The 142,789-nt window shown below is 48.0% G+C and overlaps 2 protein-coding genes across 6 annotated transcripts; both read left to right on the forward strand.

The window, feature by feature from the left end:
* The first annotated feature begins 12,252 nt into the window (after nucleotides 1-12,252).
* ZBTB40 (zinc finger and BTB domain containing 40) lies at nucleotides 12,253-79,452 on the forward strand. 3 transcript variants are annotated; one of them, XM_088790453.1, is made up of 19 exons: nucleotides 12,253-12,437; nucleotides 16,293-16,370; nucleotides 47,038-47,809; nucleotides 48,244-48,377; nucleotides 55,812-56,004; nucleotides 56,632-56,774; nucleotides 60,478-60,670; nucleotides 62,449-62,585; nucleotides 63,062-63,263; nucleotides 63,622-63,755; nucleotides 65,349-65,517; nucleotides 65,835-66,302; nucleotides 67,112-67,318; nucleotides 69,248-69,412; nucleotides 72,019-72,233; nucleotides 73,384-73,546; nucleotides 74,214-74,300; nucleotides 75,270-75,496; nucleotides 77,313-79,452. In XM_088790453.1, exons 3-19 carry the CDS (start codon nucleotides 47,113-47,115, stop codon nucleotides 77,505-77,507), a joined length of 3,729 nt encoding a protein of 1,242 aa, XP_088646579.1. In that variant the 5' UTR covers nucleotides 12,253-12,437; nucleotides 16,293-16,370; nucleotides 47,038-47,112; the 3' UTR covers nucleotides 77,508-79,452. The 3 variants fall into 3 exon arrangements, with proteins under 3 accessions (XP_088646579.1, XP_088646580.1, XP_088646581.1); XM_088790454.1 differs by lacking the exon at nucleotides 16,293-16,370 and having other exon boundaries at nucleotides 12,299-12,437; XM_088790455.1 differs by lacking the exons at nucleotides 12,253-12,437; nucleotides 16,293-16,370 and adding an exon at nucleotides 31,998-32,111.
* Nucleotides 79,453-102,219: 22,767 nt separating this feature from the next.
* Nucleotides 102,220-140,952, forward strand: EPHA8 (EPH receptor A8). Of its 3 annotated transcripts, XM_088790457.1 has the most exons (18): nucleotides 105,749-105,984; nucleotides 111,243-111,307; nucleotides 117,204-117,867; nucleotides 124,952-125,107; nucleotides 127,387-127,722; nucleotides 132,411-132,535; nucleotides 132,616-132,778; nucleotides 133,238-133,331; nucleotides 134,585-134,652; nucleotides 135,485-135,649; nucleotides 135,841-136,026; nucleotides 136,326-136,387; nucleotides 136,929-137,138; nucleotides 137,954-138,103; nucleotides 138,194-138,384; nucleotides 138,669-138,842; nucleotides 139,002-139,136; nucleotides 139,629-139,761. In XM_088790457.1, exons 1-17 carry the CDS (start codon nucleotides 105,891-105,893, stop codon nucleotides 139,114-139,116), a joined length of 3,018 nt encoding a protein of 1,005 aa, XP_088646583.1. In that variant the 5' UTR covers nucleotides 105,749-105,890; the 3' UTR covers nucleotides 139,117-139,136; nucleotides 139,629-139,761. The 3 variants fall into 3 exon arrangements, with proteins under 3 accessions (XP_088646584.1, XP_088646583.1, XP_088646582.1); XM_088790458.1 differs by lacking the exons at nucleotides 105,749-105,984; nucleotides 139,629-139,761 and adding an exon at nucleotides 102,220-102,287 and having other exon boundaries at nucleotides 139,002-139,256; XM_088790456.1 differs by having other exon boundaries at nucleotides 139,002-140,952.
* The last annotated feature ends 1,837 nt before the right edge of the window (nucleotides 140,953-142,789 follow it).

Consider the following 142,789-nt stretch of genomic DNA (forward strand, 5'->3'; position numbering starts at 1 on the left):
CCATTTTGAGGAGACAGACAGATACAGAGAATCACAAGTTACCTGGTCAGAAACCCAGGAGCAGCACGTCTACAGGAACCAGCCTGGGGATAAGGGAACTGGAATTGTAATTGATGGGTTGTTGCAGGCTCAGTGTGGACAAATCTTGAGAGTTAAAAACTCCAAAGGGACTGAGTCAGTGGTGGTGGTAGTGGGTGGGGAGCACACTTTCGTGAGTTTGACCTCTTAGAGTTCTACCAGGTTCCTGCAGTGAATATCAGAGCACTTCTGGCAGAGGGAAGGGAAAAGAAACCATTTTGAAATACACCAGAGCATTTCGTTCTTCTTAAGAATAAGGTCGCCCTCATAATAAACTATTGAATCAGAGTCTAACCTGGTAGAGTTACTTTTATCAGAGCCTAACTGACCTGAGGGGAGGAAAATACCCAACTCCAGCCCACTCTAGCCATCCTGTTTCATCTAAGGGGGTTGAGGGAATGGGAAGCACTTGTGACATTTATAGCGTAGAGGCACCGGCTTGCTAAAAACCTGTTAACTAGTCATAGGACAATAAAAACTTCTGCTCCCCCTACATTTTACCACCCATTACTAACAGTGTGTTTGCAGCAGTTCCTTTTACTCAGTACATCTTGTCCATCTTTCAACAAAAAAAATTACAAAGTATACTAAAAGGCAAAAATCACAGTCTGAAGAGACAAGCAAGCATCAGAACCAGTCTCAGAAACGGCAGGGATGTTGGAATCATCGAACCAGGAATCTAAAACAACTATGAATAATATGCCAGTGGATAAAGTAGACAGCATGCAACAACAGATGGGCAATGTAAACAGCAATGGAAATTATAAGAAAGAACCAGAAAGAAATGATGCAGATCAAAAACACTGTAACAGAAATGAAAAATACCTTTGATGGGCATATTAGTAGACTGGCTATGACTGAGGAAAGAATTTCTGAGCTTGAGGCTATCTCAATAGAAACCTCCAAAATTTCCCCCAAAGAGAAAAAAAAAAAAAGGCAAAAACAGAAACAAAACAGAACTACTCCTGGACATATCATATTTGAACTTCAGAAATCAAAGGTAAAGAAAAAAATTTGAAAGAAGAGGAGAAAAAAAGCACATCACTTATAGAGGAGCAAAAATAAGAATTACATCTAACTTTTCCTCAGAAACCATACAAGCAACAGAAGACTGGAGTGAAATATTTAAAATGTTTACAGAAAAAAACACAAAAAACACCAAGCTAGAATTACACCTTATAAAATTATCCTTTGAAAGTGAAGGGAAAATAAAGAGTTTCTCAGACAAGCGAAAATTTAAGGAAATGTTTACCAATAGACCTACCTTACAAGAAATATTAAAAGAAGTTTTTTAGAGAAAAGACAAATTATGTAGGTCAGAAAATTGATCTACATAAAGAAAGGAAGACCACTGGAGAAAGAATAAGAGAAGATAAAGTAAAAACTTTTCTTTTTGTTATCTTAATTGACATAACAGATAATAGTTTGTTCAAAATACTAATAGCAACAATCTATTGATTATATAAATATGCATATACTCGTATATAAGCATATATATTCTTATGTAAGTTTATGTATAAATGGAAAAAGTGAGACTAATAACACAAAGGACAATATGGAAGAATTAGGATTGTTTTGTTATTATGAGGTACTCACTCTACCTGTGAAGTGATATAGTGTCATTTGAAAGTGGACTTGGATTAGTTGTAAGTGTATATTGCAAAACCTAAGCAACGGGTAAAAGGAAAGGAAAAATAAGAAGTATAACTGATAGGCTAAGAAAGGAGAAAAAATGGAATCATATGATATGCTCAATTAAAACCACAAAAGAATGAAAAAGTGTGGAAAACAAGATTAGGAACAATAAACAACAAATAGAAAACAGTAATAAATATGAAAGATATTCACCCAAATTTATCAATAATCACTTTGATTATCAATGGTCTAAATGCACCTATTAAAAGAGACTGTCACAACATATGCAAACCAGTTGCATTTCTATAAGCTAACAACAAACTATCTGAAAAGGAAATTATGAAACCAATCCTATTTACAATAGCATCAAAAAAAATAAACTACTGAGGGATAAACTCAATCAAAGAGGTAAAAGACACACCAAAAACTATACAAGAAATTAATGCATACACAAGTAAATGGAAAGACATTTTTATGTTATTGGATTGGAAGAATTAATATTGTTAAAATATCCATACTACACAAAGTGATTTATAGATTCCATGCAATCTCTATCAAAATCCCAATGGAATTTTTTTTTTTTACAGAAATGGAAAAACAATTCTAAAATTCATACAGAATCACAAAACTCCCCAAAGAGCCAAAATAATTTTGAGCAAAAACAACTGTAGGCATCAAACTTCCTGATTTCAAAATATATTACAAAGCAACAGTAACCAAACAATATGGTACTGGCATAAAACAGACATATAGACCAGTGAAACAGAATAGAAAGCCCAGAAATAAACCTACACATACACGGTCAACTGTTCCTCCATAAGGACGCCAAGAATACAAAATAGGGGAATGATGGTCTGTTCGATAAATAATGTTGGGGAAACTGGATCTCCATATGCAAAAGAATGAAATTGAACCCTTGTACCATACACAAAAATCAACTCAAAATGAATTAAAATCTTTAAGACATGACCGCCTAAAAGTCTTAAGGGAAAAAAATGGGGAAAAAGCTTCCTGACATTGGCATTGGCAATGATTTCTTGGATATGATACCAAAAGCACAGGCAACAGTAGACAACTGGGGTTGCATCAAACTAAAAAACTTCTGCACGGCAATGGCAACAATAAGATGAAAAGGAAACCTATAGAATGGGAGAAAATATTTGCAAACTATGTACCTGATAAGGTGTGAATACCTAAAATATATAAGGAACTCCTACATCTCAATAGTAAAAAAAAAAAAATTAACCCGATTTAAAAATAGACAAAGGAATTCAATACATATGCGTATACACTTCTCTCCAAACTCATCAAGTTGTATATTTTAAATATGTACATTTTTTTATGTCAATCATACCTCAATAAAGTAGTTTTTTTTTTTAAAGAAAGATTCTCAGGGTGAATTAAAAGACAAGGCTCAACTACATGTTGTCTACAAAACCCCCGCTTTAAATACAGAGACACATATAAATTAAAAGCAAAGGATGGAGAAAGACATGCCATGCTAATCAAAAAGAAACAGAAATAGCTTTATTAATTTCAGACAGAGCAGACTTCAAAGCAAGGAACGTTATGAAGGATACATAGGGGCACTACATAATGAAAAAAAGGTCAATACAACAAAAAAGGTCAATACTTCAATAAGACATAGTAATTCTTAATGTGCATGTGCCTAAGAACAGAGCATCAAAACACGTAAGGCAAACAGAAAAGTCTGCAAAGAGAAGCAGATGACTCCACTGTTCTAATTGGAGACTATCAGAAACGGACAGTCCATCAGGCAGGAAATCAGTAAGGACACAGCTGAGGTCAACAGCACCATCACGTAACTGGATATAATGGACGTCTGTAGACCACTTCATCCAACAGCAGATGACACGTTCGTCTCAAACTCACATGGAACATTCACCCAGACGGACCACATTCTGGTCTATAAAACAAACTTTAACAAATTGAAGAGAATAGAAACCATACAATCTCTGCTCTCAGACCAAAATGAAATTAAACTACAAATCAACATCAGAAAGCTAGCAGGAAAATCTCAAAATACTTGAAGATTAAGCAAGACACTAATAAATAACACATGGGTAAAGAAAGAAATCTCAAGAGAAATTTATAAATATTTTAGATTAATAAAATGAAAACACTCCTTATCAAAATATGGGGGATGCAACGAAAGCAGCCCTTAGAGGGAAATTTATGATATAAATTACAGTTGACCCTTGAACAATATGGGTTTGAACTGCGTGGGTCCACTTATATGTAGATTTTTTTTCAATAAATACAGGTGGCCCTTCGTATCTGTGGCTTTTGCATCTATGGATTCAACAAACTATGGATGGTATTTTCTCATTCCCAACTGTGGATCAAAAATAGTTTTCAATCCACAGTTGGTTGAATCCATGGATGCCAAGGGCTGACTGTAGTTAAGTTTTGGGGAGTCAAAAGTTATATGTAGAGGCCACCGGGTGGCTCAGGTGGTTGGAGCGCTGTGCTCCTAACACCCTGGTCGCCGGTTTGATTCCTACATGGGCCAGTGAGCTGCGCCCTCTACAGCTAGATTGAGAACAATGGCTCAATCTGGAGCTGGGCTGCTGGGAGCGGCCACCGGCTGTCGTGAGCTGCCATGTGCTGCTGTGAGCTGCCGTGTGCTGCCCGTGAGCGGCCGGCAGATGGCCAGCGACCAACTGGCTCAGCCAGGTAGAGCACAATGATCATAATACCAACATGGCCTAGTGAGCTGTGTCCTCCACTGCTAGACTGAGAAACAATGGCTTGTTTCGCAGTGGGGGGGAGGGGCAGAAGGCGGAAGCAGGAAAAGTTATATGCAAATTTTCGACTGTGCAGTGGATTGGCACTTCAAATCCCCACATTGTTCAAGGGTCTATTATATAATATTGTAACTTTATTATAGAAAAGAAAAGAGATATTAGAAAATAACAAAGATCTAAATTCACTAATCTGAGTTTCCACTCTAGGAAACTAGAAAAAAAAAAAGAGAAAATTAATTCCAGAGTAAGCAGAAGAAAAGAAATAAAAATTAGAGCAGGAATCACTGAAATTGAGAGTAGTAAATCAATAGAGAAGAATCAACAAACCCCAAAGCTGGTTCTTTTTAAGAAATCAATAAAATCAATAAGCCTCTAGCCAGCCTAAGGAAAACAAAAAAGGACACGATTTACTAATATTGGAAATGAAAAAGGACATCACTATAGGTTGCAAGGATAGTTAAGGAATACTATGGATGACTTTATGCCTACAAATTCAATAATTTAGATGAAATGGACCAATTCCTTGAAAGACACAATCTGCTAAGTCTCACACAAGAAGAAATAGACAATCTGAATAGGCCTATATCTATTAAAGAAATTAAATCAATAATTAATAACCTTCTAAAACAGAAAGCACTAGGCCCAGATGGGTTCACTGATGAATTTTACCAAATATTTAAGGAAGAAATTATACCAAGTATCTATAATCTCTTGCAGCAGATAGACGAAGAGGAAATACTTCTTAACTTGTTCTTTGTAGCCAGTATTACACTACCAAGAACGAAGCATTACAAGAAAACTACAAACCAGTATCGTTCATGAACACAGATGCAAAAATCTCTAATGAAATATTAGCAAATCAAATCCAACAATGCATAAAAATCATGATACATCATGACATTCAAGGCTGGTTCAATATTCAAAAATCAGTAAATGTAATCTATTGCATCAACAAGCTAATGAAGAAAAATCACCCGATTATATAAACAGATGCAGAAAAAGCATTTGGGGAAATACAACACTTATTCATGATAAAAACTCTCAGCAAAGTAGGAACAGAAGGGAACTTCCTCAAATTGATAAAGAACATCTACAATAAACCTAGAGATAACATACTTAATGGTGAAAAACTATTAATAGAAACTTTCCCGCTAAGATCAGGAACAAAGCAAGAATATCAAATTCTCACCAGTGCTTTTCAACATCTTAATGGAATTCCTAGCTAATACAATAAGGTAAGAAGGGGAAATAAAAGATATTCTGGGGGCTGGCCCAGTGGCTCAGGTGGTTGGAGCACCATGTTCCTAATGCCGAGGTCACCGGTTTGAGCCAGTGAGCTGTACCCTCTACAGCTAAGATTGTGGACAATAGCTCTCCCTGGAGCTGGGCTGCTGTGGGCTACCGTGTGCTGCGGTGAGCGCCTGACTGACCACCAGCCACTGAGAGCCTCAGCCGGGGGGAGCGCAAGGCTCATAATACCAGCATGGGCCAGGAGCTGTGTCCTACACAACTAGACTGAGAAACAACGGCTTGAACAGGAGTGGGGGAGGGGGCACGGAAGAAGGGGGAAAAAAACAAAACAAAAACAATATATTAAAAAAAAGATATACTGATTGGAGAGAAAGAAATTAGCTGTCTTTCTTTACAGATGACATGATTATCAAGAATCAACAACAACAAAAAAACTTAGACTACCGTGTTTCCCTGAAAATAAGACCTAGCCGGACCATCAGCTCTAATCTGTCTTTTGGAGCAAAAATTAATATAAGACCGAGTCTTATTTTAATATAAGACCCAGTATAATATAATATAATATAATATAATATAATATAATATAATATAATGTAATGTAATGTAATATAATATAATGTAATATAATATAATATATCCAATCTTATATAATAATATAATGTAATATAATACCAGGTCTTATATTAATGTTTGCTCAAAAAGACACATTAGAGCTGATGGTCTGGCTAGGTCTTATTTTCGGGGAAACATGGTAATAAGTGATTACATTAAGGTTACAGGATACAAGGTTAATATACAAAAGTTTAACACTTTTTCTATACACCATCAATGACAACTGGAGCTTGAAATTAAAAATACAATATTATGTACATCAGCAACCCCTAACATAAAATACTTATGTGTAAACCTAACAGAATATATACAAGATCTATAGAAGGAAAACTACAAGACCCTAATGAAATAATTTATAGAATTACATAAACAGAGGGATATTCTATGTTCATGGATAGGAAGACTCAATATTGTCAAGATGTCACTTCTTCCCCAATGTGATCTATAGATTCGATGCAATCCCAATGAAAACCCCAGCAAGTTCTTCTGTGAATTTTGGCAAATTGATTCTAAAGTTTCTAGAGAGAGGCAAAAGACCCAGGATAGCCAACACAATGTTGAAGGAGAAGAACAAAGTTAGAAGACTGACACTACTCAACTTCACGACTTACTATAAAGCTACAGTAGTCGAGGCGGTGGTGTCGGCCAAAGAACAGGTCAATAGAACAGAATAGAGGACCCAGAAAGAGACCCACACAAGTAAAGTAAATTGGTTTTTGACAAAAAGAACAAAGGCAGTACAATGGAGCAAAGATAGCTTTTCAACAAATGGTTCTGGAGCAACTGGACATCCACATGCAGAAAAAATTCATCTAGACACAGCCTTCAGAAAATTAACTCAAAATGGGTTAAAAACAAAATGTAAAAAACAAAATTATATTAACTCCTAGAAACTAACGTAGAAGAAAATCTAGACGACCTTGGCTATGGCAATGACTTTTTAGATACAATACCAAAGCCATGATCTAGGAAAGACAGAATTGATAAGCTAGACTCATTAAAATTAAAGTTTTCTGCACCATGAAGAACACTGTCATGAGAGTGAGAAGACCAGCCACATGGGAGAAAATATTTGCAAGACACATCTGACAAAGGACTATTATCCAATATACGCAAAGAACTCTTAAAATTCCACAATAAGAAAGCAAACAACCTGATTGAAAAGTGGGCCAAAGACTTTAACAAACACTTTACCAAAGAAGATTCACAGATGGCAAGTAAGCGTATGAAAAGATGCTCTACATAATATGTCATCAGGGAAATGCAAATTAAAACAAGATACCACAATACACCTATAAGAATGGCCAAAATCCAAAACACTGACAACACCAATGGTAGATGGAAAAGTGCCGCAGTAGGAACTCCTATTCATTGCTGGTTAGCGTGCAAAATGGTAAAACCAGTTTGGAACACAGATAGCAGTTTCTTATAAAACTAAACATACCCTTCCCATACGATCCAGCAGTTGTGCTCCTTGGTTTTTACCCAAATGAACTAAAAACTTATGCCCACACAAAAACCTGCACACAGATTTTTATAGCAGCTCTAGGCATAAATGCCCAAACTTGGAAGCAAACAAAATATGTTTCCATAGGTAAATGGGTAAAGTGTTGTACATCCAGACAATGGAATATTATTCAGCACTAAAAAGAAATGAGCTCTCGGGTCATGAAAAGACATGGAGAAAAGTTAAAAATATATTACCAAGTATAAGAAGCCAATCTGAAAAGGCTACATACTATATGATTCCAACCATATGACCTCTGGCAAAGGCGAAACTATGGAGACAGTTAAAAGGTCAGTGGTTGCCAGTGGTTGGGGTGAAAGAGGGATGATTGGCAGAGCACAAAAGATTTGAGGGCAGTGAAACTATTTTGTATGATACTATGATAGTGGGTACATGTTATTATACTTTGTCCAAACCTATAGAATGTACACCACCAAGAGTAAACCCTAATGTAAACTATGGACTTTGAGTGATAACAATCTATGAGTATAGGTACAGCAATTGCAACAAATGTGTTGTTCTGGTGGGAGATGTTCCTGGTAGGGAAGGTTATGCATGGGTAGGGGCAGGGGGCTCTGGAAAATCTTTGTACCTTCCTCTCAGTTTTGCTGTGAACCTAAAACGGCTCTAAACATAAAAATGTTCTATGTCTCGATATGGTGTTGGTTACACAGGTGTATATATTGGCTAAAACTCCACTTTAAATGAGTACATTTTCTTGTCTGTAACTTTGTGGTACCTAAATAAAGTTGATTCTAATAGAAATGAAATACTACGCTGGCATGCTATCTACAGAACAATGTAAGGGATATCCTAAGAGGCTGCACGAGGAAGCTATTACAGTAGGTGAGAGGTAAAGGTCAGTTGAGCTTTACTTGTGGAAATAGAGTATATTTAGAGTGACTTGTTGAGGGTGAGTGACAGAAGTGTCGAGGACAATTTCCAGGTGTCTGATCTGAGCAATCCTGCAGAAAATGGTGGGTGGGCTGGGGAGCTAGAGAGGAGAGGCAGGTTTGGCTGGAAAAATCACAGCTTTAGTGGAGTCTCCATCCTCCATGGAGATGCTGATTCCATCATTCTAAATGTAAGAGTGCCTTTTGTCTCGGGGAAACTGAGGCAAGGGATGTATTCACAATATAAGATGTTGGTAGAGCCAGACCCACAGAAGTGCTCCAGACTCCCATTTGGCTAGGCGGCCCCATTGGAGCCAGGCAACCTCCCTCCTTCTCATCTTTTGTCATCCCGGATGGATGAATGAACAGGCGGTTGACCTTTCTGAGTCACTGGGCAAATTCCAATAGCATCCTTATCTGAGACTCTGGTCTCCACTGGGCAAGATCTGAAGACCAAGCTTCAGTTCGATTGGAAAAAAGGATAGTAAAATCCTAACACTTAGAAAGCCAGGAAAAACAATGCCCAGATACCTACTCTAAGAAATAAAAAGCATATGTCGAGCCTCTAGCAAAATTCATTTCTACAAATAACACCACTGCCTTGGGGAACAGCAGAGACATTTGACTGGGCAGCAGCTGTGCAGAGGGTGCTATTTAAAGACTCAGCTTTTGCAGCCCAAGGACTCTGGGCTTAAGATTTGATTGGAAGGCAGAGAGAAGACAGTAAAGGCTGAGAAAAGAACCAGATTTGGGGAAAAAAGCATCACCAGGTGGTTGGCTGCAGATGTGACTCCTGAATATGTTAAATGAGCTCATTTTAATAAAGTTATGTCTATCCATCTCTCTCTGAGTAAATTAAATGTGTTAATTCATGGAAAGCACTCAGAACAGTGCTTACCAGAGGGAAACATTCACTATTATCATTATTTCTTCTTCATCTACCTACCTACATATATATGTGCCCAGAGATGGAGCAATGCTCATCTGTAATAATATGTTACTGCTAATTGGTAGGATTTAAAGTGATTCTGTTTTTAACTCTTATTTGTATTTTTCTATAATCCTTGAATTGTTTATGGTGTACACATATCAAGAGTCATGATTCTGTGTCGGGGAGGCAGTCAAGGCTCTGGAGTCGGACTTCCTAGGTTTAAACTCCAATGCTACTTGCTTGGTGGCTGTGTGGCCTAGAGCAAATTATTTACCTTCTCCGAGTCTGTTATCTCCTGCATAAAAGGGGTAATAATGTTACCTACCTCATTGGGTGGCTATGAGAATTAATGAGATAATCTAGGTAAAGAGCTTGGCATGGTACCTGGCAGAGGGTAAAAGCAAGATACATGATGACTGCTGTTATTTGCTGTAGATGTGGTAGTGGCTGTGCTGTTTCCTACTGGGCAGGGACCATGTACTTTTCACCCCGGTGTTCTTGGCATATAGTAGTCACTCCGGAAACAGTTGGTAGTTTAGCTGGAACCACCTCAGCCATTGGCCTGGGAACATTCTCTGTCAAGGTAGAAAAAAAGGTGAAAAGTCTACAAGTACCTTCCCACTCGAGGTCAAGGATTGGGACCTTCTGGAGATTGGCAAGCACAAGTTATTTCTCTAAAACCCTTGAGGCTCTCCCAAGGGATGAGGTCCTTAGAAGGTCCAGCCACTGTTTTCTTTTTTCATATAATGGCCACCCAGAAGCCAGGGCCATTGCTTTCCATGACCCTATGCTGTTCTTCATGAACTGCAGGCAAGGTAGCCCCATGGGAATTTCTAATAATGCAAACCTTAAGTAACCAATTATGGAGAAACTGCAGCCATTGATCCTTGTGAGGGTGTGGGGGTGCATTGGGCGGTGGCATTCTTTGTTATGTCTAAAACAATCCTTCAGAAGGAAACAGTCCTTCCTGTATTTTCTAAATGCTCTACAACAAGCATGTTTTTGTGTTAAAACATGAAATAAAATAAGAAATAAAAACAAAATAAAAAAATTCTTTGTAACCATCGTCCCAGGAATTCAGTGAGGTACAATAGCCACATTTCTCGTGCTTTCTTCTACTCCCTATAGAATGTAGAGTTTTGTTAAGCGAAAGAGGGAGGACAGATTGGGCCTGCAAACTTATTCCAATTGTTTGAGACTCATAAGTCTAAGGCATCCACATTCACATACAGTACATTAGAATAATACTGCTTTTTACTCCATTAATTTGACAAATATTTCTTGAGCACCTACTATGTGCCAAGCACCATTCTAGCTGTTTGTTTGTTGCTAAATCTGGCAACCCTGCATTGGGGATACTCACTAAAGGAGAACGTGGAGGTAGTAAAATGAACACAGCTGTGTTGTGGCTCTAGCGCCTACAAAAGTGACTGCATGTCAGCTACAGTAAATCTGACCCTGAATGTGACAGTGATGTGTGAATATAATAGTGAAAGTGACTAATTGGGAAGTAACAAGGACAGCTGTGTACCCAGTAGTGGTTTGTTAACTATTGGCTTGACTATGTGGCAGTGAAAGTAGGTGAGTGACAATGACAGTGAAGACAACTGAAAGGATGACCGCTGGGCACACCATTCCAAGTGCTATGTTGTACAGAACTGTTTGAAGTTTGTGGTCATTGACAGTGTTTGCATATCGGACAGTGGCAGTAAAAGATGATGGACCAGGTGACAGCATCATTGTGAGTGACAGTTCTGCCCCGCAGATTGAATTTGTGATTAAAAACGGTAATGGTGTAGGAGTCAGTCTGACAATGACAGCTCTCAGAATGGCTGGATATTGACACGGTTGATGTAACAGCTGTAACCACAGAGGGAACTCAGCATTGTACTGAGACAACTGGATTTGGGCAGCATGACTGGCAGTGACAGAAAAATTAGCTGCGTGGCAGTGACAGAGTGACAGTGTGAGGTTCAGTGGGGCAGCGCTGATGTGACTTAATTAGTCTGACATTGTCTGGATCTGACTTCATCTGTTTGGCTGTGTGAGGGTGGCAAGAGGAGCTTCAACGTGGAACGCGTAGTGTGCGACAAAGCGCGTGAGAAAGTGAGCAAAAGAACGTCTATGAACACCTTACCCCCAAATCCCTAAATACTGAAATTGGAGGCGGGGGAGGCGGGATCAAAATGCCTTCAATACATCACGATTGGTTGATTCGGGTATGTTAGCCTATCATGTCCGAGCAGCGCCAAGCCTCTCCACCAATGAGAATGCGTCTGGGGACGAGGCTCAGGTCACGTCTCCACCTTGCACGTGAACAAGTTGTTTTGAAAAAATGGAAAGCAACCTTTTGTGTCTACTTGATCCTAACCCTAGTGCTGCCCCACCGCGAGGGGCGGTGTAACTCAACTTGAACTTTCCTAAGGGAGTGTGGGCAGGGGAGGGGTTAGGGGTCATAGGTCAGAGACAAGGTCAGTAACCAGCTTACTCCAGTGTCCTAGTATTGGTGGAGAGAGCGCGCGTGACACAGGCCCCACCCCCAAGAGCCCCACCACCACCAGCACGTGACTGCAGCGCACGGGGCAGGCCGGACCTCCCCCTTGCCGCTTATAGCCCGTCTGCGCCGGCCTCAAGATGGCCGTCTTCTGGCGTCTATGGCGCTGTTGAATGAAGAAATCTTTATTGTTCCCTTTGGGCAGGAGTGTTCGTGTCCTTTATGGCGCTGTCAATAAAGAACGGCAGTTTGAATCGGTGCTGAACAGGTAACCATAGAAACGGGGCTGGGACTCAGCGTGGAGACCCCTTTTGTAGCTGATGCCGGCGAGAGGCGCCCCAAATGAGGGGCCTGCAGAGACCCTTTCGCAGGGCGAATTCCGCCCGGCTCTGCCCAGTCCCAGCCGCTCCCCCGCCCTGGGACGCGGACCCCCGTGGGCGGCCCACACCCAACGCCAGGCTCGGCTCTTGCTTCCGGCGGGGAAAGGCTATGGGGTCCCAGCCGGGGCGCTCGCTCCCTCTGGGGCCTTCTCTCCGCCTGGGGCCTGCCCGAGCCCCGCACCGCCTCCCACCCCGCGCGATCGCAGGCCTCTCGGGGCGGATGCTCTTAGTCTCATCCCCCTCCCCCGCCACGTCCCTATACCAGGCACAGGCAAGCTGGCCTTGGGCCAAATCCGCCCTCCCACCCCCACCCCCACCCCGTCCTGTTTTTTGTCTGCCAGGAGCTAAGAATGGTTTTTACATTTGTTAATGGTTTTGGGGGGGAGGGCAGTATTTCATATGAATTGTGACAGTTACATGAAATCAAATTTTCAGAGTCCATAAATGGAGTTTTATTGGAACACAGCCATGTTCATGGTTTATGCTTTGTTTACGACTGCGTCCCTGCTACAAGAGCAAAGTTGGGTAGTTGACGCAGATGTCGCAAGACTTTGATCACTTGGCCCACAAAGCCGAAAATATTTCTATCTGGCCCTTTACATAAAAGGAGTGCCGACCCTTGCCATAGACACAAGTAGACTGGGTCAGTGTTGTCCAGCGATTCCTCGGGCCTCTTCTCACGGAATGGGAAACTCCATTTAACAACTGTCCCATGCACTTAGAGCTCTTTGACAAAACACTGGCTTCCATTATCTCGGCTGGTCTTACTGATTTATTATTCAAAGTGGGAATTGTTATGATAAGCTAGGTGCTTTATATTCATACCCAGCGTTTTTTGTGCTAACAACACTTTAAAGGCAAGTGTCCATGTTTCTCTTTAAGAGAAGGCAGCTTAGATTCTGAGTGGGTAAGCTATTTAAGAGTGTACTATAATAGTTATAGGTCTGCAAATTGAGCTCACCTCTGGAAGTCCCCTACCTGGTCAACCTGGGGCTATCATTGGTTCGTCCTTGGAATTGTATTCCAATCTTTGTGTGGTTTGTGGAGATTCACTGACAACCCCAAAGTGAAATTTCTACTTGGCTATATCATCAAATTTCTGCCACACCCCATTTTCTAATTTAGATGCCTTTCTTCAATGGCAGCAGTTCCCAAACCTAGCTATTCATCACTAGTTTAACAAATGGTTTTAGAACAACCCATGCTTGCACGCATGCGTTCATGAATTGTTCAACATTTGTTTGGCACTTACTTTGTGCTAGAAATGATTCAAATCCCTGGAAATACAGTGGCGAACAAGATCAATATAATCTTTGTCCTTCCACAGAATTAAAATCTATAGGGGCTTGGACAGATGGTACACAAGTAAATAAAGATAATTTCAAATACAGCTGTCATAGCATCATAATAATAAAATTAGTAGTTAATATTTATTGAGTGATTCCTCTGTGCTAAGAACTGCACGATGTGCTTGATTTACATGGATTATCATTTAATCCTCACACCAATGCTATGACATAGGTAGTATTAATATTCCCATTTTAAAGATGAGGACACTGAGACTCAGGAGAGATGTCAAGGTTGCATAGCTAATGAATGCATAAGGCAGCTGGGACCTGAACCTAAACTGATCCCACTCACCACCCTGTATTATTCTATCTGTTTATCTTTTCTACCAACTTGGGAGGTCTTCAAAGGCACGGACCACACCTTACCTTTTTGTATCAGGGGCTAGCCAGTGCCCACAACCAGTCATTTGGTAAATATTAAATCAACAAATCCAGGCCATGTGCTGAGCAAATATTTGAGTGCCTGCTATGTACCAGGTACCACCGTGCTAAGCCAGGGTGAGCAAGATGGACCTAACACCTAGTGTCCATGACAGTAAAAAAATAACCAAGTCACTCCAAACTGTGGCAACTACTATAAAGGAAACAAAACAGTGCTAACCTGACAGACTCCTTTTCCCAGGATGGCCCTGGAAGGCCTCCCTTGAGAAAGGTAGTTTAAGTTGAAACTTGTTGAGTGACAGGGAACCAGTCCAGCAAGAAGGGAAAAGGGAGAGAAGTGGGGAGGCAGAACTTTTCAATAGGTTCAGAGACTACTGTGGCAAGAACCCGGGGTGCTGGAGGACCGAAAGGAGTGAGTGATTGTGCTGTTTCACAGTCCTGTGCTCTGATTTCTGGCCCTGAACCCAGCTTTGCTGCTGACAGAGCTGCATCCTGCTGGGCCAGTTACAGATTATTTGTCTAATCTTCCAATGTGGATAATGGTACCTCTTCAAAGGGTTATTGTGTGGATTAAATAAGACGAAATGTAATAATAGGTTCTGAGTTTTCTTGTTGTTACACATGTTACTGAATTCTAATCAGGGAGAACTGACCAAATGTGGCCCCAAATGGAGACTTATTTAACATGCTAAATAATAACAAAAATCAAGAAGTGTGTTACACACAAATTGTGTGTGTGGGAGGGGGTGTTTCTGTCTTTTGGAGGTAGGGGAACAGATCTTATTTTTCCTTAATGTTTCTGTTAAGAGATGAACTTTTCCAACTGGGATGTAATTTTTTTCAACCGGGATATAAGTTTTTTTCCCAGCCAAATTTTACAACTGTCTATTCAGAGCATTTTTCATCATTTTAGTATTTCAAGATCAAAACCATTTGTGTTCCTCCATTGTGTACATGTGCATTTTCGGATGGCATTCTAAGAAAATGAAAGGCTTCTCCTAGTTGGTGATCATTTCAAAATTTGTTTACAAATGATTGTGGGTTACCTCTAAAAGTTTTCAAAATAATGTTGCATACTTTAAGCAGGGAATTGAATACTTTAAAGCAAGTAGCAGATTTTTTGAGTAAGTAAAAATAATATGATGTTTGGGCTCATGAACATGAAAAATTACAGAGGCCGTAATAAATTGAGTGAACTATATAAGATCAGCAATGTCATGTTTTGCTTTAAACTGTGTCCAGTACCCAGATGGCACATGTCATCAGAAGATGTAATCCAGCCCATCAAATGGAGCGAGGAACCGGACAGAGTGGCATGTTAATGCAACGTTAAACAACAAGCCTTGAATTAAATTGCTATTTTAGGTTTGGGTGGGACCTTCAAATTTAAAGTATTTCAGTTTTACTCTGTGATTTGGGTCTTTCGGGTTCCAGTAAAGAGTAGGTGGTAACATTAGCTTTGAAGGATAACATAAAACTGCAGGAAGGTCCAGGGCATACTGATTTGTTTTTCAATCTATTTCAGTTCAAAGCATCATGGCAGACAGGCAGTGCAGGAAAAAGAGCCACGCTTTGGCAATACTCAGCTGCTTTTGGAGCTTGGGGAAGACTGAGTATAACCAAAGTGTGGCTTATTTTCTTGGACTATCTGTCTGCAAAGATGCTTTGAACTGAAATAAAATAGATTGAAAAGCAAATTGGTATGCCCTGTTGCCTCATACTGAGTGTTTACATTACCCTTCTGGAGTTCTGCCTGTACCAGCACCCTGGAGGAAGGCAGTGACCTCTCAGCCTCTTTCAGCTCTTCAGGAAAGTGAGCTCTTTGATTTTTACAAGGACATTGAATTGGACTATTTGGTTTTCTGGATCTCCAATAACCTGCCTTCTAAAGTCAGCACCTTGAATAATGTGGAGAAAGCCAGCTGTCACCACATAGAGGAAAAATTAAGCATTTAAGGGCATTTAAAGTCAGAGATGAGATTGTCCCTTTTTTTTTTTTTTTTTTTTTTTTAGGTCACGCAGAGGGTGTGGTAGTTCCTTTGCAGAGAGCATGCAGTTTTGAGACTCCTGCAGGCCTTGGGGGAGAGAAGGGTAAGGAAAGAAAGCTAGCTTACCTTACATTTCCCTGATGTTGTTATCCTCCAGACCGTATTGGCCGAGCTTCAAATCATGACACCAAGTATTTCATTTCCTTAGATGAAGTAAATGCGTTATAGCTGATCCCCCTAAGGCAGGGATTGATAATCTGGGGGAACAGTGGAGTTGCAAGGGATCCACAAATCCTTTGAATTTGCTTGCAAATTTGTGTGAATTCATTTTTCTGGGAAGAAGGTGCATTACTTCAATCAGATCTCAGAGGGGCTCCTTGACCCCTCAAAGGGTGCAGAGCCAACAGTGAAATATCATATCACTCAATCACAGTAGTGATGAAAATCCCCCCAAAGCCAGTTATGTCCTACTGTTCTGTGGCGTTGACCTCTGAGTTTAAAAATATCTTTTCAGACCTTGATTCCTGCCTAAAGTGGTCAAGCATAGTTGAGTGTTCATTTGTAATAGAGTTATTTACCCAATGAGGTGCTTCAGAAATCCCTTAAAGACCCTGTTTGTCCTTATTTCACATGAGGCTGCTGAAATGGAGGCATATTGTTTGTCTTGGCAACGGTGTTAGCAGAAACCATATTTGTTTCTTTGAACAGGTGAAAGGAAGAATAGTAGAAGCCTAATCCTTTGGCTCTAGACTTCAACTTCTTACAGAGGGTGTCAGTTCCTCCGAGTTAGGAGAGGAGGGTCAAGAGGGAAAGAGGAGGAAGAGAGGGATAGATTCAAAGAGACAGAGACAGGTGTCAAGACGGAGAGGATGCTTCCCCAGCATTTGTCCAGGAGTCCCTCTGCAGCTGCGAAAGTAAAGAGCTTCTGTTTTGAAGCCAAACTTATATCCGAATTTCTCTAATACTAGGACCTCTGAGAAAGTCAATTCATAGTTGTAATTTCTGGTTTTATTAGTACTCAAAGGGAAATAAAAAGAAGGAAATAGCTTTTAAATATTTATCTTAGGCTTTTTTGTAAAAATGGTACCTCAATAGAAAATTTCAGTCGGCCAGAGTTTATTTGGCCCATATAGTGTTTGACAATTAGTTGCTTACATTTTAAACATCAGAGATTTTATAACTGTATGATCTTCGGAGGTATTTGCATGAATGCCCTCTGCTACAGGCCCTAGAATCTGGTTCTGGGACAAATAATAGAGAATATTTTATGAAGGAAAGTGCCCAAGTAGGATGAGGGAGATTAGAAACAAAGGATTACAAAGGTAAATAATAGCTGTTGAGGCTCCAAATATTGGCTACTTGAATTTTTTAAATATAAAAATAAAAGTGAACAGTATGTGATTCTGTTTCTGACTTTGAGAAGATGTTGCAAGTTACTGTAACCCGCTCGCTTCATCTGTTTCTCAGCTTTCGAGGACTGCAGCCTGACCTGTGGGTTTTCCTTCTTGACTCCTTCAGCTCCGTGTCCCCACGAGCTCTGAAAGATGCTGTCAGGGGTCTGGCAGCAGCGAATTTGCCATTTTTCTTCCATCTGGTATTTCTCTTTGGTTCCTAGTCTCAGTGAATGGCACCCCAGGGTTGCCAAAGGCAGAAAAACCTGGGAGTCCTCCCATGATCTTCCCCTTCACTGAACCTACCACCCCCGTTCCACTCCCCACCCACAAAGAGCACATATTTATATGGACTATAAGCCTGTTGGATGTCCCCTTTCTCCTTTGGTAAAAGCTACTATAATCCCTTGTGCTGGATTACTGCAAAAACCTCCTAGCTGGTCAGCTGGCTTCCAGCTTTGTTCCTCTTCAGTCTGTTTCGTACGTGGTTGTCAGTGGTCCTTGCAAAGCACAGCTCGGAACATGTCACTCCCATTGCATACAGCTCCACCAGCAGCATTGTCTGCCCTCAAGCTCTCTGGCTGCGCTAGTCTCAAGTCACATCTCAGCGCTCTCCGCTCCCCCTCACCCTTCTGCTGGAGCGCTAGTAGCCATTCATTGGGTCACTGAACTTCATCCTTTCTGGGCCACCCTGGGGGGCTTTGAGGCTGCTGATGTCCCTGGCCGTGTTATTAACCAGCAGTTCTGTCATCCACGTGAATCATTAGATTACTGAATATTTTAGTTTTCTATGTGATTCCTTTGTCCTTACACTATGTGCTACTCAAGATAATATAGTCAAATACTGTCCTGAAGTCACTTGTAATTATTTTCTTTGTGTGGTTATGCCACCAACTTGATAAACTTGATAAACAGTTTCATTTGTTTTAAACTTTAAGAATTGCTTTTCAAAGTCTGATTTTGTTTTTAACAATGTAACCAACATCGTTCCAAAATCAAAACTATGTAACAAGGTACATTCACAAAAGTTTGTATTTCATGCCCGACCTGCCTTTTTTTTCTCTTGAGTCTTACTGTCAGAGTTTTGGGCTTTTGCCAATCTGTTAGGTAAGAAACAAAATATCAGTATAGTTTAAATTTGTTTTCGCCTTTTATGAGATACAGGATATCTGCCCCAATGTCTGTGATATAAGTTGCAAAAATATTTTTACCAGTGTGTCATATGCCTGACTTTGCATATGTTTTATTGCTGTACAAAAGTTTTATATCTTTATATCGTCATATTTATCAGTCTTACAGTATATGTATTGCTTTAGTTTTTGAATCAGAATAAGGACGTTTGCCCTACTCTTCAGTTTATGAGGAATTCATTAATGTTCCAGTACATACATGGTTTCACTTTTATTTTTTTAAGATTTTTTATTGGGGAAGAGGAACAGGACTTTATTGGGGAACAGTGTGTACTTCCAGGACTTTTTCCAAGTCAAGTTGTTGTCCTTTGAACCTTAGTTGTGGAGGGCGCAGCTCAGCTCCAGGTTCAGATGCCCTTGTTAGTTGCAGGGGGCGGAGCCCACTAGGAAGCCAACTGGCAACCCTGTGGTTGAGAGCTGACTGGCCCATGTGGGAATCGAACCAGCAGCCTTCGGAGTTAGGAGCACGGAGCTCCAACTGCCTGAGCCACCGGGCCGGCCCCCTGGTTTCACTTTTTTTAAAAAAATCCCATCTATGACTCTGATCCATTTGGTATTTTTCTAGGCATGTAGTTTGAAGGAGGATCCAATTTTATCTATTCCCATTGGCCAGCCAGATGCCCCAACACTAAAAGTTCTTACCTTACTCCACTGATTTGAGATGCTGTCTTTCTTAGATACTAACCTCTTGTATGCATTTGGATTTATTTCTGGATTTTCTGTTTTGTTCCCTTGGTTTGTCAGCTCATATGTCATTACAAAAGCATCATAATTTTAGAGGCTTTATAATTTGTTTTACTATTTGGAAAGGCCAGTTTTTTCATACTGCCCTTTTCCAGCATTTCCTTGGCTGCTTTGACTTGTTTATTCTGCCATGTGAACTTTATAATCAGTTTGTCTAATTTCAGGAGGAAACAACTTGATGGTATTTTTACTGAGATCATGTTAAATTTATAAGTTAGCTTAGGGAGAACTGACATCTTTATGATATTGAGTCTTCCTTTCCAAGATCACAGTCTATCTTTCCATTTGCTTAAGGCTACTTTTATGGTTTTTCAGGAATGCTTTATGTTTTTCCTTATGGAAAATTTGTGTGCTTCTTGTTCAGTTTGTTAGACTTTCATTCTTTTTTTTTTTTTTTTTTAGCACATAGTGCTTTTGTAATTTTTAAAAAAATTTTATTGGGGAACAGTGTGTTTTTCCAGGACCCATCAGCTCCAAGTCAAGTCGTTGTTTTCAATCTAGTTGTGGAGGGCGCAGCTCACTGGCCCATGTGGGAATTGAACCGGCGACCTGGGTGTTCCGAGCACTGTGCTCTAACCAACTGAGCCAACTGGCTGCCCTAAACTTTCGTTCTTAACTTTAAAAAAATAAATAATTTCTTTGAGAATGCCCCCAGAACTTCTCAGAGAAGTTGCATATACCCACATATTCCAGACTTTTTGCATATCATTTCATTTGGTTCTGAGATACACCCCCAACAGCCCATCTTGTTATATTGTCCCCTCAAAATCCCTTCTGTTGTCTGCCTGTCTTTCCCCGTCTTACTATCTAACTCTGTGTCCGACATACAGTAGGTAGTCAGTACATAGGGGTAGTTGTCGAATGGATAAATAAAGCAGTAAGGGGAAAATGAAAGTGCAAGAAAGAGGAAGAAGCCTGTGAGACCTGTGAGTCTGCACTCTGCAGCCGTTAGTTCGCTGGTTCACAGCATTTTGTTATCCCTGCCCTAGAACTTTAAAAAATACTGTGTTGGTAATAGTAGTTACCATTTATTGAATGCCTACAAAGTGCAGGCACTATACTAGGAGTTTTATATAAATATTTCTTGTAATCCTTGCAGCAGCTAAGCAATAAGTACTATTATCCCCATTTAAAAAATTGGTATGAAAATTTCAAACATGCAAAAGTGAACATAGCATTATGAGCTCCTACATACATGTTAACTCCACTTTACTCGTGAGAAAACAGGTTTTCAAAGGTTAAGTAACTCAAGGTTACAAAGCTAAAGTCGGCTTTAGAACCTGACTTTTATTTTTAGCTCCTTATTAAGGTTTTTCAAATTTTAACCAGTTGGCTAGGGAAAAGCCCAGGCAAGGGAGACAGTCCAGAGCCACTCTTCTAAACTCAAACTGGTCGTATTTGATTAGTCTCCCCCACTAATTCATATCCCAGCTACTGCCCTCACTTCTACCATTTGCAAACTGTAAGCCCCCCTACCTTACTCCTTATGTGCTCTGCTCACGCTTTGCCTTTCCTGTTTTTTGGTCTAGTTTTATTAGTGCGATCTGGTATTAGTGGATTTTTAAAGACCTGCCACTGTTTTGTGTGCCCAGCCCCACCTAGCATGATGTCAGGAACCTATATGTTTAAATAACAGTGAAACTTGCGCTCTTACTGATTTAGTCCTTAGACTGGTGTGGTACCGTAGCTTCTGAATGTTGCTGTGAAGCCCTGGCAGTCATTAAATTCGGCCACCCTGGACACCCGCTGCTCAGAGCTGGCACTCTGCTGTCCACTGGCCTCACTTCCAGTCAGTTCAAACCAGAGGGAGACTTTCTAAGGTCAAAGTCCAAGACAGCAGACTAATGGGCCCCTAGAGTTCTGGATGTTTTACCCCGGGCAGCAAAACGTTGCGAGGGAAATTGTCCATGTCTTCTTTGAACATTTTTGAGCAAATAGTATGAATTCCTACAGACTCGTTCCCAAAGTTCAAGACAACAGAGAAGTTATGCCCTTGTGCAATTTGTTTGTTTGCTTTTGTTAGTTCCTTACGTTACCTCTCTTTTCATACTCCCTGGTGATGGACTAGAGAAAGGTAAGAGATGAAGATAATCCCATTTCTTCAAAGACCGAAAGAACCTTACAGCACTAGGAGGAGAGGAGAAGGGAGTTCATCTATGAATGTCCGCAGGGGTGTTTGAAGGCAGGGCGATCTGAGTGGTGGCGTAAGGACAGTATTGCAGGAAGCCGAAGGTTTGTAGTCTCTTCAGTACTTCTGCCGCTTCACTGTGAAGGTACAAGAAAAGAAGGATTTTAAGCTGAAAGTGGTCTCTTCTTCCCACCTGTGCCATAAGCTCTTCGGGAACAGGGATTATGCTGAATTTCTTCTCTGCGCAGTGCCAAGCCTCAGTTCAGGGCGTTTGGCTGAGCTCGTAAAGATCGGCTGGACGTGCTGTCCAGTGATGACGTTGGGAAGTGGGGCCTTGGAGTGACACTAGAGCTGCAAGGGTGCCACATACCCCAGCAGCACTGTACCAGCTGTGTGATCCTGGGAAAGTCGGGGTGGGGGCTTGAGGAATGTGTGTGTGGTGCCTTATAGAGCACAGAATGAGTAGATTCTAAGTAATGTTACCCGCTCTTACTTAATAATCACTTTATTTACTGTGTAGCTTTACCGTACATTACGTCTCTGAGCTGAGACATTACCAAAAAAGTAGGAAAAAGACTCCTATCAAGAGCTTCACTGCTTTTTAAATTCTCCAGCTTGGGCAACGTGCAGTGGTAAAGGTTCCAGCTCCGGAGTCAGACAGCATGGGTTCATTTACTGACTACCATTCACACTGGCTTTGTGATTTGGGGGTGGTCATTTAATCTCTGTAGGTCTCCACTTTCTCAGTTGAAAGGGGAGTTAATAATAGTAACTGCCTCACAGGTTTTGCAAAATTTATATAAGGCCACCCATGCAAAGTGCTTGGCTCAGTGCCTGGGATATAATAAATCTTAGTAAATGTTAACTCCGTATTGTTAGGTCACTACCTTAACCCTTTCCAACTGTGTCTGTCTGTTTCCCCTTTCCAAAATGTCTTCCTCATTGCTTTCCACTTTGAATATGTAGTTCAGACATCGGTGACAGTAAGAGTCTCATTTCTGTCATTAGTGACCCGGAAGATCTTAAAAACGCTTTCCTTAACACTTCGGTTTTCTCATCTGCAAAACCCAGGAATTGGACTAGGTGATTTCAGAAGTTCTTTGTATCTTCTCCTAATTTTCAGTCCGTTTAAGGCTTTGTATGAAATCTCTAATTACAGCCCAATTATCTGTGACAGGCCTAACCCTCCCCATTCTAGCTGACTCCTATCTCAGACCAGCTGTATGATATGAATATAATGTGGTTTTCTAGAAATTATTTTCTTTTTTTTAAAAATCATGTAATATTTAACATATATAGAAGATACATATGTAACATATAAAATGGTGAGGCAGAGTGATTTTCAAAAAGTACATCTGTGAGCTGACCACCCAGCCTAAGAACTATAACAACAAATATTTTGGCAGGTGTATTTTTATGCTTCCTTTTAACATTTAATGAATGTTTAAAATATTACAGGACATGTCCTTTATGTATATTGTTGACTCATTTAACTACAGTGGCTTATTATTGCTTATAACTACCCTATGAGATGAAGACTAATATTATCCCCATTTTACATATGAGAAAACTGAGGCCTAGAGAGAGAAGCACCTTGCCTGAAGTCATACAGCTAGTAAGAGGGGCACAGCTGCAATTCACCCCCTGGGCCCTCATACTTCCAGCGCCTGTGCTCCAAACCTTTACTGTAAGCACACAGCCTCTGGAGTCGCTGGGCCTGATTTGGTATTCTTTAGTTGTCTGAGCTGTTTGATTTTTTACATTAGACTAGTATCTTTGAAGTTGGCATTTGGTACTGTGTTACTGTGTGGTCCAGATTTATTCCCTGCTGAAGAAAACTGTATCTTATCATCAAATTGGTGAAAACTCAGAACTCATCCACATATTCAGGGCCAAGCAAAATGTCTATCAGGGCCGAGGGCCTTTTTAGTACCTAAGAGGTTGGATGTGAAAGCACTGAGGCGATGATTGCTTGTTGCAGCTCGGGCCTGCAGGATGCAAGAGTCGCATTGGGTGTAATGCAGTCACTCACCCCAGTCACTCATTAGATGAATCTGTTGCTTAGGAGATCTTGTAGTTTGGCCTGTCAAGAGTCATCTTGGATGAAGTACTGGATCAGAGCAGCATGGCCCAGAAAGGCAGGGGAGAGACAGATAAGTCTCTCAAAGCCTCCTTCCATTTTAATAGCCTTGAAAAATCGCTTGTTTCTAGGAATTAGGAGATAAGAGGACACAAGCAATTTGTTATGTCAAGCCTTTTGATGTTTCGCCTCATTGTATTTTATAGAATGCCTCAAAAGAAGAGTTCCATTAGAAATGGAGAGAATCTGAAAAAATAAATTGGTTGAATGTAATGGTTATTAAGGCTTATCAAGAATCAGATGCCAGCGCGAGTTTTGAGATGTGGCAACCCAACTCGTGATCCTTAATCTGCTGTGTCTCTCCCTCCTTGAGAATCTGGTGGTGAAGTGATGGTGGTGGTACTGACGATGACAACGACAGCAGACAGCAGCTCATTGATTTGTTGAGCACTTAGTATGTCCCTAGCATATAGTGCTGGTGCTTTTGGAGTGTTAACTCATTTCATCTTCTAACAAACCAGTGAGAGAGGTATTATTATTACTTCTATTTTGTAGATGGGGAAACTGTGCCCCACGCAGGGTAGGTCATTTCTCCAAGATCACACATTGCAGCCAACTGGACATTCAAGCTTCACACTCAGGTAGTCTGGCTCCAGCTCCAGCCTTTAACCACTAGGCTACACTGCTGCTCGCGACAGCCGTGGGGCCTGCCCCCCAGGGAGTGTGCAAATGGACAAGATTGCATGTAATTTAAAGAGCATGTGCACTTTTCTTCCCCCCTGCAGTCCATGGACTGGGGTGAAACCCCCACCCTAGGCTTATGTAAATTCTTTGCTGGCAGAGCTTGTATCTTATTGACTTTGCCTGGTACCTTGCAGGGAGTGTATAGTATGTTGGAAATGACGTTAGCTGTGTAGCCAGACAGACCTACCTGGGTTTCTATTTTTAAATTTCCTGGCTGTAAAAATAATGCATGTTTACTATAGAAAATTTTGACATGTATGAAAAAGAAAATAAGTTCCTCACGATAACACCACCTCAGGATAACCACCGTTAGCATTTTGAAATAGTTTATGTTTCTTTTAATGCAAATGTGTATCTGCAGGTACATATGTTTTTAAACCAAATTGGAGTTATAGATATAATTACATATTGTTTTTTTCTGTTAGTATATTGAAAGCATCTCCCCACATTATTAAAAATCTTCAAGAGCCTAATTTTAAAAATTGAGATGTAATCCGTATACCGTGAACAGCCCGTACCCATTAGCGTTCACTCCCAAATCTCCCCTCCTCACAGCATCTGGCAACCACTAATCCACTTTCTGTTTCTGTGGATTTGCCTGTTCTGGACGTGTCATATGAATGGACTCACACACTATGTGGTCTTTTGTGTCTGGCTTTTTTCACTTAACATAGTGTTTTCAAGGTCCACCCATGTTGTAGCACATATCAATATTCCATTCCTTTCTGTTGCTGAATAATATTCCATTGTGTAGGATATACAACATTTTGTTTGTCCATTTATCCGTTGATGGACATTTGGGTTGTTTCCATTTTTTGGCTACGTAACAGCCAAATCAACATTAGTGTGCGAGTTTTTGTGTAGACGTATGTTTTCAATTTTGGGGGGGTGTATACTTAGGAGTGGAATTGCTGGGTCATGTGGTGGCTCTGTGTTCAACTTTTTGAGGAGCTGGCAAACAAACTGTTTTCCACAGCAACCACACCATTTTACATTCCTACCAGCAGTGTAGGAGGGTTCCAATTTCTTCACATCCTCAACAACACTTGTATTTTCTGTGTTTGTTTTATTCTAACATCCTGGTGGGTGTGGAGTGGTATCTCATTGTGGTTTTGATCTGCGTTTCTCTAATTACTACTGATTTTTTAGCATCTTTTCCTGAGTTTATTGACCATTTTCTTTATTTTCTTTGGAGAGATGTCTGTTCATATCCTTTGCCCACTTTTAAATTGGCTTATTTACCCTTTTATTGTTGAGTTGTAGGAGTTCTGGATACTGTATTCTGATATACTACATTTCTATATTCGGGATACCAGATTCTTGTCAGATATGTGATTTGAGAATGTTTGTTCCTATTCTATGGGTTGTCTTTTTACTTTCATGATAGTGTCCTTTGATACACAAAAGTTTTTCAATTTGATAAAGTCCCAGTTTATTTTTTGGAGGGTGTTACATGTGCTACAGGTAGAGTAATATTCCATAATATGACTGTATACCATATTTACTTTAAAATCTCACATTATACATTTAAGTTTCCAGTTTTTAACCATCAGTGCTATTGCTCTGAATACAGTATACATAAATATTTCATTATATCTAATTATTTCTATATACATTCCTAGAAGTGGGTCTAAAGCCACAAATATTTAAAAAATTTTTTCTTCTACTATCCTGGGCTTCTCATTTTCTTTTTAACCTTCATCCTGACCTCAGTAAAAAATTCATTAATATATTGTCTTTTAAATATCTGAAATAGTCACTTAAAATTTTTTTGTTTTTGTTAAGTCACAAATTTGCTTAGACTTCTACTAATGATAGTAAATTGGGAAATTTGCAATCGTATATTCCCTGAGGCACTTTTGGGCAGTTTTATGGCTTAATGACAATTATTTTCTCATTGAAAGAGCTATCAATGGTTGATATTTAATCAGCATTCAAAGAAAAAAAAACAGTAACTGTGCTGTGTTTACCTAGTACTAGTGGCTGCCAGTGTGTGAGATACTACATAGGAAGCCCTCCCCATGGAGGGCATGTTGTGTATACTTAGCAGTTGGGTGTTTTAGTTCAAGTACTGGGCTCTGGGTCTGGCCCTGCCATTACCTAGATACGTGACTTGGCAGATCACTTAAATTTCAATCAATTTCTTCATCTGTAAAATAATAGGGCTGAATTACAGTCTCTAACGATAATTCTAGTTGCAGACTTCTCTGATTTTTATTATCCTTCTGATCAGGAACCATTTCATTTATGTTTGGTATCGATGAATAATTTCCTAAGTTTGAATCAATGATGTGTGGCAGAGTGGCCTGAAGACAGGCAGAGTAACAGGTGAAAGAAGGGTTTGGGAGGAAGGAGCGGGTGAGGGCACAGAGGGAAAGGGGATGAGGCAGCCTCTGGGATAGCCCGAGTAAGGTAGGTGTCCCAGCTGGAAGTTAGAAGGCGGCTAAGTTGGAAGAGAGCTGAGAGCTTCACTGGGCGTAGGCTCCTGGAAGGAGCAGGAGTTCTCAACTGCTGTAGACTGATGGTTGGAGCACCGACAAAAGCCCGTGGGCAGGAGCAACAGGAGGGCGCTCCTTATATTCTTAGAGAGACTGAGAAATTAGGACATAGTCAGTGCCGTTAGGTACCTGCACAAGGTTGCCTTAAGGACAGAGCTGAATCCAACTAGATCAAAGGAGAGCGGAAGAGACTAGGAACTAACTCGGTGATGGAGGTGACAAGACAATGACAGCTGGTGCTGTCCGTGCGGTGTGTATTGACCTCAGACTCTACCTGCCCAGTCTGGGGGCCAGGACTTCACTTCCATGGCAACGACAGACGCACCAGGCATCCGTGAAGGTAGCATACAGTCTCTACTGGGATTCCTAAAAGGCTTTCTGATGAGACTTGACCTCGCTGCTTAAAGTGTTTTTATAGATAACTGCAAAGAGTAGGCATATTTCACTAGTCAATGAACTAATAAATTGGCTTCCTGGTTTCTCTTTCTCCTCTTCTGAGTTTAGACAGTGTTGTCTAACCTCCCCAAGTCCAATTAACGGTGAGACTTGCATAGGATAGGGTTTTTGTATCTGCAAGGTTGACAACCAAACCAGACCTTAAGTTCAAGCCATGGAGAGAAGTCTTTTGGCAGCCAAGCCAGTCAGCTGACCTGTTCCACCAGCACTCTCTCCCAGATACACATCTTCACCCATCTTTTCAGCAGAGACCAGCAGAAGAAACAAGGGGCCTCCTGTGAGGCCATCCAGCAGCACATCTCTGCCTGTGAGGGGCTGAGGAAGGATCGCGGTGAGCCGGGAAATGCTGCTGAGACTAAGGCAGTCGTGAAGAACGCGGAACCAGGCAGGTCTGCGCTTGAGCCCTGCTCAGGCTTAGCAGCTGTGTGTCTTGGGCGAGTTGCACACCCTTGTTGCATTAGTTTCCCCATCTGTCAATTAGGGATAATAATGATGTCTACCTCAGATATTGGATGGGAAGTGTATGGGCAACGCTTAGCATAGTGCTGGGTATTATTCCCATCAGAGAGCGGTTGACTTTGCCAAAGGCATCCAAGAGATTCCAGGATGTGAAAGAGCAGAGACCAGTGGATTAGGCGAAGAAGAAGTTGTAATCACCTCCTCTTCACCCCACTGATAAGGGAGGGACTCCCACCCTAGGGCTGTGACTGAACACACAACACAGGACACTGGACAGATGAGACGGACAGCAGTTTCTTAGTCACATGTACAGCCAGCCCCAGGGAAGGACACAGCCTGCCATGCCGGACCCCATGCAGCGGCACTCAGGGGCAGAGGAGCCAGGGCCTTTGGGAGGCAGGCTTTGTAGTATTAGTGGGTGGGGTATCCCGGGTTCCTGCCAGAGGATGTGATTGGCTTATGTGAATAATTGAGGGGGTGGGAGGGAAGTGAACCCCACGACTCCGAGATAAGCAGGAACTGTACCTGGTCCCTTTGAAAACGAAGATTGTTTGGCTGGGGGGCCTTGTCCGTGGGAGCAGAGTGAGTAGTGGAATTTATGGTTAAACCGGTGGAGACTCTCTTGATTTGACCAAATATCGAGGCAGTACATAATACTGAGCCTTAATTTTAGACTTTATGCTAGGAAAGAGAACAGAGGCCTTGAAATGCTATTTAATACAGTTTTCAGGGGGTCTGGGTCGGAGGAAGAGTTGTCTGATTCTGTACGGGAAGACCAATAGCACAGTGGCTAGAAAGGATACGTCACAGTAAGTCATATATAGCGTCATGAGCTAAGATCGCGTCACTGTATTCAGTTTCGCACGCATTTATTGATTGGCTGCACCATTCTAGGCCCGTCCAAGGCTTAACTAGGTTCAGTTGACACTTGACTCTAGGTCAGGAGCAGTTTGACCTCTTAGCTGCTTTGGCAGCAGCCAGGGAAGCTGGCTAGTCCTGGAAGCCCAGGTTGCTGAGATGCGTTTCAAAGGAGTTTGAGCTGATGCCAGGCCATAGTTTTCACCTCAGGCCTGGTTATTGGAATCCTTCACATTGTGTAGGTTTTATTCCCAGAGCTGTTTGGAGTTTGTTTTTCTGGCTGGAGCCAAGGGCAGCTGCAAAAGGAAAGGATAATGAGGATGACTTGTGACTTTTAAGAGGTGAAGCGTTGCTTAAAATATATAATAATTTGATATGAAAAGAATGTGATTTGAGAACAGGCAACGTTGTATAGTCCTTTGTGACTCAGAGAGGAATCCTTGGACCAACAGCATTCGTAGCACCTGGAACCTATTAGAAATGCAGAATTCAGGTCCCAGCCCAGAACTCCTGGATCAGAATCTTTTCTATGACAAGGTCCCTAGGTGATTCCTACGCATATTAAAGTTTGAGAAACTTCTAGTGGCTAGAAGGGCGTGAGCTTTAGGGTCAGGCCGACTGGGTTAAAGTCTCAGTTCCTCCCCTGATTTGCTGTGTGACCTTGGGCCTGTTCCTTCACCTCTTCATTATCAGGACTTATTTGTAAATTGGGTTTAACGATCTTGCTGCGTTGTTATATTCAAGGAAGTCACATATAAACAGTTCTTAGGAACACAATAAGGTACTTAATTATTAGTAGCTCTTACTAGTGGTTTTTTGATGACTAATATCCTGCTATAATTCGGTAGAATATGAAAAGAGAGCAGGACATCATTAGGGGTGTGTTGTGAGACATGAATTGGTAATTGAGAAAAATATGGTCTCCTGAGCCGATGGGATTGGCTCACTAACCAGTTCCCTCAGGGTGAGACTGTAAGTGTACTTGTTAAGTAACCAAGAGTTGACAGCTACACTTCTTAATGGCTGCTGAGCTCTGGGAAGGGAGAATTACCTGCAGAGCTGGTAGCTGAGTCTTGGCATCCAGCGCGGCCTGCATGTTATAAAGGAAAGGACCATGGCTTGAGAGTTGAGACCTGGGCGTAGTTCTGCCCCTTATTAGCTCTGTGGCCTTAAACACGGCATTTGACATCTCTGAACCATAGTCTTCTCTGTAAAATGAGGATAAATGGGACGACAAGGTGCAAATCCCAGTATATAAGCAAGATGTTATTATCAGCATCATCCCTATTTGGTATCTACCCACTAGCCAGCCTCCCAAATCCCCAAAGGTGAATTTTATGCCCGATTCAGCCACTTTGGAATCTTCGGTACTAGAGTTCTTCAGAGCTGTTCTGGCTACCTGGATACACTAATGACCAGAATGCACCTTAGGAAAGCACGCAGGGCATTCAGACATTGCTACAAAGCTCAGGCATTAGAACAGCAGTAGATTAGCACTGGGGATGGAATGATGATAGTGATGGTAACGTGAGAAATAAACATGACAATACGTGTGAAAAGATACACCGTAGACCCAGGAGTGTCAGATACAAAAATCTCCATCCCTTACGGTACACATTGCTGCCTTTCAGGCCCTCAGTGTAAGAGACCAAATGACAACTGCTTTTGAACTTGAGAAATCTGGGCCTGCTGAAAGCTGCAGTCACCCTTTTCTAACCTCACCAATCCTGCTTGCATTCTCAGAAATAATTGCTAGTCGTTCTCTTTTAACTTAGCTGATTCCTTAGATACCTTACATTTTAAATCTTTTTGTGTGTAGTAAATGCCCCATTTCTTGTCTCTGAATGTGTGATCTTTGCTCTAATTATGTTGAGAGTGCCTGTTATTTCACCTGATTCGGATTGTTTGTGCGACACTAAATAGCCACGGGGTTAGAGCTGACTCAGATCAAAGAGCCACTCAGCCTCTCAGGACCTCAGTTTCCTCCCTTAAAAAGGGAAGAGATTGGACTAAGGTCCTTTGGTCATGCAACAAGAGTACGTGACCAAGTAATGAACTTGTGTTTGCTGAAAGCAATGAATAGGGCTCAGCAAGGTCTCTTCCAGCTTTCTGGTTCCAGCAGAGCCCAGGCATCAAGATAGAAGTAAAAGTTTTCTTCAGGAGCTAGGGGTTATCAATAGCAACAGGAAAAAAACACTTCAAGCAGTAAGGCTGCGTCGAGCCTGACCATAAGAGAGATGTCTCATACCGTGAAATAGATGTGCCCGAGCAGAGTGCAGAATGGTTAGGGGAACCAGCATAGAGGACCCTTGATCAGGTATTAGAATGGCTTTCCTCTCTTGAATGTTGGGACACAGAAAGCCAGGCAGAGGTGGGCCCAGCATCTGCTCCATGGAGCTGCAGTTGTTTCGTGGTGGACAATGTAAGCAGAATGCCCATTCTTCCTTCCCACTGCTGCTTGTCCTCCCTGGTCCATCCTGCCTGTCACTGGTAAAGCTCTGCTTTCATTGCGCTGTTTCTAGTTCAGAAGCTTTTCCCTCAAAACAGGTGTAAGTTCCTCTGTTCCTTTTCTGGCCTCCCTCACCTAGGCAGCCTGTAAGGCTCCACACTTCCTGTAGCTGGGTGTTTTGGGAGACCCACCCTACCCAGCGCAGTGTCCATAGAATGATGGCAGCTACTTCTTAGATGCCTTTCCAATGCCAGGTGCAGTGCCAATTGCCTACGCACATACGTTATTTCCGGCATCCATGCCAAGTGTGCCTCTTCTGGAGCTGGATTCGTGGTTCTCCCACTGGCTGCAGTTCTTTACCTTTTCTCCCTTCCTGTAGAAATTGTACCTAACTTGCATTTACCTGCTCCAGCCCTTTCCCTTTCCTTGCCACTCCCCGGGATCAATCTGGTTTTTTTCCTTTCTCTTCTCTTCCCTCATCTTGTCTCTCATGGATTGAGTCTTTTTAAGACTCAAGTTGAGTCTACTTTATTACAAACTCCTTGTGGACACAAGAATCTTGTTTTGTATTTCACTTGGCTCCCACAACACCTAGCAATGTGCCGAGTAAATAGTAGGCAATTGACCCCTGAATAGTCATTGGTTGACGTGTGTATTGCTGGCCGAAGACTTATGGGAAAATAAATACAGTAAATTGGGGAAGAGCAGGTCCAGTTCCGAGCCACAGATAAGCCTCTTACTCTCCGGTAGTAGCAGTAAAGGACTTCGTGAGTGCTTTGCTAAGGTCATTGCCAGCAATTGTGGATTTCAGAACATTGACTTTATTTAAACAATGCATATCGAAACTGTAAGTCTTTATATTCCTCTTTGTTCATTAAAAGGATTTCATATTTTCTGCCAACTATGATTTAGTTCTCACTTATGCATTTGCTGGTTTTTCTCCTGTGTCTGACTGTTATTTCTTTGTAATGTCTAGAATCCCCAAACTTTCAATTCCTTTTTGGAAGTAGACAAAATAAAATTTTAAATATATATAGTCTTTGTGCTCCCTTTAGAAAGCTGGCCTAGTTTTCACTTTGTGTTGAATTCCCATTTGTGTTTTGGGTCATTATGCAGCACTTGGTTCAACCAATTAAGTTTTTTCCTTCTAAGTATCTTTATTCTGTATCAGAATAGTCTTTTCTTGAGGCTTTAATATTGTTTCTTTGAGAAACATTCGTCTGTCTGGTGCTCTTTTGTTGCTTAAATGTCCTTCCTTTGGGACCTTTGACAGTTTTCCCGAGCAGAGAAGTTTCAGTAAGTACTTAATAACATAATTTAGTTTGCCTCTATACCAGAATCTATAGGACTCACTTAGAGATTCCAACATGCAGTGTTTACACTGTAGTTTCTTAATTCCGAAAACACACTTTCACGACATCGTATCTAGCACTATATTCTCTCTCCTCCGTTTAACTTCGTTGCAAAGTGAGTTAGGGGTAAACTCAGTAAAATACATGTTAGAGGCTTTTACACTTTACTTGTGAGATCAGCAAAGTATCGTTTAGCCTCTCTCTATAGTATATTTCAGCAGCCCCCAAATCACTAGTGTAATCTTCATGATTACATATTAGATTTATTTAATAACAGTATTCTGTACCTGAAAGTGGTCTACACAGATTATATAGTTTAATTGTTTATTTACAGATAGATACTTCAGCTGTCTTGTCACATGGCTAGTTTCAAAACTGTTTAATGCGAATGATTCACACCTTCGGTTTGGTAATAATAACAGCTAACACGTGATCATTACTACTTGCTAAGTACTGTTTTAAGTGTAAACGCACCCACACATTAATTCTCTTATAAGCAGCATATAGCTGGTTTTTAAAAATCCAATCAGAGAATCTCTCTGCCTTTTAACAAAGTTTAATCTGCTTCTTTATTATGATTACTAATACGTTTGGACTTACTTCTGCCATCTTAAGAGATTTTCTGTTTACTACACTTTCTTGGCCTTTTTCCCTTTTCCCACTTGCTATTGGGTCAATCTCATGTTCATTATTCCCTTCTATGCCTTTCTTTTGCAAATATTTATTTAGCTTTTTCTCCCTTATATCGTACCTGTTAGCATGCGTACTTCACTTAACAAAGGCTAAAGTTAATCATTATTTTTGTCACCCCCTTGACTCTTGCAACACCCTAACTCTAGTCTCCCTTCTTTCATCTTCCATGTTTTTTGATTTTTAATTTCAGAGAGGCAGTGGGTTTTTAAGAATACAGACGTCAAAGCCACACTGCCTGAGTTTGGCCCTTAGCTCTGCCACACACTAGTTGTGTAGCCCAGGATAAGTTGTGTAACCTCACTGTGCCACAATTTTCTTATCTGTAAAATGGGGATAATAAGAGTACCTACTTCACAGAGTTTTGAAAGGATTAATTAAGCTAATATATGTAAAACATTTAGAACAGCGCGTGGCACATAGTAAACATTTAATAAGTGGTAGCTACTAGGATTATCATTATTTGACCTTGTTTTTAACCTCCCCTTCCCATGTCCATTTTTAAACAGTCAGTGCATTTTAGGTATATCAACATTTCTTAATTTCTTTTTTATTGGGATAGAATTCATGTGCAGTACAATGAGCTTTGGTTTCTATTTTAAGAGTTTTGACAAATACCTACTCTTTAATGACCACTCAGAATAAGATATAGAACATTTCCATTCCCCCAGAAAGTTCCCTTGTATCTCTTTCCATTCAATTCCCTTTCCCATACCACCCGACAACCTCCACAGCCACTATTCGACTTTATTGTCCTAGATTAGTTTGCCTGTATTTCTATTTCCTATAAATTGAGACATAGTATAAGCTCTTTTGTGCCTGGTTTTGACTTACCATAATATTTTTAAGGTTTATCCATGTTGTTGCCTGTGTCAGTAGTTCATTCTTTACTGTAAGAAACCACCACACAGTTCTCCCAAGTAATTGTACCATTTTACACTTCCACCAGCAACGTATGAGAGTTCTAGTCACTCCATATCCTCACCAACACTTGGTAGTATCAGTCTTTCTGATTTTAACTTTTCTAGTGGATACGTTTAGCAATTTCTTTGCTTGCTCCTTGCTCCCCTCCACCCCAACCCACCCCTATAGATCCTGTCCCTTCTTTCTGGTTCAGTTTTCTTCTAACAGTAATTTTTTCAGTGATGTGTGTGAGTTTTCTGTCTTTGTTTGAAGATGATTTTATTTCAATCTGGATATAGATACTTGGTTGATTGTTGTATTCCTTAATATTTGAAAATTTACTCCATTTTCTTCTGACATCTGTTGTTATTAATGAGAATATACAGTTGTCATTCTCTTGTAAGTAATCTTTTCTCTTGGGTTGTTTACAATTATTTTTCTCTGTGTTATTTTGAAGTTTCCATTTTGAAGACTCATACTTGTCTTTAATGCTTGAAAATTCTCAGAAATTATATCTTCAAATTGCTTTCCCATATGTTCTCCTTCGTCTCCATCTGGAATACCTATTAGATAGATGCGTGTGTAACCTTCTCATTTTATTTTCCATGTCGTTTAACCTCACTTTCATATTTCTTATTTTTTTAACTCTGCTACCTTCTGAGTAATTTTCTCAGACTTCTCTTCCTAATCATTAATTTTCTCTTTAGCTATCTTTAACCTGTTTAATTCATCAATGGATGAATTTCAGTGACATCATATTTTATTCCTAGAAATTCTTTTTCACATCTGCCTGTTCTTTTTTTTTATTTATTGTTCTTTCCTACGGCTTCACTTCATTTTGCCTGTTTATTAAAATGAAAATTAATTTATAGCATTTTTCATAGTATTGTGTGATTGTTACGGTTTTCAATTCTTGGGGATGCTGTTTGTAGTTTCCTGCATTTCATGACTTTCCTTCTTGGTGATTCATTTCCTTATGTAACTTTTTATTTTTATTTTTTAACAGTTTGGGTGGTACATGAAGCCTCCTCATCTGTAACTCTCTAGCATTTATCTATCTGGGAGAGGCCCCTCTTGTTTGATTTTTATTTTTTTCCTCACCTCCAACCCCTAACCCCATTTCCCTCCCCTCATAGGCACTCACTCTTATGTATTTGATAAAATGTCTTTGGCTACATATGTAGCTTTATGTATCATATAGTATTGTTTTGATTGTTTTTTTTAAAACTGACATAAATGGTATTATGTTCTAGATCTCATTCTAGTTCTTATTTTTTTCATTCAACACTGGGTATTTTAGAGCTATCCATGCTTCTGTCTGAATAGTTAGTTGTTGCTTTTTCTAATGCACAATATTCCATAGTATATATCCTGCATACTTATTTTTTTTTTAGTGATGGTCATCTAAATTACCTCTCGTCTCTCCGCTATCACAAATAATGCCCCAGTGACCTTTCTAGCGATATTTCCTTATGGGTCTATGCAAGAATTTTTCTAGGATATACACCCAGGAGTCTGATTCCTGGCTTATAACGCATATATGCACAGAAAATTTCACTAAATATTGCCAGAGTGTTTTTCAGAACAGCGATATCAATTTATGTACCCACCAGTGATGCCCTAGATGCAAATCCATGTTTTACCACGTGTTATTGTGAGACTGGAGATATTACTCAACCTCTCTGGGCCTCAGTCTCCCCATCAGTAAAAAGAGATAATAATAGCAACTACCTCACCAGGTTGTTTAGAGGATAAAATATACTATGTGTGTGTGTGTATATATACACACACATATATATATATATATATATATACATATATATTTTTTATAACTATAACTATATGTAGTTAATATATATAAAGTTAATGTGTAATACATATTATATAATATATATATAAAGAGCACTTTCTGAATATAATAGACATCAAAATAAATGTTAGCTGCTATTATAGCAATTACTATTACTAATGTTACCAATTAAGTGAGCTCCTTCTCTGAGTTGCCTAGTTATATTATTTGCCCATCCCCCACCCCTTGGATTTCAATTTTTTTCCCTAAGATTTATAAGAATTTCTTACATAGTCTAGATATTAAATCCTTATTGCCTTTAAACTTTGCAGATATTATCGCCTAATTCTACCATTTGTCTGTTAATCACATCTACAGAGTTCTTTGGCAGAAACCTTTAATATCAGTATGGTCAAATTCATCCTTTTCCCTTTATTTTTTGGCTTTTGGGGCATTAAGAAGTTTCCTGACCCCTGCCTCAAAGATACCCTCTGACATTTTCTGCTGTTAGCTTTTATAGATTTACCTTTCACATCGTGTCTTCCTCATGTGGTTTGTAATAGTGAGCTCTTTTCTATGGTTTTTTTTTTCCGTGCCTGAGTGTCTGAGCCTTGGGTTATGAAAATACCGTTTTCTTCCTGCTGCATGTCAAAGACCAGTTTTTATGCTACTTTCTCAGCTCAGGATTCCTATATAATGCAGGGTGTAAACCTGCATCCGACGCCTCTGTGGCATAGGCCTGCATTTTACATTTCTTGCCAGTGTCTTTCCCCCTTTTCCATACTCAAGTCCTAGAAAATGGGCAACTTTTATTGCTGTTGGCTGAGCCAGTGAGGGAGGTTTTTCAGACTGCATATCAAAGAGGGATAGGTATTTGAGGCTCTTTGTGTAAGGTTCTCAGTTCCAAATTCCCCACCTTCTTACCTGCCTGAAGCTATATTTCCAGTCTCTGTGGAGCATTAATGCTTCTTCCTCCTCCACGCCTAGGGCTTGTGTTGGAGTGTGAAACCCCTATGGGCCACCGTGGTCTCAACTCTCACTTATTGTTCTGGCTTTGATTTTGATGTCTCTTTCATTTCTTGTGCCTGGGAATTTCCTTTTTTTTTTTAGCTTGACTATATATTTTTAAAGTATTTTTTTGTTTTATCCAGCATTTCTATGTATGTGTGGTAGGAAAAAAAGATCCATTTACATCAACTCAGTGTACCATTTTGCCAAAAGTCTCTTCTTTAATTAATATTCCTGTTAATCTCAGTACAATTTCAACTTTCAACATTGCCAACTTACATTCATTAAGTAACCCTTGATCACCTTTGAATGTTTTCTACCTTAACTGTCCCTGTTCTCCTTTTATTGGTGAAGTTTATAACCCTGATTTTAGTAGCTATGTATTGATAAGCCACATAGTTCTGTTCCGTTTTTTTTAACCTTGTGCAGTTGCTTGTTTTGCTAAGATTATTCTATTATTTTCTCATCTAATTTAGTTGTTAACAAAAATCTGAAATAGCTTTGACCAAAAAATCCTATAGTTAATGCTCAAAAAACCTCCCTCTGGTTTATTGATATATTTTCTTATTTTTTAATCTGATGAAAGATATGGATACTTTCCCCAGAAATATGACCAAAATATGACATTTTAAGTAAGTTTTTGTTTGTTCAGAACATATAATTTCAATGACTTGTCTCTTGTTAATAAGAATGTTTAAAAATATTGAATGTATGTCCAGATAAGTCTTTTGATTTACTGTAATCCATAAGTCCTGTGTTTTCTCTACGGGGGAAAAAACACATTATGCTGCTGTAATTTGTTCTTTAGAAAAACCACATTGGTGCCTGTTTAATAGTTTATATTTTGTGTTCTTTGCAAAATAAATTATTTATTCTGATTTTTTTTTAGGTATTAAAATAAGTTAATTTATAATTTTTCAGAACCATCTGCTTTTTTCTAGACACAGCTCCTACTTTTGCCCATTCGAAATCTTACGGGATTTTTTTTCTGTTTTCCACAAGCACCAGGAGATACAGATGCCAGTCTGGCTTCTGCTGCTACTATTACCTCAAACCAATTAGCTCATAGGCCACAGTTTCTTTACCTGTTTATTAAAAGTACAAATTTTTATAATGCAAATATTCAGCCAGACTTCTCAAACAGTAGGGCTGGATGTTCTCAAAAATACTCTTTGAGTAAACTAGCAATATTTTATGAAATAATGAATGCCCCACAATGTTAGATACCATGGTGTATTAGATGGAATTTATGGTGATCAGGACTGAAAATTTTACATTCACTTTAGGAAATTTTTTAAATAAATGATCTTTATTTATTTTTTTTAAATTTTTGCCAAAATTTTATTATTGAGATTTGTCTATTTGTCCACAGTTATTTCTTCTTTTTTTTTTAAATATTAGTTTCAGGTGCACAAAACAATGTAATCGTTAGATATTTATCATTTACATCCCTCACACAGTGACAACCTGCCTATTATTTACAGCAGTTTTAGGTTCACAGCAAAATTGAGAGGAAAGTACAGAGAGTTCCCACACGTGCACAACCTTCCCTAAAGTCTCAATGATAACGTTTGTTACAATCAGTGAACCTACACTGGCACATCATTTTCACTCAGAGTCCATAGTTTTCATTAGGGTACACTTTTGGTAGTATACATTTTGTGGATTCTGACAAATGTATAATATATGAATCCACCATGGTAATATGACACAGAATAGTTTCACTACCAGAAAAGTCTTCTGTGCTTCACCTGTTCATCCCACCCTCACCCAAACCACTGGCAACCACTGATCTTTTGACTGTCTCCATAGTTTTGCCTTTTTCAGAACGTCATATAGTTGGATTCATATAGTATGTAGCCTTCAGATTGGCTTCTTACACTAAGTAATATGCATTTAACTTTCCTCCATTTCTTTCCATGGCTCAATCGCTCATTTCTTTTTATTGTTGAGTAATATTCCATTGTCTGGATGGACCACAGTCTATTTATCCATTCATCAGGACATCTTGGTTGCTCCCAAGTGTTGGCAATTATGCCTAGGCTGCTGTAAAAATCTGTTTGCGGGTTTTGGTGTGAACATAAGTTTTCAGTTGAGCTGGATCGTATGGGAAGGGTATGTTTAGTTTTATAAGAAACTGCTAATTGGTCTTCCAAAGTAGTTGTACCTTTTTACATTCTCCCCAGCGATGAATAGGAGTTTCCATTGCTACACATCATCACCTGCCTTTGGTGCAGTTTTGGATTTTGGCCGTTCTAATAGGTGTGTAGTGGTATCGCGTTCTTGCTTTAATTTGCAATTCCCGTATGAAATATGATGTGAACATCTTTCCTATGCTTACTTGCAGTCTGTATGTCTTCTTTGGTGAGGTGTGTGTTAAGGGCTTTTGCTCATTTGTTAACTGGATTGTCTGTTTTCTTGTTGAGTCTTAAGAATTCGTTGTATATTTTGGATAATAGTCTTTTATCAGATGTGTCTTTTGCAAATGTTTTGTCTCAGTCTGTGGCTTGTCTTCTCATTCTCTACAGTGTCTTTCGTAGTTCAGAAGTTTTTAATTTGAAGTCCAGTGCTTATCAGTTATTTCTTTCAGGCATCAGTCCTTCGGAGTCGTATCTAAAAAGTCATTGCCATACCCAAGTCATCTAGGTTTTCTCCATTGTTATTCTCTAGGAGTTTTAGAGTTTTGCATTTTACATTTAGGTCTTTGATTCATTTTGAGTTAAATTTGTGAGGGCTGCGAGGGCTGTGTCTAAATTCATTTTTTTACATGTGGATGTTCAGTTGTTCAGTCACCCTTTATTGAAAATACGATCTTTGCTCCATTGTATTTTCATGGCTGCTTTTGTCAAAGATCAGTTGACTTTATTTTTGTGGGTCTATTTATCTATTCTTTCACCAACACCACACTGTCTTGGTTACTGTAGATTTGTAGGAAGTCTTAAAGTTGAGTAGTGTCAGTCCTCGAACTTTGTTTTTTTCTATATTGTGTTGGCTCTTCTGAGTCTTTTGTCTCCATATAAACTTTAGAATCTGTTTGTCAATATCCACAAAATAACTTGCTGGGATTTTGATTAGGTTGTTGAATCTATAGATCAATGTAGGAAGAACTGAAATCTTGACAATACTGAGTCGTCTAATCCATGAATATATAATATACCTTCATTTACTCATGTGTTTTTTTTCTTTAGCCTGTTGACGATGGGGTGGATCACATTCCTTGATTTTCAAATGTTGAACAGCCTTGGATACCTGGAATAAATCCCGGTCATGGTGTATAATTCTTTTTCTATATTCTTAGATTTGATTTGCTAATATTTTGTTGAGGATTTTTGCCTCTATTTTCATGAGAGATGTTGTTCCGCAGTTTTTTTGTAATGTCTTTGCCTGGTGTAATGCTGGCCTCATAGACTGAATTAAGAATTATTCCCTCTGTTTCTATCTTCTGGAAGAGATTGTAGATAACTTGGTATAATTTCTTCCTTCAGTGTTGGGTAGAATTCACCAGTGAAACCATCTGGACCTGGTGTTTCCAGTTGGAAAGTTATTCATTACTGATTCAATATCTTTGATACATACAGGCTTATTCAGATTGTCTGTTTCTTCTTGGGTGAGTTCTGATAGACTGTGACTTTTAAGAAGTTGATCTGTTTCATCCACATTATCAAATTTGTATCCATGGAGTTGTTCATAACATTTATTTATTAGCCTTTTATTTTCCATGGGTCTGTAGTGATGTGCCTTCTTTCATTTCTCATATCAGTAATTTGTGTCCTCTCTTTTGTTCTTAGTTAGCCTGGCTAGAGTATTATAGATTTCATTTATCTTTTCAAAGAACCAGCTTTTGGTTTCATTGATTTTTCTCTATTGACTTATTCTTTTCAATTTCATTTAATTCTCCTCTAACTTTTTTTTTCTTCTGCTTACTTTGGATTTACGTTTTTCTTCTTGTTCTAGTTCCCCAAGGTGGAAGCTTAAATTGTTGGTTTCAGATCTGTCTTCTTTTCTAATCAGTGTATTCGGTGCTATATATTCCCTCTAAGTACTGCTTTTGCTGCATCCCACAATTTTGATTAGTTGTTTTACACATTTATTTAGTTTAGAATCTTTTTAAAATTTCTCTTGAGATTTCTTTCTTGACCCATGTATTATTTAGAAGTATATTGTTTAATCTCCAAGTATTGGGGATTTTCCAGCTATGTTTCTGATACTGATTTCTAGTTTAATTCCATTTTGGTCTGAGAGCAGAGATTGTATGGTTTCTATTCTCTTCAATTTGTTAAGGTTTGTTTTGTGGCCCAGAATGTGGTCCGTCTGGGTGAATGTTCCATGTGAGTTTGAGAAGAACGTGTCATCTGCTGTTGGATGAAGTGGTCTACAGACGTCCGTTATATCCAGTTACGTGATGGTGCTGTTGACCTCAGCTGTGTCCTTACTGATTTCCTGCCTGCTAGACTGTCCGTTTCTGATAGTCTCCAACTGGAACAGTGGAGTCATCTGCTTCTCTTTGCAGACCTTGCAATTTGCCTTACGTGTTTTGATGCTCTGTTGTGAGGCATGCACATTAAGGATTATTACGTTTGATTGGAGTATTGACCTCTTTTTAATTATGCCCCTTTTTATTCCTGGTAACTCTCCGTTCTTTTAGGTCTGGTTTGTCTGAAATTAATATTGCTACTTTTGCTTACTTTTGATGAGTGTTAGCATGGCATGTCTTTCTCTATCCCTTTACTTTAAATCTGTATTTGTACTTAAAGTGGATTTCTTGTAGACAACATAGAGTTGGGACCTGTTTTTTGATCCACTCCGACAATCTTTCTTTTAATTGGTGTATTTAGACCATTGACATTTATAGTGATTATTGATACAGTTGGATTAATATCTACCATATTTGTTAATGTCGTCTATATGTTGCCATTGTTCTTTGTTCCTGTTTTGTCTTCCACTTTTTTGTGGTTATGACTGACCTTGTTACATGACTCCATTTTCTCCCCTTTCTTAGCACATCAGTTATACTTTTTAAATTTATTTTTAGTGGTTACCCTATAGTTTGCAATATACATTTACAACTAGTCCAAGTCCACTTAACCACTATACCCCTTCACAGGTAGTGAAAGTACATTTTATTAATGAAACAATCGTCATTCTTCCCTCCCATCCCTTATATCATTGCTGCCATTCATTTCCCTTACACGTAAGTGTATATACACATAAGTAAATAAATCAAATACATTGTTGCCACTATTAATGCTTATATACACATAAGTAAATTGAATACATTGTTGCTACTATTAATTTGAACAAACTGTTACTGTTATATCAATTAAGAAAAAAGTTTTTATTTTACCTTCACCTCTTCATTTTCCAATGCTTCATTTCTTTATGTAGATTCAATTTGTTGTACTTTATCATTTTCCTTCTCTCCAAAGAACTTTAACATTTCTTGCAAGACAGGTATACTGGTAACTAGGTCTCCCAGTTTCGCTTATCTGAGTCTTCATTTCTCCTTCACTTTTGAATGATAATTTTCCAGGGTACACAATTCTAGGTTGGTAGTTTTTTTCCTCTCAACACTTTATTTCACTCCATATTTCTCTTGCATGATTTCTGAGATGTCTTACGTAATTCTTACTTAACTTGTTCTTCTATAGGTAAGGTGTTCTTTTCCAGAATTTTTTTAACTTTGATTTTCTGTTGTTTGAGTATGATATGCCTAAGTGCAGTTATTTTGGCATCTGTCCTGCTTGGTGTTCTCTGAGCTTCCTAAACCTGTGGTTTGGAGTTTAATGTTAATTTGGGGGAAATTCTCAGCAGTTATCACTTCAAATATTGCTTCTGTTTCTTTCTCTCTTTCTTCTCCTTTAGATATTACTATTGCCTGTGTGTTTTTGCTTTTTATAGTTGTTTCACAGTTCTTGGATATTCTTCTCTGTTTTTTAGATGTTTTTCACTTTGCTCTTCAATTTTGGAAGTATGAGTATCTATTGCCATATTCTCAAGCTCAGAGATTTTTTTCCTTAGCCATATCCAGTCTGCTAATGAACACATCAGAAGCACTCTTCATTTCTGTTACCATGTTTTTTATCTCTGGCATTTCTTTTTCATTCTTTCTTAGAATTCCCACCTCTCTGCTTACATTGTCCATCTGTTCTTGCATGTCATCTACTTTACCCATTAAATCCCTTAGCCTATGAATGATGGTTTTCAAAAATTCCTGGTCTAATAATTTCTGACATACCTGACTGTGGTTCTAATGCTTGCTAAGTCTCTTCAAATTGTTTTTTGCCTTTTAGTACGCCTTGTAATTTTTTCATGAAAGGTAGACACAAAGTACTGGGGAGAAAGAACTGTGGTAAATAGACCTTTAGTGATGGGGTGGTAAGGTGTGGGAGGAGGAAGTGTTTTATAAACCTATGATTAGGTCTCAGTCTTTTGGTGAGCATGTGCCCCTGAACTGTGAGCTTCACCAGTCCCCACCCCCACCACCCTTAGGTGGTGCAGGGTGGCTAGAATGGGCAGAAGTTGGGTATTTCCCTTCCTCCAGTTAGGTTAGACTCTGAGGGTATGCCTTGTTAAGAACAGAATGCTCTAGTGTATTTTGTAAATGGTTGCTTTTCTCCTCCCTCTCCCAAAAGCGGGAGGGAATTTTTCTCCAACATTCACTATGAGAACCAGCTAGAGCTCCTGGAGGTAAAATTCACAAAATCATGACTCAGTCCCTCTGGAGTTTGTAACACTCAGACTTGTCCACACTGAGCCTGCAGCAATTCATCAGTTTCAGTTTAGTTTTCCTATTTTGGCACTGGTTCCTGTGGAGGTTTCTGTTGTTGGGTTTCTGCTCTGATAAGCTGTGATTCTCTGTATCTGCCTTTCTGTCTCTCCAGTTCGGGGAGCAGCAGTTTTGCCCTGTGACCTCACTTCTCTGATGAATCTAAGAAGAGTTGTTGATTTTTGTGTTTGTTCATTTGTTTACTTGTCAGGACGAAATGGTGACTGCTAAACTCCTTAAATGCCAGACCAGAAACTGGAGCTTGGAAATATTTTTATTTCTATTTTTATCTGTCAGTTTCAAATGTGGACAATAAATAAGTAATGGTGGAATAGAAAGGGCATCTATAATCCTGCTAACAAAGGCAAGCAGTGTTATTTTAACATATCTACCCTTTTCTTACTGTATATTTTTTTCTTTATACAAGTGAGATTATACAATTTTGCTATCATCATAAGATCCTCAAACCTAAAATGGAACTAGATGTCTCCTTTCCTAAACTATCTTTTCCTTGTATTATCTGGAGCAGCTCACGATCTAGCCCCACTCATCAAAACCAGGAACCTGGGAGTTGTTCATCTCGTTCCTCACATCCCTTCTGACTCTAAATCACAAGTTACACTTTCTAAATAGTTTTGCATGTCTCTTCCTCTCTCTTCTATTACCACTTTTCCTGGTCATTGATTTTTCCCTGAATTCCTGCAATAATAGAGTCTGTTTCTAGCATTATCCCTCTCAAGTTCTGTGCAAATCTTACTTAGATGATATATTTAAAATGCATATCTGGCCACGTGACATTTCTGCTTAAAGCCCTTCAAGCCCTTCAGTGGCCCTTCTTTGCCTTTTGGGATAAATCCAAGCTCCCAAGCATGGCCTGTCTATCTCTCTGTGTGGCTAGAACCCCTGCCTGCCTCTCCCTGTCCCCTGCTTTGTGTCCCACTCTCCCTGACCTCCTAACCTACTCCCTGCCACTCTGCCGTTTTCTTACCTGTGCGCCTCCTGCAGGCTTCCCTGCTTGAAATGCCTTTGTACTCCCACACTTTCCACCTCACCGCAGCCTCCTCATTTGACAAGTCAGCAGTTAGTTCCTCCTCAAAACTTACTCTAACTCCTGGACTCCCCTATTCCCCAAACTGAGTTTCTCCGTGCAAATCTCTGCCATTACATTTCCTCCCATTCATTCATTCATGCATTCCATCAACTAACCAACAATATTTGTGTTAGGCAGAATTTTAAGTACTAGGGTATGGCAGATGATAAAAAAAAAAGTCCCTTCCCTAATGGAGCTTACATTCCAACGAAGAGAGATACATAGTAAACAAAATACAATATGTCAGTAGGTGATAACTACTGTGATGAAAAATAGAGTAAGAGGGATGGGATGTTCTGAGGTTGGAGCGGAGGTTGCTGTGTACAGACCACGGTCCGGGAAGGCCTTCCTGCGAATGTGCTTTGAGCAGAGCCCTGGTGGACTTGAGCGAGGGAGCCCTGCGCACCTGAGAAGAAGCCTTGCGGAGGCACATGCTCGGTGTGTTCCAGGATCAGCAAGGAAGGCCCTGTGCTTAGAGCAGGACTGGTGAAGGGGAGTGGTCGGCGACGTGAGTGATCTCGTGACAGACAGCTAGATCATGAGCGATTGTAGGCTATTCTAAGGACTTGGGCTTTTACTGTGAGACCCGAAACTGGGGGGGCTTTTTGCAAAGAAATGACAGGATATGGCTGTGTGCCAGAAAGGTCACTGTGACGACGGGGTGAAGATAGAGTGGGACGGGGTAGTGCTAAGAAGGGGTGGAGGCGTGGAGACCAGTTAGGAGATTGTTGGAACGAGCCAGAGAAAAGGTGATAGTGTCTTGGATTGACCAGAGTGGAGGTGGTGGTAAGTGATTGGATTTTGGATATATTTTGAGGGAAGAACCAACAGGATTTATAAAGGATTGGCTAAGGGGTGTAAGAGAAAAACAAAACAAAACAGGAGACAAGGATGACGTGGAGGGTTTCAGTCTGAACTACGGGAAGGACGGGATTGCTGTGAAGTGGGGAAGATGGCTGGAGAGTGTTGGATATAAGTTTAAGACACCTATCAGGCCTCCAGTTGGAGATACTGAGTTCATAGTCGGAGGGATGTGTCTGGAGGTCAGAGGAGACGTCTGAGCTGGAGATACAAATCTGAAAGCTGTCAGCACTTAGATTTCAAAGGTACGGAATCGGCTGAGAGAGAAGAGAAGAGGGGAGATGACTGGGTCCTGGGGCTCTCGGGCTTTAGAGGCCAAAGTGATGCAGAGGACGTCTGAGCAAGGAAGCTGAGAAGGCTTGTGAGGCAGGCGGAGAACAGAGAGCAGGAGCAAGTGAAAAATGCTTTTTTTTTTTTAAAGTTTATTGGGGTGACAACGGTTAGTAAAGTTACATAGGTTTCAGGTGTACAATCTATAATACATCATCTATATATACCATTGTGTGTTCACCACCCAGAGTCACTTTTTTTTTTTTAATTGGGGAAGGGGAACAGGACTTTATTGGGGAACTGTGTACTTCCAGGCCTGTTTTCCCTAGTCAAGTTGTCGTCCTTTCAATCTTAGTTGTGGAGGGTGCAGCTCAGCTCCAGGTCCAGTTGCTGTTGCTAGTTGAGGGGGTGCAGCCCACCATCCCTTGTGGGACTCAAGGAATTGAACTGGCAACCTTGTGGTTGAGAGCCCACTGGCCCATGTGGGAATCGAACCTGCAGCCTTCGGAGTTAGGAGCACGGAGCTCTAACCACCTGAGCCACTGGGCTGGCCGGAAAAATGCATTTTAAGGGGAGAGAATGATGACCTGTGAAGATGAGGACGTTATGTTGTTAAGTCTTTGTTTATGTATCTGTCTCCTTCAGTTGGCTGAGAACTCGCTGGGAACAGGAACGTAGCTACAGATTTGAAATCAGTTACAGACATTTACTGGCTGTTTTCCCTTAGGCTGGTTCTCTCAGTCCCTTCGCGTTTCAGTCTCATCTGTAAAATGGGGAGGATATAGTATCTTTTCCATTGAGTCATCACGAGGAGCAAATGAAACCATCCAGATGAAGCACTAAGCACAGTCCCGTTCATATAAACACAGGACAATTGTGATCATTATTAATTCCGTGCATCTGTACCAGGGCCCCTCCCTATTGAGCAATGTTCGTTGAGTGACTGAATTGCCTTTTTGTTGGTTGGTTTGTGTTAATATTTCATTCCAGGCATTTCCATGTGTGTTGTGATGTACTAACAGGGCATTTTTCGGTTTTCTCTAGGGTCCAGTGCTGAGCCTCACAAAGTGGGTCCTGGAATAAGGGAGAACGAGAAGTCCTCAGCGCAGAACTGGCACGATGGAGCTCCCCAACTATAGCCGGCAGCTGCTGCAGCAGCTCTACACGCTGTGCAAGGAGCAGCAGTTCTGTGACTGCACCATTTCCATTGGTTCCATTTATTTCAGGGCCCACAAACTCGTGCTGGCCGCTGCCAGCCTCCTGTTCAAAACCCTGCTGGACAACACAGACACCATCTCCATTGATGCGTCTGTGGTGAGCCCGGAGGAGTTTGCCCTCTTGTTAGAAATGATGTACACAGGCAAGCTCCCTGTGGGCAAGCACAACTTCTCCAAAATCATCTCTTTAGCCGACAGCCTGCAGATGTTTGATGTGGCTGTTAGCTGTAAAAATCTCCTCACCAGCCTTGTCAACTGCTCTGTTCAGGGTCAGGTGGTGAGGGATGTCTCCGTGCCCCCCTCAGACGCATCCAGGAAGGAATCGGAGAAGCCAGAAGTGGAAATCCTGTCCTCAGAGGGTGCAGGAGAACTTCATTCTTCCCCGGAGGGTTCTACCCCTGCGGGGGCCCCCGTGAGAGCTGAGAACCAGGAAGCAGTCCAAATGGGTGCACCAGAGATTAGTGTGGACTCTTCCACCACCCAGGAGATTCAGGGGAATGCAGAGGTCCCCGTGGAGACCCCTCGTACCGCTGAAATTGGTTCTCCCTCCCCGGTTGTACAAGTCTTGAGTGAGGCGAAGGAGGCAAGCACAGAACCAGGTAATATTCACGTGAGAGTTGTTTTGTGATCTGTCGTCAATTCCTAGATTCGGTGATCTTTATGAATTTCTTTGTTTCATTGACAAATTCACGAAAGACCACTGTTAGATAGGATATCAAAATCCTATGCATTACTCCCAGTGGGGCATTCTTTTTTTTTTTAAAGTGTCTGTTTGTGAGTGTTGGAAGTCTGAAGCTGAATGACAGAGCAGAAAAGCAGTATTGAAATAACAGTGTACCATTTTTGATACTTACCCAGGAGGAGATGGCACAGGGGAAGGAGCTGTCAGAGACATGGTTTCCCATTACTTATAACTGATGTGCTAGATAGCCATTATGAATGCAGTCTGTGACCTAAAGGTTAGCTTCAACTTTTAAAAATCACTTCAAGCAGTGAACCACTGATTTCGTATTTCGTTTTGTTTTACATGCAGAGTATGAGAGGAAACATTACCAGCTGAATTTTCTTCTAGAAAATGAAAAGATCTTCTCAGATGCACTCTTGGTTACCCAGGATATTTTAAAAAAACTAGAAGAATGTTCAGAAATTAAAGGTGCACAGAAGAAGGTAGGTACCATGAGTTTTGGTTGCTATCTTAGTGTACTCAGGGTACCAGATCTGCTTCCCATATGGGGCAGAAATATGGAAATGCAAAATATCCCAGAGTCTCAATTTTTCAAACTTTAATTTTTTCCCCCTGCCATTTATTCTCTAAAGGGCAGCCGTGCAAGAGTACTAGGCAAGATCCTTTCAAAACGAAATTGTATTTTGATTACCGGGGAATCCCAGCTTACAACCAGTTTTGATCAAGGGTACTTAACTGATCGTACCATTCCCTCGGATTTAATCAAGGATTAAACAAAACAAAAACAAATGCTTAAAACATGGTACAAAAAGGATGTAATAGAAACTTACCTAGTAAATTGCATCCAGTGTTTGGGAACACAGCAGCAGCCATTTTCAGACACCAAAACAATAATGGTGAACATTTATTGAGCACTTATTGTGCTATGTTTGGTACATATGTTACCGCATTTAATCCTCACAAAAATCGTCGAGGTGTATGCTGTTGTACTATTTTTTACCCTGTTTTAGGGTTGAGAAAACTGTCTCAAAGAGGTGATGTATCTTGGCCAAGGTCGCAGAGCTTGTAAGGCTCGGAGCAAGGATTCAAACCTGAGCATTCTGACTTCGAGCTGTTCTCTTACACATTCAGTTAATACTGCCTCTCAACAGGGTTTACAATGATGTGTGTACGCCATGTGTGTAGAAACGTTTCGGAACTGACTGACACAAAACTGCCACGTGGTTATCACGCTCTAGTTCTTAGCTGACATTTTTTTGTTTTTCCTTCAATATCTCAGTGAAATGCATGTTCACCTGTGGGCTCTCTCACTACCTAATCCCTCACGACCTTGCAGGACTAACTCCATGGCCACGTCAGAATTCCCCTTGCCTCCTCTTCCTCCCAGCCCTGCCTCTGTTCTGAGAGGTGCAGGCAGAGTGAGAGGGCATTGCCTCCGTTTAGGGAGGCCTCCCTTGTTGCTGCAGGCAATTTAGTTTTTGTTAGGTACTATTAATCCAAGAAATAAATGCCTTCTAATATTTAAATATATCCCCGGTGCATAGCAAGTTACTTTTTCAAAAAACCAATTCAAGGTCAAGTATTTATTTTAACCATGGTTAATGGACAGTTGGCTAGTTGACTATAAATTGTTTTCTTGAGAGAGAAGCTGTTTACAAGATTGGACTAACCCTGGTGCTTCTCTAAGGGAGGTTCTAGGTTGTCAATCCTGGCACTCTTTGTACCAGTTGTGCTGAAGGACATTATGGTTTTACATTTTTGCACTTGGATGTTCTCTTAACTATTCAGTCCTTGCTTTTTGTCACTAGTTTGTTACCTTGATAGCTGTAGGCACACCTCTTTAGTCTCTCGGTTAAGACTTCCTCTCCACTTAACTTTGGATACAGAGGAGCAACTTCAGTCCTTAGATCAGCAATACTGAAATTATCAGTGACACCTCTGTAGTTACTTCAACTGTGTCTTATGCATGTTTTTTTTCCTAACATTGTGTCTGGCACATAACAGGTGCTCAAAAAGATTTACTGTACATGGATTCATTTAACATTATTTTTCTCACCAATTCTTGTCCTAATCTTTTGATGGCAATAACATTAGCAGTACTTTAAAAGAACACTGAATCACTGTTGGTGATCATTATAGGCTTATGTTATTTCTTTCTCGGTTTTAGAGGTCAGAGTAAGAGCTCTACAAATCATTTGGTGGCTGTATTTAAAACTAATTCTGTTATATTACATAATAAATCTTCCCGCTACAGAAAGAAAAGGGGGAAAAAGTACTTTAAGAACATAAGATTAAATTGAATAAAATACAGAGTTTGGGAGGTACTGCTTTGTACTTAGGCCCTGCACCTCTTTGTCTTTTCACTTTCTTTTCGACAGCTTTATTGAGGTGTGATTGACATATAGTAAACTGTACATATTTAAAGTGTACAGTTTGATAACGTTTTGAAACCTACAATCAAGATCGTGAACAATCCATCACTTAAAAGCTTCGTCATGTCCCTTTGTAATCCCTCCCTCTCCTGCCCCTTCCACTCATCTGTCCCCAGGTAACACGGATCAGCTTTTTGTCTCTGTAGATTAATTTACATTTTCTAGAATATTAAGTAAATGGAGTTGTATACTCTGTATTCTTTTTGGTCAGGCTTCTTTCATTCAGCATAATTATTTTGAGGTTCATCCATGTGGTTGCATGTTCATTTTTTTGATTGGAGGTACAGTTTATCCAACTCTGCCATCCACTAGCATTGTGACCTTGCAACTTAATCTCTGTAAGCCTTAATCTCCTATTTTGTAAAATGGGAATGTTATCACCTATAGTATAGAATCACTGCGCAATTAAGATTATTTATATAAAACTCACACTAAAATGCCAGGCACATGAAAGGAGCTCAGCAGATGGCGACTGTGTTGCTACATTACCACAGTGATACATTAACACAGTAATTTTAGACTTAGTTGACTTTGAAGCCCCTTTTCACTTAATGCCTTTTAATATCCCAGTACTGTGGTTATTTACTCCGACACATGAGATGGTTTACTGTTACTTCAGGCATAATTTGGAAGTCATGTTTTCAAATAGGTACCATTTCTCCCTTGGAAGTGGCTTCCTGAACTGCAGATGTAATGTCTTGTACAAAGCCATCGGTCTCTATAACAGTGGTTCAGTGTATATAAAAGTCCCCGGGTGTGCTTCTTAAACTGTAAACCTCCAGGCTATATTTCCAGAGAATCTGATTCTTAGGTTGGGGTAGAATTTGGAAATCTATCTTTAACAGGTTCTCCATGGGCTGCTGTTTTGGTATCACTAAACCACATTTTGAGAGGCACTGTGGGAAAATCAATGGCTTACAAAATTCTTAGCGTATGACAGCAGAGTCACAGTGTCTGTGCTGACATCTCTCAAAGTTTTGAGGGGTCACTGACCCCATTTTTCCCAAGTGTTACTCTTTGCTAACCCCTTAATTCAGCAAGTATTCACTGAAACGTGCCAGGTATGTGCCAGGCATTGAGCTGGTTGCTAAGAAAACAAACGTAAATAAGGCTAGATCCCTACCTTTATAGAAAGTCTTGACAGCAGAGAAATCCTGCCACCTGTGTAATTTTGGGGACAGTGTACCCAGAAGTCACCCAACTGCCGGAATCACCAAAAGCCTTCAGTGTTGGGTGTCTTTAAGAACTGTTCATTTGGCGCATCAATTCAGCTGTAACTGGAAAGGTTGTTGGGGCGGGTGTTTGTTTGTTGTTTTTCTGTTTATACATTTTTAGCTCCCAAAGAGCTTTGAATATTTTTTTGCCATTGGTTGTTGTTATTTGGTTAATCAATCAAAACACAACTTGAGATAGCTTCACATTCAAAAGAATCTACCCTTAGATGTGTAGTTTTGACAGTTGTTTTAAGGCTTGTGAATGATTTCTGGTTAAGATGGACCTGCTTGTTCCTTTTCTGAAAAACTAATACAGGGTGTGCAGCTGGCCTGAATTGAGTTTACAGAGGGTCCCAGGAACCAGTGTCCTGATTATTTTATTTCCTGAGCTAAATGATGAAAGGTGGCAAAGCCATTCCCTGAGCAATGATTGCAGCAATATGAGAAGAGGCTGGGCTGCTTGAATTGTGTAAAACCAAAGCCAAAACTGATTAAGGAGAAGTCTCTTGGGTGCTGGGATGGGGTCATGTCTTCTACCTGTCTTTTTCTCAGTGTAATATCCCCCACCCATTAGAAAAAGCAGGTACTGACCTAAGAGGTTTTCTGGCCAAACTGAGTGAAATCTTGACTTAAAAGCAGACTCAGACTTTTTTTCAGCTTTTACACTAGAACTTTTAATTATTCTTTATGCCTAGCCATGTCCCTGCTTTTAATTAATCGTGTAAATAGCAAAGTGAGTCTCTATTTCACTAGAATAAGGAGATAACTTTTTCTACTATTGATTTCCTTGTTGTTTGATCCACTTTTCACCGAAAGTTCTAGAAAGACTCCTAACGCCGACGATGTCATAGCATTTTTTTTCTCAAACAAATCTCCTCTCCAATGTAAATCTAATATTTCCAACTGTGTCATTGCTTTGGAGGTTTGTCACGAAGGGTAGGTCTGTATGTTTTGTGGACTGTGTTCCCTGGCAGGGTAGGCTAACCCTCTTGAGAATGAGTTAATAGGGTTCATTTTGCAGGTCTATGAGAGATGAAAATGGTTGTTTTTCTATTAATAAATCTCTTCTGTGCTAATTAAGTCTAAGATATACTGCCATAGATAGAAGGCCTAGTAGTTTTATGGCAAGGGAACTTCATTCAGTTAAACATTTATTAAGTGTCTACTGTGTACCAGTCTCTATACTAATGGAGGAATGTTACAGATTGTCTAGACATTACTCACACAGGTGTTCAAAATGATGTTGATTCTAGTAAGTCCAGTAGAATCCAGTGTAAATGGATTTGGTTACACTCACAATCTGGGGGATGAAACTGTGTGAAGGGGGTTCCAGGTCAGTGGAATGAGCTCAGGGTCTCATCCCGGCTACTCTGCTTACTCCCCGTGTGACCTTGGGCAGGTTACTCCACCTCGCTGACTCTCATTTAACGAGTCGTAGTGATGCCTCCTAGGACTGATGTGAGGGGTAAAGTGGTTGGCTCGAATGGACCGGGCTGGGATGGTGCTGAGCTAGTAAGGTCTGTATCGTTACTGCCACTATCTGGCCCCCCGGCATTGAGGGGAGGCATGAGTGCACAAGAATACAGTGTAGCCCAAACCCGAAGGCAGTAGGCAAACAGTTGGGAGAATAAGTAAATTCAATTAAAAGACCTGAGTGTAAGGGAAAGATGAAATGGTTTACCACATACAATAGAGGAAAAGGAAACTGTCCCATCTTTAAATATATTGACCTATTTTTTACTCATAGATAAAAGTGCTTTGATTTCACATGTGACTATGAAAGTTGATATGAATTTGTGGAAGTACCTTTAAGAATCAAAAGAGTTCCAAATGTATAGATAAAAAACAAAACTCTGTTTTGGTTCATCTCTTAGAGTTCTGTTCCATAATAGCAATCAGTGAACCCCAGCCTGTAGCAATATGTGACACCCTTCTGTTTAGGCAGATTCACTGTTTCAGAAAAGGGCTCACTCCACTGTGGAGCCCCAGGCAGCAGAGGGGGCTGATGGAGTAACAGTTATGAGTGCTGGCTCTGATACAGGTCCCCAGTAGGTTCTGGAAGAAAGAGCAGAGAGCAGGACCATCCAGGCTATAGGCTGCTCCCTCCTGGCCCTTTCAGCAGCCCGCCCTCGCTTCCCTTCCCAGATGGTTACCCTCGCGTCACTGCTGAGCAACCAAGTTAACAAATGTTTTAATTTCACTGCTGAGTAGTTCTGCAGAGGAGGAGACAGCAGAGAGGATAATGAGAAGCGCATCAGATGCCACCATTGAGGAAAGCGTCTCTTCCCCAGTGGTTCAGATGATAATGCCAGACAAATTAGATGCTGAGAAAGGTGGATTTGGGATATTCGGAGAGCTTTGGGTGAACAGAACTGGCCAAGTACGGAATGAGATAGCCATCTGCTGTATCAGTTATGATGCGCGAAAGAAAGGAAGGAAGGAAGGAAAGGGAAAATAAAGCGGGAGAAACATGTTTGCTAAGGGCATTAGCAATGAGGGAGTGTATTAGTTATCTACTGCTGTGTAACAAATTACTCTCTAAAGTTTAGCAGCTTAAAAGAACGAGCATTTACTACCTCATGGTTTCTGTGGGTCAGGAATCCAGGCATATCTTAGCTGAGTGCCTCTTGGCCTCTCACAGGGCTGCAGACCTCTCAAAACTCAACCGGGGCAGTGCTCTTTCTAAGCCGACTCACGTGACTGTTGGCAGGCTTCAGAAGATCCACTTCTAATCTCCTTCACCGAGTGTTGGCCGGAGACCTGCTTCTTGCCACCTGGGCCTCTCTGTAGGGCAGCTCACAACAAGGCAGCTTGCAGCTTGCGTCCAGAGCAAAGAAAGAATGCACACGGAAGTCTAGTAACCTAACCTCAGGTGTGGCATCCCATTAATTTTGCCATGTTATCCTCCTCAGTCATTAGGTTCAACCCAAGCAAGGGCTTGAGTACCTAGAGGCAGGGACAAGAGAGACGTGTTAGAGGCTGCCTACCTCAGGTCCCTGCTGCGGTCAGGGAAAGGCATTCTAAAGAGATTGTAGGCCAGCTAACAAAAGCATGAAGGGTTGAATCAAGGGGACTAAATGGGATTAAGCATTCAATTGATGTCTTTATCTCATTTATTATTTTTAAAATAGAGCTGAGAAAAGTTCACAGTAGTTATTTATTCCAGTAAAATCTTAACGTGGATTACTAAACTGTGTTGTTTTATCTAAGTTTCTCTGGGAGATGACAAAAAAAACATAGGGACCTTTTTAAAGAAAAGTTTAATTTGGCTTTATACAGCCATTCTGTGATGAGGAAACAAGCTAAAGCAAAACCAAGAAATACAAAGTCTAACTCATTTATAATTCCTATTTATTTGGGAGGAGGGGAGAAAGTCAAAATCTCTAAAACAAAAATTTTAAAGATATAATTACCACCAGAATTTATAACTGTCCAGCTGAACTTTGCAAGTGTTGATATTGATGCAATCATTTCATTGTGTGTGTGTGTGTGTGTGTGTGTGTGTGTGTGTAAAACCTTAACTTTTTGCTCTCTAAAAACTCATGAGAAAACTATTTTCTTTTATGGTATCAACAGTAAAAAACATCAAAGGTAGATTGTAGTTTTGCCAAGTAGAAATGTAAAGACTATAAATAAGACTATACACGTGAAATTAAGTTTTGATCACAGATTTTTTTCCAGATAAATTCATCATTGCTAAAATAGTTCTTCCCATTTGTGTGAAAGATGCTCTATCAGACCAAAGACAGAAATGCTAATTTTGTTTCATTTATCACTGGAGTTGTTGATGTTTCGTTTGTACTCCAGGTTTAGAAGAGTCAAGATGGTCAGTTTGGCTTCAGACTTGTACTGAGACCTCCGGAGGATAAGGCATATCTAGCAGAAACTGTGGCTCTAGGATAAACGCAGAGCTCAGGATTAGAGAACTGTTTTTCAGGGTTACCTGCATAAAGGTGGTAGTAAACTCCAGATATGTGAGAGCTTTTCAAAAGGGAGAGGATAAAGAGAAGAAATAGAGACCAGTCTTCGGGACTGCTTATGGTTATGGGTTTGGAAGAAGATCCAGTGAGGAACGCTGAACAGGAGTGGTGCTTATCTAGACTGCTTCAGTAGGATGGGGTTAGAGGACAATTGTTACGTAGAGGCAGGCATAACGCCAGTGTCACGGAAGGGCGGGATCAAATTGTTGAGGGCCATACTTGGCAAATGCAAGGAGTGTGGGCTTCTCGTGTCTGGCTGATCTCTCTTTCTGGGTACTTGTGTCCCACAGACCATCATGGAATGTCTTGAGGGTAAAGAAGGACCTTCAGCATTCCGGAGAATCCTGGAGAAAGTAAGAGATGGGAGCCTGGATGTTCAGGCTGTCGTGTACCTGCTGAGGCTGTACCAAGAGTCTAATCCTGCAGTAAAGACAGCGCTGCTAGGCAGACCGCCTGAAGATGTGGAAGCAGCGCAGCCGAAAGGTAGGGCAAAGCTCTGTCCGCCTGGGCCACTCAGTGTGATTCTGGGCAGATGCTGTAACGTTTGCCTCACCGATATACTAATTCAGTGGCTTAGATACTGGTGAGCAATTCTCACATAAACTGTGCATGTAATTCCAGAAGCTGCATGTTAAATATAGACAAGCTAAATCTGAGTCTCCATTTCTATCCCCTAGTTAACTCAACTAGTCTGGCACCTTGAAGTTGGAGAATACCATAATGTTCTTCTGCCCTTCAAAAAGCCACACATCCAAATGTTTTGAGTGCCCAGGGTGAACTGGTTCGCTGACAGCACTTTGAAAGGCTGAAGTCTCTCTCATTTGGGTTAGGTACAAAGCAGTGGCCTTGCCAACCAGAAGTTAACCTCTGGCTGGCTCTGCAGCTTTGTGTTTCGACAGATAAATGAAACATTTTTCCTTTCATAGAGTTTAAACAGAATAATAAAGTATTTTCCTCTCCTTTTTAAAAGAGAGATTCTGCATTTGGGTCCTCAGAATAGGCTAAGAGAATCACTTTACTATTCTGTTAGATCTCTCTTGACAAACCATGCTGTCATTTTCTTCAAATTGACTAGCTTCTCTGTGCATCTCTAACTCTTTCTCCCCCCAGGGAGCACAGAGGAGGGAAAGACCTTGTCTGTTCTGTTACTAGAACACAAAGAGGACCTGATCCAGTGTGTAACGCAGCTGAGACCTATTACGGAGTTCCTGGAAACAGCCAAGGAGGAATTCCTGACTGGCGCTGAGAAAAGGGTAACTGTGTCAAGTGTCTCTTTCTCCCTTCTGAATTCATAGAGCACTTTTCTTTTTTTTTTTTACCTCTTTTGTGTCACGTAGCACTTTTTGCCTTGCAGTGTTTTATACATACAACATAGTAAGCACCTTGAAGTTCAGATTCTTGATGCAGGCGTCTGTTTCCTTGCAATAACTTGCACGTTGTAGTCATGCATTAAATGGTTAGAGTCATGGATGGAGGGATGTTCCTGCTCTGACTTGTGAGTTTTTCTTATAAAATAGTTGTCCCAAGAGTTGAACTGTCTAGGTACTTTTGTAATTACTATGAGTCTTTTCCTCTTTACAGAAATGATACACTGTTTATCTGCAGAAAATTGGGAAAATAAGCAGAAAGAAAAAAGTTCAAATCTCCCACCATCTCATCACTCAGAAATGATCACAGCTAACATTTTAGAGCATGTACTCCCACTTTTTCTCATTTGAATCATCCTGGAACGGGGTTATACAGTTTTTAACTTTATTTTTTTATTTAATGTATTGTGAATACATTTCCATACCTACAATGTGGATTTTGGTAGCTATATTGTATTCTGTATAATGGACATACCATAATTCATTAATTCTCTGTCGTTGGGCATTTATTTGTTCCCAGTATTTTGCTGTCATAACTGATGTTGCAGAAAACATCCTTGCACACAAATCTTTGTATACTTCTGAAATTATTTCCTTAGAATAATTTCTAAGAAGTGGGATTTTGAAATAGTATAAAATTTTTCAAGTGCTTGCTATGCTCATACATTGCCAGTTGCCCTTCGGAAGGTTACACAATTCACTCTCCCACCAGCTAGCTACTAAAATCCTCATAAAACTGCCGGCATGACTTCTCAAGTCAACTAGATAACTGTGTTTGTTGGTGTTATTGATTTCAACTTTGTGCTAAAAATATTTTTATATCTAGAAGGAAGGAATAGGCACAGAGAACTTTGGTGGCATCAATTCTTAAAACTGTGGGAAGTGGCTTAAATGTTCAGGAGAGAAAACGTTTAGCAACCACTGGTGTAATGGCTAAGCACTGGATTAATACTGAGACTGGAGTCTAGATTTTCTTTTTCTCAATAATCTTTTATTGCTGTTTTTTTCATATAAAATGGGAATATTCTTTAATCTCAAAATTATATTTTGCAAATTAATTATATTTTTTAAAATTTTAACTCCTTTGAACTTCTTAGCGAAAAAAAATACACAAAATAAGATTAAGATTAAACCCATTTTCACCTTAGACTTCAGATTAAGTGTGATTCCAGGCACTCAGTTAAAGTAGGTTGCTTGTTGCTCTCAAGGTACCTGATTCCTTAGAGGATTTTATTCAATTACTCATTCAGATCTCTTCCTTATTAGCTGGATGGAATGTGTCCTTTGAACTGTTTTGTTACCGTGGTAAAACAACATTTATATATATATATATATATATATATATATATATATATATATATATATATACACACACACACACACACACACAGAGAGAGAGAGAGAGAGAGAGAGAGAACACCCCAACTCAGCCTCATTCTCTGCATGAGGACAGACCACATTGTCATTTTCTTCTGTCACTTTCAGTTTACCTGACAGAAAGGGCTAATGCAGAAGAACTTAAATTAGCTCTAAGTCACAAAAATACTTCTTAGGATTGGGGTTCCGCCAGAGCTTCATTAAGCTACTTCTTTCACGAAAATTGAAGCAAAATAATAAAGCAGGAGTCTAGAAAGTGAACGTTGATGGAACAGCCATAGTGTTTTGACACCCTATGGAACGTGCACGCAGGCCTTTCGGAACGTCTTTCTGTTATGGGTGATGCTAATCAGTAGCGTCATGGCCCTTATCTGTACGAATCTTGGATTCTATATGAAATAGTAAACAGGGATGTCTTCAGGAGTGGAAACATACAAAGACAGTAATTACTACAGCTGCCGTTTATTCACTGCTCACGTGTGCCAGGAAGTATGCTGAGGACCTTTTAAGCATTTACTACCCTCACAACAACTTTATGAAGTCCTGGGTGTTACCCTACTTTTAAAGATGAAGAAACAGACTCTTAAGGAGGTTAAGCAGCTCACCCAAAGACACAGCTGCTTATGGCCAGTACTAGAAGCCAGATTTCTAAACAAAGCACATTCTCTTAACCAGTGTGCAAACTGCTTCCTAATAATGTCGGTAGCCATTATCATTTATTAACGATCACATATATCCTAGGAGTTATGCTACACTCTACGTACAGCAACTTCATTTTATAGAATCCTCATGAATGTGCAAGAGGTAGTAGAGTTACCTTCTTTTACAGATGAGGAAGATAAAGCCCCAAGAAGTAAGTAACTTGCCCAAGTTCACACAGGCAATAAATTGTAGAACTGGCATTCAAACCAGGCCTGCCTGGCTTTAAAACCCATTCCTACTCTTCACAGTGTCTGGCTCCCTCATTACGTAGCAGGTTAATTGCTTAGGAACTAAGAGATAGCACTGAAATCAGTATGGTTTCTAGAAACAAGCTCTGAAATTTTAAATGGTGATTCATTTAGTAGAAATCTCATACATATTAAACCTTAAAGCAAAAGAATGACTCCGTTCTGTACTGACCTTTGATTTATAGTATATACATTCCTTTCATAAAAATAATGTAGCTATTCCTTTCATATATATATATATATATAACCAAGTTGGCTCTGTAGCAAAATTCATTATTTTAAAACAGGAGTTAATGTGACAACAGCGTCCTCTGGCACGCTACCATGACTGAGCTGCTTGACTCTTTCTCCTGAGAGCTGGCCCTTTCCCAAAGGAAAGCTCACAGTTCAGTTACTATGAATCTGTATATTACATGTATTGAAATAATCCTGCATTAACAGTTCCATAGGGCCATGTTGTGCATACTGATTCATACTCCATTAAGAAATAGTTCTATTGTAATAGGAAAATATCTGTAAAATAGCAGTCCCGTGTTTTATTTTTCAACCTTTTCCTGGAGCCCTCTGCCCTCTTGACTTAGAACATCTTCTAGCACATCAAGGAATAACAGTGAAACTGTGAGATGACAACTGGGCTGATGTGCGTAGCCATTGAGAATGAGAAGGATAGATAATAAGAAGCCATAAGAAAAAGCATCCATAAATAGACTTTAAATCTATTATTTTGGAGGCCACAGACTAATGTATAAATTATCTGGGTATTCAAATTGCTATGCAAATAAAGTAAAAGGAAGTAAAATAATAGAATTGCTCTGAAATTGCCACCTGTGCCACTGTCATGCACTTTACTGAACAGAGATCGAAAAACACTGTAAGTATTAGCTAATTGCCAATCTGTTTCTCAATCTTAGTGTCTGAACAAACTAAATCTAAAGAATGAAGTTAGATGTAAGCTACTAGCTTTGCCATACAGGCCTAAGGGTAAGAATATTTTCACAAAATGCAAACTGTTGGGGAGGCAAAGAATATACACAGACCTGCAATTGAGAAAGATGGATTTTCATAGAGCTATTTGGAGAATGTTTTGGATTTTTATTGAAACAGAATAAGGAAGAGACTACGAAAAAAGTAACACTAGAGACAAGCAGAGGACCTGGAGCTAGGGCATCTAGTAATGCCATCTTGCTGGGGTTTCCAATGGTGTGTCAGATACATTTAGAATTGCCAGTAACCGGTGTCTGGTTGATTGCTTGCCACCGCAGGTGATTCTGAATTGCTGTGAGGGGGGAAGACCCAAGGAGACAATAGAAAATTTGTTGCACAAAATGTCTGAAGAGAAGACCCTGACTGCTGAGAGTCTGGTAAAACTCCTTCAGGCTGTGAAGATGACATTTCCGAACTTGGGCCTTCTGCTGGAGAATTTGCAGAAACTAGCCACTTTGCCGAGCACCACAGGTATTCGTTAATTGTTGACTCTCTGGACTGGAACCACTCCTACAGAAAATTACAGCTTTAAACACCCTTTTCCTTCCATGCTGGGGTTGTAAGATCATGTTAAGAAATGCCATTGCAGAACAAAAACTAGCTGTCACAAATCCATGATTCTCAGTATTTCTGGAGTTAAGTAAATCTGAGAATTACTGTTCTCCATTAAGCTCCCACCTGATGGTTCAATGGTGCAGGGTTTGTTAAAGTGTGGCTCCCCCCGGGCTGTCACGTGTCGCCTGTGAATGCCTACGGAGCAGATGGGCTCACAAGGCTCACCATTTTGACAAGTTACGTTGACAAATGTGAGCAGCAAAAACTCAAATCTTGATTTCCCCATTCCCACTGGAGTACTGTTTGGTTCCAGTGGTCCCCCAATTCACTACCCCTTGTGTCCATTCCGTTTGGGGCAATGAGTCCATATCCCATTCGTTAGAAAAACACCAATTCTAGCCAGTGATCCCCTACACCCAAGCACTTGAGACTAGATGGTTTTCAAAAAAAAGTATATTTGAGAAATGGAAGAACTTTTTTCCTAGCTTATGAAAATTGTATATACTTACAGAAATCTAAACAGTTTAAAAAATAAAGAGGAAGACAACCTTACAGCCTACCACTTGAGTATATCAGTAATCACACATTGACGTATTTTATCTGTCACATTATTTTTACAATGTTGAGATACTCTACCATATTTTTTAATTTTCTAATTGTTTCCCATGTAACAGTATAACATAAACATTCTCCCCCATGTTTCAGAAACCTCCCTATGATCCTATTTTTTGAAGGCTATGTGGTTTTCCATTGTAAGAATGTATGTGACATATTACTCATGCCCATGTGTGGGGGCACATGTAGCCTAATGGTTAAGACTGTCAAGACTCGTTTTGTAGCTGTGTGGCTTAAGCTTTCTGAACCTCATTCTCTCCCCTGTGAAATGAGGGTAAGAATGGTACCTGTCACGTTCATTTTTGTGGCTACTGTGACATAACACAGGCAAAACATTTAGCACAGTGCCCAGCACATAATAGGCGCTCAGTAAATACTAGTTGTTATTACCTTCATCTTCATCATTATCATCACCACAAGTTATGCACCGACAGGTATCTTGGTACATAGATCTTTTTTGCCTTCAGATCATTTCTTAAGATTAGATTCCTACAAGTGGAATTACTGGACCAAAGAGGACAATACATTTTTTAAATATCTGCAAAGCTAAGGAAAATGCCTGATAGTGTTGATTTTTCTTTATTCTAAAACAAACACGACCTCTTAAAAGAACACCTAGCAGATGGGCTCAAAGGGCATCTAAACAGGAGAGCGATGGGTCACCTTCACTACCAGTCTTAACTCCTGCCTGCCGTATTTGGGACCACCACGTGGATGCTTTCCCTCAGGCTTGAAGAATAACACCCTTTGGATCTGTACATATGAATCTTTTACAAGTGCAACCTTCTAAGTATGCCCCTGTCGAGCAATTGCTAGCTGTTGCCACCAGGTGCCAACTTTCAAAGGCTTATCCATTCTGTGACCCTGAAGCACCAAGTGATTAAGTGTAGACCGAAGGAGATTTGAACACATGTGTGTGAGGCCCCAAGCCAGGAGCTGAACTTTCTCTGCAGATGAGACGGAGCTCTTGTGCTGATATCTCTTCCTCTCTCATTTGTAACTCCCCCGTCTTCTGTAGGAGAAGCCCTTTAGGAGGTTTTGTTCTGTTTAATGTTATTGTTTTGCTAATATCCTTACAGTCCAAGCAAGCCCTGAGGATTATGGGACTGAGTTATTACGACGGTATCACGAAAACCTCTGTGAGATTTTCACAGACAACCAGATGTTACTAGAAATGATCCCACCCATGAAGAAGTTAGCCCCTGGAGAAAGAGAGGTAAGAGAGGGGGAAAAAAAGGGAGTGGGGAGGGTAAAATGAGACAGAAGGGGGAAAAATGAATATGTGTATATGTGTGTGTGTGTGTGTGTGTGTGTATATATATATATATATATATATATATATATATATAATTTTTTTAATATATTTATATTTTATATAAATGTATACAAACAGCCATGTTGAGGAATACTAAGGGGTCAGTAGAGAAGGAGCAATAGAAAGTGATTCAATTTCGAAGGCACAAGTAGGATAGTTGTCATTTCTGCGGTACTAAGGAAAGGCGTTCAAAGGGAGGCGTTCAAACTTTGTTAAATATAAAAATCTTTCAGGTGGAGAGAGGTGTAGGACATTGCAAACCCCTCCCCAGAAATATTAATACATCCCCTGTAACTCAGTGCTCAGACTTGCAGCTCTGCAGCTGGGCCAAGTGGCTAGAAAGTCCCTCACGTGTATGTTTGTGCTGTATCTTGAAGGTCATGGAGAAGCTTGTGAAACATGACTCTGGTTCAGGTGGTTTCAGTTCTTTGATGTCAGCTGTTCTAGAAAAGCAGACTCTCTCTGCAACAGCCCTTTGGCAACTGCTGCTGGTGGCTCAGGAAGCAAAGACCTGCCCATTGAACCTGCTCATGGAAGAAATACGGAGGGAGCCTGGTGCTGATGCTTTCTTCCGGGCAGGTAATCTCCCTGTCGTAGCTTTGTCCCCGCTAGAGATCATTGGCAGTCTTGCCAGAAAATAGAGCTCTCTTACGGTAGTCTTCCTTCCACAGCCCTCCCATTGAAAATAAGGCCTGGAAGTTTTGTTCTGGAATGTAAACCTTTTTAAATAAAATACACAGTAAGGATTCTAAGCTGATAGGAATAAGGATACGAGCGTTCTGAATACAGTGCTATTTGCCACTTGCCTCACTCTCACTGCCAGGTAGGAGACAGGCAAAGTGTCTCCTCATTCTGAAGAGCTGAAGTAAGAGGAGGTGAAGGGAAGAAATGGGGCTCAGAGTATCACTAATGAGCTTGCCATCCCCCTGTCTTTCAGTGACCAGCCCAGAAAGTGCTGCCTTAGAGACCATCCTGAGGCATCGCAAACTGATCCTAGAGGCCATCCAACACAGGCTGGAACTCAAGGGCTTTCCCTCAGAGGAAGAGCGCCGGGTGGAGACTGTGAAAGAGGTGTGGTGGGGATAAAAAAGCACTTCGTTTCAGAGTTTGACAGAGTTAACGCCTGCGACTGCCTCATTCCTAAGAGAGGAACCAACTTCTGTAGCGTGACTACTGTGTGCTGAGCCCTCAACAGTTCATGACACTCTGCCCTTTTAATCCTCCCAACTGGAAGTGGCAGCCGATGTCGTCCACATTTTATAGATAGGAGAACTGAGGCTCCGAGGGGTCCAGTCACGTTTCTGGGGTGCTCCAGCTGGTCAGAGATGAAGCCAGAATTTGAATCCAGGTTCCTGTGACTCAAACCTAGATTTATTCCATTTGTCTAAATCTTGGTAAACTCAAAGGGAGCCATGATTCTGTTCTCTCACATGTTTTAAGAAGCAACTTCTTTAAGAGGAAGGAAAGTTAAATGGTCTTATTACATGCTCCATTCTGGCTTCTAGAAAGAGCCAAGATAAACATAGATAGAACAAAGCTTTTGCCCATATGGGGTAGCAAATAGTGCCAACTCATTTTCTGTAAGGCTTCTCACAGTGTGGCCGGGATCCCAGAAAAACCAGGTGGAGACTAGGGGAGAATTCATGAATGTCCAGTCCAGGATCATGTGTCTCTTGAGTGGGGAAGAATTATGAAGGAACATAAAATTAAGCTACAAAGTCACCTGTAGTGCTTTTTGATCCAACTAGGCATGGAAGGGCTGGTTTCTAACTGTCCGCACAGGTGACAGCCCCGCCTTGGTCTGACTCTCAGATGGGAAAAAGGTGGCACACATTTCTGGGGGCTTCAGAGGAAAGATTCGTCTGCTAGATTCTCTCCAGCTCGCCACATACTTCAGAGATGAGGCTTCTGCAGTTGATCAGTTTTAGCCTCACTAATTAGTCTCATGCCTGCCTCCAGGGACATCAGGTTTATTTAGATAGACTTGAAAAGAGCAAAAATAAAATATCTTCCAAAAGGAAAATTCCATTTGGCCATCTGTGGGTGGTTTAGCTTTATTTTCTCAGTGTACTGACTCTTTCTGCTGGTAGCTCGAACATTCTGAAAGAGGACGGCTTTGAAATAATATTCTTGGCCTCTTTAAAGCCCCTATTTGAACCTTCTTTAAAAAGCAGAGTTTCTTTCTGAAAGAAAACGATGTTTAAAAGGGTACATCTAAGTATCTAAAAATGTAAAGCCACTGATCATGCAGAATTACTTCCAGATATTGAGGCAATTATGTGTTATGAAAAATTATTTTGATCTTCAAGACAGAAACACCCAAATCCTACAGGTTTCCAAGCTTTTAATATTAAGATGTGGAAAGTTCTTTAGGAGACTCCTGGTTTCTGAGAGGATATTTCTCACAGAAAATGCTTAATGCTTTCTTGCACCTTCTTTACATTTGCACATTTGTCATCACATGTGCCTCCTTTTTGTTGTTGTTGTTAATTTCCCTAGTCCTGGGAAAAGAGGGCTCTCCATTTCATGTATCACAAGTGATGTAAACTTGTTATAGTTGGAGCAGTGCCTTCCTGAAATTAGCTTTTTTTTTTTTAAGTTGAAAACCATGTAGAAAATCTGCTGATATTAACCACAAACTTTTGTCTCATGGTATTCATTTAGATTCTGAGCATTTCCTCTGAGACAGCCGGCCCTGAAGCATCCCTGAGAGCCGTGCTGAGCAGAGCCATGGAAAAAGCCATCTCGGCCATGGATATATGTCATCTCCTGTGCAGTGTGCACAGATCTTTCCCAGGCCTGCAGCCTGTCATGCAGGAGTTGGCATGCACTGGTAAGAAACAGGGAGGGGTGGGAGTCCTATTAGGCCCCCAGAGTATTTCCTTCGTGGAGAGAAGAGGCAGCAGTTATATGAGAGTTCATCCATCGCTACCTTTTTTATTTATTTTATATGTTCTCCATACTTAGAAAGTCATCGACGTAGATGTAAAATGATGCTCTGTGTTAATCAGAAAGTAAAGATGACAGTGACACTGCTTCAGAGTAGTATGAGGGTCTCAAGTAGTCTCCTGTCTCCTCGAAGAAGAAAAGTTAGAAAGCAAAGTAGAAACAGCGCGAATTCCCAGAGCCATGAGATTTCTCTCTGTGCAGGTTTCCTTACGCAGGAAGACGGTGACAAGGAAAGGTGGGAGGTGAGTAACAAATTTCACCTTGAAGCCAACGACAAAGCGGATGAAAAGGCAGCGGAGCCAGCCGAAGAAAGGTGCCAGTCTGGAAAGCAGAACGATCAAGGAGAGACTAGTTCCTTGCCAAAACAACAAGAGAAAGACACGTCTGCCTCCCCAGACTCTGCCAAGAAGAGCTTCATCTGTAAGGCCTGTGACAAAAGCTTCCATTTCTACTGCCGTCTCAAGGTGCATATGAAGCGCTGCCGGGTGGCCAGGAGCAAACAGCTGCAGTGTAAGGAGTGTAACGAGACCAAGGAGTCTAAGAAAGAGCTGGAGAAACATCAGCTGGAGGCCCATGGTGCAGGCGGAGAGCCTGACGCCCCCAAGAAGAAGAAGAAGAGGCTTCCAGTGACCTGTGACCTCTGTGGAAGAGAATTTGCTCATGCCTCAGGTACATCCAAGAAGGCAAAGTGACCGAGAATGACAATTCCAGATATTGTGGTTTGGGTCCCAGGCCTGGCCTCCAGCTGAATGCAGCAAGGGCCGTGGATGGGCTTAGAAAATAGAGCAGGTTCCTGCAGAGGTGGGGTGATGTTTTGAGAAGAGCGCGAGCTTTGGAATCAGCTCGCTGAGCTTTCATTTCCCCATCTGTTAAATAGGCACCCTGATACCACCTACTTTTTCAGATTTAAGATAATACAGCTAAACATCTAGTACAGTGCCTATAGTAGAGTTAGTAGTCAGTGAATTGTGGCTCTCATAACGGTAACCAGCTACTTCACACCTGACTCAGACTTCCATGCATCACTTGTTTCTTGATAATAAACAGGAGTCGTGGAAGCTATGGGGTTTATAGTCAGAATTATTTTCCCCTGCCCCAGATGTTGGATAAAGCTAATGAAGCATAAAAACAAGCTTTGTTTCACTCTTTCTGGGTGACTGGGTCCTGCTTGAGGGAGAGGGAGGGAGGGAGGAAGAGAGAGAGAACAAGAGAGAAAGGAGAATGGGAAGGATAAACCCAGGATACTTCATGCCTGATTAAACCATGTGTGGGACCGAGGTGATTGGAGTGCTGGGTGGTGGGCACAGCGGTGGCATGGCAGTGTGAGGTCAAAGAGAGCGTGGCCTGGTAGCCGGTGGTTCATGGCTGTGCTTCCTCTCGAGGCCTGGCCTGAGACAGTGCTTCTGTGACATGTCCTCACACTGGCTTCATGACCTTGATTCCTAGTCTCTCTCTGGTCCCTGACATGGCTTCCCTAGGCATGCAGTACCACAAACTGACCGAGCACTTTGACGAGAAGCCCTTCTCCTGTGAAGAGTGTGGGGCAAAGTTTGCGGCCAATTCTACCCTGAAGAATCACCTTCGCCTCCACACGGGGGACCGCCCGTTCATGTGCAAGCACTGCCTCATGACGTTCACCCAGGCCTCTGCCCTGGCCTACCACACCAAGAAGAAGCACTCAGAAGGTAAGGCGCGGAGGGCTTCTTCAGTTCTCCTGCAGACTTTCATGAGGTGAGCTGCCGAAAAACCCACTTGGAATTAGGCTGAGATAGATAGATATATAGATATCTCAAGGGGATTAAAAACAAAACAGAACATAAAATCTCTAGGCACACAGATAACTCGGAATACATATGTGCACAGACATATAAAATGCTTCTGGTGAGACTTTTTCAAGAGAGGCTGGCTGACGTAGTATTATGACTTTATAGTTATAGAACCTACATAAAGCCAGGAATTCCTTGGGCTTTGAATTCCTAGAGCTCAGGCATGAGGAAACCTTGGTTGAGCACCTCTGCTTCCGTCATCATGCCTCCTCCCTTGACTCTTCTTTCTCCCTCTTACAAGCGCCCTTGTGATGACGTTGGGCTTGTATGATCCACGGTGATCTTCCCATCTCAAGGTCCTTAACTTAGTCTCATCTACAAAGTCCCTTTGCGTGGAAGGTCACAATAGTCACAAGTTTCAGGGCTTGGGATATGGACATCTTTGGGGCCATTATTCTGACTACCACAGGGAGCCATAGAAGAGTTTTGAGCCAAGGAATGGTAGGATCTGACTTACATTTTTTAGAGTTAATTGTGGCCGTCCTGGACAACAGGCTGTAATAGGGCAGAAGTACAACATCAACAGGGAGACAGGAGGCATTGCTGCCGTCCAGAGGGGAGGTGATAGAGTTGTCAACTAGAGTTGTGTTGGGGCGGGGGCGCTGAAAAACCATTCAAGCTTAGGGGATATATTGTTGAAAGTGGAAGTAATAGAACTAACGATGGAGTGGATGAGGGATGTGAGGGAAGGAGAGGATTTAAGGACGGCTGTGGAGTCTTGGGCATGAGTAAATGATGCTGCCATTTACAGAAGTGGGGGAACTTGGAGCATAGGGGGTAGGGTAGAGAATCAGGGGCTCTATTTTGGATATGATAAATTTGAGATACCTGTTATACCTTCAAGTAGAGGAGGAGAGGAATAGGCAGTTGGATATAAAAGTCTGGAGTTCTGGGAAAAGCTGGGAGCGAGAGATAGAAATGTGTGAGTTATCAGTGTACAGATGGGATACAGTCTCTGAGATAAGATCATCTAGAAAGTGAGAGTAGAGAAGAGGGCCAAGCGCTAAGTCTGGGACTTCTCGGTAACTTGAAGTCTTAACTTAGGGAGTCTCTTTTTCCTAACAGAATCTTATTTCAATGCCCAACATGTAAAAATGAAAACGAGGTTGATGGCTCTAGTTGAAGTAGGCCCTAGGACTCGGGATTCTGGACCCTTGCCTCACTTATTTCCCTCCTTCTCGGTTGGCCCATAAGGGAGCTGGGAGGTACAGTTTGTCTAGCGTTTTTGACAAATGCCAGTTTTCCAGACTTGCTCTTTACCTGTATTTTCTAACCGTCTTTGGCAGTCTGGTCATTATATTCTCATCATATGAATGAGAAAATAGAGAAGCCAAGTGTTTTGTAATAACTCTAGCAAGTCACTGGGGGAAGGCTTTCATTCTCTGAATCCATGTCTCTCACCTTTATGTGCAGTTGGCAATTCCGCACTGAATGAATGTGTTTCAAGGGGTCCAACTTGGGTGCTGCTGAGCACGAGGGTCTGTCTGCTTCCTGGAAATAGAATGAGCCCTTACGTACTGTGGTGGCCTGGTTAACAGATGGGTGGTCTTGTATGATAAGAACTCTGTCCTCATCCCTCAGGGTAGGGAGACCACACTCTGTTAAATCAGTTGTATATATGAGGTGTCATCAGACCTCTCACCCAGTGTATTACAAATTGCCTGATGTTGTACTATCATCTCGTAGATTATATTTCCCCAGTACATGCCTTAGAATGTGATTTTCTTTTTTTAGGTCCAGGTCATAAACGTTCAGTGCTAGCTCTAATAATCTCATGTATATTTCCAGGGAAAATGTATGCATGCCAGTACTGTGATGCTGTGTTTGCTCAGTCCATCGAGCTGTCCCGCCACGTGAGGACCCACACTGGGGACAAGCCATATGTCTGCAGGGACTGTGGCAAGGGCTTCCGGCAAGCCAATGGCCTCTCCATTCACCTGCACACCTTTCACAGTATGTACTGAGATTGTAGATGTCGGGCCCTCAGCACCAGGCTTGGCCCCAAGAAGGCATGTAACAGTCCTAATGGAACTGTCACTCCACCAGAGCTGGGCCCCATCCAGTACCCTCCCCTCCCTCTTCTCCTGCAAAACCCAGAGCCCCTCATTTCTATTTTAAGAGGAATCCCATTTTACCATGTCGCTGCGTGATGCCTATTTCTCTGCCAGGCTGTTTCCTTATCTATTTTTTTTTTTTTTTAAGCCCACCTGGCCTTGTTTGGCTGACAGGGCAAATTATATTGGAAGGAAAGCGCCTCTGTAAGAAACAGATTAACAGAGTAGCGGAATATTCTCATTTGTCCACAGCTTCTATTTTCTACCTCCACCTCCTTCCCCACTCTCATCTTATGGTCATACCGCCTTTCCCCGGAGCAGCAACCCGGACACTTTGTGGGTTAATGCGCACCATCGTTAAGTGGTCCCTGGTCATGCTCCTTTACAGGCCTTCTGCCCAGATTCTCTTCTACATGCTGTTGTATTCGCTCAAAGAGTGGGGTCTGCCCCCGTTTTGCTCCCCTTCTACTAGAACTGATACAGACACAGACACACTTCTGTTGAACACACATGCTCAGGAAGGAAGAGGATCCTCTGTGATTCCCTGTGACAGCGTCAGGAAATCGCTGTGTGGCTCCTGGCGGCCACCGCACACTTCCACAGCTGCTCGGCTGCAGCAGGAGTGTAATCGGCGCAGCACAGCAGGGGCTAAGAGCTTGGTCTCTGAAATCACACAGGCCTGGACTTGAATCTTGACCCTGCCGCTTACTTCCTTGAGACCTTAAACAAATTTCTTTACCTTCCAGAGCCTTGTAGGCTCCTTCTATAAATGAAAGAAACTAGTAACGCTAGCACCTTGGATGGTGCGCAGGCGGAAGTGAGCTATCACACGTAAGCATGAAGCTCCATAGCTGACACACACAAAAATGCTCCATAAATGCCAGAAAGTATTATTGGTGACGAGAGCAACCCTCTCGGGTGCCATCTGTCACCATCAAAGCCTGTGTTTTTTACATGCCATGCACCTTGCATACCTTTCTTCCCCTCCCCCCTCCCCATGCCTGCCTGTACCCCACACACCAGCTTCCAGCCGGTGGCAAATACAGTGCCTCACAAACCTGTGTTCTATGTCAGAACGTTCAAGTGTGTCGTCAGCCGGCCAGCAGAGGACTCGGCCAGAGTGTCTCTGTGCGCACGCAGCATGTGGCTGGACACTGGGCGCTGTAGGAGGAATATAAAATGCCGCCCTTTCCCCCCCACCCCCAAGAAGTTTATAAGACTGTCCAAAAATCCAGTTGCAATGGACTTCCAGATGAGTGAGATTGGCTTGGGTCCAGGGCTACAATTTTGATGTCCTCTTGATCTCCTTAAGTGACACTCTGCTTTAGTCCCCTTTTCCCCAGTAGCACTAAATGGGAGTCAGGAAAGTGGGGAAAGATGTTACCAATTTTCAGAACGGCGAGGACCCCAGATATTTTGCCATGCGTTAGAGTGTATCACTGGGAGCAGGCCCAGCATCCAGGCTCCTCCGCCTGGTCCTTGCCCGTGTCATAGGACCACAGCGTTGCTTATGGGCAACTGCTTCAAAGTGTATGGAAAGACAGTGTAAAGCCGGGATAGCATGAGCTCATGTCCACAGGGAAACTAGCTAATGATACCGAGCGCTACTGCGTGTCAGAATTCCTGAATTAATCGGAATCAGTGCACATAGAAGATTGGCTTGTGGGCAAAGGAGTTTATTATTAAAACATTTCACTTTCTGTTATATTCAGAAGAAGACTGAAGTCTCCTGCCCTAGGGATGGCAAATGTATTCTTCATCAGTGCTAGTTCTTATTTTTAAGATCCCACTGAAGAGCTGGCATGTCCAATTAAGCATGTAGCTCAAAGCATGGCCTTGGGAGTGACAGCTGGGACTGTTTCCTACTTCAGCCCTTTCCTGCTTGTGCCATCGGGCACTCGCTAAGCCTTGATTTTCCTCATCTATAAAATAGGACCGATAATAGCACCTATTCACAGGGTGATTGGAGGGATTAAGTGGGTTAATATATATAAGGCGCTTAGAACGTGCCTGTCACATGGCACACATTAAACATTACCTATGAAAGTGTTTTTATTGTTGAGTCTCAAGTGGGAGCAAGGAAGCATTCCTCCTGGCATTCATGTACTGACAAAAAGGGAAATAGTGATGCTCTGGGGAGGATGTTGGAAATCTCTATAGAGAATTAGAAAACAGAAACGCCCCCTGCAAGCAGGGGAAGAGGAAGAGTGATGCACCCTGGGAAGTAGTAAAATGGAACTTAACTTGTAAGATGTAAAATGAGGAATCAGTGAACTATTTGATGCTGCAAGGTGGTTAATGCCGAAGCCTCAGGGGAATCCGCCTCCTGGGAGGAAGGTAGGGGGCAGTCAGGTGACCGCTGCTCCGACTTCTGGTCCTTGGAGTCTGCGACCCTGCCCATGACCTCTAAACAGTCTTGTATCTAGAGCTGTGCACAGCAACCCACCCCTCACTGACTGCTGCCTGTGGTGTTTTCTCCTGCGCCCCGTCCTCTCATGGAACCAGACATAGAAGATCCCTATGACTGCAAGAAATGCCGGATGAGCTTCCCCACTCTGCAGGATCACCGCAAGCACATCCACGAGGTTCACTCCAAGGAATACCACCCCTGCCCCACGTGCGGCAAGATCTTCAGCGCCCCCTCCATGCTGGAGCGGCACATGGTAACCCACGTCGGAGGGAAGCCCTTCAGCTGCGGTATCTGCAACAAGGCCTACCAGGTGATCTCAGGCTCCCGGACCCTCGCTCCGGGCCTGGTCTGCTCTCCCTTTGGTCTTCCTGATCCCCATTCTGTGGCTTGCCGAGCATATCTTGTCTCCAGGACGTGACAATATGGCTGGTTCTCGTGAAGAATGCAGCTTGTAATAATTCAGATTCTCTAAGGCGATCAGGTCAGAGTAATGCCACGGGGGAGCTTTCATCGGAGCAGAGTTCTCACACCCCTGATAGGAACGCTGCTTGCCCCCTCGGGTACTCACATTCTGTAGAACCGATTGACTCCATGTGCCAAGGGACCTGAGGATGCCAGCAGGGTGTGTAGCATTGCTTGGAATGACCTTGTTCAGTGCAATTACTGTTTTGTATTCTGACTCCCAGGGAAGGGCTCTGCTTTTTTACCATAGAAGTTGGTGTATAATTAAAGTGAGCCCCATATAGAACTAAAAAGAAACCAAGAATGGTCCTTGCTGGCACCTGTAAGATTTGGGTTATAGAGAGAAGCACAGCAGCTAATTTTAGTTCAACGAAAACTGAGAGTTAACTTTGTGCCACACCTTGTGCTGTGACATGAATATTACAGAGCTGAGGGAAACCTGGGCTGGGTTTCCTCATGGAAACCATGGAATCGTAGGGAGAGTGTCCTGATGCTGCTCTGAACCCAGGACGGAGGGGGACCCTTGCTTGTAGAGCAGGGACAGTGTACACCCCTGCTCCGGCACCTTCCTCTGCTGCACCCCTGGCCTCTGGGAAGCAGTGAGACACAGCTCAGTGGTGAAGAGCAAGTGCTCCAGTCAGAAGGCCAGGCTTTGAATCCTGGTCCTGCTACTAACTAGTCGTGTGACCCTGAGCAAGTCATTTAAGCCCTCTGTGTCATCTACCTCACTGGAAAGATTCTGACTCCTCCCTCCCAGGCTTGTTGTGAGGAGTGAGTTTCTCTGCTGAGCCCTGTCGTGGCCTCTCAGGAAATACCCAGGTGCCTTATTCCCACAAACACTAGCCTCTCTGTCACGTCAGCACTCAGTGTGATAGTAAGAGTGTGATTCTAGATCCCTAAGCTTACCTGAGAATGTTTTTCTCTCTCGCACAAGGGCCTTGGAGCTCTCCAGCATGCTGGAACATTCTAAGATCTAACACTTGCCAAATCCCTTGCAGCAATTGTCTGGCCTGTGGTACCACAATCGGACCCACCACCCTGATGTGTTTGCTGCTCAGAACCATCGGTCTGCTAAGTTCTCGTCACTCCAGTGCAGCTCCTGCGACAAAACCTTTTCCAACACCATTGAACACAAGAAGCACATCAAAGCAGAGCACGCAGGTGAAGTCGGGCTGCCCCAGGCAGGGAGTGTGAGCTGATGAGTGGCGGCAGTGTGGTGACACCGCATCCTGGGTCTGTCTCCAAATCCCGGCTTCCAGTGCCAGAGGGTGGTGTGCCATGGTCATTCCCTGTGTTCTGCCCCCATACACCTGAAAGATGCCACGCCAGTCCAGTAACAACAGTAGTTGGAGTGTCAGTGGTTCTAGGGCACTGGAAGGTCTGTCAGCTCACGGGAAGGGTGGCAGCTTTGGTGGCAGACAGGCCTGGGTGGAAATCCCAACAGATCAGCTGTGTGACCTCAGCAAGTGACTTCGCTTTTCTTAACCTGTTTCCTTCTCTTCAGAATGGCTGGTCTTAATACCTGCCCTCCAGGTAAATTTGGGGATGATCACAACAGCCGGCAGTTAGGAAGCATTTCCTGTGTGCAGGGCACTACGCTGAGCATTCTGTGTTCTGTCGTTTCATTCTCACAACAGCACTGTTTGCATCCAGGCAGTCTGGATCCAGCTTTGGAGTCTTTCCCACTATGTTGCACTCCTGTATCACAGGTGTGGGGCTCCTGGCACATGGTGATGCTTGCTAAGTGCTAGCCGTCATCCCGCCCCCAGCCCTGGAATTCTCCAACCTCACAGAGCCACCTATTGTTCTTTCCTCTCGTGCTTCGCAGATATGAAGTTCCACGAATGTGAGCAGTGCAAGGAGCTCTTCCCCACGCCAGCTTTGCTGCAGGTTCACATCAAGTGCCAGCATTCAGGTCAGAGCCCCTGGGGGTGCTCCTGAGCTGCTCTGGGGTGGGGGAGGGGTCTCATCTCCACATTCACAGCTGTGCAACCCAGGCTAAGTCAGCGAACTAACTTGTGCCTCAGTTTCCTCATATTCAACGGGAACAGTTGCAGCTCCTACCTCATCAGGTAACTGTGAGAATTGAATGTGTCAGTAGACAGGAAACACTTAGTTGTTGCCTGGCACCAGTGAGCACCCCTAAAGCATTACCTGCGATTTTCAATTTACTGCTGTGCCTCATCAGACCCGAAATAAATTGACAAAGGTACAAATGCAGCTCTTCAGGGTAGCTTTCGATTCAGATTGTGGACGTGCGTTATTCCCCATGCTGTTGTTCTCTGCCCTCAAGAGCACTGGCGATGGAAGACATAGTGAGGCCACTGGTTCCGGGCTCCTGAGCATCATGGGAAACTGGTCTGCTTTAGGTTCCTGCTGTGAGAATGTCCAAACATTGTGAACATCTGCCCCCCGACCCCGCCTCCTCTCTCCTAAACCTTTGGGTTCCTGGGAGTTAAAGACGTGTGCCACTCCGGTCCTAGGGCTTCCCTTCCAAGCCACAGATACACACTGCACAGGTCTTGATCTGCAGGACTCCTCAGGTTTCAGTGCTCATATAGGCACAGTCCTTGACAGTGATAGCCGAGTGCCGCCTAGCCCATAGCAGTCGGAAGAAGCCATTGAATCCATCTCAGAGATGTTAAAATGTGCTTCTTAGACTTGACAAATAGTGTGGTCAGCAGCATCATCTACCATTGTGTGAATAATGGGCTTCAGCAGAGGCAGATTCGGCCTGAATCCAGTGCCCCTGATACTATGGCTTCAGGGACAGAACCTGGATCTGCCTTTGCACCTTGGTCCTCGATGCTCCTTCCTCTCCCTCTTCCCGCTCGTTTCTCAGTTATTCCCCCCACAGCCCATCCCTCTGTCTCCCGTCCTCCAGGCTCGCAGCCATTCAGGTGCTTGTACTGTGCGGCTACTTTCCGCTTCCCTGGGGCCCTGCAGCACCACGTCACCACAGAGCACTTCAAGCAATCGGAGACCACCTTCCCCTGTGAGCTGTGTGGGGAGCTCTTCACCTCCCAGGCCCAGCTGGAGGGGCACTTGGAATCGGAACACCCAAAAGTGACGGGCCCTGAAACCCATGCAGCAACCTCGCAGGTCGTGCAGGTAACTCAGCCCTTAGACACGAGGGCACTAACACAGGGTCCCTAAGGCGGCTCTCAAGGCGCCTCTGTCACAACACCCAGCCTCCCTCTCTCGGGCTCTCAGAGGGTCCTGGAAGCAACGCATTCACCACCAAGAGGACTTGACAGTCTCCAGACCTCTTACTAAACAACAGAAAATTCTGGTGTGCTGGTGGCCACATGTGAGGTGGCCCCTACATAGTGGGGGGCCTAGAACAAGAATTTCCAAAAGCTGAAAGACCTTGTCTTCTCTTCCCAGTTCATGCATTTCCCCACCTTCTGTGAAACGCTATGGGATGTGGGCAGAGTTGCAGGAAACCTCAGAGAAGGGTGGATGGGCTCTTTGTTGGGAACACGTTAGTTGAAACATTTTGATTGTTCCTCCGGGCTGGGCGCAGGACACGTGGGCATGTCTGACCTCTCGCCTTTACCAGGATGGGACGCCACCTCTAGCGATGTTTCAAGGCTGAGCTTGCTCCAGCCCTTCTGGTTCTCTTTTACTGTTCTTCCCATCTTCTGCAGAGAGGGTGGGCAGAAAAGGAAAAGCAACTCCCTTCTATTGATTGGCCGGAATCTGTGGGTGGGCTGGAAAGGAACTGCTAACCGACTGCATCTCCCTCTGTCCAGCCTCCTGAGCAGTCAGTTGTTCATAAACCAGGTTCTCCTGCCTCGGTGGGGCGCAGAGGGCGAGTCAGGTGGGCAGGCCTCTGGGTGATACTCCCAGCCCCGTATCAACCCACACAAAAGTGCTGCTTTTAGCTTTTTCACAGGATTTTACTAGGATTCTTGGTAAGATGTCCTTGGGGAGGAAAAAGATTCCATTGCTAAAAGAAAAAAAAAAAGAAGACAGTTTGAAAACTACTGTCGTAGATGAGTTTTGATTGAATGTCACGGTTTGTCTCTTCACTCTCAGTAGCACAGAAAGGTGGTAGAGAGCTGACTTCCCCACTTTTGCCCACTCGTGTCTAGTGCCCCGCTCCCCACTGCTGGTCAGTTCTCAAGAGCCAGGATGCCTGTGCCCACTGCAGGCACTCTGGTTTGAAAATACAAGGGGATATCAAGCTGTCCTGAGCTCCACAGGTCAGAAGCATCAACCTGGAGGTTCAGGCAGAAACGGGGTATTTTAACCACAGACTAGCTCCCCCTGAGATGGGAGGGTCATCTTTACCAGCTGATGCAGATTTGGAAGGGGTGTGTGTGGCCTGTGGAGGGGAGAAGGAGGTGCCTGCCTTGCCAGCCTGGTGAGCCAAATGAGGGCGTTGACAGAAGTCATGTTTCGTCCACCTGCTCTCCCTCCTGTAGTCATTAGCTCTGTAGCCATGGAACCACTGAGGAAGGCGCTTCGCCTGATGGAGGTCCAGAGATACCACCTTTGGCAAAGTGAGGCTTCTGGTAAATCTTTCCAGTTTCCGTGGTTCAAGCATGAGAATAACCACCTTCAGTGGCATTCCTTTCACATGGCACTTACTCTGCAGTGTAATCCTTGAGACAGGAAAACCCAGTGTGAGAAACTGAGCCAGCGTTCACTGGTGTGTAATCATAGAGTCCAGGCACCCTCAGGTGGCATACTGAGCTAAATTATAGCAATTTAGCACACAGAGTTATTTAAATTGTTTGCCTGCCTTCTCTTTTGCATCACCGGTGTGTGAGATTTGCCTCTTCCCATTAGGCACATGTAATTGCTCTCCTCAGGTGAAAACATAAATACCGTCATTACAGCATGAGATGAAAACCACGTAAATCCGGGGACGCCGACTGTGGACACTGCCCAGAGCAGCCTCACGGTCTTTCCCTTTCAGGTAATCCAAACCCCGGAGCCGGCGGTCCCAACAGAGCAGGTGATCACTTTGGAGGAGACCCAGCTTGCTGGTTCACAGGTATTTGTGACGTTGCCAGATGCGCAGACGTCTCAGACCAGCTCTGAGCTGGTGGCGGTGACCGTGGAGGACCTGCTGGATGGCACCGTGACCCTGATCTGTGGTGAGGCCAAGTGAGTGGTCTCCCATCCGTGGAGGGTGCTGCATTTGCAGAGGGAATGCTCCACAGCTTGCCCGTTGCCTTCCACGCCTGGTCGTTCTGCGCAGTGAACATCTTAGTCTGGCACCCGCCGAAATGGTCTCATCTGGAAAACAGAAGTGGTGTTGTAGTTACAGAACCAACAATGTGTGAATCACCGATCCCGACACCACCGCCCTCCATTGCAGGCAGGCCTCCTTCCCCTCCCACAGGCCTGCTGCTGTGGCCTCCGTGACACGGTCCACCCCCTAGTGGAGGATAGCCTCTGAAACAGAGTCTGAAAGAACAGTGGGATAGGAGCTGGTGAGCAGGACAGCCAGAGAGGTGCGATGTGCCGGCAGCCCTTAGTGTGCAGAATGGCAGGAGTGGGACCATGGCCTATAGACTGGGGCTACAAACTCGGCCAGTGCCTTCTGGCCACTTAAAAAGGAGAAAAAAACACCAGCAGACCACCTAAGGACCCCAGCCTTGAGCACACTTGGCCCCTTCCCCACTTGTATTGTCCTCCCAGCTGCTTCGCTCACCCAGCCCCCTCGTGGTGGCGGCAACAGGACAGAGCAGCGGAGCAGCGTTAACCAGGAAGCCTCATTTCCATGCAGTCCCGCCTTGCCAGCACAGGCAGCCCTTCCAAAATGAAGCCTTCGGTGTGTTTCTGCTGCAGCGTTCGTGTGAGACCATCCAGCTGCAAGGACAGGCCCTCCATTTCCAGGATGTTCTTCACGGTGTTCACACCTGAAAGCTGGTTCCCGCAGCCTTTCCATGTCATGTTATCCTCACCCCTTTCCCTCATCAAAAGCTGCAGCTTCTACCGGATCTGGAGGCCTTGCCCCTCCCTCCGGAGCACATACCACAGCTAAGGACCCAGTGTCAGGTGGAGGGGTGCCCGCGACTGCCCCTGGCTCTGCCCCTGCCACCGTCTTCTGTGCCCTGGAGCTCTTCCACGCTGCCTCTGCTACTGCAGGTCAGTGATCCTCTGGAGTCGGAATTTCACAAAGCTTTTTTATCTTCAGTTCCTAACATGTAATCTGATAATTAATGGTTTGTGGAAGCCATTAGGAAGTGCAATTAGACGGATGTAGGTTCCTGCCGTTTGGAGGGAATGACTAGCATTTATCTTCCTCTGCTCGGTACCAGAAGATTGAGTTCTGCTAGCGCCGTGTTTACACACAGGCAGGGCTCCCGGTCACCCCGTGTGGCCTGACCCCTTGCAGAGGGTGGTGTCCAATTGGATCACTGGTCCTCAAGCTGTAGGCTGGCAGAAGGCTGGCACCAGCTCTTTCGAAGCACATTTCACATTCAGCAGCTACAAGCAGGAGTGGGGGGTTGATTTGGGTCACGGTTGGGACTTTTACTGCCACCGCACCCTGCTGGAAGGGCAGAAGGATCCTTAACACTGACCAGTACTGCGCCACCAGCTTGGTGCTGCATGTGCAGCGAGTCCCAGCCTGGGCCAGCTCCCCCGGCAGCTACTGCCGCCTCCAGGGGGTCCTCATTTTGATATGCAAACCGCTTGCGCGTGTCTACTCTGGGATCTTCATTCTGAAGTAAATGAAGTTTTCAAAGGCAAGTCGGGCATCAAAAGCCACAAACTGACCAGAAGATGGTGCTCAAACCTTTAAGACTTGCCCTCCATGGGAAGCCCTCACTGCTTCTGCCAGGCCTGTCTCTCTTCCTATGGGTTTTCAGTCCTGTGAGCCATCAGACCAGGAAGGAGCTCTTGATCTGCAAATGGCAAAATGACACGGCATCTCCCCTTGACACCAGATAAAACCCACTGAAAGAGAGCGGAGTGGCTTGTGCTTACAGAGCCTGGAGGCCAAGCCCAGCGGATAAGAACGCAGCTGCTCACCAGCCATGGGCAGTGGTTGGGAACTGCAGTGTCATCAGAACTTCTTCCAGCCAAAAAACAAAATAAATAAAAAATTAATTGCCAAGGGCCTGGAGAGGAAAGTGATTTTTCTTTTTAAAAATCTTCTGAATACAGAAAGCTCTTTATAAACCCAAGTTTCAGATCCTTTCAAGTACTGAGAAACCCTTTCTGAGGTTTCTGACAGATCTAGGTTGTGATAGGACACGCGTTTTCTTCAGAATCACCCGACGAGCAGCTCTCTGCGGTGCTGAGAGCAAACACAGACGCCGGAGGGACTTGCGGCAAGGTAGCTCTTCCCCCGGGTACACTCATCGGGAGGTGTGGACTCTGTGCCCGTCCTAGTCAGGGCCCAAGAAAGGTCCATCCCGAATTTAGCCTTTGCTCTGAGTGGACCTTTGCAAGACACTGCATTGGCAGTAATTTTACAGTGTCACTCCCCAGAGACGCCCAGGTGTGGGTTTTACTGTAGGAAGACTTTCTCTAGCTCTGCTTGGCCATCTTATTCTTTTCTCCCATTTCTGCCCGAGAGACCCTCTGAATTGCTGCTGCAGAGGACACTGTCACCATGGTCTCCTTAGTCCATGCCCCATGCTTCATGAGGGCAGTGGTCTTCCCTTTGCCTCCTTGCCATCCATGGGTGCTGCCCTGTGGCCTCCGGCCTGAGCCCTGGGGCATTTGCCGGGGTGTGGAGGCATCTGTGGACTTCTTGGAATACTTAGCCTGTTCAGTGAGCCCCTAAACCTCCTTTGCTCCCAGAGCTCATGAAACAGCTGATGAGGAGGGAAAGGCAGGCGGATTCCAGGCTGGAGTCTACTTCTGTGGGAATAATGGGGGTACTTATGGGAGAGCACTCACCCACCCCAGGTAAGTGAGACAGTGTTGCCGAAGAAAGTTGGCACTGTCCAAGCCCATGAGCAGAACCTGGGACCAGAGGGCAGCAGCGGGGCAGAGACCAAGGGCCCTACTTGTTTGTGTTAGAAAGCCCATGTCCACTCTCTCACAAGCTTTGTGTTTGGAAAACTTGGAGCCCAGCGCGTACCGTGGTCAGTGTGGATCCTGGTACCCTGGTGATTCCACTTCTCTGAGGAAGCCTTCTGACTCTCCCGTCCCACTGACGCCCAGAACGGACATTGTCCTCCTCCCCCAGGAAGAGCTCTGAGAGGCGGCTGGTGGTTGACATGAGTTCGAGTCTCTCGGGTGGATGGGGGGACGAGGTCCCTGTCTACCCGTGTCTAAATCAGGAATACTCCCAGACTCCAGGAGATGAGATGGGGCCTGAGGTTTCTCACCCCGGGTGACGTGGCCGTCACCACACACTGACATATTAATGAGATGGGAGGGATGTGCCTTGAAATCTCTCGTGCCTGAGATCTAGGAATTGATTAAGGGATGGAAGACACTGCTCACCTTACACTGAATGGTTCTTACGAGCAATATTTCTATTAAATGGGAGCTAGAAAGTTGGACAGTGATGGAAAAAATGCTGGCATGTCTGACTCAGTCCTCCCAAAGGAAGAATTCCGCAGCCCAGCCCTGCTCCGCTTGGCCCAGTGTGTTCCAGGGACACTGGGAGTATGGGAGGAGAAGGGAGACTTGGTGTTGCAGGGAGTGTGGAGGCAGTTGATCATTGTTTTGTTGCCATGGAAAACCTTGGCGCTGGTAGGACTTGGACCAGAAGCTGAGAAGCACAGCCAGGACTCAGGAACTTGCTACACCTACGACTCGGCCTATAGCGAAGAGAAGCTGTCTGTGCTTTGGGGATTATGCTGTGAAGAAAACGTACCCCCTCGGCTAATTTCCTTTAGATCGCTTCCAAATCACGTACATGTTCATTGTTTCCTGAACCAAGGCCAGCCCCACCTGGCACCAACCCTCCATGATCAGGACTGCTCACCAGCACACGATGCTGTATAAATGGGATTTTACAAACCATCATTTGTGTTCATCTTGCACTATTCTATATAAATAAAATATGTACTTTGAAAAAAATGATGCTGCATGAGTTTCAAATGGCTGTGATGATACACACTTGTTTTCTCTTTGGTTCTGGGCAGCTGTCAAACAGGCCTGATAGGCCTGGTTTCCCAGGGGCTATTGTGTATCTTTAGGCCATGTTAGCATGGGGTGGGGGTTGGGGGGGTGCTCTTCCATCATGTGGAGTCTGCTTCCTAAATCCTCTTTCCCAGGGAGCGAGTGTGGAGCAGTGTTCCAGACACAGGTTTTGGCGTCGGATCTGGGCACATCCCAGCTATGCCATTTTCTGACTGTCACCTTGGGTGACATACTTACCCTCTCTGAGCTCCCTCACCAGCTCCCATCTGTAAATGGGGGAAATTACTATATTTACCCCACAGAATTGTAGTACGAATTAAAAGCCTGGATTTAATGAATTTAGTGTTGAAATTTTTAGTTGTTATGAATAAAGTCCTTCACACACAGGTGAGCTCTTCCCTGCAATTTCTAGCACTGAGAAGAAGGTCCATTCCTGCACCTGTACGTGTCTCTCTTCTTCCAATGTCTCTGAATCCTTAGGGATCCTTATAACAACCACCACTTTTCATTATCTCTTAAATCTCAACTGCCCCCAAAGCATAAAGTGCTGAGCAGATAACTATAAAATAAGCAGAAACCTTTTTGTGGTGAGCAGCTGAAAATGTCATGTTGCTGGCAGCCAACAAGGAAACAAGAGCAGACACACAGATAGGCTGGACCTAATTCCTGCAGTAAGAATCCAGCGTGTAAGGCAAGGGGAGGGAGGCATCAGATCCCGCAGCCGTCTAAGCTCAGGTCAGGGGAGAGGGCTCTCTGCGCTAACTTCTCCTGGGACAGTGCTGGAGTCCCCTGAAAAGACCCTTGTCCAGTGCCCACAGGGCTGTATGAAGGAATGTCCCTCTGCCTACACAGTGTCTTTGGAGAGAGGGTTGGAGCTGTCTCATTTAGAGCAGCCATCTGAGTGTCCAGGCAGCTGGGCTCCAGCCATGAAGGTGAACGAGCACAGAGGTGAAGTGGTGCTGTGGGCCCAGTGTGACTGAGCAGAGGTAGGAAATGGGCCGAGTGATCCCCTGCTGATCCCGTTAGCTCAGGCCTGGACGGGGGCTTGGCTGGAAGAGGCTAAGCAGCACAGTGAAAAGGACAGGGCCTCGCTTCCCAGGCCACTTCTGACTAGCCGATGACCTTGGGCGAGGTGATCCCAACGGTGATTGTGAGGAGGGAAGGTAACGTGTGCAGTGCTTGGCAGAGTATAGGTGCTTCCTAAAGGATGTCTGTCAATGTTTCAAATACTCTCCAAGAGCCTGGGAGAAGAGGGCAGAGAAGGGCAGGGAAGGATGGTGCCTAACGTATTCTAAGATAGAAAGCCCTTAATGGATGGAGTGCGGTCGTGCCCAAGACCAAGGCAAGATTTCCCTCTGGGCTGCACCACAGTAATGCAACCTCTGCCCCAGACCAGAGCAAGCGGGGGTCAGAGGGTTTGGGACACAGACTCTCAGAGCTCCCTGCACCAGAGCAGAGGGGTCATGTCTGAGTAAAGGCACAGACTCTCAAGTGTCAGGTGGCAACACATGCAGTGAGAACTGTGGTGACTTCTGGCCTTCCCGCCCTGACTCGTGAGCTTTCGTACTCATCGTTTATCTGACCCTCCATGAGCTTGTGCCCGGGGATGTGTTTGGTGTGGAGAAAGAACTTGCCCTAGACCACGCGTCATCACCCTTCGTTGGGAAATAACCCAGGACTCAAGATTTCACCGAGAAGAGAGGGTTTAGGGCATAGAAAGCAGCTCATTTTCTTCTTGGGCATCTGTTCCATCTTCTGCCCTGTCACCCAGTGCTACGAGATCATAGCTTAGTGGCTTGTGTCCACTAAGACACTTGCACCTCTGCGTATCTGGCACCAGACAGCACGGTGGGGTGCTTAGATGTCCTCGCTGCTCGGCCGGACCAAGCAGGGTTCCTCTCGCTTGCCCTCCTCACCGCCCAACTTCTGCCTCCCACCCCTGTCAGCGAGGCTGGTCCCCAAGTGCCCTGTGGGCTGGTCTATCAGAGCATCCTCCTTTCCTTGTCCTCCAAGGAGAGATTAGCAGCAGGCGACAGCAGCCAGCCTGGCCGGAGCGCCCAGCTGCTCTGATCAAATACCACTCCTGCCGGCTCCTCTCGCACTGGTTCCCCCTGCGCAAGCCAGGAACAGCTGATCAAACACATCAGGACAAGGTCAGTCCGGGGACCCACAGTCCCCTCCAGGGGAGATTTCATAGACCTGCCATCAGGAGGGTCTGATAAGAATGGGCAGGGGGTGGAAACGGGGGCCCATGGGGCGGGCACAGGACTGAACAGCTTTTCATTCCATTGAAGGTTGAAACCTCTGTGCCCCACACAGGGTCCAGCCCAAAGCCAGCACTTCCTGTGAGCCCAGGGAACCGAAGTGAAATGAGGAGGGTAGCTGTGCATACACGCACGCCTGGGGGAGAGAGCAGTGCCAGGTCGGAGCGAGAGGGTTTGGGAGCAGGGGATTATTCGATTGTCACAGGACGACTTCAGATCCTCCCTCGCTAAACTGCGACCCCTTCAAGGGCAAGAACTGTGCGTTATCCTTTTTGTTAACACACACGCGTGCACAGGTAACCTGGCACATCAGGTGTCTTTTAGACCTGAGGTTCCAGAGTCTCTGAGAGCCTACTAAGTGCTCAGTCCGGTGCCAGTGGTTGGGGCCGTATTGGGCTAACGTGGTGCGTGGTTCCTGCTCCTAGGGGACTGGTAACCCATTGGCCAAGCAAGGATTATATGTGAGAAGCAAGTACCAAAACACCCATGCCAGTCCAGACTCGGGACAGAAAGTACCTATAAATGCTGTGTTCCTCTTTTTGTCTTTTCATGAGAATTGGGGATTAATATTTGTAGGAGTATTCTCATAATTAATAGTAGGAAGTGCTTACCATGTGGTAGATACTGGACAAAGAACTTCATGTAATTCTCATTTCACCAACACCATGAGGGCAGTGCATTTACTACCCCACGTTGCAGGTGAGGAAACCAACACCAGAGCAGTCACTTGAGTTATGTAGCTAGTGAGCAGCACAGCTGGGATTTGAACCCAGGCCATCTGAATCCAGATCTTGCTCTTAAATACCATGCTATATTCAAGCATTTCTTGCTTAATCCTTAGTCATACTTCCCAGTGCTTACCAGCCTGGCCTGTCACACCTGGACTGCTGTCATAGGACCTACCAGGTCTCCCTGCCTGGTTCCTCCTTTCTCTTCCCCTCTGTCCATCCTGCCTGAGACAGCAGCCAGGCCTAAAACTCTGCTTCTATCAGCTAGAAATGTCTGCCAGCAACAGGTCATGTCCTTTGCCTTGCTTGGGACCAGACTGTTTGTGGCCTCAGGTCCTGCCCCTCCCTAATCCTGGGCTCCTAAAGGAAAAATGTTTTCCGGAACAGCAACCGTTTTATTGGAGAGTGTTGGAACAGAAGACAATGTAAAATGCAGTGGTTCAGAACACACTTTAGAGTTTCTGAGATCTGGGTTCATCCCTGTTCTATTTTGTTAGATGTGTGACTTTAGGGACGTTATCTTTTCTTTATTTTATTTTATTTTTTTGGTCTGTAAAATAAAGGTAATAAAAACTCTAAGGGTAATTGTGGACGTTAAAAGTGACGCATATAAGACTCTTGTATAAGTAATAGCATGTAGCAGGTGCTCAATAAAAATGATACCGGTCGTGTTATCGGGACCCAGAGCTCTGGGGTGGTCCCTGCAGACACCTCTGGGTGATTCTAAAGATGGTAAGATGGGCTTCTGTGGGGGAGAGGAAGGTGAAAAAGTACAGGCTGGACAGAGTCCCTGGAGGGCAGGGCCTGGTCTGAATCACCTCTGTCCCCTGTTTTCCTGGTGTCTGGCACATGGCTTGAGAGCAGAGAACACCTGTCGTATGACTACATGAGCTGCAAACCGGGAATACAGCCGGGGCCTGTGGGTGCCCGGGACCCTGCTCCTAAACTGCTCTGTGCTGTGTCGCTGAGCCTCCTGGGAGAAGATCCTACAGCCCAAGGGCTGTCACAAATGCAAGCGGACTTCCTGGATCTGACGGTGCCCCAGGGTGGCCATGTGGTCCCCGTGGAGTGAGTGTCTTGTTCCCTCCAGCATTAGCAGAACAGGTTGTCTCAGTCCATTTGGTGTCCCCGTTTCGGTCCTGACCTGGTCCAGGGGAGCCGAGAGGCCTCACCTGTGAGGCAGGGAGAGCACAGAAAGGGGCGGAGCTGGCAGATGCCTGGCCCGACTTGGCCTCCCTCGTTTTGGAACAGGTAACGGTAGCCCCAGAATGTCTTAACTCTTGAGTAGCACTCTGCTATTTTCAGATCACTTTCATAGACGTCATTGATCCTCACAGTAAAGTGAGTTTAGTCGGCTCTTCATTGTTACCCCTTTTAGAGTGAATGAATTCAGACGCGGCCTCCTCTGTGGAATTAAGGGTCCTCAGCTAGCGAGAGGTGGAATTGCAGTCCAGCCATCCGACACCAGAGGTAGGCTCCTCCCACCGTGCTGTGCTGTCCCTGTGTCTCTGTGGTCCCTGCATTTCAGTGCCCTTTCCGTCATTTATTTGCTTGATTCTGGCAGCAATGCTGTGAGGCTGGAGTGGTGCGAATTATTTTGTAAATGAAGAAACGGGGGTTCCAGGAGGCAACATTGCTGGGTCACGTAGTGAGTCAGTAGCTTAACCCGCATCAGAGCAGCTGGCCAGCATTACATCCACTTGCCCGGGGGAACACAACTTAGGCCAGGTGAGCGAGGGCCCTGGGGTCCACTGAGGTCCTCATGGCCGGGCCGGCTGAGCACAGCCGTGTGCTCCCTGCAGCCCTGGACCCGGCCATGTGCGTCATCCCCAGCGCAGGCCCTGCAGCCACATTCAGGTCACCTGATGAGCACCGCCCAATAGCATTCTCTGTGATGAGGGAAATGGTCTATTCTGCCCCAGCCGCCAACACTAGTCAAATGTGTCTTTGAGCACTTGAAATGTGGCTCATGTGACTGGGAATTAAACATTTTAATTGAAATAGTCACATGTGGCTATCGTATTGGACGAGGGTCATACAGGAAGTGGCTGAGCCCAAATTCAAACCACGTCTGTCAGACTCCAAAGCCTATGACATTTCCTCTGGTGCCCAGTGTCAGGAGGGACATGCACTGAGTGGTAAACATCGCGGCCAGGTTCAGAATACTTAGTTTCATTCTGTAAGGCTTTCCCTTGCTTCATGTTCACACAGTCTGTACCGCCACCACTCTGTGCCCTCTTCTGTCTTCATCCTCCTCGTTGCCAATGCCATGTATTGTGCCGGCGGCTCTACCTCCATCACGACTGATCCTCATACTAACTCTAGTGACCTTAACTGTTATCCCATTTTACAGATGAGTACATTGAAGCTCTAAGGGGTTGAGAAACTTCTCCCAGATCCTGATAAGTTTGTCCAAGACCACCCAGCTTTTGCTGAAAAGGTCACACTGGTGTAACTATAAAATGCCGATTCCTTGCTCCCATTTCTCTCCAGCTCCAGACCAGAACTAAACTGAAATTAGAAGGTGCCACAGAGGCAGCCAGGCAGCCCTCTCCCTTCCCCCATCTTTGAGAAGACACTACACTGGGCACCAGCTGCGATCCACACAGAGTCGGTGGCAGGGGCCAAGCATGTTCTCACGGGGCAGGCTCACCTTCGTGTATGTGGCTTTCTAACAACCATTGGAGTAGACGGTACTTGCCGCAATTCAACTGTTTTTAAAAAGCATACCATAATCTTAAATGTGATGTTTATCTCGGAACTAACGAGATTTGTGGCAATGTCCCAGCACATTTATAATGGAAGTCATGGGAAAACTAAATGCATGATCACTCATGAGCTGTGTGACCTTGGACAAGTCTCTTCAGCTGCACCCCAGAAAGTGGATTAGATGACCTCTAAGGGCCCTCGTTCACTATTCTATGGTTCCTTATGTGGCACGGGTCGTAGAGAAGTCAGGCTCCCGGACCTGACTGCCACTTGCATGCTGGGTGACTTCTCTCAGCCTCAGTTTCCCCACCGTGTGTTGTAAGGACTGATCCCAACATGGGGCTGCCACCTGGTGAGTGTGCAGTGAAGGCCACTGTAGGCTTGTGCAGCATGCATGTACCCCAGCAGTTCATCAGCACCCACTCTCAGGAAAGAGACGTTGGAAGAACTCCCTGTCCTCAAGTGGGAGGGGAAACGTCCGCTTTGGGCCAAGATGCTGGCACAGGTGCTGAGAGTGGCACCGGTGTGAGCCTCCTGTGGTCATTTCCATCTGGTGCAGCCCTGCCTTCCCCTCACCTTAGTGGGGGCTGGGGCCTTAGGGGCTGTGCCCACCACTGGCACAGCTGGGAGGAGCTGGCAGGGACAGGCGACAAAAGCATCAAAGCCTGGAAGAGGAAGCTTCCCAGAGCTGGTGGGGAAGGGCTGTCCCTGGAGGAGAGTGGGGCTTGGGGACAGTGGCTCTGCCATCCCTGTGAGCCCTGGTCTGAAGCAAGCCTAGAGCCCAGCATAGCCCAAGGTCTGAGAAGGCTATGGAGTCAACACGGTCTAATGTCAGCCTTTCTACTGCCCAGTGCTCTGGCTTTGGACAAGCCACTTAACCTCTCTGAGCCCTATTTTCCTTATCTATGAAATGGGGAGGATACTAGTACTCGCCTGCCTCTTAGGATTGTAAATAATACCCATGAAGGTCCTTGTGTGGTGCCCGGCAGAGAAGGGACTCAGTAAGTGGTTATTCGCTTCCCTGGGCCTGACCCCAGAAAGGCCAGCTGTTGCAGGAAGACGCTGTGCTTTGAGTCTGGACTCTGGTGCCCACAGAGCAATAGGAGGAGCTAACCTGTGTAGAAGCTCCACCCCTGACCTTGGTGAGGCTGTGGCCTTAGAACTTATAGGGAGAGTCAAGGCCTGAGGCCAGCTGCTTCCGTGCCCCAAGTCTTCCAGGGTAGGCCCGGCTGGCTGGGTGATCAAGACCAGAACCGCAGGTTTGGGGCCAGGGGCATGGGGCGTTTCCTCAACCCTACCCCTCAGGAGGCCTGAGGACACAGGATCGCCTGGATACCCCAGGCTGCCACCATTTTCTCATCAGAAACTTCAGAAACCTTCCTGAAGTCTCAGGCTGCCAGGGGAGGTGACAGGGCTTCAAGGTTCCCAGTGTGTGTGTGTGGGGGGGGGGCGGGCGGCGGCGAAGGGGGGGTATTCTGTGTACCCCAGCAAGCACACATACTCAGGGCCAAACTTCCCTACTTCCAGGCCTTTGGCCAGTCCGTCCTCCTCCCCATCCTCCAAGGCCCAGCCCAAATGTCTCTCACACCAGAAAGTTGCCACCATCTCTCTTCTGGGTGCCATTTATAAGCAGAGCATATGCTGAGGAGATGGGCTCAGGGACAGCTGGAGGCCCTGGAGGCGCCAAGCCGAAAAAGGAAGGCCCAAGGGTCTCTAGAGCTGTCTTCACAGACCCTTCAGCTGTCAGAGGGATCTGCTCAGGACACAGATCCGACCACATCATGCCCTGGCTCCAACCCCCTCAGCCCTGCACTGAAGTCCTGACAGCTCAGAGGGCCGATAGAGCCCTCTGAGATGTGCCCTCTGCCAGCCTCGCCCGCCTCGCCACTCACGATCCCTGCCTCATACTTCACTCAAACTGCTGGTAGCCCCCCCCCCCCCACACACACACACACTGCCTGGCTCCACTTCTAGGCCAAGAAGCACAAGCACTGCCTACTCCCCGAGCCTCTGATCTCTCTGCTGTCCCCCAGGCCAGGAGGCCTGCTTGTGCTTGAGGCCATTTTGAGCTTCAACTCAGATCACACCTTTTCCAGGAAGTCCTCCTTTGGGCCTGTATTGCACCTCATCCTTTCCCCATTCTTGGAACTGAGGCGGTGCTGCAGCTCTGTGTGTGTGTGTGCTCCTCGCCAGCACAGGGCCGGGTCAGAGTCGGCTATGGGGGGACTGACTGCCCTACTGGCCCTCACAGGGAGGCCAGCGCAGCCGTGTATGCCCACTATACAAATGAAGAAATGTCCTGGAGAAGTAAAGGAACTTACTGAGGTCACAGCCACTAGGAGGTGGGACTGAAACCTGGAAGGCCCCCATTAGAGCCTCAGCTGTGCTTCACGGCACTCCGGTGGGGAGAGGGGGGTGCGGGACTGTGAGATCCGTGGCCTCTGTAGAACTCCCCAACACCAGGAGTCTCGGTATTCTCCCAGTATTAATAATGGCTCAGGGTTCCCCATCCCCGAGAGCCTTCCCTGTCCACACTAAAACATCCCATGTCACTCCATCTTTCGCTCTCCGTTAGTATTTTTCATAGCACTCATCACGATCTTCCTAAATCCCTCAGTGCTCTCCACCTGCACCATAAGCACCGCAGGGTGGGGCTCGGCCTGTCCAGTTCACTGCTGGAGGCCCAGCGCCTCAGCCCACGCAGGTGTCGCCAAATGTTTGCGGAACGCATGGGTACTCCATGGGCCCAGCAGGGGCTAAGCGCTCCACACCTGTCATCCACCAAGCCTCCAATCTTTTGAGTAGGAGTCAGGCACATTTTTCAGACGAGGAAATGGGGCCCCCAAGAGGTTAAGTAACAGGCTCAGGGTCACTGATAAGTGACAGAGCCGGTGGCCGGGTTCGTCTGATTCCAAAGCCTGTACTCTTAGACAGCTGGGCCACAGACGCGGAAGCTGGTACCCAGAGAGGCCCCGGACTGGCCTGAGGTCACCCAGACGCTGGCTTTGTTCTTCGCACAGACCTCGGCCGGGCCCCTGGGGGCCGTCGTTGCCAGCAGGTCACATTTTCAGAATTCCATTCTGCTCTTCATTAAGCGTGTAGGGACTGCAGCCTTCGTTCTTGTCCATAGTTCAGCTCCGGTTTTTTAATTTTTTTATTTTTCCGTGAGCACACTCCTTCAGTGACTGTGGTGTCATTAATTCTCTGGCCCCCGTCCCTGGTGAGGCCTTCAGACCCGAGGTCAGGACCTTCCGACAGCCCTGGCAGGAGGCTTTGCACGCTCCTAATCCACCTCACAGTTGTTAGAACTCAGAAATTATGCCTTCTCATCTGTCCTAATGAAGTTGTGGCGCAGGAACCCAGGCAGCGCCAGAGGAGACAGTGTTTGTCTTCCCAACTCTGTCCCTGTCACCTAAGTTCCCATGTCCGAGACACTCCTTTCTGGCTGTGTGACCTGGAGTGAGTCCCTTCCCTCCTGGGCCTCAGTCTCCCTACCTGTACAACAGAGGTTCAGAAGCCTGGATGTCTGTCTCATGGCTCCTCCAGCTCATGTTCTCGGGTTTCTCTTGTTCCTCTACAACAGTGAGGTCCAATGGAAATATAATATGAGCCAGATGCGTAATTCTAAACGTCCTAATGGCGACATCTAAAGGATAAGAAGAAACAGGTGCAATTAATGTATTGTTGTACTTAATCCAATACATACAAATTATTTTCACCTTAACATGCAATCAATATAGAAATAATGAGATGTTTCACATTTTTCTACCCTAAGTCATTTCATTGCAGACTGTCTACATTTCACGTGCTCAGTAGCCACATGCGGTACTGGGCTGGGATTCTCGTCCTGCCCCCAGCCTTCTACCCTCCCCCATCCTGCCCGGAGCCCCGGGCCACCTTCTCTCCCCCGTCCCTGCCCCCTTGGCTGAGTGCCAGTCTGGATGGCAGTTACAGGGCCTGTCACACCAGGAGTCCACTCTGAGGCTGGTGGAATCCTGCCGGGCCTTGAAGGGGCACACAGCCCGGTAAGGCTTTCCTCCCTGCCAGCCGCGGGGGAGCAGGGGGGCAGAAGGCACCGCCTTCCTCTTCCCCCAGGAAGGGCAACGAGGAGGTGGAGGGGGGCAGATCCCAGAACCCAGGTCCACTTTATTGAATGTGTTCCTTCAGCGCAGATTCAATTGTGCCAGGTGCTGGGCTGAACCCTTTTCCTAAGTCATCTTTTTATTTCCCAAGAGCCCCATGAGATGTGTGATATTCAGCTCCTGGTTTTTTACAGAGGAGGAAACTGAGGCCCAGGGAGATGAAGGGACTTTTCCTTGCTCCTAGGTCCCTCTTTCATTCTGTCTCCCCCTTTCTTCTCTCCTTCCCAGCCACTGTATGTGTGTGCGCGTGCGTGTACGTGTGCATGTGTCTGTGTGTGTATGTGTTGGAGGGCTACATGGGAAATGAGCCCCCTTCCCACACACAGCCTTGGGGTTGAATTAGCATTCCTGCTTGCAGACGGCCCCGTTGCTGGGGGTTGGGGTAGCAGGTGGACGGCCAGACAGAGCAGGACTCCGGGATCAGGAGACAGAGGACTTCACCCCCTTACCTCCCAGACAGCCATACCAGCTAAGGTGGAAGGGGGCTATGGGAGAGGGTGGGGGGCTGGAGACAGAACCTTCTCTCATCGCACCCTGAGCCCAGGCGCCCTCCACACCCCCTGGAACTTGCAAGTCTTGTTCCTGGCTGGGACCCCCAGCCCCAGGCCCACCAGGCCTGGCACTGAGCCGGTGTTTAGTACACGTGGGTTGGATGAATGACCATCTTTCTCAGGGTCTCCTCACTCCTCTCCCGTCTTTCCCAGTCAGTTTCTCTTTGTCCTCCCACCCCTGTCTTTTCCTGCCTTCCACTGTCTTCTTTGTGTCTCTGTCTCCACCTCTATCCTTGGCTGTTGGTCTCTCTCACGGGTTTCTCTTGTTCCCTCCCTCAGTCTGGCTTTTGGCCTGTCTGTCTCTGTCTCTGTCTCTTTCTGTCTCCCCTTTTCCCCTCCAGGTCTTCTTATCTCCCCCTCCTGTCTCTGTTGTTCTCTGTGGCGCTGTCTCTCCCCCACCCTAACCTCACCCTCATTCTCTCCAGTCTCCTCCTCTCTGTTCCTGTTTATGTTCTCGGGGCCCCCTCCCTCTGCCACCCCTCTCTCCCTGTCACTAGTTTATGCCTCTCCTCCCTGAGCTTCAATGGAGCCTCAGCTCCCCAGCCTCCCTTCTCTCCTCCTCGGGAAGGCAGGCGGCTGCAGCCGTGAGAGGCCCCACTGGATAACAGCCGAGCCCAAGCACCCCTCGGAGCTGTCACTGAGGAAATCACACACCAGCGCCTGAAATTCAAATTAGAGTTTTGCTAAAGCTGCTAAAACTCATCAAATATTACCTTTGAAGTTCCCTAGCTCGCTGGTCATCAGTCTTAAACAAGTCCCTGCTGGAAATGAGATGGTGGGCAGATGGTTTGGGCAGGGCCACGGTCCCAGGGACTGGGAGTGAGGGTCCCTCCCTCCACACTCCCGTCCCTCTGACATGTCCAGCCCCAGTGGTCACCAGTGGCTCCCTCAGAGCATGCTCACGGTCAGCACCAGCCTCACCAGGCCCATATCCACTGCCCCCACGGGCTCCCCATCTCTCCCCAGGGGATAACTGAACCATGGACCTGTGGGGAATGCAGGCCAAGAAGCAGGGGAGGGAGCCCTGGGCGGGCAGACAGCCTGGGGCCCTGGGGAAAGGTCTGCCTGTCGGTGCTGTCCCTCTGCTGCTCCCTGGCCATGTGACTGGGAGCGCGGCAATCAGCCCTTCGGCCTCCTCGGGAAGCCAGGATAAGGGTACTAACCCGCAGGGTGTGGTGAGGATTAAATGCCATCGCATGAGTGACACCAGCACCCTGGCGCTGCTCAGTGACAATCAGCGTTACTATAAGGAGCAATAGCAGACACCTGTGCACTGTCATCACTGTCACCGCAGCGCAGATGCATCAGGCATTGCTCTAAGAGCTGTGCCTGTCTCAGTTCATTTCATCCTCAGGCCAGCCCCACAGGGAAGTCACTAGCATCTCCCCCATTTTATAGATAAGGAAAAGGGGCCAGAGAAGTGAAGGAGCTTGCTCACAGTTCCCCCCACCACTGTCGCCCCGATCCTCCTCGTCGAGCACCCCACAGTGTCCCCAAACCCAGGGTCTGGAGTTTGTCCTGAGCCTGCCCTTTGCCTCTTCTGCCCGCCCTACTGTCAGTCCCTTGTGACCAAGGTGACTTGCCAGATGAGGGCTGGTCACCTTTCCCTCTGCCTGCCTGGAGTTACCAGCCCTTCCAGTGGGCCTACCTGTTTTTCCACCATTACCCCGTCCTCTTCCCCCTAAGGTCCCCTCTGACCTTTTCCACTGCATAGAATCCTTTGAGGTTTGGTCTTGTTACAAGCCAGCTACCACCAGGCAAGCACAGGCAGTTTTCTGCTCAGGAATTTTAAAATAAAAGTCCTTTGCACCCTGTTCCCTGGTGTCTGTCAGATGACGTCTAGAAAGGGCAAAAGTAACAGAGTGAGACGGGAAGATTGAGCCCTGAGGCCCCTGGGAGTGGGAGAGAGGGGCCCGCTGTGTTTGGGAAAGGTGCCTGGGAGGGAATGGCTGGCATTTGTCTTGCTGGCCCTGTGCGTGGCACTTGAGAAGGGTGGCCGCCAGCTGACATGCCCATGGCACAATGGGCAGAGCCCCCTGCGCGAGAGCAGCTGGCCCTGGGCTCTCCAGGACAGGCAGCCCAGTGGAGGGTCTCGGACCCAGAAATGGCCACATGTGGCGTGCCCTCAGGGGCCTGCACAGCCAGGTGGGTGCTGAAATCATGAGGCAAGAGCCAGTGGGAGCCACAGGGGCGTCTGCCAGAACCTGCCAACCCTGAGCTGCCCTGGCATCGTCGTTCATTCAGCAAGTCCGTCGATGCTCATGGTGTGATGGGCCCAGCCTTGGGCAGGACACCATGCCAGCCCTTTTAAGCTCCAAGTGCCCAGCAAGGACAGGTCACTATGATAAGTTTTGTGATGGCAAAAGTTCAGGAGGCCGAGCAGCCTGAGGCCACACCTGACGCTGACGTGGGGAACCAGGGCAGGCTTTTTTGGAGACCTGAAGTTTAAGTATTTGAAGTTCAGTTCACTGGGCAAAGGGATAAGTGTGCCAGCCGAAGGACTCGCGGAGGGGAGCAGGAGAGACCACAGTAGACTGGGGAAACTGAAAGCTGAGAGCAGTCACAGCTTAGAGTGGGGAAGTAGGAGTGGTGAGACCTGCAGCTGGAGAGGTAAGCAAGAGCCAGGACCCAGAACTCTCTTGGTGGGGAAATGACACAGAAGCAGAGATCCTCAAATGTTCCCTGAAAATTCACTCTGATAGGAGGTGGTGGTTACGTTCAGACAAGCCAACCTTCCCTGGGCACTTCCTCTGTGCCTTGTGCTTAGTGCTGTGTGAACAAAAGTGACTGCCCACAAAGGAAGCACCCCTCACAGAACCTCTTGGCCCTGAATGCCCAGAAGGCTCAGCTCCCACAGCTGCCGGGCCACCATCCCTGGCCAGGCTGCAGGGACCACAGGCCTGACAACATTCACTATGTGATTCAACCATCATGGGATGTTCCGGTGACCAGGGCAGGTCAGGGCCCTTTCAGATAAAGAAACAGACACCAAAGCAACACAGTCCTGGGCCGTGTAGGAGGCCAAGGTCACACAGGAGTTAATGGCAAGACCAGAACTCAGAGCCCAGCCAGGGCTTTCAATCAGACCAAATGGGCATCAGACAAAAGACGAGGTTCTCAGGAATTTTCCTTGATGGCTGAGGCAACTGAGTGTATTTAGTGAGCACGTATCTCCTAGTGCCTGCTGTGTGCCAGGTACGGAGCTGCATGTTTGAGGCTGTGCTGGGGGAAAGGGGGAGGGGCAGGTATTTAATAGCACCTGACCCACATCAAAGCTGTTTCAGAAGGATGCAGCAGATGAGTGGGTGCTCTGCAAATATAAAATGCAATCGGAAAGACGGGGAGGCCATGAGGGACGCAGACTGGAAGGATGCCTGGCCCCCCTACCCTGGACCCCAGTCTCCCTGTCCTTCGGACAAAGGGGGCTGCTGAAACCATCCCCCGGGGGGGCCCATTCTACCCTCTGCACTGCTCGCTGAGCCTGCGTGTGCGTGCACGCCTTTGCAGGCGTGTGCATGGCTCGCATGTGAACGTGTGATGAGCAGGAGCTGCTGACAAGCGCCCCAGGTGTATTTCAGGGGCCGTTAAAGCTCCGTGTTTAATGGTTGGAGCCACAGTGGTCACGGCTGTCACCGGGGATTTCACGGGCTCGTTTACATCTTTAGCTCCTTCTGTGGAGACAACTTCATCATCCCCAGCCCCCAGCCCCTCGGACGGTGGTGGGGAGAGGACGGGGCCAGAGTCCGGAGCTCCTACGTTGGGGTTCAAAGCTCTGAGAGGGGGACAGGCTGATAGAAGAAGCCCAAGCCCAGACTGAGGGCTGGGGCAGGGCCTCTGGCAGGGTCAGGGTCCCCAGCCACCACATGGAGCCAGCAAGCTGGAGACCTGGCGGGGCCAAGAGGCTGAAGTGTAGAGATGGATCTGGGGACAAGCTGGAGGTGAGATCCAGAAACAGGAAGTCGTGACGGGACATCAGGACCAGGAGTCAGCCCAGGGGCTGTAGAAAGGGGACTGGGAGAGCTGGAGGCGAGGGCGGTGAATTCATGGCCACACTGGGACGAGTAGCCCCTCCAGGCCCCCGCTGGGAAGCTGCTCAGAACTGTCAGGGGCCTGGGAGCCCAGGGCTGCTGGGAGGGCTGGCCCTGGCGACAGTCTGACTGACCGGGGCTGGCATCCAGCCGGAACCCAGAACAACCCCCAGCAGCTGAGATATCAAGGGTGGGACATGGGATGGAGTGTGGGTAGGGAGATCCTTGAATCCTCGGCTCACACCAGCCGCTTACCCGGTTTCGTGGGTGAGATGGACAGACAGGCCCTGACCACACTGGTCCTTGGCCGCATGGAGTGAGGCAGTGTGGGCCCAACGCTCAGCACATGCCCCGCGTACCTGAGTCTATCACAGGCTGCTGTGAGGATAAGAATAATCAAGGGGTAAGTGCCCGGGGCACTGGGGGACACCCAATCCAGACTGCAGGGCTTCAGGTCAGGGAGGGCTTCAAGGAAGAGGTGATGTCTGAGCTGAGACCTGTGGGAGAAGTAGAAGTTAGGCCCTGCTGTAGGGAAGTGGCAGGGTGAGGGGAGGGTGCCAGGAGGAAGGAATAGCATGTGCAAAGGCCCAGAGCACAAGACGTAGCCACAGAGAAGCAGAAGCCAGACCATGAGGGGCTTCGCTTCTCAAGCCAAGAAGCTGGAGCTTCCTCCTGGGACAGTGGGGTGGCTGCAGGAGGTAAGCAGGGGAGTGCCATGCTTTAGAAAGATTGCCCTGGCTCTGGGTGGAAGCGGGATTAGAGGTGGGGCACTGGAGGCAGGGAGACCCCCACCGCCACCCCAAGGAGGCTGTGGCCAGGAGAAAGGGAGGTGATGGAGTGAAAGGGGACGGATTTAATGGGTGGTCCCGAGCTGGATCAGGGCTGGTGACTGGGCAATTACTCAGGCTTTCAGGCTTCTCGGGGAGGCAGCAGAGGCTGAGGCCCCCCACACACACACACACACACACACTGCTACCTCCAGGCTGGGGCCAGGCTGTCTCCACCTCATCAGCACTCCCTCCACAGCCCTGGGCCTGTCACCAGCAGCCCCAGGAAACATCCCCTCAGAGAGGCAGAGGCGAGGGCCTGATGGACCTGTCACCACAGTGCTATCCCGCCCAGCCAGCCCCCTCACTGGGTAATCTGCTTTCACCAGGAACTCCGTCCTCCAGCCTCCCCAGCTCCCAGCTCAGAGCAGGGAGGGCGGGGCACGCAGGGCTGAGCAGCTGCCTTTCTTCCCCCAACAAATGACCTTGGGCCAGGTTGGAACAGCTTGGCCGGAATTCAAACAGCCCTGCCTGGCAGCCGTGGGCTCTCAGTTCCTCTTCCACTTGAATCCCAGGGAGTAAATCTGCATTTGGGACAATTCCAAATTAAACTGGACTCTTGGGAGCTCCTTCTAGGTGACCCTGAGCCACTGATGGGTCGCCAGCTTCTGAGTTACACTGTCTCCTTTCCAAGAAACCCGCCTTAGGGGGTTAGGGAGTTGTCTGGCTGAGGGGGACATACACAGCTTGAGAGTCAGATATCCTTGGGTTCACTTCTCAGTTTGGCTGCATCCTGGCTGGGTGACCTTGGACAACCTGTCCATCTGGGGCTCCAGGGAGTCTCATGTAAGTGGTATGATATCCCTGAGGGTTTCTGGGGAGGGGAATTGCAAAGCGTGCAGCCCATGGTGGACACCTCAGAAATGACGGCCTCTTCCAGCTGCTTATTCTCCCCTGCCCTGCTGGGGAGCAGGACACAGACCCCACCCCCGCACCTCTCCCTGAGGCTGACACGTGAACAAACCCAGAAACTGGCACCTTCTCCATGTTCTGGCTGCTCCGTGGTGAGATGGCCTCACATCGGGACCACAGCATTGGATGAAAAGGCAGGAGATGGGGTTCTGGTCCCTGATTTGCTGCTGGCTGTGTGACCTTAGGGAAATCACCTGCCTTCTCTGGGCCCATGACTACTCCCTTCCCCCTCCCCACATGTACACCATTACCACCCTGTTTAGCTCTCTTTCCTTTTGACCCTTTAGTAATTTGTGGGTGTTCCTACCCCACTGTCACGAAATGATCGATTCTAGGTCTGTCTGTACCATCAGACTAGCAGTTCCTGAAGGGCAGTTGATATGCACAGCCCTTTGCCCCCCATCCCAATGGTGATGGTAACGGTGGTGGCTGCTGGGAAGGTGGCAGCAGTGGTTCCGGTGGGAGTGGCCTCGGTGTTGGTCCTGAGCCTGGCTCTGGCTCCTGTAATCAGACCTTCCAAGCAGCGATGGAGCCACCATCGCCTCTCCTCTCACATGCTCTGCTTCTGCAGTTCTAATGAAAATCAGACACAGATCCGTAGAGCTGCTTAGCATTTCAATACATTCACTATTGGGTATTACCAAGTCACCCTCCTAAAACTATTCCCCTGCTCTAAGAGGTGCCATCACCACCCACACTCCCACCCGTACACTTACACCCACTGCCCCCCAGCAAGTCACTGTCACCCAGACACTACCTCGCTTACAAACACACACACACACAAACACACGCTGCGTCTCTCTCCCTCCCTCCTTTTCTGTCTGTCTGTCTCTCTCTGGCAAACACCGAGAGCTGCTCCCCCGTCTGTCAGATTGCTGATGTGGGCTCATCTCCTCCTAACAAGGCAGAAAGATGATAAGGTTATTTTTAAATATCAGGGATATTAATGCTCTTCTTTCTGATAACGAGGCATGGCCTGATCCCTCCTGAACCCTGAGGAAGGTCTTGGGGCTCGGTGGGGAGAAGTGGGCACAGGGCTGTGATGCACGAGGACCTACTGTGTGTCAAGCACCCTTTCAATTGTCATAACCCTAAAGAGCAGCTGGTGGTATCCCCATTTTACAGATCAGGACCTGAGGTTCAGAGAAGTGAAGTGACCTCCCAAAGACACACAGCACACAGGAAGGGTCAGGCCTGGGATTTGAACCAGGTCTGACTCTAGAGCCCAAGCACTTTGCTACCTCCCCCCAAATCTAGAGGTTTTCCCCCAACTGCTGCCCGGAAGTCACCCTGATACTCCAGAGGGAGGGCCCTGCTCTATCCCAGAGTCAAGCTGAGAGGTCAAGCCCAGCTCTGGCCCTAGAATCCAGCCATGGGCAAGTGAGTCCCTGGAGACCCCAGGCTTGGCAGAACCTCCCTGCCCCGTCCTCTGTGGTAGCCCAGCTATGGCCTCTCCTCAGGGACATGAGCTCCTTTACTGCCCCCACACACACCCCAGAAGTCTGAGAGGCTCAGGGAAGGGTTAGCACACCCACCGGCTCACCTACAAATCACAGCCTACTGTGGCATCTGCTCCCTCCCTCCCTCGCCGCTGACCAACCTGGAATCCCAGACATTCCGCTTCTGAACACTCAGCCCTCTCCCTGCTCCCAGCTGCCCCATGACCATGTTCACGGGCTCTGGAACAGGGATCTGAGTTTGAATCCCTAGCCAGCCACTTTAGTAGCTGTGGCCTCTTGAACAAAGCATATCGCCCCCACCCCCACCTGATTCTCCTTATTTATGGAGTGTAGACAATAACAGAAGTTACATCAAAGGACTGTTATTAAGATGAATAAGAACAGTGGCGATTCTGCCATGGTATCCTAGATATTGAGGCCTCGTCCGCACTGGGCAGTGACTCCGAGAGGTCACGAGGTTTGCCTAAAGTCTCACAGCAGGTCATGGCAAAGAGAATCTAGCCCTGGTTCTAGGTCTGGGCCAGGCCTCACCGGGAGCCAAGGCTAAGGCCAAATCCTTACGGGGGCCGCCGGCATTCAGATGTGGAGGGAGCCCAGCAAGAGCAGAGGCAGTCCCTGCTGTCATAGGAAGGCGTGCCAGGTGTGAGTCAAGGAATCACAGAGTGCAGGTGGGGTTTTCAACGGACCAAGTGTGTTCAGAGAGGGAGGAGGTGGTGCGTGGAGAGGGGGCAGGGTCCAGACCACCTGGATAGGGCCTTACGACGTGATTTGGATATTTATCCAGAGAGAGAGCAGAGGAAGGCTCTGGAAATTAGGGGAGGGGAGGGCACGGGGCTGACCACGATCTTTGGGACTGAACGGCCTTTCTGGCCGCGGCGTGGTGCGTGACTGAAGGGCCACAGAGAGTGTACACGGAGGCCAGTGAGGTGGCAGTGCAGTTGCCCTGGTGAGAGGTGATGGAGACTCAGACCAGGCTGGCAGCAGGGGTGAGGAGTGCATGGATTCAGGCTATGTTTTGGTGATAAAGTCAAAGGACTCGGGATGTCCCAGATACGCAGCTGATGCAGAAGGGGGAGCAGAGCCCAAGTTCAGTTTCCTGATTTATAGAGCTGGGTAGATGGTGGTGTCGAATGAGGACCAGGGTGGGACAGAGAATCATGGAGTGGAGTCTGGGGAAGGTGGTGTTTGAGGGTCTGTGGAGGTGACGATGGAAAATGAGGGGCTGAGAGAGAAAGAAATGGAGTCCATGAGAACAGGTGATTCCTTCAAAAAGCCTGCTGAGAAGGGGAGGAGACAGGGAGAAGGCACTAGGCAAGGGGAGTGAGGGATACAGGGATGGTTTGCTTTGTTGTTTTCTCAGGACCAGAACGACTTGAGCATGAAGGATGATGGGGAGCCGGACCTTTGAGGCCTATCCCATCTCATCATGTTTCCACTTCACCCTACTGCTTGCCAGTGGTTCCAAACGGTGGAAGTGATTGATTATCTGTAAACAGGAGGAAGCAATTAGTCTGTGCATGCCTGGCCATTAATAAGCCTCTTATGTATTTATAACACCTCACTTACCCTCCAACCTGAGAATAAATATCCTGAGACCAGCCAGGAATAAGCAGAAGAGACCTCCAAGCAGCCACAGTCATCGACACTAAACACATCCCTTACTTTCTGGGGAAGTCCCTCGCTTAGAACCCATTGACTCTTACTTTACATACAACTCTAATGAGCATTCTCTTTTCTTTCTTTCTTTCTTTCTTTTTTTTAGTCCGAAATAGATTAGAAGCTACACCGTAGGAGACAGTTGGGAACTGTCAGAGGCAGGCATCCTGCAGTACAGAGGAAGCAGCTGGCAGCCTGAGAGAGAGGGGAGAGAGACAACACCAGTAGAGCAGAGAAGCTCGGGTCCTTTACTCAGCAAGGGTGAATGCAGCCCAGCCACTTCTGCGGCCCTGAGGGCACCTGTGGCTCATACTGTCCCACAAGCAGTGGCTTGAACTAACTTGTCTCGAGGTCCTTTTCCACATCAAGATTCAACGACTCTTTATTGAGTGATGACTCCGAGCCACTGAGAAAGAGCTGGATTACATTCGGTATTTTCTGCTTAAAGAGGACTTTTAAAATACAAAGATATTTTTTTAAATTGTACATTTTATTTTAAGTGTTGGTGCTTACAGTTGCTGAAATTGAAGAGGGCTCAATGCAGGGTTGTTGAATTACTGAATTGATGAATAAATTAATATGACATAAATAAAGTAATATTACCTACCAGGTAACATTCATTCAACAAGTGTATTATATTTGATTCCACTGATTTCTTTTTACTTTTTGAATGTGGCTACCAGAAAAATATGGAATTTCATGTGTGGCGCGCAGTGTATTTCCATCTGGCTGGGCTGCCTTGGATACCCCTGTCCTGGCTCTACAGGTGAAGTGCAGCGTCCCCATGGTCCAGGAGGGTCTCTTCTATGTAACAGAAGCTACTTCCTTACTCGTTTCGGGGGGCTGCCTCCCCCCTGCCTGGGAACACTTCATAGGCAGGGTTATAGCTTATTACCTGGGAACCCCAGCACCAGCCGGGGAGTGCCAGCACCATGCTCCCTTCATGCCCATGACAACATGGGAGAACGGGTAGAGCAGGTCCATTACAGATGGGAACCCTGAGGCCCAAAGCGAGGAAGCCACGTGAGCCGCATGTTAGGAGCCTGGTTCTCCAGAAGATCTCCAAATGGCTCCGTGCTCCAGCCTGGGGAGAAGGAGAGGTTTCTATACAAATGTGAGGAATGCCTGCCTCCTCCAGTCGTCCCCTCAACGAATGAACCAAATGAGAGAGCCAGCATGAGAAGGGGCCAGGGGTGGGGGTTTCTCTGCAGGAGTCTAGGCTCTGCTGAGGGGGACGCGTGGTGCAATGCGCTGTCCAGCGCAGGGGTTAGGGTGGCTCAAGCATGAGAGGATTTCACCATTAACTGCTGCCCCCACACACACACACTCACACCCACACACACCCATCTCCTGCCAACTTCTACCTGTGCCGGAAGTGGTGCCCTGCAGAGTTTGTCCCTTGCAGGGCACAACTCCTTTAAAATGCAGCAACGCCTCCCACTCTTCCATCTCTTCCCAGGTTCCCAGGCATGTTTGCATCTGCGAACTCATGTGAGCCTTACAGCAACTCTGAGTTGGTGGCATATCCTCATTTTCATAGTTGGAGAAACTGAGGTCAGGTAAGAAGAAATACCCCTGGGGGTAGCCACATGTAATGGGGGCTCGTTTAATGTTCCCGGCCACTCCCAGAAGGCGAAGACGAGGGTCGGGGGAGGGGCGCTGAGGTGCGGGAAAGACTGGCTCGGAGGCTGCCCTGCTTGGCCACGTCCAGCTCTGCTCACCCCACCCCAACCTTGCCTGTTCCGTATAATGAGGTCCAGTATGCCTGTGTACTGGTAGGAATGGGTGAGTGCTGTTTAGATTCAACCCTTGGAGAGTGGAGGTCAAGGCCCCTTAGCAGGTTCAGTTAACACACCTGTGTGGCAACCCAGACCTCAAGCTGCCCTGTAACCCAGAAAGGGCCTTCCGGCGATGATGGCCTCACGCAGTTGGCCAGCGGGGCGTGGGCTTCTTGGACATCAACTCAATCAGCAGCAAATATTCTCAGGGCACCTACTAGGCTCCAGGAGGACCCAGTATGACCCAGCTGGCACCCTGCCATGGACTTTGCCCTCAAGAGGCTCCGAATCCAGTTGGAGAGAGGAGACAAACTAACCACAGCCATCACTGACCCCGCTCCTGCACCCCACAGAGCTTCCCACTCCATCAGTCAGTCCTTATAAAGCCCACTCTCCATGTCTTTAAAATGGGTGAAAGCCCTTCATTGCAGGGATTCCACGAGAGAAGGGATGGAGAGTCCAGCGCTGATGGTGAAGCTGGCAAAGTCTCGCCTCTGCCCCCTCCAGGGCCCTCCCCAGCTGCCCTGCTGCTGCTTGACCACTCAGGTGACAAGGGGAGTCACATCTCCCCAAAGGTCCTGGTGACACGCTCACTGCTCCAGGAGCGGGGTCTAAGGGCTTCTTCCTTCCCATTGGCAGATTGGCAAATTGCCACTTTGAAGCACAGAACAGACAGAGAAGGGGTGAGAGGCCTGGGCTGGAGTAAGAGGGTGCACCTGGGCTGGGGCATCTTGGGAATTTCAGAGGGCGCAGGAAGCCACCTGAAAGCGAGCTGTCTTTATCCCACAGGACATTTGATGAAATGAAGTTCTTGTTTTGCTAAAGAGGATTCTGAATACAGAGCAGACCCCTGACAGAGAACCTCCCTTGATGCTCAGGGTGGGGACAGAGCCCCAGAGAGCAGTTTCCAGGCTCTTGGCCTCTCGTAGAAAGGTGCTGGCTCGGGTAGTTGATGGCTATCAGCTGTGACTAGTTGGCCATCAGCTGTTACTGGTTAGCCGTTAGCCATTAGCCATTGATACAACTGCCGAGGCTAAGCTAGCAAGCACGGATTGCAGTTAGCAAGGGGTTGGTGGGTTGGCAGAGAGAAGTTGACGGCGGGTTGCGCATCGTGTGGCTCCTGCTTCCTGTGTCTCCAACCCAGCCGCCAGCGAGAATATAGTGGTATGACTCCCCTATCTATGGCTCTGTGGGTGTTCCTTTTTGGCCTCACCATGTCCTGCGTTCTTGTGCAGGGAGCGGGACCAGAGACCCCACATGACACTCAAGTCCTTCAAGGCTCCCCAGCTCCAGAAGACTAGCTGTCTTCAGTTTCCTCACCTGCAAAAGGGGCAAAACCCAGGTTTGGTTGGCTCTACCTCGACTTGGGGATGCAGAACCCCAGCCCCCCCACAAAGTCTCCCTCACCAACACATATTTCTGGGAGCCCTGGCTGGGGCAGAGGACACCCATGAGTGCTCGTGACTGTGTCCTACCCTCTGTCAGTGTTTTTCTGCCCTGACTTGCCCATGCTCCTAATGCCCCAGGAGTGAGGTGCCAGCCATGGACTCTTCCATCTGAGGAGCCCTGAAGGATGGTCTGGAGTCCATGGGCTGTGGCCACTCCACCCACAGGTTTGCCCACACTGTGGTGTTATTAAAATGTTTACATTAGCTGCCAACTTTAAATATTTGGAGACACCACATAAAAATTTCAGATATTCAACTTCTCTTGAAAACGCAGAAAATTGGGCTTATAGCCCCACGGCAATGTTGGCTGGGGCTGGGAACACTCCCCTAGCAGGTTTCATCAGGGTGCCTGCCTGTCTCCTGTGGGCATTTGCGTTTGCTGTTCTGGGTCTAGTCTAATCTGCTTCCCTTACCCCCCGCCCCCTTCACAGCCCTTTTGAACAGTCTCTAGCTAGTGTCTGCTTGAACGCCTCTGGTAACAGGGAGCTTACTACATCTTTGAGGCAGTTGATCTGAGCTGTTGGAAAAGGGCTCCTAATTTGAGCTGTCTTTTCCCTTCTGTTACAAAGACACACAGGAGAGAGTGAGCTTTCGAGTCCAATGGATCTGGATCAGAGCACCTCTCTGTATTTAACCAGCTGTGTGATCGAAGGCAAATGATGGCCTTTCTGCGCGTCAGTTTCCTCAGCGGCACCTCCCCGCAGGGCTGTGGGAGGCTTAAAGTAGAGCAGCAAGTTTATAAGGCACCTAAAGCAGGGTCTGGCACATGGCACGCACTCCCCAAATAGCCTTTATCATGCCATGAACCTCCAGCCCTGGGTCCAGCTCTTTCCCAGTGAGCACAGGAGCAGGGAGTGGTCAGGGGCCCCAGCATAGGTCTGTGCCTGTTAGAGTCAGAGGCAGAGGGAGGACTGTCCCCAGAGGGCACCCACACTTGAGGGCCGGCCCCCGGGAGCTGCTTCCCCCACAGCTTGGCCCACCAGGTGTTCTTGGGGCTTGAGTGGTCGGTCGATCCCTGGAAGGACCCCCACATCCCGGCCCTCACCCTACAGCTTTCCAAGGATGAGATCCCCACTCCTGGTAATGAAACTGCAGGTGGAGAAAGTCAACAGAGGGAAAAGCAGAGAGTGTTAATCACCCTCATCCAAGAACAGCTGCCGTTACCAGCCACCTGGCTGTGTGCCTGGCAATATGCTGGGCGCTTTACTTGGGTCCTTGAATATAATTCTCACAACAGCCCTGGGACATAGATACTATTATCCCTGTTTTACACACATGGAAATTGAGGCTCAGAGAGGTTAAGAAACATGCCCAAGGCGACACAGCCAGGATTTACCCGCTTATGACCACCCACTCTAAGGCCCCCTCAAGCCATCATGAGAGTGGGGGAGGGGCGAGAGTTTTTCCTAAAAGTGCTTCTAAGTTTGTCTCTGAGCGAGGCACTTTGGGTGGGCGCGTGCATCTGAGGGTCATGAGTGTAAGAGTGGGTGTGAGGGTGGACTCCACCGGTGGGTCTGCGTGTCACGGTGTCGCGGGTCGTCCTGACTGTGGCTCCAGGCGCGGTGGCTCTGAGTACACGTGCGGACTTAGGGTGCCGGGCGCGCACAGCCCCGGAAGGTGCAGGCGGGTGAATGCGAGCGTGCGCACGTGCAGCGGCGCTGTCCGTGGACCCGGTGTCCGTGGTGCGGGCGCCGTGTGCCCCCCTCCCCCCGCTTCGGTGCTGATTGGCTCGGCGCCGTGACGGGCCAGCCCCCGCCCGGGGCGGCGGCGGCGACGGCGGCGGGCGCGGGTGCCCGCGTGTGCGCTGTGAGCCGGCGTGTGCGCCGGTGTGTGCGCCCGGCCTCCGGGTGTACGGGAGAGCCAGGGAGCGCGCCGACGCGCGGGCCGCCGCGGCCGAGCCCGAGGGTGCGCGGCGCCCCCGCCCGCCCGGCCGGCCATGGCCCCCATCCGGGGCCACCTGCCCCTCGCGCTTTGGGTTGTCACGGCCGCAGCGGCGGCAGCCACCTGCGTGTCCGCGGCGCGCGGCGAAGGTGAGCGGCGGTGGGGCGGGGCGGGGGCGGTGGCAGCGGCCGGGGGGCCGGGGGCGCGGGGCGCGCTGCTCGAGGCTCAACTTCCTTCCCCTCCACCCTGAGTGCCAAAGGGGCTGTGATCCTTGGGCCTGGGGGACAGGGATGGCACCGCGGGAGAGACTCGGGGTCAAGGGACTGAGCAATGGATATGAGAACAGGACTGGGAGACAGAGACCCGAGGGCTTGAGGAAGAGGGACAGAGGCACCCGCGGTTGGGGAATGGGGACAGAGCTGAGGGATTTGGAGCTGGGGACAGAGAACTGAAAATCGTACCCTGGGGTTAAGGGAACAGGATAAGGGACAGAAGACAAGAGAAGAGGTATAAAGGAGAGAGGAGACAGAGGAGAGGGGATAGGGGTGGGGACAGAGAACAGAGTGATGGAGGGACCCAAGGATACAGGATGACATTCAGAGAGCTGAAGGAAAGAGGGGCAGGGATGGCGGCCAGAGATGGGGACCAAGAACTGAGAAATGAGTATCAGAGAGAACAGGTCAGGGTTTAGGGGAAGACAGGACTGGGGGGCAGGGAGTGAGTCTTGGAAGTGGCTGGGGGTGTGGGGGAGAAGGAAGGACAGCAGTCAGGGAGTAACAACTGGTGGGGAGCCAGCTTTTGTGGGCAGGAATGGGCAGCCTTGGGAGGGAGGGGCTGGCAGAGGAACTGAGGCAAGCAAGGCCTGAAGAGCAGGGTCTCGTCCAGGGGCAAGATCCAGGGGAAGGGAGCAGGAGCGGGGGTTGTGAACTGAACAGTCAGGACCAATAGTCTGGGAGGCGACCACCTGGTGGTGGGAGGGGGCAAGGAAAGCTGGGAGGGGCGCTCATCAGACTCTCCAACACCCAGGGTATCACACCTACACACAGGATGCTGTCCTGCATTCTGCTCCCTGCCCCAGCCCCGACCCTGGACCTTCTTGCTGCCCAGAGGAAGCCGGCCTGGTGCTCTGTGCAGGATCCCTGCGGACGTCCTGGGTCCAGAGCTGGTCTCACCCTGGCAGAATGAACTTCCAGATATGAGGGAGCTCCAGAGCTGGTGTTCCTCATCCACGCTCAGATGTACCAGAGATCCACTCCACACACATGAACAGCTCATGGAGATACAGCTGAAGCTGTATGAACACACGGACGCTCATTGGGATTCATACACGTAGACCCAGGCCTATAGAGACTCACATGCACGAACAGCCCCCCTTCCACCCACTGTCAGATGCACAGATATGCAGATAGTACACGTGTGCACACACATATGTGTGCAGATGCGTGCACTTGAAAATATGCACATCCTTGGGCGGACACCACATATAAGGAGACCTCAAACCTGCATTCATGCCCACAGAAGTGGGTGTGCACAGAATAAACGCACATAGACATAGATAAACTCATAGCCTCCAATGAATCAGGGGCCTCACAGGGAGCAGGGACCATAGCGGGGGACCAGAGAGGTGAGATGGCACGCGTGTGGGTAAAGATGAAGTGCAGGTTCCTGGACACCAGAAGGGGGGAGAGGGAGAGTATGGGAAAGGGCACGAGAGGCCTGGGGGCTCCCGGAGCTGCTGCCTGAGAAGACAGATTTCTCAGGGTTGGAAGGAAGGGGCAGCTTCTTACCCCAGCAGGCGTCTGAGGGAACCCACATCAAGGCTGTGGGCTTCCGGCAGTGCACGGTCAATTCCTTGATGCAACTCTGTTCTTGGAGAGGAGCCAACACCCTCCAGAATCACAAGCTGGTGAATGCCAGAGCCCCCTGGGGAGGGGAGTTTGGGAAGGACAGACCATTGGCCTGGGAAAAAGAACTTACCAGGATGGGCAACAGTTGGGGAAGAGGCAAGATCCACAGAGAGACAGGCGGGGAAGTCAGTGCAGGATGGAGGGAGGCACTGTCCAAGGGCCCGTCTGCACCAGTCCAGTCAATGCAGCAGGGTACCCATAGCCCAGCACGGGTGACCCACGCAGGTGGGACAGCCATTGGTGGGGACCTAGGGCATGGGTTGCATGTGGGACAGCTAGGAGTCCCTTCCAGCATTGACCCTGGTCTGGCGCAAAGCCAGGACCAGCCAGGGAAGACTTTTGGAACTTGAGGAGGGGGCTCTGTTTATAGCTGGGGTCCTGCAAAAATGACAGTGCCCCAGGCTGGCCAGGTGCCCCTACACCAGGTCCCTCCCAGGGGGAGGGCCCTATACCTGCAGAGATCGCCCACCCCCACCTCCCTCTCCCCCCCTGCAGCAGCCCCATGAGACTCGCAGCCCTTTATCACTCTTTGGGGTGATCTCAGGGGTATTCACGTCCTGGCTGACATCCCCTGGCCACCCTGAATTCTCCAGCCTCACCATCATGCGCTGTGTCCTCAGGGAATGTAAATCAATTTAAGTATTAGTCTCAGCGAAATGGAATGGGGGAAGGTGATGATGCTGGAGAAAAAAAGAAATTGCACAGTGCCTTCCACAGTCGAACAGGAGAGGCTTAGGAATTATCTGTGCTTCTCAGAGCAAGAGAGGGACCCTTTTGATGCCCTAGAACAGCTGGGAGAGGTAGGCCAGAAGGGATGCCTGTGGACAGCTCACAGATGAGGAAACTGAGGCAGAGAGGGTTTAAGTGGTGTGCTTCATTGAAAGCCCTGAGAGACCATCGAGTCCAACCCTTACATTTGCAAGTGGGGAGACAGGCCCATAGAGGGGAATTGACGTCACAGATGTGACAGGCCCACAGTCCGGCAGTGCAAGAGGCAGGAGAGAGCCCAGCCCTGGTGACCAGAAGGGTCTGAATCTGCACGGGGACTCAGGCCCAGGCCGGACGGGCCTGACGCTGGAATTCTCTCCAGCCCTCATCAAACCTCCTGTAGGCCTGGAGCTTCCCCATGAGAGAGACACTGTGTCGTTCCCCCCCCCACACACACACACACACACACAGGAGAGGACATGAGGTAAGGAAGAGGGAGACAGAGGGAGTGGAGAGGAAGGGAGGGACAGAGAGGGGTCTGGAAGGAATTGGAACAAGCAGACCTGGAATCCTATAGTTCTTCCTGAATCCGATAAAATTGACTTTTGACTTATCTCTGGTTTATCTGAGCCCCCTGGCTCGCTGATCAAAAATTCATTGCAAATGTGGGGGAGCTTCCCAGGGGAGCGAAGGGTCTGGAAAGGGGGGTCTGCAGGCGACTGCCCCTAGAGTCAGGGTGCTTCAGGGGGAGGGGTCCAAGTGGGATGTTCACCCAGATGCCCCTGGCGTAGGGGTGGGTCTGAGCTGCGTGGAGAATGGGCCCTTCTGCTCTGAGACCCTGTCTGGGATGTGGGTTGGTGTGGGGGAGCCCACAGGTCCCCTTCCCCACCCTGTCCCCAAACTGGTCTGGGGGAAACCGCAGTGCGGCCCCCTCCCCCTCCCACCAGGCAGCAGGAGAGAGCTGCCTGACCCAGTTTTCTCTCCATTGCCTGAGAGGGAGGGAGGGAGGCGGGAAGGCTTCTCTGCCTGGCATGGGGCTGGCTCTGGGAGAGGAGATCCCTTTGCGGACACTGGCTCCATCCCCTGATCCTACCTGGCCTCTGGGGACCCAGGGAGGAGCACAGAGCCCCCTCCCTGGTTCTGCAAACCCTCTCTCTAGCTGGCCTCCTCCTCCCTGACAATGGGGTGGGGAGGGTGAGAAGAAGAGGAAATCAGCAAATAAGAGCATCCTCATTCCAACATTTCCTGAGGACACTTGTCTCCATCTTTGAGGGGCAGGCACAGAGCAGTGCAAATCTCAGGCAGAAGGATGCCAGCCTTCCTTCTGGAAAGTTCCAGAAGGGCCCAAGCTTTAACCCTCTGTGACCTGCCCAAGCCTGCGGATCGGGTTAGTTGGAAGCCGGTGATTGCTGGCTGGGGGAGGGAGGTACATGGAAGAGAGAGTGAAATGGAAAGCTGTGGGACTATGGAGCCAAAAGCTCTCACACAACTCTCATTAGATAGAGCAAAGGAAGCAGGGGACCAGAGGGGTGAAGGGACTTACCCAAGGACACCTAGCAGTTAGAGACAAAGCAGGGACTGAACCTTGGATTTCTTAACAGTTTAGGGTACCTCTGTCACTGTAAAGTGAGTGGGTGGGTCTGAGGACAAGGAGAGGCAGGAGGGGCAGGACTGAGGGAAAGGGAACTAGCTTTGGTAAGGCATTGACTCCAGGCTTTACCCTCGCCCACCCTTAGATATTATTATCCCCGTTTTACAGATGAGGAAATTGAGGTTCAGAGAAATGAAGGTCACTTCTCTGCTAAGGAGCTGTATTGAGATATGAGCCCAGAGATGTCTGACTCCAATGGCAGGCTCCGTTTTCTACTGTGAGGCTCTGGCTTAGAAAGTCTTGCTTTCTCACCAGTCCTCCTTCCCCACCATAGGCCCAGGCTGCCAGGGCTGGTGGCATTGTCTGTGGTTGCCGCAGCAGGTGCTGTAAATGCCAGCCCTGCCGGGTACAACTGTGGGCCTCTGGGGGCATTCCTGAACTTCCCCAAGGCTCAGTGTTTTCATCCGTAAAGTGGAGATAAGAATGAACACCTTTTGCGTTTGTTGTGCAGGTCACAGACGAGGCATCTCAAACTCTTCCTGTAGAACCCAGCACATAGTAGGTGCTCACCAAGAGGCAGCTCTTACTTTTCTAAATCCCTCCATGCCAGATGTGCACAGAGGACCTACTAGGTGCCAAGCATCTCCTGGGGGAGGTACACTGATGATTGTAAAGCTGGTGCCCGTCCTCTGCGGGGAGGTCTGACCTCACAGTGTGAATGCCATCATGTCCCATGCGTGGGACAAGGGTCAGGTCATCTTCACAATCTCCTGTGAGACAGGAACCACTCTCACCCCCATTATTCTAGAGAGGAGGAAAGTAAGGTCAGAAGTAGACGGGACTTGCCCGGGGACACGCAGCCCCTAAGTGGCAGAGCTGGGTTGTGATGCAGGCCTCCCAGGCGACTGAGTGCATCTCTCTATCCCACTGCACCCCCACTCGGAGCAGCCGGGCGCGCCGAGCAGCTTGTGTTCTGGGAGTTGAGATGGTGTTTTGACCGAGATGGTGGAGGATGTCTTCGGGGAAGAGAGAAAACTTGAACTGAGCTTTGGTGGACAAGTGAAGTGAGAAAGGACACAAAGATCTGGAGCCCACCTGTTGGGGGCCGAGAGCTGACCAGTGTGGCTGGGTCAGGCTGCTCTTGAGCAACTAGGGAAGGCGGTCCCAGGCGTCTGATGTGCTCTTGTCTCTTGTTTTGCAGTGAACTTGCTGGACACGTCAGCCATCCACGGGGACTGGGGCTGGCTCACGTATCCAGCTCACGGGGTAAGTGATGGGCAGTGGGGCCAGCGTCAGCCCTTTGTGAGCAGAGAGAGTTTGCAACTCACCAAGAAAGCAGAGGCCCAGAGAGGTGAAGGGACTTACCCAAGGACACACAGCAGTTAGAGATACCACACAGCTGATTTCTTAATAGTTGAGTGCTAGCAGAGCCTTGGGATTACAGAACCAGCCCTGGAGCTGGGCTCCCGATTCTTCATGTCTGAGGCCCTAGATATGGGACCCTCACGTCTGTGTCCTGGGCCTACGCATTCAGGATATGCCATGGCAAGACCCAGGATAGCCTAAGACACATCAGTGTCGAGGAACAGGGCCAGGAAGGGCTGCATCCAGCCTTTCACCACTTCAGGATTGGTCCCCTCCCTCACAGCTGCCCTACCCTCACCAGGGGATGCCCGGAGCCCCAAAGCCCCCGCTTGCTTCCCTTTTCCATCAGAACCACCTGGGTGGCGTTGCCAACCCCCACTGTGGCCAAGCCCCCAGGCCCATCTGGCCTCTGTGGTGATCCTGGGCTCAGCCCATCAGGTCCCTGTGGGTCATGTGCTCATGGGCGACACCCCCTCCCACCCTCCTGGGGAGTGGGCGTGGCAGCTCCTTGTCCCCCCACTTCTCTTACCCAAATCCCAGGGGGTGAGGCAGTAAAGCCAACGCAAGCCCGTGAGCCTAGTGGGATCCTGGCTCTGCCATCGACAAGCTGGGTTGCCCTGGGTCACCGCTTCACCTCCCTGAGTCTCAGTTTCCCTGTCTAGAAAGGGATGAGCATATGATGACGTGGGGGGGTTTGCTGCGAGGGGGAGGGGAGATGCTGCAGCGTCTTGGCCCTGTGCCTGGCACACAGTGACCTCACTAAATGTATGACTGTCATGATCGTGCTTATTAGTGTGCGTTATGGTTATAGCTCACATAAATTTCCTCCCACAAATGTGCTCAGAAACACACACATCCCCGCCGTCGGCACGAGCACGTCATTTACACACGATTTCTTCCATGAATCCTTCAGCTTCTGTGGCTCTAGGGACAGAGGGATAGTATTAATAATGATAATGACACTAAGTTCATATTTGTGCAGGGAGTATTTCTGTACTTTGCGGTAGGGTTTTCATCCAGGCTGTTTGTGGCCTGTGGCTGAGGTCAGGGCAGAGCCTTGCTCTTCTCGCTAGGTAGCCTTGTCCCCAGCAGCAGGAAGCTGCGTCCACTGTCATCAGCTCCCACGCACCAGGCTTCAGGCAGCTGGAGGGGCAAGCCCTGGGGGCCTGAGAACCAGAAGGGAACCCCTCCTCTGCCTGAGGACATCTTGGGGGCTCCCTTTACCTCCCCGGGCCTCTCCCTGTGTGTACCCCAGATGGCGACCTCGCAGGGGATGAGCATGAGTGAGAAAGCCCACTATGTCAATGGGAGGGGGTTGACCCACGAGGAGGCGACTGGCTGGGTCAGCATTTCCCCTGAGACCCAGCAGCTGGGAAGGAGTGGACCTGGCCCCACATTGGCTCTGGGTGTCTTTGTCCCTTTGTTCCACTCAGATCTTAGGACTTGGTTTTTAGAGTAACAAGGAGTGATAAGGATTTTAAGCCGGCGAGGAACATGACCAAACTTGTGTTTGGGACGATCGTTCTGGCAATCTAAGGTTCTGTTGTTTGCAGCACGCTGTAAAGCATGGCGCAGAGTTATCTCATTTCATTTGGGAGTTAGAACAAATAAAAACTTATTCTCATAGCTCTTAACAATTCATTTAATCCCCACTAGCAATCCTGCCGGTAGGTACAGCCGCCCTGTTTCAGAGGTGAGGAAACTGAGGCTCAGCAGTAGGAGATAACTTGCCCACCCAGGCAGTCTCCCCGTGATGGACTGGAACTCAGATCTCTGAGCCCAGAGCCCGCGTTGAGTCCCTTCTGCCCTCTTTGGTCTCTGTCCTCATTGTGACAGCGTGGGAGATAACCCTGCATTGTCCACTGAACCAGGGGCCACCTCCTGTCTGTATGAGGCCTGGAGATCAGGCTTATTTAGAGAGGGAGGAAGGCTGGATGAGACCCCTGGTTCCCGGACTCTAGACCTTGAACCTGTGCCAGGCTAGCAGCTGCAACATGCAGATGCTCTTATGCAGGGGTTCTGGGGAGGGGCCTGGGGCTCTTTGGTTAAATAAGCTTTCCAGGGGATTCTCTCCCAGGGTGGGGAGACTTGGGAGATAGTACTTGAGGGTCTGTCCACCTCTCTGGTCCTTGTACCCTGGGTCCAAGGGTAATCCAGGGCGGTTTCCAGCATCAGCAAACTTATCAGATTGTCAGGCAGGCTAAGAGCCTAAAGGCCAAGGTGCTGGGTCTGGATGCACCGGTGCTCTGCCGTCTCTAATCTTGACTCAGGCAAGTCCCTTACCTTGCCTCCACCTCCTCGTTTATAACATGGCGACAGTCACAACCTGCTCCATGCAGTTGTCACCTATGAGATGATGCATGAAAAGGACAGTTTACCAGTGAGCAACTGGAAGTTCTGAGAGGTTAAGCATCTCTGCTAAGGGCCGGGGAAGTCTGGCCCCAGAACCCATGCTTTTAACCAGGCTGTGCCCCTCTCCTTGCATCCCTCCCTCCACACACTGGTATACGCGGGCCACCTCTGGTGAATTAACAGCTGCCTTACATGAGAGGACACATTCCTTTCTATTGTCTCACTTGACCCTCACCACCCCCTGGTGTAGATGGAACATCAGGCTTTATCTACATGGGTTTACGTATGAGAAGCCCAAGGCTCAAAAACGGGATGGGATACACCCAGGGCTGCACAGCTGGTTCACTGCATTCGGCTCCAGGAAGAAGACAGTTCCAGAGCAATGGTGGGGGTTGAGGGAAGAGTGTGCCAGGGGCTCGAGAGGCAGCTGGGGTGGGAGTGGTACCCGGCACGAGGTGGGTTACCCCAGGTAGAGAACAGGACTGATTCTACCTTTGCACCAGCCTCCGGGAATTTGTGCCACTGTGGGTGTCCGCAGTAGCCCTGGGGCTGGCAGGGCTAGGTCAGGCCGTTGGCACTGGTGGGGCAGCTGAGCAGACTCAGATAGAGCTGATTAATTTATCTCAGTGCCTGGCAGGAAACAGACCGGCAGCAGCCGGCGGGCTCTTTGGTGCTCCATTAATTGTGACAATGTTTTTAACCCCAGATGTGACACAACACTGCCCAGAGGCCCCGGCTGCAGTGTGGGGGTGCAGGGCGGGGGTCCTCTTGGGGTGGGGTTGCAGGAGGCATGATCTCTTTCAGGTGAAGCGGGCACACCCTGCACGTCTTCCCTGGCGGTCCCAGAGGCAGGGACAGATGGGCTGGGAAGATGCTGCCAGCTCAGCATCATGTCAGTCCCGTTCCTCAGGTGCCTTCCTGTGCCAGACCCAAGCTAAGCACTTTGCAGACTTCTTCTCCCTTCGTACTTGGAAGCCTTGCTGGAGTCGGCCTGTCTGAGCCCCATTTTACAGATGAGGGTACTGAGGGTCTACCTGGCCAAGATGAGATGAGACAGGGGCTTTTGTCAGGCAGGAAACTTGAGATGCATGTGGGTCCCCACTCTAGCACTTGTGGAACAGCTCAGGACTCCGTGGATTCTCAGAGCATCACAAGGAGTGGTCTCTACCTTCCTCCCACCCCTGCTTAAGTAATAGCATCTGGTTCAAGGACAATTGCACGTACAGGCCCAAGAGAGAAGACCAAGGCGCTGCATCTCTAGTGGAGCCGGGACAGGGACCCAGAGCCTGTCCCCTCCATCTTCCCTCAGCCCCCAGCCCTTCCTCAGGGCCCTCAGGAGTCCCTGAATTCAGCCCAACAATGACTGCTCCTGGCCAACCAGCCTTCTGCAGCTGAGGAAGCTAGGGCCCAGAGAGGAGCTGCGATTCGCCCAAGGTCTCACAGCAGGTTGGAGACCGAGCCAGCTCATTTCTTCTAGCTCATTTCTCAACACTGCATCTTCAACATGACTCTTCTGTGTCCAAACTGGGCTGTTTGGTGCTTGCTGAACATGGCTTACAGTTGCTTGTCTCTTGGAGCCCTTTCCTCCCAGCCCTGCCAGAGGTTCCTTCCTGCTTCAATTTCACAGGAAGTTTTGCCTGCGCCCTGGATGCCCGCTCCCTTTGGCATGTCACTCTGTACCACCTTGTCTGTGAGCTGGACTGTGAAGCATTTGTGGGCGGGACATATTTATGGTGTATTTCTGTCTTTAAGTTGTGGTCCAATACACATAGCATAAAATTTACCACCTTAGCTATTAATATTTTTAAGTGTGCAGTTTAGTGGTATTAAGTACATTCACATTGTTGTGTGACCACCATCACCACCATCCGTCTCCAGAAACTTTTTCGTTTTCCCAGACTGAAACTTCTGTACCCATTAAACTATAATTCCCCATTCCCCTCTCCCCCCAACCCCTGGCAACCACCATTCTACTTTCTGTCTCGATGAATCTGACTGCTCTAAGTACCTCATATGAGTGGAATCATGTGTCTTTGTCCTTTTGTATCTGGTTTATTTCACTTTGTGTACTGTCCTCAGGGCTCATTCATGTTGTAGCATGTGTTGGTATTTCATTCTTTTTTAAGGCTGAATATTATGCCATTGTGTGGATAGAGCACATTTTGTTTATCCATTCATCTGTTGATGGACACGTATGTTTCCACCTTTTGGCTGCTATGAGTGTGGGTGTGCAGATATCTGTTTGAGTCCCTACTTTCATTTCTTTTTCTGAGTGTACATCCATAAGTGGGATTGCTGAACCATATGGTAATTCTATGTTTAATTTTTGAGGAGCTGCCATACTGTTTTCCAGAGTGGCTGCACCATTTTACATCCCCACCCACGGTGCATGGAGGTCCCAGTTTCTCCACATCCTCACCAACACTTGTTTTTTCCTGTTGTTTTGATAATAGCTAATGGTGTAAAGTGGTATCGTATTGTGCTTTTGATTTCCCTGACGATTAGTGGTGTTGATCATTTCCATGTGCTATTTAGCCATCTGTATATCTTCGGAGAAATGTCTATTCAGCCCTTTGCCCATTTTTAAATAAGTTTGTTTGTATTTTGGTTGTTGAGTTGTAGGACTTCTTTACATATTCTGGATATCAATCTCTTATCAGATATATGATTAGCACATGTTTTCTTCCATTCCATCTGTTGTCATTTCCTCTGTTGATAGTATCTGGTATATTTCTGAATCTGATACCTGGCCAGCACCTGGCACAGAAGCAATCACATTCAACTTTCCCACATCGTGGCACTCTCTTGAGTGGGACTCCAGCCAGCTCAGGAGCCCCCAGCCCTAGGTGGAGGCCAGAGGGACCATCACGCACAGTAGGGCAGAAAGAATCCATCTATCAAATACTGAACTAGCACCAATTCAGGGGGTGCTGCTGAAGGAAGTGAGGTGGGGTGCAACAGGGTCATGTTCGTGCATTAGATTCCTCTGACTGCTGATAACGGAAACTGGACCAGTAGGCTCGCTGACTTCCCTAGCACGTCCCCTGACTCTGGGAGTGACGGGAGAAGCCACATATAAAAGAAACAAGGTCAGAGCTTTGTAGCTTTGGCACCAGTTCCAGTCCTGGCTCCATCACTCACTAGTTATGTGACCTCAGCCATGTGGCTCATATGTCTGAGCCTCTATTTGCTCATCCATAAACAGGCAAACAAATAACCCTTCCCCAGAAGGATGTGGCGCTCTGTGAGAGCACATCTGTCGCGTGCCTGGCATCTGGCAGCTATGATAATCCACTAGACAGTCAGGTCCTCCAGGCTGGAGAATGTTCCATCTTCTACCCCTGGATGCCCCCAGAACAGTGCATGTTGCTTGTGGTCAGGGTAACTGACAAAGAGGGCTTGGTGCTGGCTCTCATTTTAGCTGCCTGTGCTCTCTCTGCCGCAGTGGGACTCCATCAACGAGGTGGACGAGTCCTTCCGGCCCATCCACACGTACCAGGTGTGCAACGTCATGAGCCCCAACCAGAACAACTGGCTGCGCACCAGCTGGGTGCCCCGCGATGGCGCCCGGCGCGTCTACGCCGAGATCAAGTTCACCCTGCGTGACTGTAACAGCATGCCTGGCGTGCTGGGCACCTGCAAGGAGACCTTCAACCTCTACTACCTGGAGTCGGACCGCGACCTGGGCGCCAGCACACAGGAAAGCCAGTTCCTCAAAATTGACACCATTGCAGCCGATGAGAGCTTCACGGGCGCTGACCTGGGCGTGCGACGCCTGAAGCTCAACACGGAAGTGCGTGGTGTGGGCCCCCTCAGCAAGCGCGGCTTCTATCTGGCCTTCCAGGACATCGGGGCCTGCCTCGCCATCCTGTCCCTCCGCATCTACTACAAGAAGTGCCCCACCATGGTGCGCAACCTGGCCGCCTTCTCGGAGGCGGTGACAGGGGCTGACTCATCGTCGCTGGTGGAGGTGCGCGGCCAGTGTGTGCGGCACTCAGAGGAGCGGGACACGCCCAAGATGTACTGCAGTGCCGAGGGCGAGTGGCTGGTGCCCATTGGCAAGTGTGTGTGCAGCGCTGGCTATGAGGAGCGGCGGGATGCCTGTGTGGGTGAGTGCGCCACGCGGGGGCGGGCTGGCAGGAGGGCAGGTCTGGGCAGAGCTGCCAGGGTGTGCGTGGGGCGGTGGCATCGTCACAGATGTCTGGGGGGCAGGTGCACACAGCACCTGGGAACCTCCACTGTTCCTGTGTCAGCAAATACACCAGGCCACCTGTGTGTGTGTTGGGGTGCCAGGAAGGAAACACACTACAGCCAGGTGGTATGCCCCGTGGGCATTATGGAGAGGTACGCTTACGGGCAGCTGTGTGAGTGAGTGTACTACTGGATACATACCTGTGTTAGGGAACAACACTGTGAGCTAACTTAGGTCTGCATTGTTCTAAGCACTTTTTCCCATATTAACTCATTTAATCCCCACAACTACCCTATGGAATAGAAACTGCTACTCTTCTGGTTTTATAGACCAGGAGACTGAGGCACAGAGAGGCAGAGCAACTTGCCCAAGGTCACACAGCTAGAAAGTGGCAGAGCTATGATGTGAACCCAGAAGTCTGGCTACAGAGTCCATGCTCTAAACCACTAAGCCTCTGACCTGTGCATGGAGGGAAGTGGCACCAGGCCATGGGTGAGTGAGTGCAGTACAGGGCCATCATGAAGGTGTGCAGGCAGGTTCTGAAGCAGGCTGTGTTTGTTCAGGGGAACTTATGTAGGGACCTGTGGGAGAGGACAGCCGAAGCACCTGTTCCCGTGGGTGTAATTCTAAGGCTCCCAGGTCAGAGGCCGGGAGCAGGGCCCAGACCTCAGGCTGTGTGCACGTGTGTGTGATCAGCAGACCGCCATGTGGGGCAGCGCGGCTGAGCACTGGGAGAGCTGGCGTGGACAGACAGCTGGTGCCCCAGCTGTTCCCAGTGTCGGCCTGGTTGCCCTCTGCCCTTCCTTGGCCTCCCTGGGGGCTGGATACATGGCAGCACAGCCACTCAGCACAGTGAAGCCTGCTGTTAGGGCTGCTGGTTCTCCCGGGGGAGGAGGATGTTCCATTGCAGGGATGAGAGAAACGAGGGCCTGTCCCCCGACAGCCTTAGTGAAAACTGGTGTAGGGGCCTGTCAACCACTCGGAATAGCCTTCTAGCCCTCTGCTGCTACCACAGAGGCCTCAAACCCCAGGGAGTGGGCACGTCAGGGCCCCTCAGCACCATTCCTCTGCCCCGAGCAGGCAGGAAAGGACCCTCGGTGCTTACAGGATGGAGCAGGGCACAGGCTGACAATTTCAGATGATACACAAGCTCATTCTCTGGGACAGGATCTTCCATCCAGCCTCCAGGCCCTTTCTGGCCCCTCTCTGGGGCTCCCTAGTTTCTTTCAGAAATCTTTCTTCACATTCCCAACTTCTATGAGTCTTTACCTCTCCTGAACCCAAAACCCCAAAGCACCTTCTGTGACATTTACCTGTTTCTGGGTTTGTTCTACCCTCTGTGGCCCAGTGTGCCAGGCTCCCCTGGTCTCCAGCCTCTCCTGGTTCTTATCACAGACATCCCTGTACTTCTCAGCTCCCTGCTGGGCAATAAAAATAACAGACATCCCTATTGCCTTTACGGCTTGCAAAAGGATTCCTCACATATCGGTTCATTTGCTCATTGGAGCAAGGCAGGTATTATCATTCCATTTTACAGATGGGGAAACTGAGGCTCGGGAGGTAGTGTTGCCTGCTGAGCTCTCATAGCTGGTGAGAGGTGGAGCCGGGACCTGTGTCAGTTCTGTTTTGCTCTGAGCCAGACATAGGCTTTTAACCTATCCTTGGCCCTCCCCTACTGTGTTCCCTGCCCGAGCTGGCTCCTAACGTCTCCTCATTCTGATGGGGATAATCAAGTGCCTTAGCGACAACTTTTCAAGTGTTTTCCGTGCGCTAGGCACTTTAATAAGCGCTTTTTATGCATCATAGTAGTTACTTGTTAAGTGTCCCAGGCACTGGCGATATAAGCACAGGGAGTTCACGTAGTTTCTCATCCTTACAATAGTCCTCTAAGCTCGGTATCATATCCCCATCTTACAGATGAAAGAAACTGAGCCCCCTCAACTGAAGTCACAGAGGAGAGATCTGATCCCAGGGTGTCTCACTCCAGAGCCCTGAACTGCTTCCTCTAGTCACAAAGCGCCCTGCTGAGCCCCACTTCCCTCCTCCCTGGGTAACATTCAGACAGTAACTGGTACACAGGCTGGTGGAGATCTGCTCAAGGTCGGTTGCTGCCCCCAACTCTGGATTTAGCCAGTGAGCACAAGCGACTCACTTGCTTATCCAGAGTGAACTGAGACACTTGTCTGTAGGAGGGAGACTGGTCCTCCTGACTTTGGGGTGGGGGCTTCACTCAGGGTCTTGGGAATTGTCCCAGCCTCCCTGTTTGACAGAGGCGGGAAGTGGAGCTCAGAGAGGGAATGTGTCTTGCCCAAGGTCCCATAGCATGTCAAGGGCAGGATTCTTGGTGGAAACGTCAACGCCTGGACGGCAGAATCTCCTGGGGCTGGGTGAGAGCAAGACTACTCTCATTTCCTGGCACTGCTGGCATATTAATAAAAAATAATAAACGCCAAAGCAGGGTTAGGGAATTGCAGCATATTTTGAATTTTATGTCTAAATCACAACATCAGTTTGCCAGTTGTAAGATAATTACAGGTTTTATAAAAAAATATGAATTCGTAGTACACTGTAGGCAGTGAGGTTCCAGGACAGAATGCCAGTTTTCAGTCGCACGAGGAGAGACTTCTCTCAGCCCTGTCAGTGGGCTTCTCTGATTGTCTGTGTAACCTCCCTTGAGGAAGCAACACAAGTCCAGTACTGAAGTCCCCAGTGGGAGGCCCAGGCCAATATCCCCCATTTCCACCCACTCTTTGGGTAGCTTGAGAGTGGGGAGGATGGGGGCCAACCAGGAGCTGGGGGCAGATGGGGGTGCCTTTCTTGGGCTACTTGAGGGGGGGGTCCTCTCGAAGCTGCAGCCCCCCACTACCCAACCTGAATGGGACCTCCTGAGTTCATGGAGCCCACAACCCTCTCCGTTGGACCGTTCTCTCTGAGCAAACAGTTGAGGAGAGAAAGGGGTCCTGACTGACTCAGCCCTGAGCAACCCCCACCCCTCCTTCTAGTGCTAGAAGGGATCCAGGGCTTGGGCCTGCCGTGGGGGCCAGGCCCACAGTGACAGCCACCTCCCAGTCTCCTGGTTCCCTCTCACTGTTTCTGCCCTCGCAGCACCTCTCAGAAGTGGCTGAGGAGCCCTCGATTTTACAGAGAAGACCATAGAGCCCAGGAAAAGGGACCTTCCCGGTCACAGGGCTCTTTAGAGGCCTTACTGAGACTGTCCTCAGGCCTCAGAAACCCACAGAAGAATGTCAGAGCCACATAGAACTGGTCCAGTTTACCAGGGGGGAAATGGAGGCCCAGAGAGGTGAAGTGACTGGCCCAAGGGCACCCAGCTAGGAGTGGTTGATTGAATCCCAAATCTCTCAACTTCCCCAACCGGGAAGCTCCCCAGGCCTCACAGTTCCTGACCCGGTGACCTCCCCCCGCACCTGGCAGCACACCCCTCTCCCCACTGCAGAGAGGGTGAGGCCCGCAGAACATCACCCACAGGAGCAGTAGCCCGTCTGAAGTCCCAGTTGCCGTCCTTCCTATCACCTGGACACAGAACATAAATCACCCTCCACGGCCCTAATCATCTTTCTATAAATATCGGAGTCTCACTTCGGAGGGGGGAGCATGAATGGCAAGCTCTTTTGCCTCCTGACTGTGTTTAAAATCTGATTTAGAATTAATTTCCTTTGGTCGTCCACCGGCGGACACCTTATTTGTCAAACCTCAAGCTCTTCACAGGGGGAGAGGAGAAAGGTAGCTGGGGCCTCGGGCAGCTGCCGGCCTGACAGACGGCCTGGGCAAGGTGCCCTCGGCAGGGGCAGGAGCCCCTCCTGGCCCAATGCCCGACACGGGGCCCACGCAATCTCCGGAAGCACCCTGGGTCGATGGTTAGGGCCAGGCCACAGCCCAGAGCTGCTCCATCTGTCTCGGCCATTAATTCCCGGCTCTGCCTCCAGGTCTCTGGGCTCTCCGAGGCCTGGTGATTAGTATTCTTATTAAAGACTATTTTATTTCATTGCGCGGATTAATCTGGCCTTGACACGTTGGAGCCATATGGGTATTAGTGGAGCATGTGAGAAATGCCCACGGGTGAGCGGCAGAACGGCAGGGCCATCTCGAAGCCCCAGACAGGTGTTGAGAGGCTTGTGGGGGAAAGATCCCCGCTCCCGAGGCTCCCCCACCTAGGTTTGCATTCTGGCTCCGGGAACCTAGGGCAAGACACTCAAGCTCTCTGAGCCTCTGTTTCCTTTCTGTCAAACAGATGTATTAATGAAGACACATAGAATTGTAATAATAAATGCCAGGCACCGTCCTGGCATGAATTCATGTGTATTCACTCACACCATCCTCACAACAGCCCTACGAGCTCCCATTGTACAGAGGAGGAAGCTGAGGCCCAGCAACTTGCTGTGTCCCTCAGCCTAGGTGAAGCAGGTAGACAAGAGGAACCCATGCAGCCTGCTCCCACGGTTCTGCTCATAACTGACAGGAACTAGATGAACTCTGAACAGTGGGGGACTGGGGGAATGAGTGCTGTCACGTTGTGCTTCGTTCGTGCCACACATCACACCAGGATGTCACCTCCCGTGTCATGGTCGGCCCCTCACTGCTCTGAAAGCTCCTCTAGAGCAGGACCAGCTCCTATTTAGCTCAGGTCTATAGAAGCTCCGTAAATTTGGGGGAAGGAATAAATGAGGGACGGAATAAGCAAACAGCCCCTGAGAAGCTAAGCAACGCGGATCCGATAATTATAGTGAGGTTTACTGTCATTCAGCTCGAGAACAGATTCATGAATATTTGCTGATAAAGTGCCAAGCTGGCTTTCTGGGGTCAGAAGGAAGCTCTTAGGCTGTGCTCAGGACTGGACCTCCTGGGGGGCTTCTGGGAAAAAGAGATGAGATCACCGTGTGTCAAATAGGAGCCCCCACAACTCCCAGGTCCTGGCCCCCAGTCAGGCCTGAGCCCTCCTGGGGTCTCCCCAGTGGGGGAGGGAAGTGTCTCAAAACCGAGGCACGTTTTCCTCGACTCCCCGACCCCTTCTGGCTCTACGGCCTCTGAGTCTCGGAAGCAATTTAAGGATTGCTCCCAATTTTAGGTTTTCTCTCAAGTTAGAAATTTACAAATTTAACCTGATTTTAGCTATTATAATACATACAATTTTTAAAAAAAATATGACAGGTTGTCTTTTCCAATGAAGCTTCTCTGAAGCATTGAGTTTTCCAGAACAAGACTTCAGTGAGGAGAGACTCCAGGGAGCTTCTTGATGGCCTCTGTTGCACAGGAGTTCAGTTCTGTGGGTGGGGCTGGGAGCTGCCCAGCTGGGTGGCATTTGTTCCCCCTGACCGCCTGGGGCCTCCGCCCAGAGCAGGTAATGGTGGGATTAGCCCACTTTGAAAACTCCCACCTGCATTGGCAACTTCTGGGCCAGACACTACTAACTTTGAGATGAATGTGGCAGCCCTGGGCCTTGATTAGCAAGGGTCTGCCCACAAGGACCTTATGGTCGAGGAGGAGGGTCAAACACACAGGTAAATAAGTACAGCCATAGTGTCACAGGTGATGAGACTGAGCAGGGACTGCGGAAGTAGGGAAGGGGGTGTTCACTTCTGGGGGAGGAGGGGTGAGTACATGCGGAGAGATCCAGAAAAGCTTCATCGTAAGGATGGTTAACATGAATCTTAAAAAGAGTTCTACAGGTTGACCAAGGAGAAAAGGCATCCCAGGAAGAAGGCATAGCACGTGAAAAGGCCCCAAGGAGGGAACAACCTGCTGAGGATGGAGAATGACAAAGCCTGAGGATGGGGAGGGAGAGGGGCTGTGAAGGAGGCTGCAGGGAGGGCTTTGAATGCCAGGCTTTATTGTTTAGGCCGTGGGGAGCCCATGGGGATTTGAACTGGCAGTGACAGAAGTGTCGTTTTAGGGAGCTCCTCAGCCTAGAGGATTCCCCACTCCCTGCACAGATGACTTGCTCTTGTCCTTTAGGTCACAGCTCAATATCCTGTCCTCAAGGGGGAGGTAGCTCCTCCCACTACCTGCACTTTGCCAAATCATCCTCTTTATTTCCTTCTGGGAAATGATCACAGCCTGTTTACTGTGTGTCCCTCCACCCCACCCCTACCCCCCCATCCCCAAATGCCACTCCTTGAGAGCAGAGACCATGTGGGTCTTGTTTGTTGGTGGCTGTCTCTGGCACCCAGATGAGTGCCTGGCACAGAGCAGACAGGCACTCACAGATACAGGTGGAATGAATGGTGATCACGCAGTCAGCAGGGCTTGGGGAGGAAGGGCTGGAGGCCGGGTATGGAGGCTGCTGCGGTCATCCAGGTGAGAAATGAGGCAGAGGCTGGAGAGGGCCAGATGCGAGACAAGTCAGTCCCAGCCACAGTGATGGTGGTGCGGGGTCTGGGAGGGGTGGGACCTGCAATTCCTGGATGGTCAGTATCGCATGGGGAACTTATAAAACACAGACTCCCAATCCTCCCCCCCCCCATACACACACACACACACACACACACACACACACACACACTGTCCTTCTAACTTATCACATGAGTCTCTTTTTCAGTCACATTTCCACCTACTCTCATTCCCTGTCCAGTTTTCATGTCCCACCCAAGTGACATCCCTGGGGATTTGGCTCCCCTTTGATTCTTAGCCTCTTGGCCCCTGTCCCCAAGGCTGGTGTCTTACTCAAGACCAGTGTCCTGTGAGACAGGGCCTTGGCAGGAGGGACTGTTGGAGGAGGGGCTCTTCGACTCTGAGGCTCAGACTCAAGTGTCACAGTCCCAGCCTTAGTTCTGCCCTCAACTTGCTGTGCAACCCTGAGTAAGTCACAGGTCCTCTCTGTGCTTCAGTCCCTCCCTCTGCAAATGAAGGTAGGACTAGGTGATGCTGAAGGTCTGTCCATTGGGGGATCCCCACCCTCAGGAATCCCTGGGTCAGAGGGAGAGCTGTCCCCAGGGCCCACCATGGTGGCCCAGCTGGCTTACCTACAGCCACCTTCTCTTCCACAGCTTGTGAGCTGGGCTTCTACAAGTCGGCCCCTGGGGACCAGCTCTGTGCCCGCTGCCCTCCTCATAGCCACTCTGTAGCCCCTGCAGCCCAGACCTGCCGCTGTGACCTCAGCTACTACCGTGCAGCCCTGGACCCACCCTCTGCAGCCTGCACCCGTGAGTACCACCCCTGGACCCCAGAGCCTTCGAGACTAGGCCAAGATCCTGTGCTCGGTGCCACAGTTCTCTGTGGGTAAGGCAGGGACAGGTGGCTCTCTTGGGCCAGGGGCAGTCTGGGAAAGAAGGTGATTCTGACCCCTCAGTGGTGGCCTTGACCTCCCACCTCTTGTCATATGTCACCTGCCATCTCTCCAGGGAAATGTCTCCTTCTCCTTTGGTCTTGCCTCTCTGAAGGGCAAACAGGAACTGGATTCATGCCCTTCTAAGCCCTGGGTGGCTTTGGTCATCTCATGTCCCAGTGGTGAGTGGTGCCAGTGTCCTGGGGCTGGGGTAGACAAGCCAGGAGGTTTGCCCATGAGGCAAGGGGGGTGTCAGAGGAGCCCCCCCTTCACCATCATCCTTGGTGAACTGGTTGGGGGTTGGGAGTCTGTGGTTGGAGCTGCTGAATGCTGGGAACGGCCTTAGTGTGTGCTGTGTGTGTGTATGAGTGTGTATAGAGTGTGTATGGCTGTCTGCGTGGATGACAGCACGTGTGTCTGAGTCTGTGTGTGCCCTGGGATGCTTAAGGCAATTGTGTGACTTATGTGCCTGTGTCAGCAGCTGCTCCTTCAGAAGATGCCTGCACGGTGTCTGTATGCCTGAGTGTGAGTGTGCAAGTATTTGTGCCCACATATATGAGGGTTTCTGGGGCATGTGTATGTGTGAGTGTGTGTGTGTGTGCACATCCGAGTACCTGTAGGGGACTCCTAAGTCCCCGTGGAGCTTGAACGAACATGCCTTGTGAGCTCGGCATGAGCACACCTGGCCCTGCCTGGTGTGTGCCTGGAGCAGGTGTTGTACATGCGTGCCCTGGTTACCTGAGGGGACTCCAAAGGAGTCTGCGCTGAGTCTGCAGGGCTGCGTGACTGTCTTGGCTTTCTGCTGACAACGGCTCCTCCATTGCCTCCTGTCCCCTGGCCTGAAGGGGACTTAAACCCTCCCACCCCAGCTGGGGAGGGGCTGCAAGCAGCTCAGCCCACCCCAGTTGCCAACTGGGCTCTTGTGGTGGGGTGAGGGGTACTTCACACAGTTCTGACTGATTTTGCCCCAGACTTTCCCCCAGCCTGCTCCCCATCTGCCCCTCCCCCACCTCCATTACCACCCAGCCGCAGGCTCCCTGCACATGCACATGGCAAGTGAGGGTCCAAGTGTATTCACACAAACACACGCACACTCCTCTCCCTCTACTGTTCTGCCCGGACCTGTGCATTTCCTCAGGTGGGACCCGCCAGGGCAGAAAGGATAGCTGAGTGACATGGTGACAACTGTGGGCTCCTCGACACTTGCACTCAGCTGGCTGGACTCTGGTTTTTCTCCAAATTCACAATTCAGGTTCTAGAAATCTTAGGACTGCAAAAGACTGGGCTGTTAGTATTCCATACCCGTCAGATTCTAAGATTCACTACCATGTTTCCCCGAAAATAACACCAAACAGGAAAAGAAGCCCTAGCACGATTTTGCAGGATGACATCCCCTGAACATAAGCCCTAATGTGTCTTTTAGAGCAAAACTTAGTATAAGACCCGGTCTTATTTTCGGGGAAACACGGTATGATTCTGAGATTCTACAATTCTATTTTCTTAAGATGTAAGATTGCCTCCCTGGGACTCTGAGAGTTGGAATTCTGAGGCCCAAGCGTCTCCACACACCCCCGCCCCCCACCCAGGCCCTCCTGGCTCGAATCCCCACGCCAGGGGCCTACCCTGGCCCCATCCCTCTCTCCAAAGTCCTTGTGCTGCCCAGAGTGGGGCTAACATCTGGGGGGAGGAAGGGGCTGGGGACACCCCGCTGGGCTTCCGGGTTCCTTTATTCTGCTCCACCCGGAAGCTCAGTGGCATGTACATGAAATGCAGCACAAAGGGTTAAGGAATAGAGTGGGGGACACAAATGATGGGGGCGAGGCCCACCCAGAGGGGCTGCTTTGGGCACCTGCCAGGGCTGTGCGGTCTCTCTCTGCCTCTGGATGAAAACGTTGGGAAGCATAAACCCCAGATGTCTGTGGTCCTGCAGGAGGAATGGGGGCTTAGCGTTCTGTGCCCAGATGCTGACACTGTGGTCCTAGTCCAGTGGCAGAGACACACTGCCTCTGCCTGAGGAGCTGGCAGAGGAGAGAGTAGGTGTGACCTTATCCTTCGGGAGGCCCAGATATATCATGGAGGAGCCCTGGCCTGGTGATGGGAGACTGGACCAGCCCAAATAAATACCCTCCACCCCACCTGTCGTTCTCTGCTGCCCAGGGCCACCGTCAGCACCCGTGAATCTGATCTCCAGCGTGAATGGAACCTCCGTGACCCTGGAGTGGGCCCCGCCACTGGACCCGGGCGGCCGCAGCGACGTCACGTACAACGCCGTGTGCCGCCGCTGCCCCTGGGCGTTGGGTCACTGCGAGTCCTGCGGGAGTGGCACCCGCTTTGTGCCCCAGCAGACGAGCCTGGTACAGGCCAGCCTGCTGGTGGCCAACCTGCTGGCCCACATGAACTACTCCTTCTGGATCGAGGCTGTCAACGGTGTGTCAGACCTGAGCCCCGAACCCCGCCCGGTCGCAGTCGTCAACATCACCACGAACCAGGCAGGTAGGCGGAGACGCTCCGTCCCCCAGCTCCCCCCCACCCCTCGCTCTCTCGGGCTCAGAGCGCTGCCACAGGCTTGCTGGGGCCTTTTGGGCTAGTGCCTGTCTCTCTGGTCCTGCCCTGTCCACCAGGACCTAAAGCTCCCGGATCCCTTAGAAAAGTGCAACACGACCTATGATCCGAAAGCAAAGAGGCAGGCAGTTGTGGCCAGGATAGGCCTGGGTTCCAGAACTTTCCCTCTCTGCCTCTGTGTCCTCCCGGGTGCACTAGAATTAATATAACCTGCCTCAGGTACTGTGATAACGCTTAAATGAAGGAAATGAAAATGCTTAGCCCAGCACCTGGCCCATGGTCCATACTCAATAAATGTCATTAAAAAAATGAAATCACTCTGATTATTACTTTCCAGAATAGCTGCCACTGCTGCCCGGGATAGAGTTGGTCTCACTGGTTTGGGCAACAGCCAGCCATTTATCTATCTGTTTCTAGCCAGTTGTTGGGCTAAATTTAGCCCTGGCACCTCTTTCTTCCCAAATTCTGGAGGTCGGACCGGTCAAGTGGTAGCCTGCCCCAAGAGCCCTCGGAGGCACCTCCTCTGTCAACAGCTACCCTAGTACATGCCCTGGACCCCTACATCTCCTCACCCTGTGTCCTCCACACCACGTGTGCCCAGCAGACACTACTCCCACCACGTCACAGAGGAGGAATCTAAGGTGCAGAGTGCCACCCAGTGTCACCACATAGGAAGTAGCAGAGTCAGAATTCGAACCCATGTCTGTCTCAATCCCAAGTGAAACAGGCCTCCCTTTTCTGAGCCCAGGGCACCCCCACCCTAATGCCACAGCTTCGTCCATTCAAGAGACTCTGTCATTCGACCAGCATTTATGGAGCACCACTGAGTGTCAAGCTCTGTGCTCAGTGCTGGTGACGCAATGAGGAACAGACTTCCGTACCCAGCGCTTGGGGCCCTGACTTAACCACTTGTTGCTAGGGCAACTGACACAGGTGGCTGGCTGGCCAGCGTGGAGGGTGAAGCAGAGAACCCAGCAGCATTCCAGCACTGTTCAATACGCTCCGTCATTAAAAAGAAAAACTCTCCCCTGACCTCACGCTCCCTTCCAGCCCCTGGACCATCTCTCTTCACATGAGAATTTTGTGAAAGGGCTTCTGTGCGGCCTCATCTGCACTCTGTCCTCTGGGCCTCTTCCAGCAACTCCAGTCAGGCGTCTTGCCCCACTGGTGTACAGAAACTCAACACCCCCAGGTGGTGTGGGCACTTCTCTCTCTGTGTTTCTTTCCCCCTTCTTGGAAGGGACACTTTTCTCTTGCCTTCCATGTCCTGGCCCACGCCCCGTTTTCTGTTTCCATCTCTGCCAGCCCCTCATCTCTAAACAACCTCCAAAAGCAGGAGAACCCTGGGCTCTTGTTTACCCAGATCCATCTTTTCTGAGTGACCTTCTCAAGACCCACAACTTGGATTCCACTTTCATGCTGACATCCCCAAATTTATGTCACCAGCGCAGCCCTCTCCCCTGAGGTCCAGTTGCCTATTCCCATCTCCACTCAGATGTGTTTTAGACAACCCTCCCAAACCTGCACCTCCCACAGACCCCCCATTTTAGGACTTGACACCACCACTTACGGGGTTGCTCAAGCCCCAAACCCTTGATTCCCTGAGGCCCCATCCACCCATCCCCCAGCCAGTCCCCTTGGGTCTCCATTCAGCATGACCTTCTCTACACTCGGTCTCCCCACCCCCACCATCTAGCTTAGTCTGCTCAGATTGCCATAACAAAATACCATAGACTGGGGGCCTTAAACCACAGACATTTATTGCTCAAGTTCTAGAGGCCGGAAGTCCTCGATCAAGGTGCTGGCCGATTTGGGTCGTTCCTGGTGAGAACCCTCATCCTGGTGTGTAGATAGCTGCCTTCTGGCTGTGTCCTCATGTGGGAGGGAGGGAGGGAGGGAGAGAGGGAGAGAGAGAGAGAGAGAGAGAGAGAGAGAGAGAGAGAGAGAGAGAGAGAGAGAGAGAGATCTGGTGTCTTTTCTTATAAAGGCACTAATCCCACCATGAATGCCCCACTTCCTGACCTCATCTAAAACTAATTACCTCCTAAGGTCCCAGCTACAGGTACTATCATGTTGGGGGTTAGGGCTTCAGTATATGAATTTGGAGGGGTGGGGGTCAGAGGACACAATTACATCCATAGCACCAGCCATGTGTTGCCTGGTCAACCACAGGAGCCCCCTCTTACCTTGCCCCATAATTGGTTGTCACATCACATCCTGAATGAGCTTTAAAAATGTAGGTGAGGGTTCCCTTTTCTCCAGGACCTCTCCAACGCTCATTTCTAGTCTTACTTCTAATAGCCATATCAACAGGTGTGACATAGTATCTCATTGTGGTTTTGATTTGCAATGCCCTAATGACTAGTGATGTTGAGCATTTTTTCCTATATCTGTTGGCCATCTGTATACCTTCCTTGGAGAAGTGTCTATTCAGATCCTTTGCCCATTTTTTAATCAGATTGTTTTGTTGAGTTGTGTGAGTTCTTTACATAGATTGGATTTGAGCCCCTTATTGGAGATATCGTTTACAAATACCTTCTCCCATTCAGTTGGCTGCCTAAATTTATATAAGGTTGTTAACCAATGTTATCCCAATACATTTAATTTAAAAAAGAAAAAACCATAGGTGAGATCAGTTCATAGGGGAGCCCTTTAATATTTCAGCCTGAGCTCACAGAAAATTCAGACACCCACAGGGCCCCCGGACCCACATGACCCGCCCTTGGCTGCCTCTCTAGCCTCGCCCGGTCCACTCTTGCCTGGCACACCCCCTTCCAGCCACACGGGCCTCCGGGCCCCATCCTTGAACACACCAAGCCCTTCCCCTCCCTGGGCCTTGGCCTGGCATCTACATCACAGTGACATGCTCTCTCTGGGATGTTCCCGTGGCTGGTTCCTTCCATTCCCAGCTCAAATGGCATCCCTGACTCAGGGAGGCCCACCCTGGCCACCCCAAATAACGTGGCCCAGTTCCTTCCCGGCCCTTGTGGAGGGTCCTCTCCATCACAGCGCCCTCTTCATGTCTTGCGCGGTACTGCACCAACCTGTAATTACACATTGATTTGTTCTTATTTACTTTCTGCCTTCCTAAACTATCAGCTCCTGGAGGGCTGTCTTGGTCACTGCAGTGTCCCCAGGTCCTAGCCCGGTGCCTGGCCTGTGGTAGGCATTCAGGAAATCCCAGGGGCATGATTGAGTGGACGCCCACAGTGCTGGGGTGGGGGCCTGGGACGGACAAGAGCCCCAAACCAATGGTCAAGGTTTGCCCTCAGAGACCACTTGCTCCTCCCCCTCCCTTCACTTCTCCACAACCCCCCCTTTCCCTGGAGCCCCCACTGATTTCCCAGTCGACTTCCCTCCCACCTCGGAACCTCTGTGCCTGTCCCACTCATGACTGTTATTCTGGCTGCCGGTGTGTCCCTTGCATACAATGGTCTCATCTGAGCCTCACCTCCTCCTGGCAGGCGGTGCCTGCTAGCTGAGCTGCCCTCTGGATGGGGAAGCTGCAGCCACGAGACAGTCAGGGTCCCAGACAGCAAGAGAGGGGTCGGGCTGCGAACCCAGACCTGGGTCCCCGGCTGTGGTGTCTCCCCTGTGTCACACCCTCCCACTTGACTCTGGAATTGCTTCTTAATGTTTTTATCTCAGAGTCATCCACAACATTTTGGGGGCACTACTATGTGTGGTCCCTGCTTTCATGGAACTCCCAGGAGAGCTGAGGAGATAGGATGTCCAGATATGAGACAAGAGCTGGCTGTGGGGCAGGTGGGGGCCATGGGAGGTGCGGGGTGCGGGGTGAGCAGAGGGGAGGGAGGAGGCCTTCAGCTGGAGGCAGGGTGGAGAGGGCTGCAGCCCTGCAGGCCCTCCCTGTTTGGCCACGGCTGAGTCTCTGATACTTCCCAGCAGGATCACCTCTGGGATAAGTGCGCTGAACACAGGAGGGAGGGAGGGAGGGAATGTATGGATGAAGGAATGGGTGAATCTGTCGATGAGAAGGGCAAATGGGTGACCTCGTGTGACTGTGAGAATCCTTGAGCTGAATGGGCCAGGCTCAGCTCATGTACCTTCCTAAAGTCTCCAGAGCTACCCCAGTTATGCCTCCAAGCCCGGCAGTGAAGGTGCAGGTTCCTTCCATTCATCCCCTTCCTCCCTTCTCCTTTCCTTTCCTCCAAGCACTCCTTAGAGCGGCTCCATAGCAGGCTGGGGGCGGGAGACATGGAGATAAGAGACATTGGGTCATGGGGCCCCAGGGTGGACAAGAGTGGCTGCTTGCTGGGGCTGGGGGGGTCCTGCATTCACAGTGGAGGGGCCGGCCAGAGAGGAGGAAAAGGAGGCAGTGAAACCTGGGGCCATCAGGCCTTGTCTTGTCTGCCAGACCAGAGGCAGGCAGTGCAGACACCGGATGACTGACCAGGGCTGCAGCCTGTGATTTGCCAGGAGGATCAGAGGGGCTGGCTCTCCCGAGGCAGAGGCAGGACAGGGGGACTCCCAGGCAAGCCGGAGAGATAGGATGTCTCCAAGCTGAGCATGGCCCAAGCAGGGCCTGGGAAGGGGTGGGACAGGGGCCAGCAGATTATCACCCATCCGCCTACCTGACAGAGGCCGCCTCCCTCCCCTAGCCCCGTCCCAGGTGCTGGTGATCCGCCAGGAGCGGGCAGGGCAGACGAGCGTGTCACTGCTGTGGCAGGAGCCTGAACAGCCCAATGGCATCATCCTGGAGTACGAGATCAAATACTACGAGAAGGTACCGCACCTCAAGCAGGGAGGCAGGGGAAGGGGAACCAGGCAGGGGTGCCCCAGGCTGACTGCCCTTCCTGTGGACAGGACAAGGAGATGCAGAGCTACTCCACCCTCAAGGCTGTCACCACCAGGGCCACCGTCTCGGGCCTCAAGCCGGGCACCCGCTATGTGTTCCAGGTCCGAGCCCGCACCTCGGCAGGCTGCGGCCGATTCAGCCAGGCCATGGAGGTGGAGACTGGGAAACCCCGTGAGTGCAGGGAGCGGGGAGGGCAAGGGAGCCGGGCCAGGCCCTGGTGGTCAGTGGAAGGGCACTAGCTTGTGCTGAGCTGGTGCCTGTGCTGGGTCGGTAGTTTTACAGCTGACCAAAACTGGAGGCTCAGAGAAGGAAAGTGACTTGCCCAAGGAGACTGAGCTCATAACAGCCCATAAACATTGACTTTTACTGAACACCAGTGTGACTTGCAGGTGTCCTGATGCCCTTTGTCAGCAGGATAATCTGATCATTTTCCCAGAGACCCTCTAGTGAGTCAGCATTATCCACACCCCCATTTTTCAGACAGGGACGATGAGCGTCAGAGCAGTAAGGTGAATTGCCCAAGGTTACCCAGGAGAGCGGGAGTAATCCTGTGCCCTGGCCCCAGTATCTCCTTGCCCCCAGCCTCAGGACACTGGTTCTCACAGTGTAGTCCCTGCTGTCCCCCTGCAGGGCCCCGCTATGACACACGGACCATCGTCTGGATCTGCCTGACACTCATCACCGGCCTGGTCATGCTTCTGCTGCTGCTCATCTGCAAGAAGAGGTGGGTGGCCATGGCCCCAGCCACCTAAGCCGCTCTCTGGCGTGCGGTGCCTCCTGCCTGGCCCTGCCCTGTGCTGGGGGCCGGGCTCACTTACAGATGCACCTGTTCTTATTTACTCCTCCTCAGAAGGGACACTTTTCTGTTGCCTTCCCTGCCTCAGCCTGCCCCCTATTTTCCATCCACCTGTCTGGATTGTCCTCCATCTCTGGCAGCCCCTCCTCTCCGAACAATTTCTAAAGGCTGGGGGACCCTGGGCTCCTCCTAGACCCTCCTGTCTTTCCTGTTTACCCAGGTCCATCTTTTTGAGTGACCTTCTCAAGGCCCATGGCTTTGAATTCCACTTTCATGCTGACATCCCCAAACTTATGCCACCAGCGCAGACGTCTCCCCTGAGGTCTAGCTTCCCACTCTTATCTCCACTCTCCACATGTGTCTCAGACAATACCCCCAAACCTGCACCTCTCACAGGTCCCCATCTTAGGACATGGCACCATCATTCATGGGGTTACTCAAGCCTCAAACCCAAGCTGTCATCTTTGACTCTCTCACGCCACATGCATGTACCAGCCAGTCCCACTGGGTCTGTCTTCAACACACCGCCTCCATCTCATTTCATCCCAATGACACCCCAGTGATGTAGACATCCCGACCTCATTTGGCAGGTGAGTAAACTGGTGATCAGAGAGGCTAGGCCACTTGCCAAATAGATGCCAGAACTGGAACTCGAACCCAGGTCTGTCAAAGCGAAACACCATGTTCTTAGTCACTCTCCCCTCTCCCACTCCATTTCAGAGGACATGGAGATGGGACACTGCATTTATGTGGGCTTACGATCCCAGACAGCAAGAACCAGAAAGATCATCCAATAGATGGAGAAACTGAGGCCCAGGGAAGGGTAGGGGCTTGCCAAGGTCACACAGCAGAGCTGGCGTCAGAAGCCTCACCTCTCAACCCTTCGCCCAGGGGAAGTTTCATATAAAATGGGACTAATAACCCATAGACCTTGCTGTGAGGGCCAAGGGACTCAAATGTGTAAATTGTAAAGTATTTCTAAATGTCAAGGATGTCACAGTTCAGCTGGGTTAAGAGCCTGAGGGCAGGAACTCCCCCCGCCCCATCCCCGGGGGGCAGAGGCTGACTTGAAATGGGAGGGAAGAGGAGTACAGGGGAGCAGCCCTTACTTGTCCCTGAATGGAGTCAGAGCTGGAGCTGGGAGGTCTGGCCTCAGGCAGAGCCTTGCCCGTCTTCCACAGGCACTGTGGCTACAGCAAGGCCTTCCAGGACTCAGACGAGGAGAAGATGCACTATCAGAATGGGCAGGGTGAGTGCAGGGCCCCAGGGGTCTGAGGGCAAAGAGGGGGAGGTCATGGTGGGAACCAGTGCTGGTCTGGGGGTGGCACAAGTAGGAAGGAGAAAAGTGCCCACAGAAAGGACCAGAGCCCCAGAGAGAGACAGCAGGGTGTCACAGAGATCCCCAAAGGCACAGTGCTATTCACCTTTCTTGGGTCACAGATCCCACGGAAGATGCTGGAGACCTTCTCCAGGGAAATGCACAGATGTGTGCACTCGTACACAATTTTGCATATAATTTCAGGGGCGGTAATATGCTCTTAGACAAGAACCCCTGTTACAGAGAGCTTTTTCAGGACCCTGAAGAGACCCCAGAAAACAAGGCAAAAACGAGAATGCCCACCTCCACGCCCCATTTCTGTGCCCATTTTTAGACCTTCGTATCAATCATGGTACTGATTCCCCTTGAGTCTGAATGCAGCCTCAGAATCCTTCTTAACACAGTCATCTAGAGAACCACTTTCAGGCTAAGTTGGCACTTACGGTGAAATCTTTTTTTGCCACATTCCTACCCCAGAACAATTGAGAAAGATCTTGAGGACTCTAGAAGTGACCCCAGAAAATGACAGACATGCTCCAATCTCACTGGAGACCCCAAAGCCCCCTAGAGACTACAGAGCTACTCCATAGAGACCATGCTTTCATTTGGCGAGCACTTACTGGGCGCCTACTGTTTGCCGCCACATCCTGAGACTCCCAGAGACACTCCACACCCCACACCCCAGACCCGCCCAGGTCCAGGGAATGCTGGGATGAATAGTCCTCCTGGACCCCACTGAAGGCCCTTCTGCCCTGGCCCTCAGCGCCTCCACCTGTCTTCCTGCCCCTGCACCACCCCCTGGGGAAGATCCCGGAGCCTCAGTTCTATGCAGAACCACACACCTATGAGGAGCCAGGCCGGGCGGGCCGCAGTTTCACCCGAGAGATTGAGGCTTCCAGGATCCACATCGAGAAAATCATCGGCTCCGGTGAGCCTCACAGGGTTGTGAGGGTGGGGACAGCGTGGGCAGACGCCCACGGGAGGAGACACCCAGGGCAGACGGAGAGGGGCATTGAGGAGCCTGGTATAGCTGGGCCCATGGAGGCACTTGGGGGAGTCCTGGGTTGGGATAGAGGGTCCCACTGCCCTCCTCCTGCCTACCCCACTCGGGGTCCACAGGAGAGTCAGGGGAAGTCTGCTATGGGCGGCTGCGGGTGCCGGGGCAGCAGGACGTGCCTGTAGCCATCAAGGCCCTCAAAGCTGGCTACACGGAGAGACAGCGGCGAGACTTCCTGAGTGAGGCGTCCATCATGGGTCGGTTCGACCACCCCAATATCATCCGCCTTGAAGGTGTCATCACCCGTGGTAGGTGGCAGCCTCACCCTACAGGGCCCCTGTTGCCAGGGACACGGCTCTGGGTCTATCCCCACACCACCCTGCTCTGTCCCTGCCCTGCCCTTGTCCCCCTGGCTCAGGGCCCTGGATGACTTGGTTCGGGAGGGGGCCCAGAGCCTGGAACCCCAATGGGAACACTAGGCCCCCTGGGGCCTTCAGTGCTGGCCCAGCTCCTGGTGGCCCAGGGTGGGGGATATGTTCCTAGGGTCTCTGATCAGCAGTCCTGACCCCCCCACCAAGAGCCGCCGCCTCCCCACTCCCCTCCCCAGGCCGCCTGGCGATGATCGTGACTGAGTACATGAAGAATGGCTCTCTGGATGCCTTCCTGAGGGTGTGTGCCCCGCCCTGCCTTTCCCGGGGGCTGGGGGAGGGAAGTTCAGTGTGGGTGTTAATATGAGGCCTCCCAGACACCCTCGGGAGCTTGGACCCAACAACCCTGGGGAAGGGGGGGTCAGGTACAGGGTCTTAAGGGACAGCCAGTCAAACCTCCTTTCAGCCCCATCACGTGACAGTCCCTGTGCTGCACAGGTCCTGTGGCCCTGCCACCGCCTAAAAGGGATGCCTCTGTGGGGACCCAGGGCCCCACCCAGCTGGGAGGCACAGTGGGTGTGGTGGAAATCTCGAGAGTCCCAGCCCGTGCCCTGCCGTTTATTTGCTGGGTGCTCTTAGGCACAGGGCTTCACCTCTCTGGGCTTCCATTTCTTCCACAAAATGGATGAACAGCCCTTGCCACCCCACCTACATCTCAGGGTTGCTGTGAGTACAAATGAGACCATGGGAACAAACCATAACCCGTCATAGGCTTCCTAAGCAGTGAAGCACTTTGCCATCTGCAAAGAGCCTTCCTATAGCCAAAGCTGTGTCCTCTGCAGACTCACGACGGGCAGTTCACCATCACGCAGCTGGTCGGCATGCTCAGAGGGGTGGGTGCCGGCATGCGCTACCTCTCAGACCTGGGCTACGTCCACCGCGACTTGGCCGCCCGCAATGTCCTGGTCGACAGCAACCTGGTCTGCAAGGTGTCTGACTTCGGGCTCTCGCGGGTGCTGGAGGATGATCCTGATGCCGCCTACACCACCACGGTGCGGAGCCCACTCCCCTTTCCAAGAGGCCCAGGGAGGGGAAAGATGGCACAGACAGCCCTGCCACCTGTCGTTCCGTGAAGCTGGAAATTTCTGGGTTGCCCTCTATCTGGGGCAAGTTCTGCCTCTTCTTTGCACCTCAGTTTGCCCCCTCTGGGAAATGGGAATAACCTTGCTCCCCTTTCTTTTATGACTGGGTGGCTCTGGACCCCAGGGCTCTTCCCTACTGTCACTCACTGGGAGATTTGGGGAGAGTTGGTGTCTCTCTGAAACACACATCCACTCCGTATCTGTCTCTAAAGTTTGGCTAAAACCCAGCATTTTCAAAACGCATTTCATGGCGATTTGGGCTTCCCTAGAGTGCCTTAAAGTCAGGCGGCTGAGTGGCGGGGGCCCTGGCCCCCCACCCCTGCCCTAATCAGAACCTCCCCTTTGCATCTTACCCACCGAACCTCTGAATAAGGTTTCATTTAGAGAAAAAATCTGTGACCAATAAAAAGAGGAAGAAGCGGGGAGGAGGGAGAGAAGTAGGAACTAGACCACATTCTCTGAGCTTTCTCCTTTGTTCAGGCACCAACCCCTTGGCTCCTTTTTACTGAGCAACTGCTTGCCAGGCACTCACACACTTTTTTTGTTCAGTCTTCACCACAGTTCTATGTGCATGCTTCCCCCATCAGAACAGGTGCTCTTGGAAGGTGGAGGCCATGTCTCCCCCAGTGGGCTGACAGTTTCCCAGCCTGGGAAATAGGACCCCAGGGTTCAGCTCCCTGGCTTAGGCTGGAGGGGAGCCCTCAACACTCCTGTGTCCGTCACAGGGAGGGAAGATCCCCATCCGCTGGACGGCCCCCGAGGCCATCACCTTCCGGACCTTCTCCTCGGCCAGTGACGTGTGGAGTTTTGGTGTGGTCATGTGGGAGGTGCTGGCCTATGGGGAGAGGCCTTACTGGAACATGACCAACCGTGACGTGAGTACTGGACCCTGGCTAGGTAGAGGTGTTGTGGGCCCTTGGACGGCAGGACAGCCTCCAGCCCAGCACTGTGCTCCCCCTCCCCAGGTCATCAGCTCGGTGGAGGAGGGGTACCGCCTGCCTGCGCCCATGGGTTGCCCCCGCGCCCTGCACCAGCTCATGCTTGACTGTTGGCACAAGGACCGGGCCCAGCGGCCTCGCTTTGCCCAGATTGTCAGTGTCCTTGATGTGCTGATCTGCAACCCTGAGAGTCTCAGGGCCACGGCCACCGTCAGCAGGTGTCTGGCCCCCACCCCAGCCCGGCTGCCCTCACAGCATTGCCCTGACTTAGTCCTGGCCCTGGGACAGCTCTGCCCTGACCCTTGGGTCAGACCCAGCCTGGGACCCGGCCCCTGTTCTGCCTAGGCCTGCGTCAGTCCTCTCCTTGCAAACCTGGGTTCTAGCCCGTCAGACCCCTTTCCCACTGCTGAGCCTAGAAGGAGCCTGAGGGTGGCTAGTGCCAGGGTCCCCGAGGAAGGCAGAGGCCCTAGCATGCCACTTACCAACGGCCTCCATGCTTCAGGTGCCCGGCCCCGGCCTTCGCCCAGAGCTGCTTTGACCTCCATGGGGGCGGGAATGGCAGCGGGGGCCTCACCGTGGGGGACTGGCTGGACTCCATCCGCATGGGGCGCTACCGGGACCACTTCGCCGCTGGTGGTTACTCCTCTCTGGGCATGGTGCTACGAATGAACGCCCAGTAAGTGGTGGTCCTGTGGGGGAGGGGGCAGGGGAGAGGGCAGGGGGCAAGGTGCAGACAGACTGAGGAGGCTGGCAGCTCCAGGGGATGAGTATGTCCCTGTCTTCATGGCTCCCAGCCTCCCAGGCCAACCTGGTCAACACCACCCTTCCTCCATAGGGACGTGCGTGCCCTGGGCATCACTCTCCTGGGCCACCAGAAGAAGATCCTGGGCAGCATCCAGACCATGAGGGCCCAGCTAACCAGTACCCAGGGGCCCCGCCGGCACCTCTGACCAGACCGAGCCAGCCCCAGGTCATGCCAGCTGTCAGGACTTGCAGGGTTGGCTGGCAGGCAGGGCAGCCCCAGGCTTCTGCCCTTCCTCCTTGGCTACCTTTCTGTCAGGTGCCAGGGAGGCCAAAGACTCCACTGCAGGACCTGGAGTTATCAGGGGTCAGGCCACCTGGGAAGGGACCTCAGGGCAGAGGGTCTGCTCTTTCCTAGAGGCTAGGGACTCAATGCCACTGAGCCCAACAGAGATGTCGCTCACCTGCCTGTGTGTGTGTGTGTGTGTGTCTGTGTGTCTGTGTGTGTGTGTGTCTGTGTGTGTCTGTCTGCGCGCGCGCGTGCATTCCTGTGCTGTACAGGGTGTGTTCTCACAAGGTCATGGGACTACGTGTGCGTGTGTCCACCCTCCAGGTCCCAGCATGGAGGTGTGCCAGTTAGGGTACACGTGTTTATTCATTAAGACCGGGAGCACATGTACATAAGTGTGGGTGACGTGATGAATGATGGTTAATGTTGCAGGCCTGTGAGCAGGGAACTCGGTGTGACGCTGCCCATCAAAAGTGGGCCCAGGTCCCAGCACCCACCCGGACCAGAGGGAGGCTCACAGCCGCCGCCCCCCACGCCTGGAGGCCGGAGCCGGGGGCCACTTCTGATCCCCACCAGTACCAGGCCCACCCTTATCTCTGCCCGGGTGAGCGCACCCCCGGCTCTATCTCAGGTCTGAGCCCTCCCTCTAGCTGGTGGGGACCACCTGTGGCCTCTAGGTGGCTTTTCTGCTGCTTCAACAGGAAAACAGGGTTCCCGGCCAGCCCTTCTGGCCACCTCTGTATAGATATCACCACAGGGTACAGGGGCTGCTCTCAGCTGGGCTTGGCTGCCTGGCCAGAGGCCACCAAGTTCCCTCGCGTCTCCGATGCCCCTCCACAGCCCAGGCCCCCTCACTTGGAAGTCCCGCCACCAACCTCAATTTCCCCCAGCCCCGTGCCTAGGATCAGGGACCATAAGATCCTAGCTTTTCAGCCCCAAGTCCACCACTCCTGTGCCATCTGGGCAGACCAAGGGCGCGTGCCTGTCCAAGGTCACACAGCAGCCAAGTTTCTGCGCTGAGCCTCCTTCCTCCCAGAGCTCTTTCCCCCCCACATCACCCCACACAGACAGCTATGAGTGGGAGGGGGCGTGGGAAGCCCCCACACACACTCAGACTGACCCTCTCCCTTACGGCCCACCAGGGTATGTAAATATCTTTTTTCTACCATGTCAGAATATTTTTTTCTCACTCCTGACAATGCAAAAATGGTCTCCAAAGCACATAAAAAGCACCCAGGGTGAGAAAGCTCCAGGAACCTGGAAGCTGTGGGGGCCCAAGGAACCCCACCGGGCAGGATGCTGGGTGCCCCCTGCTGGTCCCGAGGGAGGGGCAGGCCCAGCCCCCAGCCCTCCCGTAGCCAGCACAGCTGTTCCAGGGAGACACCAGCACTGAGAGCCCCCTCTCCCTCCTGCAATAATTTGGGGAATCTCAGCCCCGCCCGGGTGCCGCGGCCAGCTCGCTACACCTCTATATACTATATTACTATATAGCCAAGCTGTTCTTCCTATGGAAGTCGGAAACATGGTCAGCACACGATCGGGGAGGACCCTGTCTTCCTCCCACCCCCACCCCACTCTCACCCAGTCCTGGGCTCTGGATCCTCATAGTCGGGGGAACACAGTGGGGCTGACACTTGCAAAAGTGGGGCCCTGCTCCTGGTATGAGGTGCCCCTCGATCCCAGGGACCTGCCTCTCTGTGGTCTCCATTGTGAGTCTTGAACTTGCCCACAATGAGAATAAATTCTGCCTCATCTTTGCCTGTGTCCCCCATTTTTTCCATTCCTACAACCTTGACATCTGGTCAGGAAGGAGCTACCTGATGCTGTGCACCTACTGTCTCCAGCCCATGCGTTTCTTCCTGTCTCTCCCAGGAGTTAGGACTCATGTACCCATTTTATATATGGGGAGACTGAGTCTTGCGATGGTCACCTTGCCTGACATCAAGTTTGTGGGGGGCTGAGTCAGAACCCAGATTTGTCCAACTCCAGAGCCCATGCCCCAGCAGGAAGCACCCCCATCGGCCCCATATTCCCTCTTCCAAGATGTGCAGATGGCCCTTAACACTGGAACACACTCCCTTGCAGCTGAATACTGCCCTTGCCTCTGGTTCTCCTGGGGAAGAAAGATGCCCCAAGGAGGCCGAACCCATGAGGAAGGAGCACTTCATGGGTAGAACTTCCTGGGGACCAAGGGTCCATTGAGGAGCATGGGTGCTATGGGGCAGGAAAGGGAAGATGGACTGCAAACATCTTCCATGGTTACGTTAGGGGGCTGAGGACCCACCTCTACTCCAGGAGAGGGGACAGCAGCGGGAGCCACTGTGATGGCATCAGAGGCTGGGCAGGATTCGGGCAGAGCAGAGCCCACTGTGTCCACTTGAGTCAATGGCTCAGATGTTCGGGGAAGATGCCCGTGGGGTCTTACAACTGATGAACAAGAAAGGGATCTCCAGCAACCTCTCAGGCTGAGGGAAGGGTCTTCATTCCTGCACCGCCCTCAAATGGGGAAAGTGGGACCAGGGAGAAAACACCTTTAGTGGGTTTCCTGGAATCTCACTCATAATCTCAACAGCCCTGTGAGATTGGTGATGCTGTCTCCATCTTACAGATGGGCACACGCATGCTCAGAGAGGACCCCACCCCACACAGCACAGCCACCACAAAGCTAGAGCTGCCTGATTCCAAGCCAGGTGTGTTTCCAAACTCCATTCCAGGCCCCCTCCACATGGCACCAGCAGTTTCCTCTGTTACTTACACACTTCCCTAAAGACGAATCATCAGAGTCTGTTGAGCTCCTACTGTGTACTGGGTGGCACTGGGGATACAAAGATAAAGGTGGTGCAGCCCCTTCAGAAGCTGAGACGAGGTGGAGGTACAGCATGCACAAAAGTGACTCCCTCAGTCAGATCCAGTGTCCGGGACACGGAGCATACAGAGGGGTTAGAGGAAGTCAGAGGAGAGAGAACCTGGAGGCCAGGTCTCTCCAAGGACTTCCTGGAGGAGGAGGCATTCAACTGGGCATTGAAGAATGAGAAGCGTTTGGAGGTTCACTTCCTAGGCAGCCCCCTGTTTGAGGGGAGGAAGAATACAGCCAGAGGAGAAACAAACCATGCTTGTGGGTGGGAAGCCTCACTATCGTAAAGATGGCTAATCCCCTCCAATGTAATCTGTACATTTTATTTCCAATAAAATTTGTCAATGGGGTTTTTCCTGCAACTTGATAAGGTCACCCTGAAATGTCTATGGAATAGTAACCTAAAATAGTCAAGACAATTTTGAAGAAGAAAGAGAAGGAAGAGGAAGGGAACCTCGTCCTGCGAGATACCAATAATTACTGTAAAGCTCTAATAGATAAAAATAGTTTGGTCCCAGGAAAAGAGAAACAGATAAAAAAAAGAACAGATAATAATGCCTAGGAAAATATCTAAATACACATGAGAGTTTGAAACATGACAAAGGGTAAAGGATGGTGTAGTGCTAATGAATAATGTTAGGACAGTTAAATACCCTCCCTGGAAAAAGATAAAATTGGATCTCTGCTCACACCACTCACAAAATAAGTTCTGTGTGATTACAGTCTTAAATATAAAAGC

The sequence above is a fragment of the Rhinolophus sinicus genome, chromosome 14 (assembly GCF_057876585.1).
Source record: "Rhinolophus sinicus isolate RSI-liver-muscle chromosome 14, RSI-T2T, whole genome shotgun sequence".
Lineage (NCBI taxonomy): Eukaryota > Metazoa > Chordata > Mammalia > Chiroptera > Rhinolophidae > Rhinolophus > Rhinolophus sinicus.

Excerpts from the sequence above, each read along its gene's own strand:
- EPHA8 (XM_088790456.1), top strand. The coding sequence starts at position 105,891 with ATGGCCCCCATCCGGGGCCACCTGCCCCTCGCGCTTTGGGTTGTCACG. Across the intron at positions 111,308-117,203 it reads TCACGTATCCAGCTCACGGG|TGGGACTCCATCAACGAGGT; the intron begins GTAAGTGATGGG and ends TCTCTGCCGCAG. Across the intron at positions 136,027-136,325 it reads TGAAGGTGTCATCACCCGTG|GCCGCCTGGCGATGATCGTG; the intron begins GTAGGTGGCAGC and ends TCCCCTCCCCAG.
- ZBTB40 (XM_088790453.1), top strand. The coding sequence starts at position 47,113 with ATGGAGCTCCCCAACTATAGCCGGCAGCTGCTGCAGCAGCTCTACACG. Across the intron at positions 66,303-67,111 it reads AGAATTTGCTCATGCCTCAG|GCATGCAGTACCACAAACTG; the intron begins GTACATCCAAGA and ends TGGCTTCCCTAG. Across the intron at positions 69,413-72,018 it reads TCACCTGCACACCTTTCACA|ACATAGAAGATCCCTATGAC; the intron begins GTATGTACTGAG and ends TCATGGAACCAG.